Below are 144,179 nucleotides of genomic sequence, written 5' to 3'. Positions count from 1 at the left end.
CTTGAAATTTCCGCTAGATGGCGTACTACTTCTTCCATCGACATGACTCAGGAGAGGATGACAGCCGAGCAAGAGAGCGTGAGTGAGAGAGAGAGTGGATGCCTGTCTGTAAACACAAAGAAACAAGAAAAAAATTCAGCGATATTTCTCCTTACTGGTAAGTGCTGTTTTCTGAATTTTTTCCCTCTGTAATTGCCCGCATTCTCCACCAGTTATAGCGAGGCAGAGGGAAAACACCGACACAGTTTACTGATAAGTTTACAGACAAGTCCCCGGAGGGTGCTTTATTTACAAAGTGAAGGGGTGTGCAAACGGTGCTCTTCTTCGAGGTGAGGTGCTCCGGGAAGTAGGTGATTTATATGCCTCTCCGCTTGATGACGTCCAGCTGTGAGCGATCCTGTGCTGATGATGGTCCAGCTGGGATGGATTAGCGACCAGGGCGACGTGTGTGCTCGTTACAGTATAAACTGCTTAATTTGTGTGTGTAAACACCTAAGATGCAAAAAGCTTATTTAGACCAGAATAGGCCTACTAAATGCAATGGTCAATGTATGTAAACTTATGACCTAAAATGTCTTAAATGACTAAATTAAAGTCTTTTTAAGTTTTTAAATAATTTAAGTTTAACATAAATGATTTAAACTTTAAACTTCAAATTAAATTGAGTATGGCAAATAAATTGTTTATTAAATGGAGGTCAGGTGTCTATCTTAATTATAATTATTAAATATTATGACACTATAATTCAGTGGTGTATTGGAGAGTACGCACCTTTTAATTAATTTATTTTAAATAAGTGGTTTATCCTAAATAAAATGCAATTGGATCGGTGTGCAATGAATAGTTTGAAAACCCCTGGTTCAGACTAGACAAGCTAGCTGTCTGTGCGCTGCGCTAATAACTTGGCATTTGCTCTTTTCGGTGCTGCCAGATGCATTTATAGTGCATAAAAAATAAAAAAGGTAATTCGGTAAAGCGCGCGATGCTCGCAGAAATAAGCGCACTATGCATATGTCGAATTAAGTTCTCTTTTTCTTTAATCAAGACTTTTCCATTCGAGGAATTACAGTTATTAATAGCTTAGTCCTTATAAACGATCAGTTTATAAAATACACAATTTACGGATCAAGCCTAATGAAGAATAAGAAGAATATGCAACGCATTATGATCCTTGAATGATCAGAGCGCATTTATATAAACTATATATTTTATATAATCCATAAATATTAAAAAACATTATACATTTAAAGTAATGGAACATTATATGTTATAAAATCTAAACTATTATTTAGACTACAGGCTAAATAAAGGCGCCTTTTCGGGGCTGTTCAGCGCGTGCGTCAAAGAAAAGACATAGCACAATCTCTATAAAAACTTGTTGTTTATTTACAATATCTAAAGGGATATAAAACATCTAACATGCATCTCCATTCTCAACGAGTTTCTGTGTTCTGCATCCTTCACAGACCGAGGTCTCATTCCGAGGTAATCTGTAAATATTCTCATTTGGTTCTGGCACATTCTTGATTAAAGGTGAAACTGACCGGCGCAACGGATGATTTGTCATATAGGGTGACTACAGTTATAATACAGGTTATGGAACTATTTCACTTTAATTTCATATTATTATTTTATTAAACAAACAAACCAGTTTTTGTTTTGGCTCTGCATGCAGCGTATTGGATCTTTGAAGCATTGCACTTCAAATGTTATTCCTTTTTTTTTTTTATTGTATTTTTAATATTTTTAATTATACAACACAAAATTGGTTCTAAACAGATACATTTTCCTATAGGCTATGATGAAGTGTATTTTTTTGTTCACACAGGTCCTATACAAAACTGTGTGGATGGATGATTTGTTTCTCCGTGAAAATCACTCATTTAATAAGCAAAACAGGCCAAAATGTTGTTTAGCTTGCGTCAAACTGGATGGACAATTTACAAACATATTGAATACAAAAGCTGGTTATTTTATGCAATGAGGGACAATAGGCCTATTACAAATTAAAGAAAATTATTTGCATATTAAAACGAAAATATATAATACAACAACAGATCCTACCTCGTAAGAAATGACTTTAGATAATGTAAATAAGCATCAAGTTTTTTTTTGAGATTGTCTGTCTAATTCAGTAGTGTAGTGCGTTCGCGTGGGTTTCCTCCAGGTGCTCCGGTTTTCCCCACAGTCCAAAGACATGCGGTACAGGTGAATTGGGTAGGCTAAATTGTCCGTTCTGTATAAGTGTGTGTGTATGTGTGGATGTTTCCCAGAGATGGGTTGTGGCTGGAAGGGCATCCGCTGCGTAAAAACTTGCTAAATAAGTTGGCGGTTCATTCCGCTGTGGCGACCCCAGATTAATAAAGGGACTAAGCCGACAAGAAAATGAATAAATAATGTGCAATACTAATTTAAAATACGTATCACTAACCTTATATGTGAAATAGCAGGGCCCGCTGTAGCACTTTCTCAAGAAGAGCAAATGTCAAATTATTAGCGCAACGCACATGTAGCGAGCTCATCTGTTTGTTGGAACTACTAGACACAACTTTTTTATCAACTATAATGTGTTTAATTAGTTCATTTGAAATTTATTTCATTATTCCAGCACTAATTGTTGAGTGAAAGAATGCGCTAGAAAAATGCATTGCGGCTCCCTTTATTGTACAGGCTTATTGCACTTAAACTTTTTTAGGTTCGGCTCTCGAATTAGTAAGGTTATGAGTAAATGTTATTTAAAATATTTAAAGCCTGCCATCTAGCCTACAATAACAGCAAATTTAATATTAAAAAAATAATAAGACAGGCCTACTTTGGCGTTGCAATAAAATAGTATTAATTATCAAATAAATAATTACAATATATAATTAAAATAGGAAGAAATAAATGAAAACAAATGGTACCCTTTGTTTTTATAGCAGGGCCCAAAGTGTTCTTATTCTGGTTCTGCTAACAACTATTAAAAAGAAAAAAAAAACACACCAAACTATAAAAACACTAGTAACTGATAATAATAGTAATAATAATTATTATTATTATTATTGTTATTATTATAAAGCCCTTGCTCTGAAACAATCATGCAAACCAGGTGCTCCTCAGAAATGGCTATCTTTGCTCTGCATCAGGTGCACAGCAGCAACAAGCTTGGCAGTGAACTATGACCTTATTTTAATGACAAATGTCTAAGAATACTGCTTTACGTTTTTATTTAATTTATACATACGCAATGAATGTAAGCCTGCTAACTGTGTGTGGTTCAAATGATAGAATATGTAAACTTAGTTAATATATAATTAAATAATAATAATTAAAAGCCTGCGTGTAAGGCTTTTATTTTGAGGGTGATGTCACAAGCGCAGATTTGGTTGACCAATTAGAGGAAAGTGGGCGTTTCAGCACCGCCTACATATGTAAAATGAATTTTAAAGTCGTTTATCCGTTTTCCTACCCTAAACCAAAAAACGAAAATCCAGCCAAAATCTCGTTTTTTCGTTTTCTCGTGAGCAAAAGAAAAACGGAAAAACGGCCGTTTTCTCCCTTTCCTTTATTCCGTTTGAAAATGGAAAACAAATGAACAAAACGTACACGGACCATACACGGACGGTCCGTGTATCATCCGTTCATTTGATTATTCCTTTTATTACGGAAAACGAAACATCAGAAAAACGATGAATATTTCGTTTTTCTGTTTATTCTGTTGGCAGAAAAAACGGAAACTCATCTGTTATTCTGCTTATTAACTTAAAACGAAATATTAAAACAAACACAAAACCAAAACGAAATAATGAGTCAAAAAATGGTCCGTGTACGGTCCGTGTAGGTCCGTGTATCATCCGTTCATTTGATTATTCCTTTTATTACGGAAAACGAAACATCAGAAAAACGATGAATATTTCGTTTTTCTGTTTATTCTGTTGGCAGAAAAAACGGAAACTCATCTGTTATTCTGCTTATTAACTTAAAACGAAATATTAAAACAAACACAAAACCAAAACGAAATAATGAGTCAAAAAATGGTCTGTGTACGGTCCGTGTACATTTTGTTCATTTGTTTTCCATTTTCAAACAGAATAAAGGAAATGGAGAAAACGCCCGTTTTTCCGTTTTTCTTTTGCTCACGAGAAAACGAAAAAACGAGATTTTGGCTGGATTTTCGTTTTTTGGTTTAGGGTAGGAAAACGGATAAACGACTTTAAAATTCATTTTACACATGTAGGCGGTGCTGAAACGCCCACTTTCCTCTAATTGGTCAACCAAATCTGCGCTCGTGACGTCACCCTCAAAATAAAAGCCTTACACGCAGGCTTTTAATTAATATTATTTAATTATATATATAAACAAAGTTTACATATTCTATCATTTGAACCACACACAGTTAGCAGGCTTACATTCATTGCGTAAGTATAAATTAAATAAAAACGTAAATCAGCAGTATTCTTAGACATTTGTCATTAAAATAAGGTCATAGTTCACTGCCAAGCTTCTTGCTGCTGTGCACCTGATGCAGAGCAAAGATACCCATTTCCGAGGAGCACCTGGTTTGCATGATTGTTTCAGAGCAAGGGCTTTATAATAATAATAATAATAATAATAATAATAATAATAATTATTATTATTATTATTATTATTATTATTATTATTATCAGTTACTAGTGTTTTTATTGTTTGGTGTGTTTTTTTTTTTCTTTTTAATAGTTGTTACCAGAATAAGAACACTTTGGGCCCTGCTATAAAAACAAAGGGTACCATTTGTTTTCATTTATTTCTTCCTATTTTAATTATATATTGTAATTATTTATTTGATAATTAATACTATTTTATTGCAACGCCAAAGTAGGCCTGTCTTATTATTATTTTTTTATTATTAAATTTGCTGTTATTGTAGGCTAGATGGCAGGCTTTAAATATTTTAAATAACACTTACTCATAACCTTACTAATTCGAGAGCCGAACCTAAAAAAGTTTAAGTGCAATAAGCCTGTACAATAAAGGGAGCCGCAATGCATATTTCTAGCGCATTCTTTCACTCAACAAGTATTGCTGGAATAATGAAATAAATTTCAAATTAACTAATTAAACACATTATAGTTGATAAAAAAATTGTGTCTAGTAGTTCCGACAAACAGATGAGCTCGCTACATGTGCGTTGCGCTAATAATTTGACATTTGCTCTTCTTGAGAAAGTGCTACAGCGGCCCTGCTATTTCACATATAAGGTTAGTGATACGTATTTTAAATTAGTATTGCACATTATTCATTCATTTTCTTGTCGGCTTAGTCCCTTTATTAATCTGGGGTCGCCACAGCGGAATGAACCGCCAACTTATTTAGCAAGTTTTTATGCAGCGGATGCCCTTCCAGCCACAACCTATCTCTGGGAAACATCCACACATACACACACACTTATACAGTACGGACAATTTAGCCTACCCAATTCACCTGTACCGCATGTCTTTTTACTGTGGGGAAAACCGGAGCACCCGGAGAAAACCCACGCGAACGCACTACACTACTGAATTAGACACACAATCTCAAAAAAAAAAAACTTGATGCTTATTTACATTATCTAAAGTCATTTCTTATGAGGTAGGATCTGTTGTTGTATTATATATTTTCGTTTTAATATGCAAATAATTTTCTTTAATTTGTAATAGGCCTATTGTCCCTCATTGCATAAAATAACCAGCCTTTGTATTCAATATGTTTGTAAATTGTCCATCCAGTTTGACGCAAGCTAAACAACATTTTGGCCTGTTTTGCTTATTAAATGAGTGATTTTCACGGAGAAACAAATCATCCATCCACACAGTTTTGTATAGGACCTGTGTGAACAAAAATATACACTTCATCATATAGGAAAATGTATCTGTTTAGAACCAATTTTGTGTTGTATAATTAAAAATATTAAAAATACAACAAAAAAAAAAGGAATAACATTTGAAGTGCAATGCTTCAAAGATCCAATACGCTGCATGCAGAGCCAAAACAAAAACTGGTTTGTTTGTTTAATAAAATAATAATATGAAATTAAAGTGAAATAGTTCCATAACCTGTATTATAACTGTAGTCACTCTAGATGACTAATCATCCGTTGCACCGGTCAGTTTCACTTTTAATCAAGAATGTGCCAGAACCAAATGAGAATATTTACAGATTACCTCGGAATGAGACCTCGGTCTGTGAAGGATGCAGAACACAGAAACTCGTTGAGAATGGAGATGCATGTTAGATGTTTTATATCCCTTTAGATATTGTAAATAAACAACAAGTTTTTATAGAGATTGTGTCATGTCTTTTCTTTGACGCACGCGCTGAACAGCCTGTACTGTAGCCTAAATAATAGTTTAGATTTTATAACATATAATGTTCCATTACTTTAAATGTATAATGTTTTTTAATATTTATGGATTATATAAAATATATAGTTTATATAAATGCGCTCTGATCATTCAAGAATCATAATGCGTTGCATATTCTTCTTATTCTTCATTAGGCTTGATCCGTAAATTGTGTATTTTATAAACTGATCGTTTATAAGGACTAAGCTATTAATAACTGTAATTCCTCGAATGGAAAAGTCTTGATTAAAGAAAAAGAGAACTTAATTCGACATATGCATATAGTGCGCTTATTTCTGCGCGCATCGCGCGCTTTACCGAATTACCTTTTTTATTTTTTATGCACTATAAATGCATCTGGCAGCACCGAAAAGAGCAAATGCCAAGTTATTAGCGCAGCGCACAGACAGCTAGCTCGTCTAGTCTGAACCAGGGGTTTTCAAACTATTCATTGCACACCGATCCCATTGCATTTTATTTAGTATAAACCACTTATTTAAAATTAATTAATTAAAAGGTGCGTACTCTCCAATACACCACTGTAGTTTCATAATATTTAATAATTATAATTAAGATAGACACCTGACCTCCATTTAATAAACAATTTATTTGCCATACTCTGTTAATTTGAAGTTTAAAGTTTAAATGTTAAACTTAAATTATTTAAAAACTTAAAAAGACTTCAATTTAGTCATTTAAGACATTTTAGGTCATAAGTTTACATACATTGACCGTTGCATTTAGTAGGCCTATTCTGGTCTAAATAAGCTTTTTGCATCTTAGGTGTTTACACACACACAAATTAAGCAGTTTATACGTACATTTAATGTTACTTTGAAATTACTTTTGATGCAATAAATAATCCTAAATAGTTGAAAGTGTTAACATATTCTTGAAATGTAGTTATTTTATAACTATGAAATTTATTACTAAACAAAGTGAATCATTATGAATTTGCCAAGAAATAATCCACTTTACCACCGTAAAGCAATGCCCCACACTCACTAGAACGGTAGAACCTGGACTGTATGATATGTTCTGTATGTAAAATAGAGAAAATAAGCAAGATGCGCAGTCTCATGCAGCCTTAGTGAAATATAGCGCGTCACAGCAATGAACTAAAAATAAAACCACCCTTGAAATGCTGGCGATCTTAATTTTTTTCAGCCTACACTGACTGAGAATAATGTTGCACTATTTTATTAACAAATAATTAGAATGTTTTTTTTTCCTTCAACACATTCATCATTACTTTTGCCTGTGCAAGTTTTTTTTGCGCCCGCTTGAGCGCGAAGGCATCTATTTTCAGGTGCAAGATGCCACTTTGGGTGGCACCAGCACACTCTGCCACACCTGTGGCTATGTCCCTGCTACAATAATAATAACAACAACAACGACAAAATAATAACAAAAAATAATAATAATAATAAGACAGGCCTACTTTGACCTTGCAATAAAAAAGTAATAATTATCAAATAAATATTTACAATAGGCTAAAGGCATATTAAATTAAAATAGGAGAAAATCCAATAGAAACAAATGGTACCATTTATTATCGCCCCATGCAGGGTCCAATGTGTTCTTACAACCATTGAATAACTAAGTAAATAATAATAATAACAATACTAATAATAATAGGCCTAATAATAATAATAATAATAATAATAATAAATTATTATTTTATACAGAGTAGGCTATTATTTAGGCCTACAATAGCTCTGAAACAATCATGTAAACCAGGTGCTCCTCGGAAATGGCTATCTTTGCTCTGCATCAGGTGCACAGCAGCAAGAAGCTTGGCAGTGAACTATGACCTTATTTTAATGACAAATGTCTAAGAATACTGCTGATTTACGTTTTTATTTAATTTATACTTACGCAATGAATGTAAGCCTGCTAACTGTGTGTGGTTCAAATGATAGAATATGTAAACTTTGTTTATATATATAATTAAATAATATTAATTAAAAGCCTGCGTGTAAGGCTTTTATTTTGAGGGTGACGTCACGAGCGCAGATTTGGTTGACCAATTAGAGGAAAGTGGGCGTTTCAGCACCGCCTACATGTGTAAAATGAATTTTAAAGTCGTTTATCCGTTTTCCTACCCTAAACCAAAAAACGAAAATCCAGCCAAAATCTCGTTTTTTCGTTTTCTCGTGAGCAAAAGAAAAACGGAAAAACGGGCGTTTTCTCCATTTCCTTTATTCTGTTTGAAAATGGAAAACAAATGAACAAAATGTACACGGACCGTACACAGACCATTTTTTGACTCATTATTTCGTTTTGGTTTTGTGTTTGTTTTAATATTTCGTTTTAAGTTAATAAGCAGAATAACAGATGAGTTTCCGTTTTTTCTGCCAACAGAATAAACAGAAAAACGAAATATTCATCGTTTTTCTGATGTTTCGTTTTCCGTAATAAAAGGAATAATCAAATGAACGGATGATACACGGACCCGTGTACGTTTTGTTCATTTGTTTTCCATTTTCAAACGGAATAAAGGAAATGGAGAAAACGGCCGTTTTTCCGGGTTTTTTTTTTGCTCACGAGAAAACGAAAAAACGAGATTTTGGCTGGATTTTCATTTTTTGGTTTAGGGTAGGAAAACGGATAAACGACTTTAAAATTAATTTTACACATGTAGGCGGTGCTGAAACGCCCACTTTCCTCTAATTGGTTAACCAAATCTGCGCTCGTGACGTCACCCTCAAAATAAAAGCCTTACACGCAGGCTTTTAATTATTATTATTTAATTATATATATAAACAAAGTTTACATATTCTATCATTTGAACCACACACAGTTAGCAGGCTTACATTCATTGCGTATGTATAAATTAAATAAAAACGTAAATCAGCAGTATTCTTAGACATTTGTCATTAAAATAAGGTCATAGTTCACTGCCAAGCTTCTTGCTGCTGTGCACCTGATGCTGAGCAAAGAAAGCCATTTCCGAGCAGCACCTGGTTTACATGATTGTTTCAGAGCTATTGTAGGCCTAAATAATAGCCTACTCTATATAAAATAATAATTTATTATTATTATTATTATTATTATTAGGCCTATTATTATTAGTATTGTTATTAGTATTATTTACTTAGTTATTCAATGGTTGTAAGAACACATTGGACCCTGCATGGGGCTATAATAAATGGTACCATTTGTTTCTATTGGATTTTCTCCTATTTTAATTGAATATATGCCTTTAGCCTATTGTAAATATTTATTTGATAATTAATACTTTTTTATTGCAACGTCAAAGTAGGCCTGTCTTATTATTATTATTTTTTGTTATTATTTTGTCGTTGTTGTTGTTATTATTATTGTAGCAGGGACATAGCCACAGGTGTGGCAGAGTGTGCTGGTGCCACCCAAAGTGGCATCTTGCACCTGAAAATAGATGCCTTCGCGCTCAAGCGCGCGCAAAAAACTTGCACAGGCAAAAGTAATGATGAATGTGTTGAAGGAAAAAAAAAACATTCTAATTATTTGTTAATAAAATAGTGCAACATTATTCTCAGTCAGTGTAGGCTGAAAAAATTAAGATCGCCAGCATTTCAAGGGTGGTTTTATTTTTAGTTCATTGCTGTGACGCGCTATATTTCACTAGCTGCATGAGAGTGCGCATCTTGCTTATTTTCTCTATTTTACATACAGAACATATCATACAGTCCGCAGGTTCTACCGTTCTAGTGAGTGTGGGGCATTGCTTCACAGTGGTAAAGTGGATTATTTCTTGGCAAATTCATAATGATTCACTTTGTTTAGTAATAAATTTCATAGTTATAAAATAACTACATTTCAAGAATATGTTAACACTTTCAACTATTTAGGATTATTTATTGCATCAAAAGTAATTTCAATGTAACATTAAATGTACGTATAAACTGCTTAATTTGTGTGTGTAAACACCTAAGATGCAAAAAGCTTATTTAGACCAGAATAGGCCTACTAAATGCAACGGTCAATGTATGTAAACTTATGACCTAAAATGTCTTAAATGACTAAATTTAAGTCTTTTTAAGTTTTTAAATAATTTAAGTTTAACGTAAATGATTTAAACTTTAAACTTCAAATTAACAGAGTATGGCAAATAAATTGTTTATTAAATGGAGGTCAGGAGTCTATCTTAATTATAATTATTAAATATTTTGACACTATAATTCAGTGGTGTATTGGAGAGGACGCACCCTTTAAATAAGTGGTTTATCCTAAATAAAATGCAATGGGATCGGTGTGCAATGAATAGTTTGAAAACCCCTGGTTCAGACTAGATGAGCAAGCTGTCCGTGCGCTGCGCTAATAACTTGGCATTTGCTCTTTTCGGTGCTGCCAGATGCATTTATAGTGCATAAAAAATAAAAAAGGTAATTCGGTAAAGCGCGCGATGCGCGCAGAAATAAGTGCACTATATGCATATGTCGAATTAAGTTCTCTTTTTCTTTAATCAAGACTTTTCCATTCGAGGAATTACAGTTATTAATAGCTTAGTCCTTATAAACGATCAGTTTATAAAATACACAATTTACGGATCAAGCCTAATTCAATTCAATTCAGCTTTATTTGTATAGCGCTTTTACAATGTAGATTGTGTCAAAGCAGCTTCACATAAATGGTCATAGTAACTGGAACAGTGTGGTTCAGTAACTGGAACAGTGTGGTTCAGGTTTTAGTGTTTAAGTTCAGTTCAGTTCAGTTTAGCTCAGTTCAGTGTGATTTAATCATTACTGAGAGTTCAAACACTGAAGAGCAAATTCATCGATGCGTAGCTCTACCAATCCTGAACCATGCGAGGCAGTGGCGACAGCGGAGAGGGAAAAAAACTTCACCTGATGGGAGTGAAGAAAAAAAACCTTGAGAGAACCAGACTCAGTTGGGCACGACCATTTTAATTTCTCCGCTGGCCAAAAGTCTTGTGCAGAACTTCATTCGCCGTGGTTTATGCTGGAAGATGGCCTCAGCGATGACTCGTCTGTCCCTGGAGCGTCGCTGGAATCAGAAACATGTTCTCCACTCCCCATGACCATCAGCGCAGCAGCAGCTCAGGATATGGCCTGGTCCCGGATATGGAATCCTTGGGATCATCACGTCGCTGGTCTTGGATCCAATCAGTGACTCCGCCTAGTCTGAGGACCTCGGGATGAGTATGCCCAGGTGAAAATAGAGAATAAAGAGAACAATTAGCGTAGATGCTGTTCATAGTGTATATAGGCAAGATGCAGAAGCCAGTGTGGAACCCACTAGGTGATGCATTGAGTGTATGCATTACTAAACAGATAGGTCTTTAATCTAGTTTTGAACTGGGAGAGTGTGTCTGAGCCTCGGACATTACCAGGAAGGCTATTCCAGAGTGTAGGAGCCATGAAAGAGAAGGCTCGACCTCCTTTACTTGATTTTGCTATTCTAGGTACTACCAGAAGCCCTGAATTTTGAGATCTTAAGGAGCGAGTTGGTTCGTAGCGAGACAGAAGGTTGGTTAGATAAACAGGAGCTAGATTATTTAGAGCTTTATAGGTGAGAAGTAATATTTTAAATTCAAATAGAGCATTACAGTAATCCAGTCTCGAAGTCATAAAAGCATGGACTAGCTTTTCTGCATCTGAGATGGATAGCATATTTCGTAATTTAGCGATATTTCTCAGATGAAAGAAAGGCAGTTTTTGTGACATGGGATATATGGTTTTTAAAAGTTAGATTGCTGTCTAATATGACACCCAAATCTTTTATAGTAGAGCTAAACGCTAACTTTGTATCCCTCTAATTGTAAATTGAGTTGCGAGATCTGCTGTGTGCAAGATTTAGGCCCAATGAGTAATAATTCTGTTTTGTCTGAGTTTAAGAGAAGAAAATTGTTGGTCATCCAGTCTTTGATGTCTTTGATACACTCAGTTAGTTTAGAAAGTTCAGACGTCTCGTCAGGTTTAGTGGAAATATATAATTGAGTATCATCTGCATAGCAGTGAAAGCTGATCCCATGTCTTCTAATAATGTCTCCCAGAGGTAGCATGTAAATTGTAAACAGTAAAGGGCCTAAAACTGATCCTTGAGGCACCCCATACTTTACTGGGCAGATTTGTAATGAAGAATAAGAAGAATATGCAACGCATTATGATCCTTGAATGATCAGAGCGCATTTATATAAACTATATATTTTATATAATCCATAAATATTAAAAAACATTATACATTTAAAGTAATGGAACGTTATAAAATCTAAACTATTATTTAGGCTACAGGCTAAATAAAGGCGCCTTTTCGGGGCTGTTCATCGCGTGCGTCAAAGAAAAGACATGACACAATCTCTAAAAAAACTTGTTGTTTATTTACAATATCTAAAGGGATATAAAACATCTAACATGCATCTCCATTCTCAACGAGTTTCTGTGTTCTGCATCCTTCACAGACCGAGGTAATCTGTAAATATTCTCATTTGGTTCTGGCACATTCTTGATTAAAGGTTAAACTGACCGGCGCAACGGATGATTTGTCATATAGGGTGACTACAGTTATAATACAGGTTATGGAACTATTTCACTTTGATTTCATATTATTATTTTATTAAACAAACAAACCAGTTTTTGTTTTGGCTCTGCATGCAGCGTATTGGATCTTTGAAGCATTGCACTTCAAATGTTATTCCTTTTTTTATTATTGTATTTTTAATATTTTTAATTATACAACACAAAATTGGTTCTAAACAGATACATTTTCCTATAGGCTATGATGAAGTGTATATTTTTGTTCACACAGGTCCTATACAAAACTGTGTGGATGGATGATTTGTTTCTCCGTGAAAATCACTCATTTAATAAGCAAAACAGACTAAAATGTTGTTTAGCTTGCGTCAAACTGGATGGACAATTTACAAACATATTGAATACAAAGGCTGGTTATTTTATGCAATGAGGGACAATAGGCCTATTACAAATTAAAGAAATTTATTTGCATATTAAAACGAAAATATATAATACAACAACAGATCCTACCTCGTAAGAAATGACTTTAGTGATTCAAAAAATTCAAAGATTGGCATAAAGAAGAGAATCTCAGCTTTCCAGTGCTGTATCACATAACATTCGCGGACTTTCAGAGGCTCCGGAATCAGTGCGGTTACGTCATCAAAATTTGACAACACTGATTTGACAAAGAAACGCTCGTCACTGTGTCTCCGGACAAACCAGACATGATACATTGATGCATTGTCCCTCCTCCATGCCCAGATTGGTTCAAACTCGCTATATCACAACCAATAAGCATAGGTTTCGCTTTTGTATGTGGACCAACAATGAGCTTTTTGAACAACACGGAATGAGAGATAGGCATACATTTATGCGCGGCTAAATAAAACGCAAAAAAAAAAAAGTTTTGCATGAAATAATTCTCATACTAAGTACTTTTGCATGCACAGCAGCACAGAAACATGACAAAACAGTGACACAGCAAAGACGAACTGCTGCTCTTGCTGTTTTCAAAAGACGCAAATGAAGGTGCAGCTGTTTGTCTGCATTGCAGACAACCATATCCAAATCCATATCCACAGACAACCATATCCATGCTGGCACATAAAACCTAAGGATGTTCCATATTGAATCTAGTTTCGTTATGTAACTATTTATAGTATAGTAAATATTTATATCTATTTTTTTACTGAGGATTTGCACCATGTTTATTTGTACTTTGACACATTATTTATTATTTTCTTATTTTTTTATTTGTTCATTGTACAAGTGGACACATTCTCTCACCTCAGCGGTCAAGATTAAGTCCTGAAAATCTCAACATGCTTACATTTCTTCACCACAACCTAGACTGAAAAAAACAACGCTTTAAATACATGTTTACAGCCATAAACTTGGTTTTGCACTTTTGGTCTCCCAATTATCCTGCTTATAAGGAAGGACAGTTTAAGTTTATATTTGTCTAATCTTAAAAGACCCTGCTTGTTTATTACTTCTAATTTAATTTATTAAAATGGGAAATTTTTCAGTTTATTTTTATAAAAGACTTCTATAGTTCTATTAAAATGGTTCTTTGAAAAGTTTGTTGAAATAAAACCTTTGTTCAGTCAGAAAACGTGTTATTCTTTTTAGGGTCTTTGCTATGAGAATTACTATTTAATACCGTATACCACGAAACCGTCAAACCGTGGTATTGTTTTAGACGATTATCATACCGTAAAAAAATCATACCGTTACAACCCTAGGTGAATCAACTATAATGTGTTTAATTAGTTAATTTGAAATTTATTTCATTATTCCAGCAATAATTGTTGAGTGAAAGAATGCGCTAGAAATATGCATTGCGGCTCCCTTATTGTACAGGCTTATTGCACTTAAACTTTTTTAGATTCGGCTCTCGAATTAGTAAGGTTATGAGTAAATGTTATTTAAAATATTTAAAGCCTGCCATCTAGCCTACAATACAGCAAATTTAATAATAATAAAAAATAATAAGACAGGCCTACTTTGGCGTTACAATAAAATAGTATTAATTATCAAATAAATAATTACAATATATAGGCTAATTAAAATAGGAAGAAATAAATGAAAACAAATGGTACCCTTTGTTTTTATAGCAGGGCCCAAAGTGTTCTTATTCTGGTTCTGCTAACAACTATTAAAAAGAAAAACGAACACACCAAACAATAAAAACACTAGTAACTGATAATAATAATAATAATAATAATAATAATAATTATTATTATTATTATTATTATTATTATTATTATTATTATTATTATTATAAAGCCCTTGCTCTGAAACAATTATGCAAACCAGGTGCTCCTCGGAAATGGCTATCTTTGCTCTGCATCAGGTGCACAGCAGCAAGAAGCTTGGCAGTGAACTATGACCTTATTTTAATGACAAATGTCTAAGAATACTGCTTTACGTTTTTATTTAATTTATACATACGCAATGAATGTAAGCCTGCTAACTGTGTGTGGTTCAAATGATAGAATATGTAAACTTAGTTAATATATAATTAAATAATAATAATTAAAAGCCTGCGTGTAAGGCTTTTATTTTGAGGGTGACGTCACGAGCGCAGATTTGGTTAACCAATTAGAGGAAAGTGGGCGTTTCAGCACCGCCTACATGTGTAAAATGAATTTTAAAGTCGTTTATCCGTTTTCCTACCCTAAACCAAAAAACGAAAATCCAGCCAAAATCTCGTTTTTTCGTTTTCTCGTGAGCAAAAGAAAAACGGAAAAACGGCCGTTTTCTCCATTTCCTTTATTCCGTTTGTAAAATGGAAAACAAATGAACAAAACGTACACGGACCGTACACGGACCATTTTTTGACTCATTATTTCATTTTGGTTTTGTGTTTGTTTTAATATTTCGTTTTAAGTTAATAAGCAGAATAACAGATGAGTTTCCGTTTTTTCTGCCTACAGAATAAACAGAAAAACGAAATATTTATCGTTTTTCTGATGTTTCGTTTTCCGTAATAAAAGGAATAATCAAATGAACGGATGATACACGGTCCGTGTACGTTTTGTTCATTTGTTTTCCATTTTCAAACGGAATAAAGGAAACGGAGAAAACGACCGTTTTTCCGTTTTTCTTTTGCTCACGAGAAAACGAAAAAACGAGATTTTGGCTGGATTTTCGTTTTTTGGTTTAGGGTAGGAAAACGGATAAACGACTTTAAAATTCATTTTACACATGTAGGCGGTGCTGAAACGCCCACTTTCCTCTAATTGGTCAACCAAATCTGCGCTCGTGACGTCACCCTCAAAATAAAAGCCTTACACGCAGGCTTTTAATTATTATTATTTAATTATATATTAACTAAGTTTACATATTCTATCATTTGAACCACACACAGTTAGCAGGCTTACATTCATTGCGTATGTATGAATTAAATAAAAACGTAAAGCAGTATTCTTAGACATTTGTCATTAAAATAAGGTCATAGTTCACTGCCAAGCTTCTTGCTGCTGTGCACCTGATGCAGAGCAAAGATAGCCATTTCCGAGGAGCACCTGGTTTGCATGATTGTTTCAGAGCAAGGGCTTTATAATAATAATAATAATAATAATAATAATAATAATAATAATTATTATTATTATTATTATTATTATTATTATTATTATTATTATTATCAGTTACTAGTGTTTTTATTGTTTGGTGTGTTTTTTTTCTTTTTAATAGTTGTTGGCAGAACCAGAATAAGAACACTTTGGGCCCTGCTATAAAAACAAAGGGTACCATTTGTTTTAATTTATTTCTTCCTATTTTAATTATATATTGTAATTATTTATTTGATATTTAATACTATTTTATTGCAACGCCAAAGTAGGCATGTCTTATTATTTTTTATTATTATTTTTTATAATTATTATTTTTTATTATTAAATTTGTTGTTATTGTAGGCTAGATGGCAGGCTTTAAATATTTTAAATAACATTTACTCATAACCTTACTAATTCGAGAGCCGAACCTAAAAAAGTTTAAGTGCAATAAGCCTGTACAATAAAGGGAGCCTTAATGCATATTTCTAGCGCATTCTTTCACTCAACAATTATTGCTGGAATAATGAAATAAATTTCAAATTAACTAATTAAACACATTATAGTTGATAAAAAAATTGTGTCTAGTAGTTCCGACAAACAGATGAGCTCGCTACATGTGCGTTGCGCTAATAATTTGACATTTGCTCTTCTTGAGAAAATGCTACAGCGGGCCCTGCTATTTCACATATAAGGTTAGTGATACGTATTTTAAATTAGTATTGCACATTATTCATTCATTTTCTTGTCGGCTTAGTCCCTTTATTAATCTGGGGTCGCCACAGCGGAATGAACCGCCAACTTATTTAGCAAGTTTTTATGCAGCGGATGCCCTTCCAGCCACAACCCATCTCTGGGAAACATCCACACATACACACACACTTATACAGTACGGACAATTTAGCCTACCCAGTTCACCTGTACCGCATGTCTTTGGACTGTGGGGAAAACCGGAGCACGCGGAGGAAACCCACGCGAACGCACTACACTACTGAATTAGACACACAATCTCAAAAAAAAACTTGATGCTTATTTACATTATCTAAAGTCATTTCTTACGAGGTAGGATCTGTTGTTGTATTATATATTTTCGTTTTAATATGCAAATAATTTTCTTTAATTTGTAATAGGCCTATTGTCCCTCATTGCATAAAATAACCAGCCTTTGTATTCAATATGTTTGTAAATTGTCCATCCAGTTTGACGCAAGCTAAACAACATTTTGGCCTGGTTTGCTTATTAAATGAGTGATTTTCACGGAGAAACAAATCATACATCCACACAGTTTTGTATAGGACCTGTGTGAACAAAAAAATACACTTCATCATAACCTATAGGAAAATGTATCTGTTTAGAACTAATTTTGTGTTGTATAATTAAAAATATTAAAAATACAATAAAAAAAAAAAAGGAATAACATTTGAAGTGTAATGCTTCAAAGATTCAATACGCTGCATGCAGAGCCAAAACAAAAACTGGTTTGTTTGTTTAATAAAATAATAATATGAAATTAAAGTGAAATAGTTCCATAACCTGTATTATAACTGTAGTCACTCTAGATGACAAATCATCCGTTGCGCCGGTCAGTTTCACCTTTAATCAAGAATGTGCCAGAACCAAATGAGAATATTTACAGATTACCTCGGAATGAGACCTCGGTCTGTGAAGGATGCAGAACACAGAAACTCGTTGAGAATGGAGATGCATGTTAGATGTTTTATATCTCTTTAGATATTGTAAATAAACAACAAGTTTTTATAGAGATTGTGTTATGTCTTTTCTTTGACGCACGCGATGAACAGCCCCGAAAAGGCGCCTTTATTTAGCCTGTAGCCTAAATAATAGTTTAGATTTTATAACATATAATGTTCCATTACTTTAAATGTATAATGTTTTTTAATATTTATGGATTATATAAAATATATAGTTTAAGTAAATGCGCTCTGATCATTCAAGGATCATAATGCGTTGCATATTCTTCTTATTCTTCATTAGGCTTGATCCGTAAATTGTGTATTTTATAAACTGATCGTTTATTAGGACTAAGCTATTAATAACTGTAATTCCTCGAATGGAAAAGTCTTGATTAAAGAAAAAGAGAACTTAATTCGACATATGCATATAGTGCGCTTATTTCTGCGCGCATCACGCGCTTTACCGAATTACCTTTTTTATTTTTTATGGACTATAAATGCATCTGGCAGCACCGAAAAGAGCAAATGCCAAGTTATTAGCGCAGCGCACAGACAGCTAGCTCGTCTAGTCTGAACCAGGGGTTTTCAAACTATTCATTGCACACCGATCCCATTGCATTTTATTTAGGATAAACCACTTATTTAAAATTAATTAATTAAAAGGTGCGTACTCTCCAATACACCACTGAATTATAGTGTCATAATATTTAATAATTATAATTAAGATAGACACCTGACCTCCATTTAATAAACAATTTATTTGCCATACTCTGTTAATTTGAAGTTTAAAGTTTAAATCATTTATGTTAAACTTAAATTATTTAAAAACTTAAAAAGACTTAAATTTAGTCATTTAAGACATTTTAGGTCATAAGTTTACATACATTGACCGTTGCATTTAGTAGGCCTATTCTGGTCTAAATAAGCTTTTTGCATCTTAGGTGTTTACACACACAATTAAGCAGTTATACGTACATTTAATGTTACTTTGAAATTACTTTTGATGTAATAAATAATCCTAAATAGTTGGAAGTGTTAACATATTCTTGAAATGTAGTTATTTTATAACTATGAAATTTATTACTAAACAAAGTGAATCATTATGAATTTGCCAAGAAATAATCCACTTTACCACTGTAAAGCAATGTCCCGCACTCACTAGAACGGTAGAACCTGGACTGTATGATATGTTCTGTATGTAAAATAGAGAAAATAAGCAAGATGCGCTTTCAGTCTCATGCAGCCTTAGTGAAATATAGCGCGTCACAGCAATGAACTAAAAATAAAACCACCCTTGAAATGCTGGCGATCTTAATTTTTTCAGCCTACACTGACTGAGAATAATGTTGCACTATTGTATTAACAAATAATTAGAATGTTTTTTTTTCCTTCAACACATTCATCATTACTTTTGCCTGTGCAAGTTTTTTTGCGCGCGCTTGAGCGCGAAGGCATCTATTTTCAGGTGCAAGATTCCACTTTGGGTGGCACCAGCACACTCTGCCACACCTGTGGCTATGTCCCTGCTACAATAATATTAACAACAATAATGACAAAATAATAATAACAAATAATAATAATAAGACAGGCCTACTTTGACGTTGCAATAAAAAAGTATTAATTATCAAATAAATATTTACAATAGGCTAAAGGCATATATTAAATTAAAATAGGAGAAAATCCAATAGAAACAAATGGTACCATTTATTATAGCCCCATGCAGGGTCCAATGTGTTCTTACAACCATTGAATAACTAAGTAAATAATAATAATAACAATACTAATAATAATAGGCCTAATAATAATAATAATAATAATAATAATAATAATAATAATAATAATAATAATAAATTATTATTTTATACAGAGTAGGCTATTATTTAGGCCTACAATAGCTCTGAAACAATCATGTAAACCAGGTGCTGCTCGGAAATGTCTTTCTTTGCTCTGCATCAGGTGCACAGCAGCAAGAAGCTTGGCAGTGAACTATGACCTTATTTTAATGACAAATGTCTAAGAATACTGCTGATTTACGTTTTTATTTAATTTATACATACGCAATGAATGTAAGCCTGCTAACTGTGTGTGGTTCAAATGATAGAACATGTAAACTTAGTTAATATATAATTAAATAATAATAATTAAAAGCCTGCGTGTAAGGCTTTTATTTTGAGGGTGACGTCACGAGCGCAGATTTGGTTGACCAATTAGAGGAAAGTGGGCGTTTCAGCACCGCCTACATGTGTAAAATGAATTTTAAAGTTGTTTATCCGTTTTCCTACCCTAAACCAAAAAACGAAAATCCAGCCAAAATCTCGTTTTTTCGTTTTCTCGTAAGCAAAAGAAAAACGGAAAAACGGCCGTTTTCTCCATTTCCTTTATTCCGTTTGAAAATGGAAAACAAATGAACAAAACGTACACGGACCATACACGGACCACGGACCATTTTTTTGACTCATTATTTCGTTTTGGTTTTGTGTTTGTTTTAATATTTCGTTTTAAGTTAATAAGCAGAATAATAGATGACTTTCCGGTCCGTGTATCATCCGTTCATTTGATTATTCCTTTTATTACGGAAAACGAAACATCAGAAAAACGATGAATATTTTGTTTTTCTGTTTATTCTGTAGGCAGAAAAAACGGAAACTCATCTGTTATTCAGCTTATTAACTTAAAACGAAATATTAAAACAAACACAAAACCAAAACGAAATAATGAGTCAAAAAATGGTCAGTGTACGGTCCGTGTAGGTCCGTGTACGTTGCGTTCATTAGATTTTTGATCTTAAACGAAATTTAAAAAACGAAGAAACGGCCGTTTTTCGTTTTTTTATTTGGCTACAAAAAAATTAAATAACTGATTTTGGCTCGATTTTCTTTTTTTGGTTTAGAGTAGGAAAACGGATAAATGACTTTAAAATTCATTATCCACATATAGGCGGTTCTGAAACGCCCATTTCCTCTGATTGGTCAATCATATCTGGGCTCCTGACGTTGCCTTCAAAATAACAGTCCTGTCTTCGTCCTCTGCGGATCAGCCCACAGGCATTTAATAAATTATATTTAATATATAATATATTAGCAGTATTATTAGACATTTATTATTACAATTTATCATTACTGTTATAGTTCGCCGCCAAATTTGCTGCAGCACTTGGTTTGCACGATTGTTTCCAAGCTAGGCCTATATAATAGTAATAATAATAATAATAATAATTATTATTATTATTATATAGTTTTTATTGTTTAGTTTTTATTTTTATAGTTGTTAGCAGGGCCAGAATAAGAGTTCATTGGAACACACACACATTTTCTCTCACGCAGCAAGCCAATTCCTTTCGAGACTTTTGCTGGATTAATGTCGAGTACATATCTGTAAATTAACAGTTTTCAGTATTTTGATTTTTTTTTATTTATTATTATTTATGTTTTAATTTATATTGTCTGGGCTGGTGTTGTATATTATGCTACAAAAACTTTGTAATAAACTGTCAGTGCATTTTCTGTTATTTTATCAATTTATCTTTAGCCTATAAGCTGGACATCTTACTACAGATATGAGGGAGGCGCAGCTAGGCGCCGCGTTTCACTTTGGCAGCAGCTGCAGGTGATGAGAATGATGCAAGTGTAGAATCCAACTGTCAAAGAGAACGATGATCTTAATTTTTTTTTTGTTTAAAATAACTGTTTAACATAATACACTAAATTTACATATCATTTGAACCACATACTAGAACATAGGCCTATGCCTGATTCATCCATTGCTTATGCATAAATTATATAAAAACATATAATTATAATTATTAATTTTTTATTTACCAAATCTGAGCTCCTGACCTCGCCCTCAAAATAATAGTCTTGTAGTCCTCTGTGGATCAGTACCCAGGCATTTAATTATTATTATTTGATATATATTATTTGACATTTATCATTACAATTTATCATTAAAAAAAGTTATAGTTTGCAGCCATTTTTGCTGCTATGCACCTGATGCTGAGCAAGATTTCCGAGCACGACAGTTTTACGATTGTGATCTGCACCGAGGAAAAGGCAGATGACATAATTCGTAAAATAATAACTTTAAAATGTAAATGTTTGTAATACAGAAATTACAGTGAGCATAGGCCTATAATTAAATCCTTATTAGCAAAACAATTCATCCACAGCACTGTATAGCAGACCGGCCCTAACAAAAAAATACACTTCATATAGGCTTTTTTTGTTGGAAAGATGAGCTTTTTGGAACGAATTTTGTTTGGTATAATTTGTATAAGTAAGATATCTTAATTTTAATGTATTTTTTGTTGGCCAGTTAACTACAAACAACAATATTTGTGGTCCCCTATATAGGCCGGCTTCAGTGCCAAAACACAATTTTTTTTGTTAAATAAAATAATAATATAAATAAAATTAAAGTGAAATATTCACAGTTTCAGAGTAGCCTAAATTAAACTGTATTGGCTATTAATATCAAAATCATCCATTGCTGCTGTCAGTTTCGATTTAATTCCGTGATTTGAATGAGCCAGGACAGCCTTACAAACTCTTTGCAGCAATGAAGGTATTCCCCGGTTAACTCAGTTTGAAAAAATATACAGAATTTGTATTGAAGCCTGTATGAATGCACTGATTACTGTACGGTTCTATACCACCTTAAAGGATATATTGATGTCCAAAGAATAGAAGAAGAGTAAAGAGGTCAGACACAAGTTATTATGTTTAAACAATGTATTAATTTCTTTATGATTAATGTGTAAACATAATCATCACAATACAAATCAAACAAAATAGCATAGGCCCAGGGGCGCAACTGCACATTTACTGATGGGTATGCGGCTTCAACTTTTGCGCGCCCCCTTCAATCCAACTAAATTTTATAACAGGCAAGTGATAAAATGTGGAAAATATTTCCATCAATAAATTAAAGATATTTTTTCATAAAGATATCAATATGCTTCAAAAAATACAGTTTCGCAGTTCTGAACACAACTGAAATAGTATGAAGTAGTAAAAGGTATAATTACATTAAGCATGTTAAGTCGCAAAGAAATGCATCTCATACCACCCCAAATTTCTTCTCAATTTAATTTTCCCTCACTAAATGATTATATCACCTTGACTAGCCTTGCTTTTGGACTTTTTGTACTACATTTGTCAAAACAAAATGATAGACATGGGAGTCCTAAAGGGTAAAAGAACATTGCAATTACTTCTCACATACATACTGTGAGAAGTGTAAGGTCTGTCTTTGCAAGAACAATTGACTGAAACTGCTAAAAGCATAATAAAAAAGACTGTCAAATGTTTAGTGTAAAAAAAAAACAGAAACAAGCAAAAGTTTTATTTAATTGAAATGTTATAACTTTGTTTGTAGCTAAAATTAAAATAGTTTTGAGCTAAGAAATTACCAAAAGGCCTGATGAATCAATATGATACATAATAAATTCATAAAAACATGTATATGGTATGAAAAATGGGGGTGGGGGGTGGGGGGTGAAATTATTTTTTAATTTAATAAAATACAATATTATACGCATATAAAATGCTAAATAAACATTTTTAACATATATATATATATATATATATATATATATATATATATATATATATATATATATATATATATATATGCACATATATATGCACATATATATATGCACATTATATATATATATATATATATATATATATATATATATATATATATATATATATATATATATATATATATATATATATATATATATATATATTATTTGAAACTTTTAATATGGATAATTTCAAAAATAGTTTTGGCACAATGGCGCCCCCCATGTGTGGCGCCCCTATGCGCCGCATATACTGCATACCCCCTTTTTGCGCCACTGCGTAGGCCCACGTAAATGGTAAACAATTATCATATAAGAATGACAATAATTTTAATACTGAGAAGTTGTAATATAGTAATGAAACAAGTCCCATAGTTTCAGAGAATAAGTCCACCTTATAAACAGGAGGTCCAGCGATCACTTCAGCAGACGATCCGTGGAAGTGATGCCATTATGCAACATTTGCCGGGATGGTATTTTCATATGCCATGAATGTATAATGTAAAATGAGGAGTTATTGTGTTAAAACAAGTTATCAGGTGAAGTTAAATGTTGCTGTAATTTTTTATGCAGTTGCAGGTGATTGTGTATGTGTGTGGTTATAAAGTTATGTCAAACTCCGAAGCAAATCACACCACATCTTCCTCTCATACTGCTGTTTTTATATAATTTATGCATACGCAATGAATGTATCAGGCATAGGCCTATGTTCTAGTATGTGGTTCAAATGATACGTAAATTTGGTGTATGTATATTAAACAGTTATTTTAAATGAAAAAAAAATAAAGATCATAGTTCTCTTTGGCTGTTGGATCCGACTTTGCATCGTTCATTTATGGTACCTATTATCTGCTCTGTGGACTTTTGAAGTAATATAATGTTTAAGAAATAATATAGGCTATAGATAAATTAATGTAAACACAGTTTATTACAAAGTTTTTGTAGCATAATATACAACACCAGCCCAGACAATGTAAATAAATACATAAATAATAAATAATAAAAAAGTAAAAATCACAAAATACTGAAAACTGTTAAAACAGATATTTTGTACTCGACATTAATCCAGCGAAAGTCTCGAAAGGAAGGCTTATTATTATTATTAATATTATTATTATTATTATTATTATTATTATTATTATTATTACTATTATATAGGCCTAGCTTGGAAACAATCGTGCAAACCAAGTGCTGCTCGCAAGTCTTTTGCTCAGTATCAGGTGCATAGCAGCAAATTTGGCGGCGAACTATAACAGTAATGATAAATTATAATGATAAATGTCTAATAATACTGCTAATATATTATATATTAAATATAATATATTAAATGCCTGGGTGCTGATCCGCAGAGGACGAAGACTACAGGACTGTTATTTTGAAGGCGACGTCAGGAGCCCAGATTTGATTGACCAATCAGAGGAAATGGTGGTTTCAGAACCGCCTACGTGTGGATAATGAATTTTAAAGTCATTTATCCGTTTTCCTACCCTAAACCAAAAAAAGAAAATCGAGCCAAAATCAGTTATTTAATTTTTTTGTAGCCAAATAAAAAAACGAAAAACGGCCGTTTCCTCGTTTTTTAAATTTTGTTTAAGATCAAAAATCGAATGAACGCAACGTACACGGACCCGTGTACGTTTTGTTCATTTGTTTTCCATTTTCAAACGGAATAAAGGAAATGGAGAAAACGGCCGTTTTTCCGTTTTACTTTTGCTCACGGAAAAACGAGATTTTGGCTGGATTTTCGTTTTTTGGTTTAGGGTAGGAAAACGGAAAAACGACTTTAAAATTCATTTTACACATGTAGGCGGTGCTGAAACTCCCACTTTCCTCTAATTGGTCAACCAAATCTGCGCTCGTGACGTCACCCTCAAAATAAAAGCCTTACACGCAGGCTTTTAATTATTATTATTTAATTATATATTAACTAAGTTTACATATTCTATCATTTGAACCACACACAGTTAGCAGGCTTACATTCATTCCGTATGTATAAATAAATAAAAACGTAAATCAGCAGTATTCTTAGACATTTGTCGTTAAAATAAGGTCATAGTTCACTGCCAAGCTTCTTGCTGCTGTGCACCTGATGCAGAGCAAAGAAAGCCATTTCCGAGCAGCACCTGGTTTACATGATTGTTTCAGAGCTATTGTAGGCCTAAATAATAGCCTACTCTGTATAAAATAATAATTTATTATTATTATTATTATTATTATTATTATTATTATTATTATTATTATTAGGCCTATTATTATTAGTATTGTTATTATTATTATTTACTTAGTTATTCAATGGTTGTAAGAACACATTGGACCCTGCATGGGGCTATAATAAATGGTACCATTTGTTTCTATTGGATTTTCTCCTATTTTAATTTAATATATGCCTTTAGCCTATTGTAAATATTTATTTGATAATTAATACTTTTTTATTGCAACGTCAATGTAGGCCTGTCTTATTATTATTTGTTATTATTATTTTGTCATTATTGTTGTTATTATTATTGTAGCAGGGACATAGCCACAGGTGTGGCAGAGTGTGCTGGTGCCACCCAAAGTGGCATCTTGCACCTGAAAATAGATGCCTTCGCGCTCAAGCGCGTGCAAAAAACCTGCACAGGCAAAAGTAATGATGAATGTGTTGAAGGAAAAAAAAAAACATTCTAATTATTTGTTAATAAAATAGTGCAACATTATTCTCAGTCAGTGTAGGCTGAAAAAATTAAGATCGCCAGCATTTCAAGGGTGGTTTTATTTTTAGTTCATTGCTGTGACGCGCTATATTTCACTAAGGCTGCATGAGACTGAAAGCGCATCTTGCTTATTTTCTCTATTTTACATACAGAACATATCATACAGTCCAGGTTCTACCGTTCTAGTGAGTGCGGGGCATTGCTTTACAGTGGTAAAGTGGATTATTTCTTGGCAAATTCATAATGATTCACTTTGTTTAGTAATAAATTTCATAGTTATAAAATAACTACATTTCAAGAATATGTTAACACTTCCAACTATTTAGGATTATTTATTACATCAAAAGTAATTTCAAAGTAACATTAAATGTACGTATAACTGCTTAATTGTGTGTGTAAACACCTAAGATGCAAAAAGCTTATTTAGACCAGAATAGGCCTACTAAATGCAACGGTCAATGTATGCAAACTTATGACCTAAAATGTCTTAAATGACTCAATTTAAGTCTTTTTAAGTTTTTAAATAATTTAAGTTTAACATAAATGATTTAAACTTTAAACTTCAAATTAACAGAGTATGGCAAATAAATTGTTTATTAAATGGAGGTCAGGTGTCTATCTTAATTATAATTATTAAATATTATGACACTATAATTCAGTGGTGTATTGGAGAGTACACACCTTTTAATTAATTAATTTTAAATAAGTGGTTTATCCTAAATGAAATGCAATGGGATCGGTGTGCAATGAATAGTTTGAAAACCCCTGGTTCAGACTAGACGAGCTAGCTGTCTGTGCGCTGCGCTAATAACTTGGCATTTGCTCTTTTCGGTGCTGCCAGATGTATTTACTATTGCATAAAATAATAAAAAAGGTAATTCAGTAAAGCGCGTGATGCGCGCAGAAATAAGCGCACTATATGCATATGTCGAATTAAGTTCTCTTTTTCTTTAATCAAGACTTTTCCATTCGAGGAATTACAGTTAATAATAGTTTAGTCCTTATAAACGATCAGTTTATAAAATACACAATTTACGGATCAAGCCTAATGAAGAATAAGAAGAATATGCAACGCATTATGATCCTTGAATGATCAAAGCGCATTTATATAAACTATATATTTTATATAATCCATAAATATTAAAAAACATTATACATTTAAAGTAATGGAACATTATATGTTATAAAATCTAAACTATTATTTAGGCTACAGGCTAAATAAAGGCGCCTTTTCGGGGCTGTTCATCGCGTGCGTCAAAGAAAAGACATGACACAATCTCTATAAAAACTTGTTGTTTATTTACAATATCTAAAGGGATATAAGACATCTAACATGCATCTCCATTCTCAACGAGTTTCTGTGTTCTGCATCCTTCACAGACCGAGGTCTCATTCCGAGGTAATCTGTAAATATTCTCATTTGGTTCTGGCACATTCTTGATTAAAGGTGAAACTGACCGGCGCAACGGATGATGTGTCATCTAGAGTGACTACAGTTATAATACAGGTTATGGAACTATTTCACTTTAATTTCATATTATTATTTTATTAAACAAACAAACCAGTTTTTGTTTTGGCTCTGCATGCAGCGTATTGGATATTTGAAGCATTACACTTCAAATGTTATTCCTTTTTTTTTTTATTGTATTTTTAATATTTTTGATTATACAACACAAAATTAGTTCTAAACAGATACATTTTCCTATAGGCTATGATGAAGTGTATATTTTTGTTTACACAGGTCCTATACAAAACTGTGTGGATGGATGATTTGTTTCTCCGTGAAAATCACTCATTTAATAAGCAAACCAGGCCAAAATGTTGTTTAGCTTGCGTCAAACTGGATGGACAATTTACAAACATATTGAATACAAAGGCTGGTTATTTTATGCAATGAGGGACAATAGGCCTATTACAAATTAAAGAAAATTATTTGCATATTAAAACGAAAATATATAATACAACAACAGATCCTACCTCGTAAGAAATGACTTTAGATAATGTAAATAAGCATCAAGTTTTTTTTTTGAGATTGTGTGTCTAATTCAGTAGTGTAGTGCGTTCGCGTGGGTTTCCTCCGCGTGCTCCGGTTTTCCCCACAGTCCAAAGACATGCGGTACAGGTGAATTGGGTAGGCTAAATTGTCCGTTCTGTATAAGTGTGTGTGTATGTGTGGATGTTTCCCAGAGATGGGTTGTGGCTGGAAGGGCATCCGCTGCATAAAAACTTGCTAAATAAGTTGGCGGTTCATTCCGCTGTGGCGACCCCAGATTAATAAAGGGACTAAGCCGACAAGAAAATGAATGAATAATGTGCAATACTAATTTAAAATACGTATCACTAACCTTATATGTGAAATAGCAGGGCCCGCTGTAGCACTTTCTCAAGAAGAGCAAATGTCAAATTATTAGCGCAACGCACATGTAGCGAGCTCATCTGTTTGTCGGAACTACTAGACACAATTTTTTTTTATCAACTATAATGTGTTTAATTAGTTAATTTGAAATTTATTTCATTATTCCAGCAATAATTGTTGAGTGAAAGAATGCGCTAGAAATATGCATTGCGGCTCCCTTTATTGTACAGGCTTATTGCACTTAAACTTTTTTAGGTTCGGCTCTCGAATTAGTAAGGTTATGAGTAAATGTTATTTAAAATATTTAAAGCCTGCCATCTAGCCTACAATACAGCAAATTTAATAATAAAAAATAATAATTATAAAAAATAATAATAAAAAATAATAAGACATGCCTACTTTGGCGTTGCAATAAAATAGTATTAATTATCAAATAAATAATTACAATATATAATTAAAATAGGAAGAAATAAATGAAAACAAATGGTACCCTTTGTTTTTATAGCAGGGCCCAAAGTGTTCTTATTCTGGTTCTGCTAACAACTATTAAAAAGAAAAAAAAACACACCAAACAATAAAAACACTAGTAACTGATAATAATAATAATAATAATAATAATTATTATTATTATTATTATTATTATTATAAAGCCCTTGCTCTGAAACAATCATGCAAACCAGGTGCTCCTCGGAAATGACTATCTTTGCTCTGCATCAGGTGCACAGCAGCAAGAAGCTTGGCAGTGAACTATGACCTTATTTTAATGACAAATGTCTAAGAATACTGCTTTACGTTTTTATTTAATTCATACATACGCAATGAATGTAAGCCTGCTAACTGTGTGTGGTTCAAATGATAGAATATGTAAACTTAGTTAATATATAATTAAATAATAATAATTAAAAGCCTGCGTGTAAGGCTTTTATTTTGAGGGTGACGTCACGAGCGCAGATTTGGTTGACCAATTAGAGGAAAGTGGGCGTTTCAGCACCGCCTACATGTGTAAAATGAATTTTAAAGTCGTTTATCCGTTTTCCTACCCTAAACCAAAAAACGAAAATCCAGCCAAAATCTCGTTTTTTCGTTTTCTCGTGAGCAAAAGAAAAACGGAAAAACGGCCGTTTTCTTCATTTCCTTTATTCCGTTTGAAAATGGAAAACAAATGAACAAAACGTACACGGTCCGTGTATCATCCGTTCATTTGATTATTCCTTTTATTACGGAAAACGAAACATCAGAAAAACGATGAATATTTCGTTTTTCTGTTTATTCTGTAGGCAGAAAAAACGGAAACTCATCTGTTATTCTGCTTATTAACTTAAAACGAAATATTAAAACAAACACAAAACCAAAACGAAATAATGAGTCAAAATATGGTCCGTGTGTACGTTTTGTTCATTTGTTTCCCATTTTCAAACGGAATAAAGGAAATGGAGAAAACGGCCGTTTTTCCGTTTTTCTTTTGCTCACGAGAAAACGAAAAAACGAGATTTTGGCTGGATTTTCGTTTTTTGGTTTAGGGTAGGAAAACGGATAAACGACTTTAAAATTCATTTTACACATGTAGGCGGTGCTGAAACGCCCACTTTCCTCTAATTGGTTAACCAAATCTGCGCTCGTGACGTCACCCTCAAAATAAAAGCCTTACACGCAGGCTTTTAATTATTATTATTTAATTATATATATAAACAAAGTTTACATATTCTATCATTTGAACCACACACAGTTAGCAGGCTTACATTCATTACGTATGTATAAATTAAATAAAAACGTAAATCAGCAGTATTCTTAGACATTTGTCATTAAAATAAGGTCATAGTTCACTGCCAAACTTCTTGCTGCTGTGCACCTGATGCTGAGCAAAGAAAGCCATTTCCGAGCAGCACCTGGTTTACATGATTGTTTCAGAGCTATTGTAGGCCTAAATAATAGCCTACTCTGTATAAAATAATAATTTATTATTATTATTATTATTATTATTATTATTAGGCCTATTATTATTAGTATTGTTATTATTATTATTTACTTAGTTATTTAATGGTTGTAAGAACACAATGGACCCTGCATGGGGCTATAATAAATGGTACCATTTGTTTCTATTGGATTTTCTCCTATTTTAATTTAATATATGCCTTTAGCCTATTGTAAATATTTATTTGATAATTAATACTTTTTTATTGCAACGTCAAAGTAGGCCTGTCTTATTATTATTATTTTTTGTTATTATTTTGTCGTTGTTGTTGTTATTATTATTGTAGCAGGAACATAGCCACAGGTGTGGCAGAGTGTGCTGGTGCCACCCAAAGTGGCATCTTGCACCTGAAAATAGATGCCTTCGCGCTCAAGCGCGCGCAAAAAAACTTGCACAGGCAAAAGTAATGATGAATGTGTTGAAGGGAAAAAAAACATTCTAATTATTTGTTAATAAAATAGTGCAACATTATTCTCAGTCAGTGTAGGCTGAAAAAATTAAGATCGCCAGCATTTCAAGGGTGGTTTTATTTTTAGTTCATTGCTGTGACGCGCTATATTTCACTAAGGCTGCATGAGACTGCGCATCTTGCTTATTTTCTCTATTTTACATACAGAACATATCATACAGTCCAGGTTCTACCGTTCTAGTGAGTGTGGGGCATGGCTGTACGGTGGTAAAGTGGATTATTTCTTGGCAAATTCATAATGATTCACTTTGTTTAGTAATAAATTTCATAGTTATAAAATAACTACATTTCAAGAATATGTTAACACTTTCAACTATTTAGGATTATTTATTGCATCAAAAGTAATTCAAAGTAACATTAAATGTACGTATAAACTGCTTAATTTGTGTGTGTAAACACCAAAGATGCAAAAAGCTTATTTAGACCAGAATAGGCCTACTAAATGCAACAGTCAATGTATGTAAACTTATGACCTAAAATGTCTTAAATGACTAAATTTAAGTCTTTTTAAGTTTTTAAATAATTTAAGTTTAACATAAATGATTTAAACTTTAAACTTCAAATTAACAGAGGATGGCAAATAAATTGTTTATTAAATGGAGGTCAGGTGTCTATCTTAATAATAATTATTAAATATTATGACACTACAGTGGTGTATTGGAGAGTACGCACCTTTTAATTAATTAATTTTAAATAAGTGGTTTATCCTAAATAAAATGCAATGGGTGTGCAATGAATAGTTTGAAAACCCCTGGTTCAGACTAGACGAGCTAGCTGTCTGTGCGCTGCGCTAATAACTTGGCATTTAAAAAATTTGACCTTAAATTCACAGTAAATTACTGGCTAATAATTGCATTACTTTCACAGTAAATTACTGTATGTAAATTCACAGTAAATTATTGTGAGGTAGTTCACAGTAATTTACTGTGGTTTCGTCACATTAAATTATTGTGAAATTACAACCATATATTGTAACTTTACAGTAGATAATAAAGTCCGTTACTGTGATTTCACAGTAATATCTTGTAGAATTAACTATATTTTACTGTGAATTTGCAAAACGATTACTGTGATTTAGCAGTAGGTTGCAGTTTAAATACCTGATTTAACTGTAAAGTTACAGTTATATCCCGGATTACAGTTTGGTGCTGTAAAATTTCAAAGCAATTTTAGGTCACACAAAAATGAAAATTCTATCTTGATTTACTCACCCTCAGGTTGTTCCAGCTCTGTTAAAAATGATTTTTTTTTTTTTGTTAAACACAGGAATAAAAATATCAAATATTCCCCTTTGTGTCCAAACAACCTGAGGATGCGTAAATGACGACAGAATCTTCATTTTTGGGTGATCTGAGAAGACTCTAAAATCAAAATAAAAACAAACACACATACATTTTACAGATTTATTTAACAGCTTAATGACATCTGTGTAAACATTTCAGAAAACTTTCAAAAGGTGAAGGTGAAGCCTCAAAAATACTATAAGAACATATTAATAAAAAAATCTGACATCATATGTAGCATACATATAAAAAGCAGTGCTTCAGAGTGTGCTCTCTCTCTCTCTCTCTCATTATATAAATATATACATGAGAGAGAGAGAGAGAGACAAAACTTCTTGCTAAATTAGGCAGTCGTCTATTCAAGGTCAATCATTTTCCTGATAATTTTACACACTTGCTGGTTGATGTGTCTTCTCTGCTTCTTTGACTTCGTCTGTCTTCCATCTCCAAACTGGTTCCCAAAAAGCACCTATAAGCAAAAGGGCAGACAAACAGTTAGCTTCATACAACAGTACTGGGACACTACTGCTGCACTACAGAGCAAAATTACTGTTAGCTCTGTTTGAACATGCTGACAAACCTGTAGCTCAGTCAAACTGCAATCATTTAAACAAAAACATCTGAAAAACATTTCCATCACAAACACACAATCAAGAACAGTCCAACAACAAATAGTGGTTTTAATGACCTCGGCAGAGCATTTTAAAACAGTTGATTTGATTTACACCTTCTGTTTATAGACTATAATCTAATGCTGGGTTCACACTTATTGCAAAGTTAACACATGCATCACAGTACTTGCTCTTGAATACTAGCAGGATGTTTCTTGCATCAAGCTAATTTTTCATGATTTAAATATTAGGAAAATTTTGCAAAAAAAACTTGATTGAAGTGATACAGCATTTGTGTTGTATTCATTTCAATCAAGTTTTTTGCAAATATTCCAAATATTTTTCAACGTTTTTTGAGTTTCACTTAATTTGTGCTGCCCAGTAAAAATTTCCCACTATTTATGCATTTGCAATGACTTGCATGTAATCCACTCACCTGAATAGGTAACTTCACATATGGTATAAGAGCCCCATCCTTTTAAAGACAGCTTCCCCTCTGGTCTCCAGCACAGACAAACAAATTGTGTCTGCAACACGGCCCTTTATTACAAGGGGACAAGGGGAGTCATGACTTGTGCTCCTATACATTCCTTGTTTAACCCCCCAAAACAAGCCCTCAGTTACAATATTTATTGTAGACATTACCTTACATTCCAGAGTGCAAAAGGCATCTTCAGCATACTTCAGTTTCAGACCAGATCCAAAGTCAGTTGTGAAATCCGGGTGAGGTCCCATGACCACTCGACCCTCCAAGGAATAAGACTAAAAGGGGGAAAGAAGGACTAAATTAGAGGTGTTTGTGAATAATTAAATTTGTTTGTAGAAACAAAGTTGACATTCCATGCTCTGCTTATTAAAAACCAAGCAAACAAACACACATGCCCAGTAAAATTGCTAATAAAAATAAAAACTATAGTTTAAAAAATCTTTGTCTAATATTTACTAGGACTGGAGGTACTGGTGGAACTTCTGGAAGAAGAAAAAGAGTTTGTACAAGAAACTGCTCACAACAAATCTGTGAAAAACCTGACATTTAAAAATCTAATAAAAATGACGAAGGCATCAACTTTACCTTTAATAATCAAGCCATGGTTGATTGGTAGCATCAGTGTTTCAACATCAATGGCTGTGGCTGCAAAAAAATATGAATATAATAAGAGTAGAATAAGACTCAACCTAACACACACACACACACACACACATATATATATATATATATATAATGAATTTAGGTTATATTTGTGTGCTCAGAATTTACTCACCTCACACTTCAGCTATTATCAGGTAACTGTTACACCTGAACACCAAAAAATTAAATCTACAGTTAGTGAAAATATACAATTAGTTCTCATTAGTAAATGTTAGCACTGCATTAACACCAGTGAGAAATATACAATATGTACTGTGTTAGTTTAAAATAATACAACTCATTTAATAAAACAGTTAAGACTTGTTTCATAATGAGTTTAGTTTATTTAACTAACTTAACGTTAACGTTACAGTGAACAAAATTAAAGTACATGATGGTGACTAACCGTAACGTTAACTTAAGTGAAGGCCAGAGCTTACCTTAACTTTAGTCATTTCACCTTTACTTCAGTCTTGTACTGAAACAGAAAATGCAGTTAACAAGAAGTTAATTAAAGAAAATTCCCTTTCTTTTTTCAGGAACTAACGTTAACGTTATGCTAATACCTCAGAAAACACTACAATCACCATCTGGCGTTGTTTTAAAAAAAGGCGCGCTTAAACCCTGTACGTGCGAGTACAACTAAACTAACGTTACTCGGTAAATTCCTGTTAAATGACATGCACTATACAGAAATACACATACAACAATTATTTAAAGGACAAAAGTCATATTTTAACACTTACCGAGGATGAATCCGTTGGGTGAAGAGACAACGCCTGCGTCGTCTCTGGTGATTGCGCTTGTTTGCGTTCGAGTCGAGTCAGTTCTGTTCAATGAATCGGCTCCTTTAAGTGAACAGTAAAGAGTCGAATTCGGCTCCTTTAAGTGAACAGTAAAGAGTCGAATTCGCCTGAAAACGATTCCGTTTTGTATAATATTGTAAGACGCAAACATATAATTCATTAATATTTCATCATATTGCTTGGTTCGTGTACTGCTTGTACACGAATTGCTTGTTGATGACGATGAGCTCATGAACACGTCTGATAAAATATCTGAATCTGATTCAATGTCACACGAGTCCTGAACCGAAGCAGTGCAAAAGTAATATATTGATTGAAATATAAAGTTAATTATTTTCTTCGCCATTCAAAATATGACATATCTCTGACTTCAACAATAAGAATAAAGTTCGTTTGGAGTGTATTGAGAATTATTATTTTTTCCTCCCAGGATTCATTTTGCACCAAGCTGCATCAAGCTGTAATGGTGGATGAGAAGGCACATAATATTATAAATATTGCTTGTATGTAATGAAATAAAGTTTTAACACTTTTTCATGCGAGAATGTAGTTCTTCAAAACTCAAATCTGTGGATTGTTAGTAAAGATTGTGTGTAATTTTAAGTGTGTTTTGCCGGTAGCGGAGATCTATGACCTCCAGGCGGTAACGGCGCTCATTACTCATGTATCCGCCGAGAGGCGCCTGTCTTCAGGCTAGACATTGGGACAATTGCCCCGTCTTCGATGGCTCTATATGCGTCCGAAAATGAAGTTTTAACTGTTTTTCATGCTAGAATGTAGTTGTTTAAAACTCTAATCTGTGGTTTATTTATATAGATAAAAATAATAATAATTTATATGTATATATAATTCTGAGATTAGTGACCTCCAGGCGATGACAGGTGCCCAATACTCATGGAACCGTCTAAAGCAGACATTTACCCTGACATTGAAATAATTGTTGGCTGTTTAACAGTGTTTGGTTTCATTAGTTAATTACTTTTTATTCCAGTTTATTATGTTTTGGCTAAGCACACAGTTGTTCATTAAATATTATTTCCTATTCTATTTTAACTGTATAAAATTAAATAAAGGTGCAGTACAACAAAAAAGATGTTGGTAACCAAATCGTTTTGGGGGCTATAACATTCTGTTATTATCTGTTAAAAGTTCATTTGTATTAATTTCTACGTTGAGTTAAAAAAGGGTTTGAATTTCTATAACTAACGTGCAAAAGATATAGCCCTTTTCACAGTAATTTGCTGTAATCATGCTACCTGCCGTAATTTCACAATAAAATTATGAATACAACATATTACTGTGAATTTTTCAGTTAAATACTGTGAAGGGATACTAATGTAATTTACTGTGAAAAATTACAGTAACTTGTTGTGAAAACCTGGAAATTTTTTACAGTGCTCTTTTCGGTGCTGCCAGATGCATTTATAATGCATAAAAAATAAAAAAGGTAATTCGGTAAAGCGCGCGATGCGCACAGAAATAAGCGCACTATATGCATATGTCGAATTAAGTTCTCTTTTTCTTTAATCAAGACTTTTCCATTCGAGGAATTACAGTTATTAATAGCTTAGTCCTTATAAACGATCAGTTTATAAAATACACAATTTACGGATCAAGCCTAATGAAGAATAAGAAGAATATGCAACGCATTATGATCCTTGAATGATCAGAGCGCATTTATATAAACTATATATTTTATATAATCCATAAATATTAAAAAACATTATACATTTAAAGTAATGGAACATTATATGTTATAAAATCTAAACTATTATTTAGGCTACAGGCTGTTCACCGCGTGCGTCAAAGAAAAGACATGACACAATCTCTATAAAAACTAGTTGTTTATTTACAATATCTAAAGGGATATAAAACATCTAACATGCATCTCCATTCTCAGCGAGTTTCTGTGTTCTGCATCCTTCACAGACCGAGGTCTCATTCCGAGGTAATCTGTAAATATTCTCATTTGGTTCTGGCACATTCTATGACTACAGTTATAATACAGGTTATGGAACTATTTCACTTTAATTTCATATTATTATTTTATTAAACAAACAAACCAGTTTTCGTTTTGGCTCTGCATGCAGCGTATTGGATCTTTGAAGCATTGCACTTTAAATGTTATTCCTTCTTTTTATTTTTATTGTATTTTTAATATTTTTAATTATACAACACAAAATTGGTTCTAAACAGATACATTTTCCTATAGGCTATGATGAAGTGTACATTTTTGTTCACACAGGTCCTATACAAAACTGTGTGGATGGATGATTTGTTTCTCCGTGAAAATCACTCATTTAATAAGCAAAACAGGCCAAAATGTTGTTTAGCTTGCGTCAAACTGGATGGACAATTTACAAACATATTGAATACAAAGGCTGGTTATTTTATGCAATGAGGGACCTATTACAAATTAAAGAAAATTATTTGCATATTAAAACGAAAATATATAATACAACAACAGATCCTACCTCAGAAATGACTTTAGATAATGTAAATAAGCATCAAGTTTTTTTTTTGAGATTGTGTGTCTAATTCAGTAGTGTAGTGCGTTCGCGTGGGTTTCCTCCGGGTGCTCCGGTTTTCCCCACAGTAAAAAGACATGCGGTACAAGTGAATTGGGTAGGCTAAATTGTCCATACTGTATAAGTGTGTGTGTATGTGTGGATGTTTCCCAGAGATGGGTTGTGGCTGGAAGGGCATCCGCTGCATAAAAACTTGCTAAATAAGTTGGCGGTTCATTCCGCTGTGGCGACCCCAGATTAATAAAGGGACCAAGCCGACAAGAAAATGAATGAATAATGTGCAATACTAATTTAAAATACATATCACTAAGCTTATATGTGAAATAGCAGGGCCCGCTGTAGCACTTTCTCAAGAAGAGCAAATGTCAAATTAGTAGCGCAACGCACATGCAGCGAGCTCATCTGTTTGTCGGAACTACTAGACACAATTTTTTTATCACCTAAAATGTGTTTAATTGGTTAATTTGAAATTTATTTCATTAATTCAGCAATAATTGTTGAGTGAAAGAATGCGCTAGAAATATGCATTGCGGCTCCCTTTATTGTACAGGCTTATTGCACTTAAACTTTTTTTAGGTTCGGCTCTCGAATTAGTAAGGTTATGAGTAAATGTTATTTAAAATATTTAAAGCCTGCCATCTAGCCTACAATAACAGCAAATTTAATAAAAAAAAAATAATAAGACAGGCCTACTTTGGCGTTGCAATAAAATAGTATTAATTATCAAATAAATAATTACAATATATAATTAAAATAGGAAGAAATAAATGAAAACAAATGGTACCCTTTGTTTTTATAGCAGGGCCCAAAGTGTTCTTATTCTGGTTCTGGTAACAACTATTAAAAAGAAGAAAAAAAAACACACCAAACAATAAAAACACTAGTAACTGATAATAATAATAATAATAATAATAATAATAATAATTATTATAATTATCATTATTATTATTATTATTATTATTATTATTATTATTATTATAAAGCCCTTGCTCTGAAACAGTCATGCAAACCAGGTGCTGCTCGGAAATGGCTTTCTTTGCTCAGCATCAGGTGCACAGCAGCAAGAAGTTTGGCAGTGAACTATGACCTTATTTTAATGACAAATGTCTAAAAATACTGCTGATTTACGTTTTTATTTAGTTTATACATACGCAATGAATGTAAGCCTGCTAACTGTGTGTGGTTCAAATGATAGAATATGTAAACTTTGTTTATATATATAATTAAATAATAATAATTAAAAGCCTGCGTGTAAGGCTTTTATTTTGAGGGTGACGTCACGAGCGCAGATTTGGTTAACCAATTAGAGGAAAGTGGGCGTTTCAGCACCGCCTACATGTGTAAAATGAATTTTAAAGTCGTTTATCCGTTTTCCTACCCTAAACCAAAAAACGAAAATCCAGCCAAAATCTCGTTTTTTCGTTTTCTCGTGAGCAAAAGAAAAACGGAAAAACGGCCGTTTTCTCCATTTCCTTTATTCCGTTTGAAAATGGGAAACAAATGAACAAAACGTACACACGGACCATATTTTGACTCATTATTTCGTTTTGGTTTTGTGTTTGTTTTAATATTTCGTTTTAAGTTAATAAGCAGAATAACAGATGAGTTTCCGTTTTTTCTGCCTACAGAATAAACAGAAAAACGAAATATTCATCGTTTTTCTGATGTTTCGTTTTCCGTAATAAAAGGAATAATCAAATGAACGGATGATACACGGACCGTACACGGACCGTACACGGACCATTTTTTGACTCATTATTTCGTTTTGGTTTTGTGTTTGTTTTAATATTTCGTTTTAAGTTAATAAGCTGAATAACAGATGAGTTTCCGTTTTTTCTGCCTACAGAATAAACAGAAAAACGAAATATTCATCGTTTTTCTGATGTTTCGTTTTCCGTAATAAAAGGAATAATCAAATGAACGGATGATACACGGACCCTTTCCGTTTTTTCTGCCTACAGAATAAACAAAAACAAAATATTCATCGTTTTTCTGATGTTTCGTTTTCCGTAATAAAAGGAATAATCAAATGAACGGATGATACACGGTCCGTGTACGTTTTGTTCATTTGTTTTCCATTTTCAAACCGAATAAAGGAAATGGAGAAAACGGCCGTTTTTCCGTTTTTCTTTTGCTCACGAGAAAACGAAAAAACGAGATTTTGGCTGGATTTTCGTTTTTTGGTTTAGGGTAGGAAAACGGATAAACGACTTTAAAATTCATTTTACACATGTAGGCGGTGCTGAAACGCCCACTTTCCTCTAATTGGTCAACCAAATCTGCGTTCGTGACGTCGTGCTAAAAATAAAAGTCTTACACGCAGGCTTTTAATTATTATTATTTAATTTTATATTAACTAAGTTTACATATTCTATCATTTGAACCACACACAGTTAGCAGGCTTACATTCATTGCGTATGTATAAATTAAATAAAAACGTAAATCAGCAGTATTCTTAGACATTTGTCATTAAAATAAGGTCATAGTTCACTGCCAAGCTTCTTGCTGCTGTGCACCTGATGCTGAGCAAAGAAAGCCATTTCCGAGCAGCACCTGGTTTACATGATTGTTTCAGAGCTATTGTAGGCCTAAATAATAGCCTACTCTGTATAAAATAATAATTTATTATTATTATTATTATGCCTATTATTATTAGTATTGTTAATTTTATTATTTACTTAGTTATTCAATGGTTGTAAGAACACATTGGACCCTGCATGGGGCTATAATAAATGGTACCATTTGTTTCTATTGGATTTTCTCCTATTTTAATTTAATATATGCCTTTAGCCTATTGTAAATATTTATTTGATAATTAATACTTTTTTATTGCAACGTCAAAGTAGGCCTGTCTTATTATAAATTTTTTTTTGTTATTATTTTGTCGTTGTTGTTGTTATTATTATTGTAGCAGGGACATAGCCACAGGTGTGGCAGAGTGTGCTGGTGCCACCCAAAGTGGCATCTTGCACCTGAAAATAGATGCCTTCGCGCTCAAGCGCGCAAAAAACTTGCACAGGCAAAAGTAATGATGAATGTGTTGAAAGAAAAAAAAAACATTCTAATTATTTGTTAATAAAATAGTGCAACATTATTCTCAGTCAGTGTAGGCTGAAAAAAATTAAGATCGCCAGCATTTCAAGGGTGGTTTTATTTTTAGTTCATTGCTGTGACGCGCTATATTTCACTAAGGCTGCATGAGACTGCGCATCTTGCTTATTTTCTCTATTTTACATACAGAACATATCATACAGTCCGCAGGTTCTACCGTTCTAGTGAGTGTGGGGCATTGCTTTACAGTGGTAAAGTGGATTATTTCTTGGCAAATTCATAATGATTCACTTTGTTTAGTAATAAATTTCATAGTTATAAAATAACTACATTTCAAGAATATGTTAACACTTTCAACTATTTAGGATTATTTATTGCATCAAAAGTAATTTCAATGTAACATTAAATGTACGTAAATGCAACGGTCAATGTATGTAAACTTATGACCTAAAATGTCTTAAATGACTAAATTTAAGTCTTTTTAAGTTTTTAAATAATTTAAGTTTAACATAAATGATTTAAACTTTAAACTTCAAATTAACAGAGTATGGCAAATAAATTGTTTATTAAATGGAGGTCAGGTGTCTATCTTAATTATAATTATTAAATATTATGACACTATAATTCAGTGGTGTATTGGAGAGGACGCACCCTTTAAATAAGTGGTTTATCCTAAATAAAATGCAATGGGATCGGTGTGCAATAAATAGTTTGAAAACCCCTGGTTCAGACTAGACGAGCTAGCCGTCTGTGCGCTGCGCTAATAACTTGGCATTTGCTCTTTTCGGTGCTGCCAGATGCATTTATAGTGCATAAAAAAATAAAAAAGGTAATTCAGTAAAGCGCGCGATGCGCGCAGAAATAAGTGCACTATATGCATATGTCGAATTAAGTTCTCTTTTTCTTTAATCAAGACTTTTCCATTCGAGGAATTACAGTTATGAATAGCTTAGTCCTTATAAACGATCAGTTTATAAAATACACAATTTACGGATCAAGCCTAATGAAGAATAAGAAGAATATGCAACGCATTATGATCCTTGAATGATCAGAGCGCATTTATATAAACTATATATTTTATATAATCCATAAATATTAAAAAACATTATACATTTAAAGTAATGGAACATTATATGTTATAAAATCTAAACTATTATTTAGGCTACAGGCTAAATAAAGGCGCCTTTTCGGGGCTGTTCAGCGCGTGCGTCAAAGAAAAGACATGACACAATCTCTATAAAAACTTGTTGTTTATTTACAATATCTAAAGGGATATAAAACATCTAACATGCATCTCCATTCTCAACGAGTTTCTGTGTTCTGCATCCTTCACAGACCGAGGTAATCTGTAAATATTCTCATTTGGTTCTGGCACATTCTTGATTAAAGGTGAAACTGACCGGCGCAATGGATGATGTGTCATCTAGAGTGACTACAGTTATAATACAGGTTATGGAACTATTTCACTTTAATTTCATATTATTATTTTATTAAACAAACAAACCAGTTTTTGTTTTGGCTCTGCATGCAGCGTATTGGATCTTTGAAGCATTGCACTTCAAATGTTATTCCTTTTTTTTTTTATTGTATTTTTAATTATACAACACAAAATTGGTTCTAAACAGATACATTTTCCTATAGGCTATGATGAAGTGTATATTTTTGTTCACACAGGTCCTATACAAAACTGTGTGGATGGATGATTTGTTTCTCTGTGAAAATCACTCATTTAATAAGCAAAACAGGCCAAAATGTTGTTTAGCTTGCGTCAAACTGGATGGACAATTTACAAACATATTGAATACAAAGGCTGGTTATTTTATGCAATGAGGGACAATAGGCCTATTACAAATTAAAGAAAATTATTTGCATATTAAAACGAAAATATATAATACAACAGATCCTACCTCGTAAGAAATGACTTTAGATAATGTAAATAGGCATCAAGTTTTTTTTGAGATTGTGTGTCTAAATCAGTAGTGTAGTGCGTTCGCGTGGGTTTCCTCCGGGTGCTCCGGTTTTCCCCACAGTCCAAAGACATGCGGTACAGGTGAATTGGGTAGGCTAAATTGTCCGTACTGTATAAGTGTGTGTGGATGTGTCCCAGAGATGGTTTGTGGCTGGAAGGGCATCCGCTGCGTAAAAACTTGCTAAATAAGTTGACGGTTCATTCCGCTGTGGCGACCCCAGATTAATAAAGGGACTAAGCCGACAAGAAAATGAATGAATAATGTGCAATACTAATTTAAAATACGTATCACTAACCTTATATGTGAAATAGCAGGGCCCGCTGTAGCACTTTCTCAAGAAGAGCAAATGTCAAATTATTAGCGCAACGCACATGTAGCGAGCTCATCTGTTTGTTGGAACTACTAGACACAATTTTTTTATCAACTATAATGTGTTTAATTAGTTAATTTGAAATTTATTTCATTATTCCAGCAAGAATGCGCTAGAAGCATTGCGGCTCCCTTATTGTACAGGCTTATTGCACTTAAACTTTTTTAGGTTCGGCTCTCGAATTAGTAAGGTTATGAGTAAATGTTATTTAAAATATTTAAAGCCTGCCATCTAGCCTACAATAACAGCAAATTTAATAATAAAAAATAATAATAAGACAGGCCTACTTTGGCGTTGCAATAAAATAGTTTAATTATCAAATAAATAATTACAATATATAATTAAAATAGGAAGAAATAAATGAAAACAAATGGTACCCTTTGTTTTTATAGCAGGGCCCAAAGTGTTCTTATTCTGGTTCTGCTAACAACTATTAAAAAGAAAAAAAACACACCAAACAATAAAAACACTAGTAACTGATAATAATAATAATAATAATAATAATAATAATAATTATTATTATTATTATTATTATTATTATTATTATTATTAGTATTATTATTATAAAGCCCTTGCTCTGAAACAATCATGTAAACCAGGTGCTGCTCGGAAATGGCTATCTTTGCTCTGCATCAGGTGCACAGCAGCAAGAAGCTTGGCAGTGAACTATGACCTTATTTTAATGACAAATGTCTAAGAATACTGTTTTACGTTTTTATTTAATTTATACATACGCAATGAATGTAAGCCTGCTAACTGTGTGTGGTTCAAATGATAGAATATGTAAACTTAGTTAATATATAATTAAATAATAATAATTAAAAGCCTGCGTGTAAGGCTTTTATTTTGAGGGTGACGTCACGAGCGCAGATTTGGTTGACCAATTAGAGGAAAGTGGGCGTTTCAGCACCGCCTACATTTTAAAGTCGTTTATCCGTTTTCCTACCCTAAACCAAAAAACGAAAATCCAACCAAAATCTCGTTTTTTCGTTTTCTCGTGAGCAAAAGAAAAACGGAAAAACGGCCGTTTTCTCCATTTCCTTTATTCCGTTTGAAAATGGAAAACAAATGAACAAAACGTACACGGATCATACACGGACCGAAAATCTCATAGGGATTTTCCAGAGATATACACATTAGATGTCGCCTGGCCTATTGTTGTCTATTGGACGGAATGCGTGAATAGCGCCGCCATCTTGCTACAGTGTAGCGCTCTTTTGAAATGAATGCGGGACCAAGTACAGTGGAGGACTGTGGCCATGCAAAGCCAGAGATATACACATAAACACATATATATATATATATATATATGATCGGGAGTTTTCCTGGATGTTAGTATGTATTTTTTTTCTAATTACGAAAATTATAATTTTACATCACTTTTCTACATTGATGAATCAGCACACGGGCATTCCTGACAAAAAGCTTGTGTTGTGTGTACAGAAATGTACTATTCACCCTCCCTGTTAAATTTAATCAAATCTGTGTCCTGAAACACACCTCCTCTGCTTTCACTTCTCATACTGACGGAGAGAGCGATTCGTTTGTGAATGAATCCCCCGATCTCTTTCACTTACGTTAGGCGACAATAATACAAGTTTCTGGCTGCGCAGCATCTCGTTGTCATATTTCTTTTGCATTGTTTGCTGATGTTATTCAACAAAACTAGCATAAGCCGAGTGTTTAGTGCGAGTTGGAGCTGCTTTGCCGTATGGTGATTTCAGTAAGTGATTGTTATCATCAATAATGTTACCCGATTAGCACAAAAGTTCAGAACATATAAAAACAGAAAAAAACACAATATTACATATGAAATGTTCTGCCTTTATGCTTTTTTTTCTTTGTTTGCTCGTTACTACAACCGTAGACAGCGCTAAAGTCCCGCATCTTCACGTAATAACACTGTCTTGACTAGTGCGGTTGAATGACATTTGTCCTGGGAGCACTGTACCAATGTGGCGGCGCTATTGACGCATGCTCAGGGTCCCTATGCGATATCTAGTGTATATATCTATGGGGATTTTGACGAGGGAACCATAGTTCCTCCACTCTATTTAGTCACCAGGTCTAGCGCCATCATATGGGGTTAAAATGCCATTATTTAGATTATTCAGAGAAAAAAAAATACAAATCGAATGCATCCAGAAAAACAAAATGTTAAATGTTAAAATAAACATTAAAATATTTCATAAATAATAAAAAAGTTATTTAGGAATATCCATTCATTATTTTATATTACGTCACAACATAAAACAATTTTACACGAATGGAACAAATTATATATATAGTCTATATCTATATCTATCTATCTATATATATATATATCTATATATATATATATATATATATATATATATATATATATATATTGCACCTTTAGATGAAAGTTCGTCTATCTTCAAGTACAGTATTTTTTTTAGCTTCTTCTATACTTAACATTTTGCAGACAAACAGTTTTATTGTTTGGTGGGATTCTGACAACAGAAAACTGTATTTTTCCCCCCGAAATTTGGTGCGTGACTCTTTACGACGCCAACCAATTATTGGTTGAAATGACGGCACCTCTGATTCTTTGCCATGCTATTGGTCGAGTGGAACTATGGGGGGTATGTCGCCATGCGGATGGTGTAGCCGGACGGACGCTGCGGCTGTTTGTTATTGAATTAAAATCTTTATGTCGAAATATTTTTAATTAGCACTCGAAACAAAAGGTGTATTTGTTTGTGTTATTTATTAAATTATAATAATACTCTGTATTACCATGTAATTACGCTGATTTCGCGTGTTTTAATGTTAAGGAGCTAGATAAAAGTCTCAGTTAGAGTCCTAGGCCCCGAGTAGGCGTCGGTAGTCGATTTTAACAATAGCCGAGGAAGATTCACGTAAGAAGCGGCTACACTTCTTATATGAGACCTGCCTGCAGAAAGTAATCTACATTACAAGACATTTAAACAAAAGGAAGACGAACCATATGAACCCAGTCCGGATGGTGCCTGGCGTTTGAGACGTTTGCAGATTGCATATGGACAGTTTCTGATCGTTTTTCTGGCCACACACAATAGAAAATGTCTAACGGTGCTGCGGGGAGCGGGGGCTTAACATGGGTGGTAAGTCACATATAATTATTAACATTGTAATTAATGTGCTATAAGTACGGACATTTGAGCGTATTGAATACCTTAGTCCCCGTTCGTCCGCTGTATTACACATGTTTTAGCAGCAATATTCTTCTAGTTTAGCGTACAATCTTACCGGTTTTCCGTATTCTATTTCTTACGCAGTTCACACTTTACGTGAACGTTTTTAGACCTTATTTTTAATCATTGTTTGTACAAGGGGATGCAGATTCATGATGCCCTTCATGGTGATGTGAAAGAAAGTTCTTTTGTGTTGATTTTCTTAAGTTGAGAAATGACTCTTGTCATTTCTGCTTCATTGTTACAGTCGCCTTAAGGTAACGTGAAACGCGCAGATGTAATTTATACACACACAGGCTTTTACTTTAGTTTAACGTTAACCAAAAGCCCTAGACTGCATACTGAGCTCAAAGTAGGTAATATAAAGTAGGTATATAAAAAGACCAAAACCCACAACAAAGAGCAACCCATAGTGAGGTATAGCCAACACCAGTACTAATAAACTAGAGTAGCTACTACAACATACTATGGCAAGCTATTTTAACATATAAAACATGCTTTTATATATTCAGACGCTTCTGGTGCTTGTTTTTAGATACTAACGTTAATAGGTTTACCCATAAATTCCTGTACTTAGTTATTTATTAATACTTGCGCATTAAAATTCTTTAGGTAATGTTACTAGTATGTTTTTGATAGATGATAGATAGTTTTCATTCATTGAATATGAGCATTTATTACTCTTAAAAACTGTTACTGGTGCCAAAATAGTGCCAGAACCGATAGTAAAAAAAAAATCCACAAACTTTTTTATGCTAACGTTAAGTATTCTTTTCATTAATAATGATGGTAATAAAAATAACAACAACAAAAATAGCAACATCTCTAAATGAAATAGTTTTTAAAATAATTAAATAAACTCCCCTAATCTAAGGTTTAATAAAGCATTTAAGGTTTATTTAAAATATGGATTCTTGTTTTTTTAACACACTGAAGAAATGAAGTGGATTGTTGTTAAGTGTAGATTATGTGTAAATAAAACTCTTGACAACTGCAAGAACCACTAGTCACAACATCGAAAAAAAAAACATAAACAAAACTGTATGTGAAGCATTAAACTGCACCCCACCTCCAGCTAAATGACAAATAACTGACAACAGTTCACAGTCTTCAGGTAAATAATCAATTTGACTAATCTGAAAAAATGGTTATTGCTTTTATTGAAGAAAAAATGCAGTCTTTGTCAAACGCTTATGTAGATGTGACTACGTTTTGTCATATAGTAAGATTTTTTCTCTTTTGGGAAATGGTTTACACATTTGTTAAGGCCACGTGAATAAATTTATTCAAGGTATAAAGCTTTATTTTGATTTAAGGGATGTTTTTTATCTTCTTACTTTTCATTTTGTTATTAAACATTTAGAAGGTTTAAAATCTGTTTTTGCCTTAATAAATTATTTCTTGTTAGTACTCTTTATTGCAGTCTATCTCAATGGACAGTGAATTTATTTAACTAATTACAGTAACACAAAACATTCAAAATTAGCAAACACATTACATGCTGTCATGAATCTGTACAACATTTGAGCTCTGGGTTCAGAAAGTTCTCAAAATATAGTTTTATAGCAAAGGAAAATGAAGCCAGGGCTATTCAATTAGTTTGTCATGGGTGCCGGTTCATGAAAAGGATCCCAAACGAAGGGCCGGAGAGGTATGACTTGCTATATGAGTGATGACACAACTGCATATAAGAACCCAAATGCTGTATTTTTGCTCCTTAAGACACCCACGTTGGCTTCTTCTACATTAAAATGTTAATATATTGTATTTTGAAACTACATAAAAATCACTGCATTGTACAATAGACTTTTTTTTTTTTACAAACATTCAAATGTTGTATTTCAGAGCACAACGAAAACAGTGCATTGCTGAAGTAGGCTTCTTCTACATTCATATGTTATGTTTTGAACTGTATAACAATTATGGATGCAACAATGATAGATTTTAGTTGTATGATTATAGAGTCTGAAGAATAATCATGATTTCACAGTTATCACGTCTAATGTAAATTCAAGCTTTATATTAGGTAAGTTATTTAGAAAAACTCTTGTTGCCATCTGCATTCATATATAAAACACAAATTAATTTTACTAATAATTCGTCTAACATATCTTTTGTTTACATTGCACTGAAAGGTACACACAACTCTCACCGTAAGATGTTTTCTACTGCGTGTGCCCGTAAAGCCTTAATCGCGATGCTCCGCTTGTGCGCGCATATTGTAATATATTCTGACATTAGAAATAACAAACTTGCAAGCGGAAAAGACGTGATATGGGAACGGCCGCTGCTGTAGTTAATCCGTGTGCGTGCATAATTAGCCTCAGTGTACTTGGTGAACTTTAAAGTAGCTCACAGTTGGCAACTTGGCATAACTTTGTTAAACTGCAGCAGTTTCGTTTCGTTCCGTGCAGCTTTAAGAAGCCTTTACAACTAATTAACTGTGACGTATTAAAGCACAGATAATAGTGAAATAGGCTAATTGTTGCATCCCTATTAACGATATCAGTGCACTGTACAAAAGTCCCTTTCTATAAACATCCAAATATGGTGACTCACGCTCTGTGCAGCCCTTAACTGCAGCTTGTGCTGTATTGAACAGACGCACTTCACTTCATAACTATAGCGGCACACGGTTTGGATTTACGGGCAATTTATATATTATAGTAATATATAATATAATAATATATTATAGGTGGGCATAGATACATTTTTTTTCATCTAGATTGATCTCACTGTAATCTTGAAATTAATCAAAATTAAAATGGCTTATTTGAATTTTGCCGAAGGCATTCAGAATATGCGTGCTACCAAAATAATGACTAAATATAAGTCTCTGAGAACGGGTTTCTTGTAGGGTTGTGACGGTGAGGAAATTTCCCCACCGGTTAATCGACATGTGACAACACCGGTTATACCGGTATCACAGTGGGAGTGGCCGTTTCTTCATGTCCTCTTTTTTTCTGCTTTTAAATAGCTTATAAATGCGTGCGTATAATACTTTCACTTTCAGTTTTGCGGGAATTGCCAATTCGGCGTCAATTGTTTGAATGGACGAAAAGGAAACTACAAAAAAAAATCCCTGTTATTAAACAAAACATAACTTTTATTAACATAACAAATAAAACACAACAATGCTACAGGCTGAAAAAACTGTGGAAGTTGGAACCATACAAATAACCATAAACGCCTATATTGTATATTAACAGCTTAGTCCTTATGAACAAGCCGTTTATAAAATACATTATTAACGAATCTATAGGCTATTGAAGAATAAACCGAATATGAATTATGATCCTTGCATAATGATCACAACTAAACAAGCTAGCACTCATTTTATATATAAACTATATAAAAAAATGTTAAGAATTGGAACATTATGTAAAAAATCTAAAGACTACAGGCTAAATAAAAGCGCCTCGTCAGAGCTAAACATCACCGCACACGTGTTAGTTTACAGCTTCTGTAAAGATCAGACAACCTATACAGATCACACAATCTCAATAAACAACATGTAAATGTATAAATATTTCGATAAGTATTGTTATGGAATATTTATAACTATATGATCTTGCTTTTTGGTTATATCAATACCAGCTATGATCTCTCTTAAAAGCGGCAGTTACAGGCGCTGCATAAGGGTGTCTTACTGTCAGTGGCGGAATACACACAGCACTGGCAAGATGTTTTATTTTTAGTTTTATTTGTTGCAGATTTGCGCGTTGTTCCTTTTAAAAAATACCTTTTATTTTTTAAATCTCTCAAGTTAATGTTGTCTATCGAGTAACATAATCTCCCTCGGATTAGAGTTCAGTGCGCAGTAAGACTATAGACCAACCGCCCTGTAAGTTTAAACACTACAGGTCCACAGCTCTGGTGTGGTATGAATTACATGCTTTAAATGACAGCGGGACATGCTACGTTTAATTTTTATTGTAAAATATACATTATAACCTAGTACACAGTAAAATAATATGTTTTGAATGGCTTGTCAATTGACGGCGTATATAGCCGTTAATTAAATAGGCTGAGCATATTTTCTTTAATATTAAAACGCATTAATTTGCCACCCTTTTATTTTTTTCGTTTACGTATATTTTTATCAAACGAAAAATGCAATGAATTGTTAATTTTGGTTTTCATTTTATTAGAATTAATAGGCCTATAATTTATAGGCTACACAACTCATATTTTTGGCTCCAATTGCGTTTTTAGCGATATCCTACCAATAGACATTTATGCCTGTTAATTTCAGTGGTGTATTTTGACAGATTTCGCAAAGGCTTCAGCTATTCTACCTGTCAGCTGCACCTGCCTAAGTTTTGCAACTTGACTTGTGTTGCGGCTCGATGTCTGAATGAGAGAGAGAGAGAGAGAGAGAGAGAGAGAGAGAGAGATAGATCAGTCCTCAGATTCGATGTGTGGCCGCACGTTTCAGTTACTTTATTGCAATTTTAATATTGGCTCATCTAAATAAACTTTTCGTTTATTAAAAGCTGAAATAATGCCAGACAGAATAGCAACTTTCGGTTTTTGAAGAGAGCGTCCTCAGTTATAAAAGATTTGCCTACACACAGGATGCGCTCTTGTCGGCCTATTCATTATCGATTTTTTTAACATTAAACACATAATCAAGTGGAAAAAAGAACAGCTGAACTTTGGAAAAAGTGCTCACGTTGCCATGATGTTGTTTCTCTGCAGTTGGATTGTCAATGGCCCGGCATTGCTAATTCACTTGTTTTAATAAAAAAATAAGATATATTTATTATTAAACATTGTGAGATGATGGTCGCGTGATTTTTTTAAAATGAGAGTATGCGTTGCGTATTTATGGCCATTGATCTATCCATGACCCACCCATAGTTAAACATAAAGTTGCGTTTATAAATCAGTTATGTTTCCAGATACTGCCACCTTTGTCAGGCAAAGATTGCAGATTGCCTCATTAACGTCTTCAGGTTCTCTTTTGTGTTTGGTTTGAACCCAAAATATTGAAAAACAGGCGCTTTTGCATTGCATTTTGACAATAAATCGTCCGCCATCCTCTTTCTGTAAAATCGACTCCTCTTTTCTCCTCACGTGGTAAATGAAATATGACGCACTGTAGCTATGTTTAGATTTTAACTATAGAGCATGCTCTCGTTTTAAGTCAATTATTTATAATTATATTTTCCATTTATTTCAGATAAATGTTTAATAAAAAATAAATAAATACTAAAAAAAAAAAAATGTGGGGACGGTGTCACGGTGGAAAAGTGATGTCACCGGTGTTGCGTCTTAACACCGGTATCACCGTCAGCACCATCTATCGTGGCAAGCCTAGTTTCTTTAGCCAGGTGCCGCATCAGACCAGGGGCTCATCTCCGGTTTCCAAAATGCATCACTAACTGCTTGAGAAACTGTTTTACTATGATAATTGGTGATAAAAATAAATTATGTTCAAGAAGATGTACTTGTGTTTACTAACTGTTTATTCAGTTAAACAGGTATTTTGAAGTGTAGGCCTACATAAACTCGAAACCGTGAATTTTGATTACCTTTATCCGTTTAAAGTCATAACTGAACTAAATAGAAATTGAATTAAGATGTGGAGTATGCATATATTAGTGGCAGTATTGAAGTAAACCCCACTATTATATCAAACTATTATTGCCATGTAATACTTTTCATCATGTTTTTCGACAAGATCCACACATGCTGCTGTCAGTAAAGGACCGCACACACACACACACTATGCGAAATGCAGAAGTTTTTTTCTTTCCATTTGGCGTGCGTTATTAAATTCCATAACACTCTCACCAGTCCTTAGTCCTTATTTGCGTCCAATACCCCAGTTTGGCACAGGGGCATGAATGAAATGTTCATGAATTAAAGTGAAACTGCCGAACTGCTGTTAAAGTTGCCCAAAATTACAGGAAACTCTTACATGAAAGCACTTCACATAAACACCTTAATTATATTATTGTCTATTATAGCAAATAACTAGACTACAGATGTCCATGTGAATGTAGTCAGTAGTGTTTTCGAAGTAAGTAAAAGATCCAGAAGGGCATCCTGCTGATTTGATTCAGAAGAGCACTTTTTTCTCAGACGGCTCATTGGCCAGATATACATCCGTGCTAAAATATCAAGGTTAAAGTCATCATAGATTGCGTAGAATAGACCCCAACCCAACTTTAATATTAGAGTTACGCCAATATATGTTTTTAATCACGTAATAAGAGCCTCGCAGCACGTTAATACTGATAACGGCCTACCACCTTTCCCAGTGCTCGCATTGGCTTCCTCCGGGTGCTCCGGTTTCCCCCTTAAGTCTAAAGACTTGTGGTATAAGTGAATTGGGTAAGCTAAATTGTCCATAGTGTATGTGTGTGAATGAGTGTTTATGGATTTTTTCCAGTTATGGGTTGCGGCTGGAAGGTCATTCGCTGTGTAAAACATATGCTGGATAAGTTGGTGGTTTATTCTGTTGTGGTGACCCCTGATTAATAATGGGACTAAAAAGAAAAAAGAAAATGAAAGTAAATATATATATATATATATATATATATATATATATATATATATATATATATATATATATATATATATATATATATATATATGGCAAAAAAAAGTTGATTTTTTTGTAAAGTTTGACCAAATCACGATTTCGATTTTTTTTTTTTTATTGTGTAACTAGTCAAAGTACACTACTTGTGTCATTCAAAAACATTACAACAACATGACTGAAGTAACATTCTCTTTATAAGTAACTTTAAAAACTATCTGGTTAAGTACCATTGTATTTCTAATGGCCATGCCATACATAAATTGGTCACCAATGTGTAAATAAATGTAAAACAAATTCACGAGTTAAATATCGTTGCAGAACATTTGAATAAAATACCAAAGTAAACATTAAATATTTCTGTTCTGAATATATAGTAAGAATACAACCGTTTTAACCAATGTAAACATTACATCAGTCAACTCTAAAAGTGAAGCAAATTACAACAGTAAAAAAACAAACAAAAAAAAACACTTTGTAGACCATCTTGCAAACATAAAGCAAATTAAAGCTGCAAGCAGCGATGATAGGGACCTCGCACCCGGGCTCACCGCCGCCCGGTAGCGTCATGATGACAGAGAACAGGGAACAATAATATTTTAAGCCGATATATATAAAGAACCAGAGAAAATCACAGATTTATGCCAAACTTCTTCCTGTCAGCAGGTGGCGCTATGACTGTGACTCAAGATTGGCATGTAGATGTCTTCAGGAGAGGCATCTCATCTAACCTGTGAAATTTCAAGTTGATCGGACATTGTTAGGCTGTTATAAGCGAAACCACCTTCTGTCAGCAGGTGGCGCTATGACAGTCTCAATATTGTTATGTTGATGTGTTCAGGAAAGGACTTTTATCCAGCATGTGAAGATTCAGGCTGATCAGACATTTTGTGGTTAAGTTATAAGCCAAAATTCCTTCTGTCACTAGGTGGCGCTATGACTGTCTCAATATTGGCATGTTGATATCATCAGAAGAGGATTTTAATCAACCATGTGAAGTTTCAGGCAGATCAGATACTGTAGGGCTGAGTTATAAGCCAAAATACCTTCTGCCAGCAGGTGGCGCTATGACTGACTCAATATTGGCATGTATATGTGTTTAGGAGAGGACTTTTATCAACCATGTGAAGTTTCAGGCAGATCGGACATTGTGTGGTTGAGTTATAAGGACTTCCTGTTCCATGGCGAAGCGTTGAGGTTTGTCATACCGCCACAGACACGCCCCTCTGCAAAAACTCTAGATCTTGTGTTCAGGAGAAGAATTTAATCAACCATGTGTAGTTTCAGGCAGATCGGACATTGTGTGGTTGAGTTATAAGGACTTCCTGTTCCATGGCGAAGCGTTGAGGTTTGTCATACCGCCACAGACACGCCCCTCTGCAAAAACTCTAGATCTTCACAATATATCATCGCTAGAGCTTTCAGATAACACTACCCAATTTTGGTGCTGATACGATAAAATTTGTGGGAGGAGTTTGTTATAGTGTAAAACATGTCATTTCCTGTGCCCAGTAGGTGGCGCTATACCTGTATCTGGATATTGGCATGTAAACGTGTTCAGGTCAGGACTCTTATCAAACGTGTGAATTTTGAGGCAGATCGGATAATGCATGCCTGAGTTATAACGACTTCCTGTTTTGTGGCGAATCGTCAAAGTTTGCGAGGCCGCCACGGACACGCCCATCGACGAAAACTCAAAAGCTTCGCAATTTAACATCGCCAAGGCCTTTAGATGACAAAACCCAATTTTGGTGTCGATCGGATAAAATCCCTAGGAGGAGTTCGTTAAAATACAACGCCTGGAAATGGCAAAAACACCACTTTTTCGCCGCAGGAAGTTAAAAATATCCGACTTCCTGTTGGGTTTGAGATATGGCTCCAAGAGACTTTTTCGTATGTTTTGGCATGTTTGAGGTGTGTGCCAATTTTCATGCATGTGCGTGATTCGTGGATCGGGGGCTCGTCAGTTTAATTTTTCTAGGTGGCGCTGTCGAGTCATTTTGCCACGCCCACTTCCAAAGCCCATAATAAACGTAAATTTTCGCCACTTCTGAGGCGTGTGCAAAGTTTCGTGAGTTTTCGGGCATGTTTAGCCCCTCAAAACCGCGATTCATTCCGCGGAAGAAGAAGAAGAAGAAGAAGAAGAAGAAGAATTAAAGCTGCAAGCAGCGATGATAGGGACCTCGCACCCGGGCTCACCGCCGCCCGGTGGCCTCAGGATGACAGAGAACAGCGAACAGTAATAATTTAAGCCGATATATAAAAAAAAATCTGAGAAAATCACAGATTTATGCCAAATTTCCTCCTGTCAGCAGGTGGCGCTATAACTGTGACTCACGATTGGCATGTAGATGTCTTCAGGAGAGGAAACTTATCAACCATGTGAAGTTTCAGGCAGATCGGACATTGTTTGGCTGAGTTATAAGCCAAACTGCCTTTTGTTAGCAGGTGGCGCAATGACAGACTCAATGTTGTTATGTAGATGTGTTCAGGAGAGGACTTTAATCAAACTTGTGAAGTTTCAGCCAGATCGGACTTTGTGTGGTTGAGTTATACTGCAAACTACCATCTGTCAGCAGGTGGCGCTATAACTGTGACTTAAGATTGGCATGTAGATGTCTTCCGGAGAGGAATCTTATCAACCATGTGAAGTTTCAGGCAGATCAGAGATTGTGTGGAGATTGTTTTATAAGACAAACTACATTCTGCCAGCAGGTGGCGCTATGAAAGACTCAATATTATTATGAAGATGTGCTCAGGAGAGGACTTTCATCAACCATGTGACATTTTAGGCAGATCTGACATTGTGTGGTCGAGTTACAAGCCAAACTTCCTTCTGCCAGCAGGTGGCGCTATGACTCTGACTCAATATTATTATGTAGATGTGCTCAGGAGAGGACTTTCATCAACCATGTGAAGTTTCAGGCAGATCGGACATTGTGTGGCCGAGTTACAAGCCAAACTACCTTCTGCCAGCAGGTGGCGCTATGACTGACTCAATATTGTTATGTGGATGTGTTCAGGAGAGGACTTTTATCAATCATGTGAAGTTTCAGGCAGATCAGACATTGTGTGGTTGAGTTATGAGGACTTCCTGTTCCATGGCGAAGCGTTGAGGTTTGTCATGCCACCACAGACACACCCCTTTACAAAAACTCTAGATCTTCACAATATATCATCTGTAGAGCTTTCAGATGACACCACTCTATTTTGGTGCTGATACGGGAAAGTTTGTGGAAGGAGTTTGTTACAGTGTCAAACATGTCATTTCCTGTGGCCAGCAGGTGGCGCTATAACTGTAACTGGATATCGGCACGTAAACCTGATCAGGTCAGGACTCTTATTAAATGTGTGAATTTTGAGGCAGATTGAATATTGCATGCCTGAGTTATAATGACTTCCTGTTTTGTGGCAAATCATCAAAGTTTGCGAGGCCGCCACGGACACGCCCATCGATGAAAACTCTAAAGCTTCGCAATTTAACATCACCAAGGCCTTTAGATGACAAAACCCAATTTTGGTGTCGATCAGATAAAATCCCTAGGAGGAGTTCGTTAAAATACAATGCCTGGAAATGGCAAAAATGCCACTTTTTCGCCACAGGAAGTTAAAAATACCCGACTTCCTGTTGGGTTTGAGATATGGCTCCAAGAGACTTTTTCGTATGTTTTGTCATGTTTGAGGTTTGTGCCAATTTTCGTGCATGTGCGTGATTCGTAGATCGGGGGCTCGTCCGTTTAATTTTTCTAGGGGGCGCTGTCGAGTCATTTTGCCACGCCCACTTCAATATTGTTATGTGGATGTGTTCAAGAGATGACGTTTATCAACCATGTGAAGTTTCACGCAGATCGGATATTGTGTGGTTGAGTTATAAGGACTTCCTGTTCCATGGCGAAGCGTTGAGGTTTGTCATGCCGCCACGGACACGCCCCTCGGCAAAAACTCTAGATCTCCACAATATATTATCACTAGAGCTTTCAGATGACACCACCCAATTTTGGTGCTGATACGATAAAATTTGTGGGAGGTGTTTGTTACTCCGTAAATCATGTCATTTCCTGTGGCCAGCAGGTGGCGCTGTAACTGTATCTGGTTATTGGCATGTAAACGTGTTCAGGTCAGGACTGTTATTAAACGTGTGAATTTTGAGGCAGATCTGATAATGCATGCCTGAGTTATAACGACTTCCTGTTTTGTGGCGAATCGTCAAAGTTTGCGAGGCCGCCACGGACACGCCCATCGATGAAAACTCTAAAGCTTCGCAATTTAACATCGCCAAGGCCTTTAGATGACAAAACCCAATTTTGGTGTTGATCGGATAAAATCCCTAGGAGGAGTTCGTTAAAATACAACCTCTGGAAATGGCAAAAACGCCACTTTTTCGCCGCAGGAAGTTAAAAATATCCGACTTCCTGTTGGGTTTGAGATATGGCTGCAAGAGACTTTTTCGTATGTTTTGGCATGTTTGAGGTGTGTGCCAATTTTCGTGCATGTGCGTGATTCGTATATCGGGGGCTCGTCCGTTTAATTTTTCTAGGTGGCGCTGTCGAGTCATTTTGCCATGCCCACTTCCGAAGCCCATAACAAACGTAAATTTTCGCCACTTCTGAGGCGTGTGCAAAGTTGCGTGAGTTTTCGGGCATGTTTAGCCCCTCAAAACCGCGATTCATTCCGCGGAAGAAGAAGAAGAAGAAGAAGAAGAATAATAATAAACAGAGCAATTCCAATAGGGCCTACGCACCGTTTCGGTGCTCGGTCCCTAATAATAATAAACGGAGCAATTCCAATAGGGCCTACGCACCGTTTCGGTGCTCGGTCCCTAATAAAGCAAGCACACCCTCTCTAAAGGGGCACTGGTTGTCTAAATGTACATTAGGACAGGGATTCTCAACCGGTGGGCCTCAGCGATCTTGCAGGTATGCCGCGAGATACCGGGTGTCACGAGATCTCGCGAGATTCAATCGCGACGAGATTTCTTGTCGAGGTAAAAAGTTGTCTTGTTAGTTGAGATGGTAGCATGGTGGAGCGTGGGGGTGAAATCAGCATTGAAGACTGGAAGCAGGATTGAATTTGAACCGCAAATCAAGTGCTTTGCATACACCTGGTAAGGTTGGCCTCTGTGATGTCACTCGGTTGGGCGGGCGGGTGTGATGTAAACACTTCGTGAAATGTGCAAAAAGCGGCATTAATGAAGTGCAGTACCGTAAACGCCGCAAACAAACTATTATCATGGTGTAAGACTTCTAGCCGCATTTTGCGACAGGACAGCCCACACAGCTGTTTGAGACTATATTCTCGGCATCTACACACATCTAAGGGCGCACACACATACTACACTGCTGGAGAATCAAACACCCGCCTTTATCATTACCAAACACGTTTGTTTTTTTTCATGGTTCAAGTGACCAAATTCTACACAAGGTCTAAAAAACGATTTTATATTATCATATACCACAAGTATTTTTTGCATGTTCCCGAGAGAGAAAGAGCGCAACATCCTCCACGTAACCAATATAAAATAATACTGTTGCATGCATCACCAAACGTGCATAAATCACGCCATGGACATTACATTAGGACGACTACTGGTTTAAAAAGGCCTAGATAAAAAGAATATGGCCGAATGAGCGCGTTTGTTATAAACTATAGGAAAACCACTTGTCAAAAAGAAATTTTAAAAAAATGAAACCATGTGAACAGAATAAACACAGGAATGGAGAAAAGAGCACTCTTTTATTATCCGCTGTCAGTCAGCGCCTGCTCTTTATTTTGTCATTGCGCCTTTTGCCGTGTGCATTGTAAATGCAGATAATCGAATACGAGTCACCTTTAAAATATTATAAATGTAAGCAGGTCATCAAAATAAAAAATAAAAATTTAAACTGACCATCAAGATCTGCAATGTAAATACTCTGAAATTCTATAGGGGAAAAGCCAGTCAATAGAGTTTGTTATTTTCCATTTATATACATACTTATATAACAAATATTTTGCATTGTTTGCATGTTCATTGCATAGAATTCAATAAAAAATAGTATAAACTATTGCATACATAAAATTATAGTAATAATTATGGAAATTGTATACTTAAAAAATGGAAGTAAGTTCAATACAGGTAAAATAAAAACACTTAAATTGTTTTGTATTTTGTGATTTAAAAACATTTTTAATATAAAAATCTGTTTTCCATTCATATATTAGCAAAATATTTGAAGACTATTCCATTCATGTTTCATCATAAAGGATTTCTTTAAAATAGTGTAAAAATCTCGTCTTGTTATCGTGAACCCAATCTTGTGTCTGTTCTCGTCTCGAGAAGTAGGCGTCTCGTCACACCCCTACTTAATATTATACTACAATTTTTGGATTTCATTATATATATATAGTATTATATACAGGTATATATTTGTTAATAAATAAAGGTTTAAAGAAACATTTTATACAAACATTTTAGAGAAATGTCAGACAGGTGGGCCTTCAAAAATTGATCGGAAAAAGAAGCGGGCCCCGAAGTAGAAAAGGTTGAGAACCCTGCATTAGGAGAAATCAAATAAGCTGTCAGCTTGGCTTTGACTTCTTCTGATTGAATGACAGTTTGTAATGCTGGTGCCGTTTTCTTAAAAAGATACAGTGGAAGTAAAGAACTGAACACGGATACAGTAAAGCCTAATTTAACCCATTGCGTGAAGTTGTGGACGTATAGCAGGAGCAAATACAAGCACCAGATGTGTGTCTAATGTGTGTCCACTCTCTGGGCCCTATCATACACCCAGCGCAAGGCGCGGTGCAGTTGTTTGCTAGTTTCAGCTCGACTCAAGAGTCGTTTTGACGTTTGGCGCCACACTGTTTAAATAGCAAATGCGTTTGCGCTCATATGTGCACTCATAGGCGTTCCAGTCTTAAAAAAGGAGGCGTGTTGAGACGCATTGCTGGCGCGTTGCTATTTTGAGAAACTGTAATATTCTGTTCAACAAACCAGAACAAAGCCGGTCTAAAGTCCAGTGCAGAGCGCGTTATTTGTGCGTCTCGCTTAATACACATTGCTTAATTCAGACAGGATGTACAGCAATACACAAATATCTTTACATATGAAAAATAATTAAAATATTAAGTGTATATATATATATATATATATATATATATATATATATATATATATATATATATATATATATATATATATATATATATATACAGGGCTTGAAATTGCGACCATTTTGGTTGCATATGCGCCCGAAATTTTTATCTATGCGACCTTAAAATATATTTGGGAGCATTTCTGCGAGTGCTTAAAATTGTTATGTGCGACCGGTTTTTACTGTAAAATGTTCACCACATGCGCGGATTCGGGAGACGTTCACGCAGAATGCATCTCTGCACTTGCAACGTGAAACGCAGCGCTCAGGAATGGTTTAAAACTGTTGTCATGTCAACTTGCTGCAGTAAACAAATCCAAGTCCGTAATGCGTGCCCCGCCTTCACGCTCTTCTTATTGGCCCACTGCTCTAGCACTGAACGCGAATGATTGGTTAATATCAGCTGTCAATCACTCAGTCAGCGCTTCTGGCTTGGGATGACAGAGAGAGAGCTACTACCGTGAAAAATTGTAAAGTGCTGAAGAGGAGAATGAAGATAACACTGACAGATTTTGTTTTAGAAACCATGACATCTAAAGTTATAAATACTGAAACATCTTAGTAGTGATCATGTGCTAAATGTTAATCCACTATCTACACTTTTCCAAGAGTAGAAGACTTCCATTGGCTTCAAGTCCGCAATAAAAAGTCTGTGGGATGGAGTTTTCAGGTAACTGTTTGCCACATCTAGCACAAGAGCTTCTGTTTAATCCTTCTTATAATCACCAGATGCTGTCCGCCATGCAAGGGACAGCTATATGTCAAATTGAACGGGCTTGCATTGAGTAAACTAATATCGCTACTCATAAAAATAAACCGGTATTGCTATTAACATGTATGCAAAAAATAAGCTAGAATATGTGTCAAAAGCATTAGTACAATATCTGACAGCACTTGTGAGAACAGCACAGTTATACCGTTAACAGATTCATTTAAGCAGTGCGTGCAGGGCCGGTGAGCGCTCAGTGTATCTTTTGCTCACTCAGTTCTGTTATAAAAATCTATTTTCTTGTGATAACGGGATTTCGTTGAGACATATTTTCCTCACGCTTTCATTTATATATATATATATATATATATATATATATATATATATATATATATAATTTTTTTTGCTTGTTAGTTTGTTTAGTGTTGATTTCGTATACATTAAATATGTTTGTATAAAACTTGTAGTAACGGTGCTCATAATTGGTGGGTGCAACTAAATTTTGGCTGATGTGCCTAAATATAAAGGATTAAATTATTACAAAACATATTATTTTATAGCTTACATAATTATAAAAACCATACTTTTATGCCTTCTGCATCTTGGGCGGCTTTTTCAGTCCATTTATAACAATTCACTTTTGTAAAATTGTATTATTATTAGCAGTATTGTTTATTATATGCATAATTTTATTTGTTTTATTTAAAACAAGCTTAGATTTCCCCACCTGTCAGGCTTTAGACCATATAGGGCATAGCATGTGTATTAGGCTATAATCAAGTTTTTTGAACACACTTTGTTATTATTGGTTATTTATTCGTTTGCCGGAAATTAGAACTGAATTTAAAAACAGATTTGAAACAATTCTTTGCGCTTAACAAATTAAATTATGGGGAATGGTTAATAAATGCATATGAAACAGTCCCTTAAAAGTCACGTCTTGCTTTCAGTTTCGGGCTTAGGCCCGTTTCCACTCTCACAAGCGTAAAAAGCCCAAAGTAAACCAAGCCAAGTGAACCTCTTCCACCCGGGCTAGGGCCGGCCAAGTAAACCGTGCCTGAGCCCAATTCAGTGCACTCACACTTCCTAGATCCGGTTTGAGGTGGTTTAGAATATTAATATATTCATCTTTAGTTTTATTTGACTTCCATCATAAAACATTAAGAAGATTATATCAATAAATAATTTAGAATAATGTCACATTCACATTCGTTCATTCGGGTGCTCATGTTGCTCAGAGAAATCACCCCGGCCGAAGGCGTCCCTCACGATCACACTCTCGTCAGTCTTGAATATTAAACAGAGGTAATTGACTAATACTTTTAGATGACCGCTACTAGCGTGCTCGTTTTAAAGTATTTTTAGTTAGTCCCGCTTAGATGTACACCCTTGAGTAAAGACAATATCATTTCCAATTAGAGGTTAGGGCATTATTATAAATGTAACCGACTACTGTACTCTATAATAACATTGGTTTTCACCAAGCCCATGGTTTCCCATATGAACTTAATTTAGAATAATATTACTTTCAAACAAAGGTCGGGTACCCAATCTAGGTTAGCCATACAACTCCTTGTTGTCCTAGACGGAAATTAACGCCCTTTCCACCTAATTACACTTGAATCAATATCAAGAGTCAGTCAAAAATAGAATTAGTGAACCCAATGCTCCATCTCAACTGGCTCATCTACTGACCTGACGCAAGAAGTGTGGAAACAAGAATACAGCATAATCTACTAGAACTAATAATTACAGAGTGAGCAAAATATGTTCAAACATAACAGTTTATTAGTCAGGTAAATGTGTATTATGCCAATTCATTCAGTCAATTCATAAACGATCAAATTCTCAAAGATAAATCCATGATTAAAAGATGCGTACCTGACTTCAAAATATACATAACATGTAAGCGTAAGCTGATCTGAGTAAGCAGAATCGCGCCAAACATTTTTCAAACCTTCCCTTAAGTAATTCAAGAATCCCCTCAAGGAAAGGGGTGTGTGAATAACAAAAGGCATTTGCATTTAGTGCTGCCTGTAGGAAAGGCACACCCTTCACAGCGGTTCAAAAGATGCCTGAAGTTATATATTTATTGTTTTGATTATGTCTATTTCTGAGGGAATGAGACCATTGTACCAGTCGCACTGAGACATTTTAAATGATATCAAACATGATAGATAAAGGCCGTACTCACACTAGGTACAGTTGCCTCGAACCGGGCCAAAGCACACTTGTCCCCCCTCCCGTCTCCCCCGACGGCCTGCGCTCACACCATATCGGGCCTCGGCAAGCTTACGTCATCGCTGCTGCGCTGTTTAGAAGCGCTCTCTATGGCAAGCCTTTTTAGCATTTAAATCTTTGTTCTGACTCCATAAATATATTTAGAGATATCTCTAATTATATTTTGACTAGTCAGAATAACAATTAGAGATATCTGCAATTGCAATTGTACTAGTACGAAATCAGATATTTTACTTTTATTTTGCGTTGGATTCAGCAATCGCAGAATCCCTAAAAACTAGAGGGTCTGGTTTATAATTGCCATTACTGATTATCAAAAAGACTATAAAAATACTATAAAAATAAATAGAGTGAGTGCATTATATTAAGGTTTTATTTTATAATTAAACCAAGCCAGGGTGATGTGAATGACATTATAAAAGTACACTACCATTACATTTGAATACTTACTTGTTGCGTACTCACATCTCTGGAATTTGTTTTCTCTAAAAACTTGCGGAAAAACACTGTGCACTGTAAAAAACAACTTATAGAATCAACCCAATAAAATCAAGGTAACAATTTGCATTAGAGTAGATTCTATCACAAATATTTGAGTAAAAATAGTACCTCAATTTAAGTTACAACATACCAATAGAAATTATGTAAGATATAACTAATATTTATTATTAGTAACTACTTTTAAAAGTGAGTAACATTTACTCACTTTAAGCAGCAGCAGTTCTTCTACTACATTCATATTAATAATAATTAGCCAATAAAAAATTACATATTATGTGTAAGGTTAACTTTTCAACCTAGGTAAAAGCCCCTTTCACACAGTGATACCGGTAAATATCTGGAAAATTTCTGGAACGACTTTACCGGTATATTCAAAAAAGTGCTGTTCACACAGGCGAGGACGTTACGGAATTTTTCCGGAAAAGACCGTTCACACATCCATTCCAAAATACCGGTAAATTCTCACATCATTCACCACAAATGAGCCTTAGACGACTGCGCTTGTATTTGTAAACATTTGACTACATTACAAACTATGTGGATGATCAGTACTGTGAACAACTTCGATGAAAACATATGGAGGATCACTTTCGCATGTCGAGATGTTCATGATATGTGTGTGTGTGCTGGCGCTCACAGGCTGTTTCACAGGCACACGCAAAGCTTGAAGGTAAACAAACAGCGGCTTATCATAAGCATCTTATCGATTATTATTTACACAGTTGGCATTAAGAAGAACATAAACGTTATCTGACTAACTTCTAGCAGCTAAATGCGTCTGGGAAAATGTTCAAAGGCTTTTATTCTCATAAACTTAGCGGACGTAAACGCATCTGACTGTTCTGATTGGCTAAAGCAGACGTATCACGTCAGCACGTTCTAGACGTGCACGCGCTCTTTCAGGCAATCTTCCTTCTGCATTCACACAGCGCAGCATTCCGGCAAATTACCGGTAATGTTACAACTTCTCTTTCCGGAAAATAGCCAGAACGAATTTACCGGTATTTTCAAAAAGGACCTGTTCACACATACAGACCTTTCCGGAAAACTACTGGCAATTTTCCGGAAAGGTCTGTATGGTTGAAAGGGGCTAAAGTTTAGTAAAACATTGCCAAGGCAGGAAATTACCAGATTGAATCATAACGTATTTGAATTAGGCTTGCCACGATAGACGGTGTTAACGGTGATACCGGTTTTAAGACGCAACACCAGTGACAAATCACTTTTTCACCGTGACACCGTCCCCACATTTGTTTTTTTTTTTAAGTATTCGTTTTTTTTTTTTTTAATTAAAATATTTATTTGAATTAAATGGGAAACATAATTCTAAATAATTTACTTAAGATGAGAGCATGCACTATAATTATCATCTGAACATAGCTACAATGCGTCATATTTCATTTATCACATCAGGAGAATGAGAGGAGTCGAATTTACAGAAAGAGAATGGCGGATGGATAAGTGTCAAAACGCAATGCAAAATGTGCCTGTTCGGCTATATTTTGCAAAAAGAGAACCTGAAGACGTTAATGAGGCAATCTGCAAACTTTGCCTGACAAAGGTGGCAGCAGTTGGAGGAAACACAACTAATTTATACACTCATTTTCAACACTATGTTCAATTATGTGTGGGTCGCGGGTAGATAAGATCAATAGCCATAAATATGCAACGCATACTCTGATTTTTAAAATCACGCGACCATCATCTAACAGTTTATTAATAAATTATCTTTTTTTATTTATTAAAACAAGAGTGATTTAGCAACGCCGCGCCATTAATAAGCCAACTGCAGAGAAACAAAGCAACAGTCGTGAGCACTTTTTCCGAAGTTCAGCTGTTCTTTTTTTGCAATTGATTATTATGCGTTTAATGTTAAAAAAATCAATAAAGAATAGGCCGACAAGAGTGTGGGCTAACCAGTGTGTGTGCGCGTCTTTTATCACTGAGGACGCTCTCTTCAAAAACCGAAAGTTGCTTCGTCTGTCTGGCAATATTTCGGCTTTTAATAAATGAAAAGTTAATTTAGATGAGTCAATATTAAAAATTGCAATAAAGTAACTGAGATGTGCGGCCACACATCAAATCTGAGGTCTGATCTCATCTCTCTCTCTCTCTGTCATCCAGACACAGACGCCTAACTAGTCAAGTCGCAAAACTGAGGCTGGTACCAGCTGACAGGTAGAATAGCTGAAGCCTTTGCGAAATCTGTCAGAATACAGCAATGAAATAAACATGCATAAATGTCTTTGAGCCAGAAAGTCTATCTAGGATATCTCAAAACGCAATTGGAGCCGTGGAGGAGTTGTGTAGTCTTGAAATTATATTATTTCTAAAAAAATGAAAACCAAAATAAACTATTCATTGCATTTTTCGTTTGATAAAAATATACATAAACGAAAAAAAATCAAAGGGTAGCTAGTTTGTTGTAATGTGTTTTAATATTAATAAAAATATGCTGCCTTAAGTTTAACGGTTATACGCCCTCAATAAAAAACATTATTTTACTGTGTACTGGGTTATAATCTATATTTTACAATAAAACTAAACGTAGCATGTCTCGCTGTCATTTAAAACATGTAATTCATAAAACGCCAGAGCTGTGGACCTACAGTATGCAGTGTGTTAACACTGGTGTTGGTCCATTTTACTGCGCACCGAACTCCAATCCGAGGGAGTTTATGTTACTCGATAGACAACATTAACTTGAGAGATTTTAAAAATAAAAGGTATTTTTTAAAAAGAAACAAAGAGCAAATCTGCAACAAATAAAACTAAAAATAAAACCTCCTGCCAGTGCTGTGTGTATTCCGCCACTGACAGTGTAATACACGCTTATGCAGCGCCTGTAACTGCCGCTTTTAAGAGAGATCAAAGCTGGTATCATAACCAAAAAGCAAGATCATATAGTTATAAATATTCCATAACAATACCTTCGAAATGTTTATACATTTACATGTTGTTTATTGAGATTGTGTGATCTGTATATGATGTCTGAACTTTACAGAAGCTGTAAACTGACACGTGTGCGGTGATGTTTAGCTCTGACAAGGCGCTTTTATTCAGCCTGTAGTCTTAACATTTTTTAAAATAATGTTACATTTCTTAACATTTTCATCATTATTTTTTATTTATAGTTTATATATAAAATGAGTGCCAACTTGTTTAGTTGTGATCATTATGCAAGGATCATATTTCACATTCGGTTTTTTCTTTAATAGCCTAGATTCGTTAATGATGTAGCCTATTTTATAAACGGATTGTTCATATCATAAGGACTAAGCTGTTAATATATAATATAGGCGTTTATGGTTGTTATTTGTATGGTTCCAACTTCCACAGTTTTTTCAGCCTGTAGCATTGTTGTGTTTTATTCGTTATGTTAATAAAAGTTATGTGTTGTTTAATAACAGTGATTTTTATTTATTTTTTTTGTAGTTTCCTTTTTGTTCATTCAAACAATTGACGCCGAATTGGCAATTCCCGCAAAACTGAAAGTTCAAGTATTATTCGCAAGCATTTATAAGCTATTTAAAAGCAGAAAAAAGAGGAAAAGAAGAAACGCCCACTCCCACGGTGATACCGGTATAACCGGTGTTGTCACATGTCGATTAACCGGTGGGGAAATTTCGTCACCGTCACAACCCTAATTTGTATTGATTTTCAACTGGCTCACGGTGAATCATTACACCCCTACTTACTCTCCTTCACCTAACTCCCTAATTAAACAGGGTTCACCACAGAGGAATGAACCACCAATTACTCTGGCATATGTTTTATGCAGTGGATGCCCTTCCAGCCACAACTCAGCACTGAGCAACACTTATACACTTTATCATTCACACACATTCATATACCTCTGCTAATTTAGTCTACCCAGTTCATCTATATCGCATGTTTTTAGACTATGGGGGAAACTGAAGCACCCAGTGCAACATGAGGCATGAACATGCAAACTCCACATAGAAATACTTCCTGGCTTAGCCGGGACTCGGAACTAGTGACCTTTTTTGGCAAACCATGAAACTTAAATACAATTTAAAAAGTAAAATTAATATATTATTAAATTGAATAAACATTGATGTCTATTAATCATCATTGTCATATTGGTTGATTTTACAGATGAATTACGGAAGCCCAATTTATATTTATTGTTGTTTTCTGTGGTGTTAAATTGAAAGTTATTATTTTTTAAATTAAAAAGTTTAAAGTTATTGATCTGCCCCGCTTTATATTTGATTTGATAGTCATTAGCAAGTTTAACAAAATTGCATGGATGTATCTAACAACAGACCCTCTTTGACAAGAACAATGGTGCGAAGAAAGAGGAAATGAATGGCCGGGGAGATGCAGGAAAAAGTGAGGTGGTGAAGAAGGAGAGTTCTAAGAAGATGTCAGTGGAGAGGATCTACCAGAAGAAGACCCAACTAGAACACATCCTTCTCCGCCCAGATACATATATTGGCTCTGTGGAACCTGTCACTCAGGTGAGAGAAAATTTATTAGGATGATGATTAAAGATCAGGGGTCCATTCTTCATACATGGATTGCTCAATTAGCTGGATTTGGTTATTGATCATTTGACTCATAGTTTCGTTCTTCAAAATTCATTCAAGAGCAACTGGTCTGGAAGCTCTAACCTGCTCAAGAGCAGGCTTATTTCATATAAACAGGATTAGATTGTGTCATTTCAAGTAAAGGTGATACTAAAAGTATGTAGCTACCTACTGCTGATATTTTCTTACAATAATAACCTATAGGATATATAACTTTAACGTTGGGAAAATAACAAAACTTTCAAAAAAGAATTACAGATATCTTTCCAATATCAAAACGTTTTTTTTTTAATTAATTAAGCAGCAATTATGACACCACAAGGTTAAAAAACTTGAATACGATCCTAAAGAAAATCCACTCTAAAAGTAAAAATAATAAATAAATAAATTGCTAAATACTCTTGACACATAAAAGTGTAAAGCTTGCAGCCTACAACAAATGTAGAAAGTCATTGTGTATTATATTTACCAAACCTTTTACTATGAATTGTATGTAATTTTGATCACATAGATGATTGAATATTAATCAGATGATCAGGTCAATCATGTCATTCTGATCATGAATTTGAGGATAGGTAGGTCTGTCCTTCACAAGCAGGAGCACAAACAGCGATTTTAGATCATTTAATAAGTTTTTTAAAATCTGATTTAGAAAATTGCAAACTTGAAAACATGCAAAGACAAATATTAGTTTAACAGGTTTTGCTTTTTAAGCAGAATAGCTAAGGTATATAAATAATAGAATAAAATAAAAGGTGCTGTATGTAAGTTTTGGACTTTTCTAAAGCATAAAAAGACAAAAAAAAAAAATTTTTGCAGATATTGAAGAAAAATGTCAAGTGAACATTCTTGTTTATCCAAAAAACATTGCTGAAGTCAGATATTCTGTGAAAACGTGTTTTCCATGCTGGAACGCTGTTTTGTTTATGTTTTTTTTTTTATCTGCCCAATGCCAGGGGTCCATTCTTTTTACCTCGCTTAAATGATCTAAGATGATTTTGCCGATCCTGGATCTTTTAATCTTGATAACTGATCTCTGGCTAATTTGGTTCTTCAAACAAGTTTGCGAATCAGATTAGATTGTCTGGATGAACTGATGTGAGATCGCTGCGTGTGTTGTGAAGGACAGATCTATCGATCCTCGAAATCATGATCAGCAATGCAACGATTGGCTGACGGCACAGCAGCGTAATGACATCATCTGATTAATATTCAATTATCCATGTGAGCAAAATTACATAAAATTAGCAGTAAACGGTTTGTTAAATATGACACGCAATAACTTTCCACATATGTTGTGAACTGCAGGCTTTTTTACACTTTCATGTGTCAAGAGTATTTATCATGTATTTCAGTGCATATCAATGTATTTAGTTCTACATTTAGAAAATATTTTCTTTATTACAGTAGCCGTTTTTTTAATCGCTGTATGGAATAACTGGATGTTTACAAAAGCATTTTGATATTGTTAAAGGTGTCTGCAACTTTTGTGAAGCATAATCACTGGCATATTAACTGTCAAAACATGTTCATGACTGCATTATGGATTATTTCTTTTTTTAAAAAAGTCACATATTCTGCATTTCTATTATCATACACAAATTGTACTGAAGCGATCTAAAAAGTTTATATCAATAAACCTTCTCTTTGTACTTTCATTTCGAGGGTGCAGATTGCATAAGTTTTGTTAATATAACTTTATTTATTTTATTAATAACTATAACTTTATATATAAAGTAAAAAATTTTTTTTACTATTTTCCCAAGTGTATATAACTACTACTGTAAGAAAATATCATAATTCGGTACTTTCTTTATTATCTTTGCTTGAACTTACCCGATCTAATCCTGTTTCTATGAATTGAACCTGCTTCAGATCAGGTTTGAGCTAGCAGAATTGTTGCTATGACAACAACTCTCAGATCAGCTTTGAAGAACGAACCGATCCTGGATCGTGTCAAATCGTCAATATCCAAATCCAGCTAACTGAGTAATCCACGTACGAAGAACGGACCCCAGCTCACCCAATTATAATTCAGCATTCAATGTTTTGATCCAAGAATGCAATACCTAGTTTAACCACTGGGTGCCAAACTTACTGCATCTTTAAACTGAATCCAGACCCATTCTAAGCATGATTGTGTCATTTCCCTCAAATGCATTACATTTATTTATATATTACTCAAATAATTGTGTGTTTTACAGCAAATGTGGGTTTTTGATGAAGAAATTGGAATGAACTTGAGAGAGATTTCGTTCGTCCCTGGATTATATAAAATCTTTGATGAGATCCTTGGTAAGATTACTGCATTTTATATTTGTTGAGATCCTTGGTAAGATTACTGTATTTTATATATATATATATATATATATATATATATATATATATATATATATATATATATATATATATATATATATATATATATATGTGTGTGTGTGTGTGTGTGTGTGTGTGTGTGTGTGGATGCTTTACCTGGCAGCTCTGCTTTACCTCTTTAGCTTTTGAAATCATTTATTTTACTTCCCTGTCCAGCATAGTCTTCAACATTGGTGGAAACAGGTCATACATTGTCAAGTGCAAACAAGTCTTAAGTTCAAGTTTAGACAAATCAAGTCAATTCAAGTCAAGGGTTTATATATTATGGCTGTCAAAATTAATTAATCATGAGTTTATCACGTGTTAATGCAAAGTAGTTTTAACTGCATTAATATTATTCACAACCTGTCTTGTTCTGGAGTAGCTGGTCTGTGTATTCTGTGTGGAACATATTTCTTTACCACTTTTGGTCACAGTTTGAGTTTGTCATTAGAACCATTAAAGGTGTTTATTCAAATTAAAATTCACCTAAGTCTGTTGTACTAATCATTTCAGTTACAGGCTAGTCAAACATTTGTTACCAAAATATAGAACTATTGTTTTATTGAACTATATTGTTAATGCGCTCCTTATTTCCTGAAAGTCAGTTATTAAATCAGTCCAATGTTATTCCTTCTAGTCTGTTTTCATTCTACATGTATGATACAAATTCACTTTTATGCTTTTAGGTCCCTTAAAAGGTATTAAAAGTCTTTAATTGCTATTTTTTTGCGACGTATTAAAGTTCAAATTTGAATTTAATTTTTAATTAAATAAATTTTTTTACTATTAAGATGCTGTGTAGTTTGTGAAATCAATAAAATCCTGCTTGATTTGACATTAGATTTGACATTTGTTTTGTGCAGTAAACAGGGAAATACTGTTATTTCTTCTATTGTAGACACCAACTGCTGGATTAGCATTTTATTCAGCATATGAGTAATGTTTTAGTTTAAGAGTAGTTTCTTACAATCAGTATTTAGTAAATAAACTATAAGTTAAGATGTGTTAATGTTTAAAACCCAAAGGGGCAATGAGGTCTTAAAATATATGAAAAGAGGCTTAAAGGTACTGGATTTCAATCTCTGATTTCTGTGTATACCCTGTATCATTGCTGGTTTAATTTCTGACAGTTACTGTTTTTTTTTTATACTAACTACTTCTGGCCCAATTGAAAAATCAGTTCCAGTTTTTTTTATATGGCTTCCAATATATATATTTTTTTGATGAATGAACTAGACTGTTACTTTTACAATCTCTACAATCACAACTAAAATGGACAAAGGTCTGCTTTTGCATTTTCTTTGTTATTAGTTATTGGTTGGAGCATATATATTCTTTAACAGTTTTTACAATCTCTAGAGAAAATAACTACATTTTAACATCTAAAATGTAATGCTCAGAAGGCTATGTTACTGTTGTGAAGTTGAGAGGTCTATTAGCAGTCTTTATTAGACAGTTACAAAAAAGCACAGCATCAGTATCAAAGGGCAATTAAAAAATCAAAAACAACAGGCAAAGGTCAGGGCAGGCAGCAAAAAAAAGTAGAGAAACAATGCAAGGGTCAAAAATAAAGGCAATGCAGCAAAAATAAAAATGTTCAGAAATGACAGCAATGCAAATCAAAACTTTGCAGAAAAATTAAGGAAATGTAGGGTTATAAATACATCTGTAAAAGATGCATGAGGGATTATTGGCGATTAAGTCTAAAATGATGGCTCCCTCTGGTGGTGCAAGGATTAAAGATCAGGGCTTTCATTTACAACAGAATTCTATTCCCTGCGAGAGGCTCCTGAAGCAAAAAATGAAATTGGCGTCAATGTCTACTGCGTAGTCAGGGGGTCAGTCTTTCCAGACGTGTGTTGGAAATTCTCAGTAAACTGGGAAATCTAGAATATATTTAGCATTAACCCAAGACCGTTCCTCTGTTTCATAACACTCCCAGTCCATCAGATACTGGAAAGTGCCACCCTGACGCCTGGAATCCACAATCTCTTAAGAGATTAGCTTCGACATAGATAGGCGGGGGGTCCACTCTTCGGTTCCCTCCACTGTATACACATCAGATGGAACTTGCATTTTTTTGCCTTGATGAAGAACGTGTCCTCCATTGAATTGGAGTATATAAGGATGTCGTCAATGAAAATAATGAACATGATAATGATCCAGCACATTGTGGAAGATGTTATTTATGAATGATTGCAACTCAAAAAGACTTTTGGCAAGTCTTAATGGCATTTATTCATTCATGTTCTCTTTGGCTTGGTCCCCCTATCAATCCGGGGTCGCCACAGAGGAACAAACCACCAACTCATCCAGCACGTTTCAATGCAGCGGATGCCCTTCCAGCCGCAATCCATCTTGGGAAACATCCACACACACACTCATTCACACACAGTCATAAGCTGCGGCCCAAATGACACACTATGCACTCATGCACTATGTATGTACTTATGCACTTACACATTCAACAATATAGTATGTGTATGTAGTGTCTTCCCAAATGGCACAAAAATGTTTTTTTTACTAAACGGAAATTCAAACCGTTTCCTTGATGACGTTTGACGGTTGCCAAATCAGTGAAATAAACAACCGAATTATCAAATAATACCTGCCATGAGTATAACCGCATTTACCATCGGAAGGTGCTATAATCACTCTCATAGGAGAATTTTGATTTCACCTTCCAAAACAAATAAAGATATCCAACATGTGCGCCCGATAGCTCCACCGCTTCCGCTACGTGAGTCGTTGAGTGCTTGAAGTGTCCATCATTACACACTTCATTTTACCGGCTGAATGAGTGCATCATCCGGGTAATTAAAGTGCACTTATTATTTTTAGACTTTTCAGTGTGAACACACTACTTACACTATTTATACTACAAAATGGCGTAGAATAGTGCATAAGTATGCAATTTTGGCACGCAGCTATACAGTCAGGACAATTTAGCCTTCCCGATTCACATAAACCGAATGTCTTTGGATGTTTTTAGTCTTTGGACCCTTGTGTGGTGCTGCATCAGGAACTAAATCAATGGCACAATCACTTGAACAGTGTGGTGGTAACTGAGTGGCTTTCTGTTTGTTAAAGGTTTGGCTTAGATCTGAATAGACAAGGGCAATCTGATTCTTAGTAGATAAAGATGATTTAACAGTTGATGATATGTTTCTAAAGAGGCTGTAGACCAGGGGTCACCAATCCTGGTCCTGGAGGGCCGGTGTCCCTGCAGGGTTTAGTTCCAACTTGCCTTAACGCGCCTGCCTGGATGTTTTAAGTATACCAAGTAAGAGCTTGATTAGCTGGTTCAGGTGTGTTTGATTAGTGTTGGAGGTAAAATCTGCAGGACACCGGCCCTCCAGGAACAAGTTTGGTGACCACTGCTGTAGACGTTGATTATGACAGGATACTCTCCAAAATATTTTCTGATCACTCTGCCAGGACATGTGAGGGTCATAATGGCGTAACCAAGGAAGTCCTAAGACTGCAGGGTAAGATTAAATTACATAAAAATTAATGCTTTCGTGATGTAATGCTCCAACTTGCAACTGAACTTTCGTGATGCTGTAACAAATCCTGTCTTCACCCATGGGGCGACCATCTAGTGCTTGCACTGCTAGGGGAACATTGGGACAAGAGTGGGACATGGAACAAGAGTCAGATGGGAGTGAGTAATGAGTCAAGTATGGTAAAAGTTATGTTTTTATGAGCTATTGTGATGGGTATTCACCCACTGGAATTACTAGAGAAAGGAGGAAAAGTGGTCACAGTATCTTGATGGCTTGATGGCTAGCATCTTGATGCTGCATTTCAAAACATTTCCATTGTTTTTACCTGCCTGAGTCTTGCATTGTTTATAGTTTTTGGGTTCTTACTGCCTGTTCTGGCCATTTGCCTGCTACACAGATTACACTTGAGCTCCGTATGCTGGTTTTTGATCCCTGCCTGTCTGACTATTCTCTTAATAAATACTGCGTTCAGATCCAGCCTGTCTTCATGTCCCCCCTCCGCAGCACATATCATGACATTAGGATACGTATCATATCATGATGTTTTTGGTGATACATAGACCTCAGTCTGATCCAACCTTGTCTTATGATTTGCAGGACAGTGTTAAGGGGTGGAGAAAAAAAAACAATTTATTGATTCTTTCTCTATCGATTCTGAATTGATTCTTAAAAGTTTGATTTTGTATTACAATTCAAAGATCTATTTGCATAGAAGAAGGAAATAGGAATAACCTAGGAAAAGAACTCATTCACAATTGGATAAGAATGTGAAGTCCTTTAAGATACCCACCCTTAGTTAAGACCCCTAGTTAAAAGGTTTTGATAGCTTGACTCTTGAAATTTCAGCAGCAAATGTCGCAGTAGCATTAAGTTCCATTAGTCTCTAATTTACTTGAATTGACTTAGTACTGATTCTTATAATTTGTAGAAGCATTGTTTAATATAAAAATAAGGTGCTTAGTGTAAAAGCGTTGTAAATCTGACTTAAGTAAAAATATTCGGTTTTATCATTCATTTAACAAAATGCTGTCATTTAAAAACATTAGGATGTTATGCAGTTAATGCAAGACCTTCGATTGCAAGGTCTCCTTGATCTGGAAATACCTGTGATATTTCATGCTCTAACATGATTTTCTTACCCATCAGTCAATGCAGCTGATAACAAACAGAGAGACAAGAACATGACAACCATCAAAATCACTATTGACCCGTAAGTGCTGTTTTAATATTCACATTTGCTCTGTTTAAAGACTGTTTATGGGTGTTAGAAATAAACTTCACATTTCACTGTTCATGTGCTTTACAATTTTTATGGATGGATATTTGGGTTTGAAAATGCCAAACGGTACTGGGTAGGTTAATCGAAGACAGAAAGAAATACTACAGTCCATGTTTTGATATAACACTTAAAATAGAAGTAAATGTAGGAAAACTGGGACTCAGCACATCTATCTTTTGGTGTCTCTTCTGTCTCTTTGTGTTGTAATGGCCTAACCTACCCTTCTGGTTCTAATAGAGAGTCCAACACTATCTCTGTGTGGAATAATGGAAAAGGAATTCCCGTGGTTGAACACAAAGATGAGAAGATGTATGTTCCTGCACTGATCTTTGGACACCTGCTCACCTCGAGCAACTACGATGATAATGAGAAAAAAGTCACAGGTAAATCTTTAGTTCTACAGTTTGTTTTTGATTGTAGTATTCAGCTTATTGTCTGCAACATATTAACATTGTTATTTTAATGTGGTTATTATTTACACTCAAAATATATGAACGCAACACTTTTGAATTTGCTTTCATTTTTCATAAGTTGAACTTCAGTAACTCAGTAAATTCAGTATTCTCTCAGATGCTGTTCACAGATTTGTCTTAATCTGTGTTAGTAAGCACTTTTTCTTTACTGTGTAATTTATCCACTTTAATGGATCACCATTTGTCTCATGCAATGCAACACATCTCCTTCACTAAGAGTCAATTAGCCTGTTGATTGTGGCCTGTAAAATGTTGGTTTATTCTTCTTAAATAGCTGTGTGAAGTTTCTGGATAGTGGCAGGAACCTTGCATTATCATGCGGGACCTTAAAAGTCGTACATTTTACGTGATAGTGTGATATTTACTGGATTAAAAATAGTTACGACTTGCATTAATCTGTCTGTGCATTTTCTTGTTCAAATGACAGTTTAGAACATGCGTTAGACTCATACTGGTCAACCCTCCCCTTTTTCCTGGGATTCTCCCATATTTTACAGTTCTGTCCCGCTATGATCCTGTAAAGGTATTTTCCCTTATTTCTCACGTATACAAGTCTTTCTCTGCAGCCAAGCCTCCCTTTACGCAACCCATACCGCTGAACCACAAGTGGCCGCCCCTTGCTCTTAAATGCTAGTCTGTTCTGTGCTCTCCCTTTGTTAGGCACGAAAACACTTTAAAATAAACATAAAAACTGCGCGATTTTATTCCTTTTCATTACAGGTGCCGTCGCCCCTTCATATGCAATCCTCAAAACCGCTGAAAACAAGTCCTCAAAATCCTCAAAACAAGTCATACCGCTGCATGACTGTTAGCTGAAGCGCTCCAAAGTGATAAATAAACGCTGTTTCCCAAACGGATTCTGTACTCGTGATTTGAAGCAGAGCAAAAGTCTGGGTTTTGGTTGCATGTTTAAACAGATATACACATAATTAATAATAATAATAATATTTAAAGATGTTGATCTTGGTGTTTTTTTTTTTTTTCAAACAAAAGTAATTTCGTCCTAGATGAGCATAAAAAGTTAGGAAAGCAGTCGAATGCTTTCATTATAATGTTAGATGTATGCATTTTTAGAGTGACCTGTTATTTAATGTAATCAAACAAAAAAAAAATCTAAATAAATCATTCATTCATTGCTCTTTAATCAGAATGTATACGTTATACAGTGATGAAATGGCTTATGAGATTTGATTGTATTTCATTAAAATAGCTATTAATTTTAATAAGCTGAACTGTTTGCTAATTAATTTGCTGCTAATGTATACTATTTATTTTTTCTTTTGTAAATAATATTAAAACATTTTACTGACTATTTAAATGTTTATTTACAATGAAAAAGCTCCAAATGAACATATTTTGTAATTTGGGGATTTTTTAAAGGGGGCTGGGGAAATCCCTTATTATGGAGGGCATAACCCTTATTTTCACATCCCAATGTTGACAGGTATGGTTAGACTGAGTGTATGTATGTGTACATAGGTACATATGTGTAAGGGGTGTAACGATATTAAAACCGAACCGAAATATCGCGATACACTAACCACGATACGCATCGCGAAACTCTCATGGCGTACCACGGTACTTTCACGCCCCCTGCTGCCCATTGTTGAGGTTGACGTCACTTGTCTCTAACTAACTAAACCAATTTAAACATCTTTATTTTATCAAATTTGATTAAATTGTTTTAGTAATGATGAGGTTTTGTTCTAAATATACTCTAAAGTTAGTATTTTCCAAGTGCATGTCATGTCATGTGACTTGAGTGAGCATCACACTCGTTACTACTGTACGCAGGATGGCTGCTTCACATAGTACTGAGATTGCAGATCCCCCAGACATATTTAAGTCATCTGTGTGGGAACATTTTGGTTTTCCAGTGGAGTACAGGAATGGAATTCATGTTGTAGACAAAGCGCACGCCTATCTGTTTTATACTCATAAGGAAAAACATTTAAAAAGTGTAGTAATTTCACAACGTGAGGGTGTAAGCAAAAGACTGACAACAAAAGTGATTTAATGTACAAAAGTAAACCAGAATAATTCATTTATTTACTTGTTGGCTTAGTCCCTTTATTAACCCAGGGTCGCCACAGCGGAATGAACCGCCAACTTATCCAGCAAGTTTTTACGCAGCGGATGCCCTTCCAGCCCACCTCTAGGAAACATCCACACACACATACACACACACATACACTCATACACTGCGGACAATTTAGCCTACCCAATTCACCAGAACCGCATGTCTTTGGACTGTGGGGGAAATCGGAGCACCCGGAGGAAACCCACGCGAAGGCAGGGAGAACATGCAAACTCCGCACAGAAACGCCAACTAAGCCAAGGTTCGAACCAGCGACCCAGCAACCTTCTTGCTGTGAGGCGACAGCACTACCTACTGCACCACTGCCTCGCCACCAGAATATTGCCCAAATATATACAAAAAAGATAAATATTTACACTAATAAAAATAAAATAATAAAGTTACAAATTCAAATAAAGTATAAAACAAAAATGAGTTAAACTCGAGCAAGGGGATGCAAGTGAAGCGAAACAAAAGAAAGAAATATAACAAAACAATTCAAACTCATGAATAACCCCTTACCCCCTAAAAACTAATGAAAAGAAAAAAAGGTCTTCAGCGCCATATTCTTCCCTATACTTAACTGTAGAATAAAATAAATACAAAGATGACCTTTACCTCTTATCTGATGTCTTTAACAGTACATTTTCTACGTGTTTGCAAAATGGAAATCGTATGACATCTTCCCTATCCACCTTACTCTGAGAAAAGAGTGAACTTGAGGAGATACAGCTTAATATTGTCGGGAAGGAGCGGAGCCAAAAAATAACATACAAATAAATTTAAATAAAAATGTACAAACCTCACAAAATTTCTTAAAGTGGGCAAAAGTAATGCAAAATAATTTTGCCCAAACGAAAGTTAAACAAAAACAACGAAAATCATAATCATGTCAGAAAAATACACGAAAAACGAGATCAAAGGAAAAAGCGCTCTCTCCCGCTCTTCCTGACATGCTTTTTATATTCCCGCACTACGTTGCCAAATTATGTTCCTGCGCTACGTCGCCAAATGATGGTAGATCGGTCACCTGACCAATCAGCTGTCATGAAGGCGGACCTACAGAAATGACAGGCATCAGCTGTCATGAAGGCAGACCTACATAAATGGCCGGCATGGAAGGAGCGGGAGATAGAGAGAGATCGGGAGGCAAAAATACCGCTGGCTACAACCCTAACATTAGTTTCAGACACAACTGCGATGTATTTTACTGGTGAATATGTAGTGTAAAAACACTTTACAAACACATTATATGTATATTTGTCATTAATTTAAACGGAATCTTATCTATCTAAATGAAACCTTAGATAATCAAAAATGAGCATCATGTCTGTGTCTGCACAGAGATCAATCCTCTCACCTGAGAATGTGAATATAATGGTGTTTTTGAAGAAGATCTTTCACTGGTCTACGCTGCAGTTATTTATTTAATTTTAGTTTACTTAGTTAAGATGGCTGCAATAAAGAGAATAGTATTTTCTGACTAGTCTATATTGGAGGTATTTATTTAATTTTAGTTGTTTACTCAGGTATCCTGACTGTACTAAAATGTGATGACAAAGTTAATAAAGAAAAAGTTAAGATGTTCTTGCTATTAAGGGAATCTGTTCCTTAGCATTGCTGTCAACATGACATCAACCCTAATCCCACCGCAAACAGAAACCGAACCGTACCAAACCGAACTGCTAAAAAAAAACGGCTCCAAAACCGTGAACTGAACCGAACTGAACCGTGCCTTTGGTGTATCGTTACTCCCCTAATATGTGTATAGGTTTATAGGTACATCTTACTAGTAACAGGTTAAACCCCTTTTTTGTGACATAAATTCAACAAGGTACTGGAAATATTCCTAGAGAGATATAGAGATTTTGAGAGATTATGTAGAGATTTTGGTCTATATTGACCTGAAAGCATCAAGCAGTTGCTGCAGATTTGTCGACTGCACATCCATGATGCGAATCTCCCATTCAACCACATCCTAAAGGTGCTCTACTGAATTGAGATCTGGTGACTGTGGAGGCCATTTGAGTACAGTGAACTCATAGTCATGTTAATGAAACCAGTATGAGATGATTCGTACTTTATGACATGGTGCATTATGTCCTGCTGGAAATAGCCATCAAAAGATGGGCACACATAAAGGGATGGACATGGTCAGCAACAATACAATTGGTACCAATAGGCCCAAAGTGCACCAATAAAAAATCCCCCACACCATAACGCCACCACGACCAGCCAGAACCATTGATACAAGGCAGAATGGATCCTTGCTTTCATGTTGCTGATGCTAAATGCTGATTCAAATGTCACAGCAGAAATCGACACTCATCAGTCTACAGAACAAACCATCGTTATACAATAACTTGCCTAATTACCCTAACCTGCCTATGTTAACCGAATTAACCTAGTTAAGCCTTTAAATGTCACTTTAAGCTGTATAGAAGTGTCTTGAAAAATATCTAGTAAAATATTATTTACTGTGATCATGACAAAGGTAAAATAAATTAGTTATTAGAATTTAGTTATTAAAACTATTATGTTTAGAAATGTGTTATGTTCAGAAAAAATATTTCTGTTAAACAGAACATAAACAGGGGGGCTAATATTTCAAAGGGCTAATAAATCTGACTTCAACTGTATATATTTAACAGTTTTACAGATTTTACAGCAACATTAACATGCTATTCTGAGAATTCTCCTGTCGAAACTAAATATAAATAAAATATCTCATCAAAGCAGGAAATGATCAAACTCTTAACTTACAGAGAAAATAACTTGCACTGTACCATCAAGGTTTTTAGCAGAATCTTCATACAATCATTGTACGCAACCTGCAGCTTATGGATGGCCTAATTTTAAATCATACCACAAAGGGACTTTATATAAAGAATTGCATTATGGTATAAACAGGTTTACATGCTTCAAACACACCTAAAACATTTTCACCAGCATATAACTTTAGACGTTTTTTGTTCATATCATTATCATCAATCATATCATCAGTAATGATATGTCTAAAATATTAAACAATTTTAGTAATGTTTAAAATGTGCACTGGAAGCTGGAAAAACAATATTTCTATGTTCTTTGGTTCTAAATAACATGACAACACTCTTTTCAGTATAATATTGCACATTGACATAACTCTTGCCATAATCTGCATTAATATTATGCTTGGCGTTGGTTAACTTTCAGGTCAAAAAGCAGCCCTTGTCCAGGCCTAACAGCTATAATATGCCATTATTATTATCCTTAGCTTTTTTATTCCGAGGCCATACTTTTGCAACAAGGCTTACTATATGCTTTCTTGTTAAAGCAAGTAATATAAGATCTACTAGCCTTATGCAATGATCCTACAATATCTTCATATATTTCACAAAAGTCACCTTACACAGGATTGTTTTTAAATAAAAGTAGTAAGATTGTAAAAAAAGCAACAATTGCATATTTAATATAATTTTTAATGACTATATGTCATGCTAACTGGAGATCCAACCCTCATAAATCACTAGAGAACATTTACTTTTTCTCGGACTACAATTCTGACAATATATGAACTACTACAACTCCTTTCAGGCACCACACACACCCGTGTCCCGGTTCTCCATTGATTACTCACACACAACTGGGAGCTACTCAAGACTGATTACATGGACCATATGAACCGCACACACATTCACTGCTGAGTCTTGTTAGTACATACCATGTAACATTACAAAGTGCATTCCGTGTTTAGTCTCTCCGTGTTTTGACCCTTGACTTTTTCGGTTTATCCTGCTTGTCGCCTGTATCAACCATTTGCCTGTAATCTGACTACGCTTCTGGATTTCCCTATATGCTACCGTTTTCTCCTGATTGTGACCATTGCCTGCCTGATCATTCTCAGTGTAATAAAGTACTACACGTGGAATCTCAACTCCGTTGTCCAGCATCCTCAAGTTACAGAAGACAAAACATGGATCCAGCAGAAATACAGATTATGCTTCTTTGCCAAGGGGAGTGATCTATTGAAGAGTATGGAGGACTTCATCATATTTAACATCAATAAGTGATTTGTGCGTCATGATATTTTCTCGTGGAAGACTTTCTGAATCACACTATTCATGTATGCCATTACATATTCCCACTATACAATGGATCAATACATTAAACTGGTACTACAGCTGAGTGGGTCCCCTTTTACTGTTGGTTAGGTGGTGGAGGAAACCATTAAATATTTTTGTGGGGCAAAAGATTTATTCATTTTTTACTGCAAAAACCAAAAGCCTGTGTGCATCAAAGCAGCTGAAGTATGATGAACAGTACATAAAATATGGATATGGAAATATGGATGCATCATGATTAACAACAAAGCACGTGTATTCTGAGGTCCTTGCAAATGACATTTTAAAACCTGTGAAACTGGTGCGTAACTTACAAAAGAAACATCCAATGTTTAAAGATAAACCAGCTGACTTTTTTCGATGTAAAGAATCAGCATTAAGAGGTCAAAAACAAATAATGACAATTCAAACCACTCTGCCAGTAAAAGCCCACTCTGCTTCATATGAGGTTGCATATTTAGTTGCCAAGGCCATAAAGCCTCATACAATTGTAGAGAGCCTCATTTATCCCACTGCAAAGGTAATCTGTACAACTATGTTTGGAGATAAGTATGCAGACAACCATAAGCCGACGTATTAATGAAATAACATGCGACAACAAATGTCAGCTAATTAAAATAATAAGGAAAGGGATTTTTTTCCCATAACAATTAGATGAGTCGACAGACATCTTAAACTAATCTCTACTTCTTGTATTTGTCCACTACCGTCATGAGAGAAAATTGCTTGAGAGTCTGCTATTTTGCTCATCAATGAAAAAGATTTTTTTTTTAAATTCAGCGGTCAACTGAATGTACTTGGTCTTTGTCGGCAACAACTGTGTCGGTGTGTTCACTGATGGAGCGGAGTTCATGTTAGGGAAAAATAAAGGAATTGCTGCCTTGGTTTGTGAAGTAGCTCTGCATGTTTGTTTCACCCACTGTATGATTCACAAAAAGGTTCTTGCAACAAAAACACACCCTGCAGAGTTGAACGGAGTGCTTCTAACAGCAACACAGATTGTAATTTTCATAAAGACTCATCCCACAAGTTCAATGCTGTTTGCTTTGTTATGTAAAAAACTGGGGTCAGAATATGAATCGTTGCTTTTTCACACTGAGGTTAGGTGGAGTGTCCTTAAAATTAAAAACCCCTGGCCTAGATCCCAACCAATTCACAACATGGTAGTTCCGCTGCCAGTTCAGCTAAGCACAAGATGGATGCCACCAGCTCTCAAGTCCACAAAATGGCTGCCTTCACTCTCCCAGCTCACAAATTAGATTCATCCAGTCCTCCATGTTACAAGATGGTAAGCGCCAATCTGCCGTTTGCTCAGAAGATGATGTCCTGTCCAAAGTCTAGTCCTGTCATAAGGGGTGTAAGTTTTTCAAAGTGATGACATGCCAACTGAATGATGTCTCGCTGAGTCTAATGTACAGATAAAATTATTAAACAGCATGGTCGTCACTTTACCACCTCTATATTTCTATTTAACCCCCTAAAAGTTTTGTGATTAGCTCTTGACCTCTGCACTACTAATATATCATCTCAGTCCCCTTTAAATGTGATATGAAAATGGCAGCAGACTTGCGCTTTTCCTTTTTCAACTAGTTTTTCATTTAATCAGCAAACCACAGCTGTGCAGAGCGTTAGTACAAGGTGTGTTTATCGATAAATTACAGAAACACATGTATCACTCGTACCCCAACATCATAGAGGAGCAATTGGGTTTCCCCACACTGTTTCCTCTGCATTTCGTTCATTATCACAGCTGTTTTCTCCAGTGACAATTTAACCCTTAACGAACATTTTGATATGTGTATTTCAAAACTAACTATAAATATAAAGCATACTACAGTGCATGTAGCATTAACTATATCTATATATTTATTTAACATGTGGAGTTAATTAGGCCTGGGTGTGGATAGAGATTGCTAAACACCTTTTAACAAGGCTATGTAGTTTTGTTTTTGTTTTAGGAATTGCATATTTCATCTATGTGTTATTTTTGACTAATATTTAAATTTGTTGACCTGAAACTACAAAAGAGGCAAACACCTTGGTATATAGACTTGACAATAACTTTTTTGATCACCAGCCACTGTGGCTAGTAGTTTTTCAAAATTACTTCCCACTCGCCCTTTTTCTAGCCACTAGTCAAAATTTTCAATGGCCCATCAAAAAAAAAAAAAAAAGACAAGTTAAAAGGTATTTTTTATCCACACATTTTAAATAATGTATCAAAACTCTGTCTGTGAATCTAGAATTTCAATATTTCATTTATCTATTTTCTTTTTGGCTTAGTCCCTTTATTAATCTGGGGTCACCACAGAGGAATGAACCGCTAACTTATCCAGCAAATGTTTTACGCAGTGAATGCCCTTCCAGCTGCAACCCATCATACAATACGGATAATTTAACTTACCCAATTCATCTGTACCACATGTCTTTGGACTTGTAGGGTAGACCGGAGCTCCCGGAGGAAACCCACGCCAACACGGATTTTAATATTTTAAAAATGTATAAATGTATAATGAGCAAAATTCAGTGTTATGCAAACAAAAAGAGCAGTATGAAAAATGTGGATGTATTTTATTGCAGTTCGAAATTATTTAACAAAAGGTGGTTGACTGGCAAATTGTGCAAAAAAAATCATAATAATCCCTATAAATATTTTTTTTCATTGTGTTCTTATGTAAATGTCTGCTTTCAATGCAGGTTAGGCTACTGTATCAATAATCAGAAAAGTGACAGGAGCAAACACAGCACATGGTTGAATATACTGCAGCATTAATGTAAAAATGAACTTTAACCCCTAATTTCCCAAAGCATCTCTCAGTGATCGCATCATGTTCAATACCATCATCCCCCGCACACCACTAAGGTTTGAAAGGAAAAGGCACGCTCATGTTTTACGGCATCTGGCACTTTATATTTTGCAATGTCTCGTATCGATACAAGCAGGCAAAATATTTAAACACATGGCAAATCATTTATTAGACTCTGAGTTGAATCTTTCCTTTTAGAATCAATAGTTTTAGACATGGTGCACTTTCAGATTTAAACCTCAGCTGGATGTTTTCTTAAAGCTGTTACACACTGCATGGAAGGTAATTTTCAAAAACCCACAATAGGGCTTTTTTAATTGTCAATGCAGCCTCCTTTTTGGTTTTCTGTGAAAAAAACTGTGAAAGAGTCATTGTTAAAATTAAAACATTTGTTTAGTTAACTAATGGCTCATAAAGAATTCTCTGATTTTTTAGTTGGTTGTAGCTTGTTTAGTTATTGTTGTTTGTATGTGTGTGTTCAACAGAAAACAGAAGCTTAAAAAACAAATAGCTTGTAAATGATTTTGTACATTTTCATTTTTTGGGTTAGCTTCTCTTTAAACTCATCAAGTTTGTGTTTTTTAGGTGGCAGAAATGGATATGGCGCTAAACTATGTAATATATTTAGCCTAAAATTTACAGTGGAGACAGCCTGCAAGGAGTACAAACGCAGTTTCAAACAGGTACAGTCATCTTGCTGATTTGCAATACAGGAAATATTTTGTGGTTGTGATTAAAGTTCAAGCCGTCTTGATGTCTTGAACATCTACTTAAAGCTTTCCCTTTTAAATTTCTTCCAAAGACATGGACAGAAAACATGGGGAAGTCAAATGAGGCGAAGATTAAGTACTTTGATGGGGAAGACTTCACATGTGTCACTTTCCAGCCTGATCTGGCTAAATTCAACATGGAGAAACTAGACAAGGACATTGTGGCTCTTCTTACACGCAGGGCATATGATGTGGCTGGCTCTTGTAGGGGTGTTAAAGTCATTCTCAATGGAAAGAAGCTACCCGTAAGTCATCTTTTTGTAGTAAAGAGCTTTCTTGACAACAGAATATTCTTTTATTCTAAAAAACATTCCTATACAGTTGTCTTTTTAATGACAAGACCATGTCTGTTTTTGTTTTGTGCTACAGGTGAATAGTTTCCGCAGTTATGTGGATTTCTACGTAAAGGACAAACTGGATGAGACAGGTGTTGCTCTGAAGGTGGTAAATGAGACTGTTAATGAACGCTGGGAAGTGTGTCTCACCATGAGTGAAAAGGGCTTCCAGCAAATCAGCTTTGTCAACAGCATTGCCACCACTAAGGTCTCTGAAGCACACAATTACTTATTCTGGAAACTAGAAATGGTTAAAATCATTGATTTACTGAAAAATGACTGCTTAAATGTCTCTGTGACTGGTCTGTCTTAAGCCTTCTTGTGTCTGCTATACTGGGGCCTCATTTATAAAATTTTGCATAAAATATTTTTACTCAAATAATGTTTTTTTTTCCCCTTATGATTATAGTATCTTTACATTTGTAGCCACAGCTGTGACATAAAAAAGAAAGAAAAAGAAAATTCATGCTGCAGCACTGAGTGACATTATAAAGAATTAGTCCAGTATCAAGATAGGGGCAAAAAAGATTGTTTATCTGCAACTATATTTATTCGTATCCTAGGCTTGATTTATTAGAAAATTGTTGAACGTTGTTTGTCTTGTTTACTTCTTGACAATTATTTTTTTATTACATTTTTTCAATAATTTCACCTTTTTATTTTACTATTTTACTTCACCATTTCTGCCATGCTGTTACATAGCTATTAAGTAGCAATATTTAAGTTAAATATGTTTAATATCCATTATCTGCAGTCAGCTGTCTCTAAAATATGTACGCATATGTCAGAGTTTGAATCCCAAATTTCATCACCCATCTTTTGCACAGGATGTGGCATACACATATTTTAGAGCCTGTTTTGTTTGTATGCAACAGTTATAAAAGAAGATGATTATGCTTATGATTATTACTTATGCTGATTCTAAAATAAAACACATTCCTAATGCTAGAGAACAGCAATGCAATATTTTGCAACTGGGTTTAAAGAGGGTGATTTTAAAGATTTATCTTTTAAAGTGTGTTTAATTTTGCTCCTGGAAGGCCAACATACTGCATATTTTAGCTCCAACCAGCTTCTAAACATTTGAAACCAATTTTGCAATTGTACAAACACTGGAATTAGCTAGTTAAAGTCTCTAAGGTTTGTGTAATTGTAGTAAACTCAAGATTGTGTCCCTCCAGGAGCAGATTTGGACACTCCTGTACTAAACTGACAGCAAAAACACATCATTATCTGCAATACTCATTATGCTCAGTACTTATAAAGGTGTTTTTGGTCATGTCTCTCCAGCTTTTTTAAATGATGTGGTACTCATGAGCTTTGTGATATTTTAGGGAGGAAGACATATCGATTATATAGTGGACCAAATAGTGGGGAAATTGATTGAAGTTGTGAAGAAGAAGAACAAAGCCGGAGTATCTGTAAAACCATTCCAGGTAAATTTTTGCTACTCATTACCCCCTTATAATAATACTATCATATTCAGTATTACACATATATTCAGGGTCTTTGGTTTTTCATTCTCTGAAATTTTGGTGGCTCTGAGATGTTTAATTACTATGTTTTAATTATTTGTTTTGTTTATTTCAGGTTAAAAACCATCTATGGGTATTTGTAAATGCCCTTATCGAGAACCCAACCTTTGATTCTCAGACCAAGGAGAACATGACTCTACAGACCAAAAGCTTCGGTTCCAAATGTGCTCTCTCGGAGAAATTCATCAGAGCTGTGCGTGATAATCTCTTAACTTGATTCTCATGTTGTGATTAATCTTTTATTATACATAAGAGGTTGCATTTTCTGTGCACTTTACATTGCACTACAGCATTTAGATTTTTTAATGTGTTATTACAACTGAATGATTTCCCTTCACAGGCCACAAACTGTGGTATCGTGGAAAGCATTCTTAACTGGGTGAAGTTTAAAGCTCAGACACAGCTGAACAAGAAATGCTCCTCTGTCAAACACAGTAAAATTAAAGGTATTCCCAAACTAGATGACGCCAATGATGCAGGTGAGCTTATAGCAGATAAACTTATAGCTATATCTGTCAATTAGATTTGCACAACATGGGTCAAAACATATATTTCTGTTTTTTTGTTTTTTTCATAAAGCAAACTGAATAGATGATTAGGGCTTGCAAGGCTCTTTGTTTTATGGCCAATCACTATTCAATCTTTGAAGACATGATGGCTGGATTAGTAGCTGCAAACAAAGTTTATTCATTTAATTCATATAATTTATTTTGTACTGCAGTTTGAAACTTAATGTGAAAATGATAATATATAATATAATATGTACTCTGATTTTTTATATATCATGGTCATAGCTGTTCTGCAATTTTTTGTCATTTGATAAATTTATCTAAAAATTATGAAAATGAGAGAATTGGTGCTAAAATGTGTTTTTAACTTTTTGAAGTTTTGTAAAACTGCTATTTTAAATGTTCAGTTAATCTGTGAGTAACTGTTTCTCTGCCATATAGGGGGCAAACACTCTTCAGAGTGCACACTGATCCTTACAGAGGGAGATTCAGCCAAGTCCCTGGCTGTATCTGGTTTAGGTGTAATTGGTCGGGACCGATATGGAGTGTTTCCCCTTAGGGGAAAAATCCTCAACGTGAGGGAGGCCACACATAAACAGGTAAACCTATCGAAATCTTAGCATAGGTCCGATTCCGATTCTGAGGTCACGATTAGATTCCAAATTTATTCTTAATTTAAACTTTTCCTATTTCTTTTTCTGTACATTTACATTGGTTTTAAAATATATTTTTTTGCATAATAATTGCTTAATAATTGGAATCTCTATATTTATGACAGTATGTCATCTTAAAAAGAATTTGTTTGATTAAATAATTATTCCGAAAAACAAGCTCCAAATGCAAAAAAAAAGAAGCCAATTACAAAGAGCAATTATAAAAAACAAACATATTCCACGAAAAATTATATTTATTTTCCCCACAAAACCATCCATCACAATTTGTTATGTGTTTATAACATTAAGAAAATGTAGAGTTGAAGTCAAATATATTAGCTCTCTTGTGAAATCATAATTCTTATATATTTCCTCACAAACTATTTAACAGAGAAGATTTTTCTTAACACATTTTAAACATAAAAGAGTTAATCACTAATTTATTCAAACTAAATTTTTTTGTCTTTGCCATGATGACAGTAATAAATTTTTTACTAGGTATTTTTTCAAGATACTATCATTCAGCTTAAAGGGCCGTGCTAAAAACTTAATGATGACACTTTGTACTGGCTGGTAAAAACAGCAAATCTCTATGCTGAAAGTTTCACAATGATCTCATCGCCGTGACTTTGCTTCAAAATTTCTTTTTAACTGGAAAAGCTAATTTGATTTAAACAATGCAAAAACAACCAATTTTCCTTTTTAGTGAAATATATTGGTCCTAATAGGGTTTTTTTTTAGCAATCTGTTAACATCTTAAAAATGCGGTTTGGTGTTTTGTCACTCTTCAAAGCATTAAGCAAGTGCGGTAGGCCTAGATCACATTCATTCACAACACATATTTGCTGAACACAAGCCGCGAACAGTGATTCTGTAGCATGCATATGTATGCCAATCAGCACTTTTTTCTGTTTAAAGGTTGTGTCGCAATCTAATTTGAATACAGAATAAATTCTGAACTTTTGAGAATCAATACAGATTTTCTGTTAGAGAATAAATGAATTGTTAGAGAAGTAATTTTTTCTCACACCCCTGAATTGCATGGGATTATTAAACACTAAGTATCATTGGTTTTGAGTTTTTTGTCTTAAAGTTGATCTCTTTTTTGGTTGTAGATCATGGAGAATGCGGAAATCAACAACATCATCAAAATTTTGGGTCTTCAGTACAAGAAGAGCTATGATGATCCAGAGTCCCTGAAGAGCTTACGCTATGGAAGGATTATGATCATGACAGATCAGGTGTGAATCTTTAATTGTTCTTCATATCACTATTTTTTAAAGGGGGTACATTTTTGCATTCAGAGCAATTTACATTGTTATACAGAGAATGTTGTATTCTCATGCAAATCATAGACCAAGTGCTTAAAAAATATTTGCTCTAAGAGTATTTCTTTGGCATAAATCATACTTCCAGTTTGTAACAAATTTTGGAAAGTTTTTTAAAATTACCTTATATGGCTTTTCGTAGTAGGTGTGCACACACACATGAACAACAGCAAGAGCATTCCCATCATCTAGCTACACTAAGATAAGGAAGAAGATAAAGATGCCTTTAAATACATGCTTTTGGTTGTAAAGGAAAGTTGACAATGTTTAGTCACAGTTACTTTGAAGAGCTCGTATTTTACAAGATGTAAAATAAGTCTTTTGCGTTTCCAGAATGTGTCATTCAGGTCAAAATTCTGATCAGATCACTTACCCTTTTTTGCACCTGTGTTTTTAGTCAATGCAAGGCAAATTCATTTATATAGCACATTTCATAGTAGCTGAAGGTGGATTAATTTTTCTTTGACTGACCTTTTAGAATTTCTAATTTACGTAATCCTAATGATCTGAGTAATCTGTTAGGTTTGTATTTAGTGAGCATTTGGGGATTTTTTACTTATTTCACTCAATGCTTCATATTTCTTTAAAAGTTGCACTTAAGTCTGAGCTGTATTTGAGTAGAAGATGCTAATGCAGCAGTGTATGATTCTTGTAATCTGACCCTCAAGTACCTTTTGGTCTTACACCTTGTTTATGCCATCGGTTATTATGCTCTTTTTTAACAGTTTTAAATAAAAAAGCGCTGGTTCTTCCTGACCACTCTTAGTACTTTTCCCTTTAGAAAAAGATAAACCGGGGTCAGATGTCAGCATAAAAACAGCAAAAAGTAAACAGCTACTCAGACACAATGAAACAGAGACCCACCGTCTCAAATAATATAGTAAAATATGAGCCACACATAAAAGCTGTTATAATGTTCACTGTGCACACACACAAACACATGCACACACTTAACAGATGCTGTTTTGCTCATCTACTCATGCCAAATGTGACAGAATTCCCATCAAATGAGTACATTTGTTGCTGTATAGAGATCCTTTAAAGATTATTGTTAAAAATAAACCTGATTTCACATCCACACTATGCAACTGTGGTGATTTCAGTAGTAATTACGTAGCTCAGAAAGTGTAGTTTAAAATGCTATAAAAATTAATTAACTTAATTTGCAAATCCTGCCTTGTGGACAAGATATAGGCTATGCAGTAATACTGAGACATGCTAAATATGTGATTGTCAATCAACAAGTGGGTGGGGATAACTGCACTGGGATTCAAAACTGCTGAAATTTCACAAAAGTAAAAAAGAGAGCTGCTATGTTTATATCACTCCAATATGACACACTATACCTACCCCATTTCAGTCCAAACATCTTCCAAAGGTAAGGGGGGTTGGGTCTTCTTCAGGACCTTTTGTCTTTCTGTGGGATCTTGAGCAATCTAAAGAGACAGGACACTTCTGTAGAATGTCCAAGTCTTATGCATAGATCAGGGTAGGGAGCACAACTTCTTGGTACACTTTCAGCTGGGTGGTCCCTGGGCCCCTGTGTTTCCAAACATTGCCTTGCAATCTTCCAAATGCTCTACTGGCCTTAATGATGCAGCAGGTGACTTCATCATCTATGAATTCATTCCTGGACAGAGGGGTGCCAAGATAGCTGAAATTGTCTACAGCTTTCAGAGTCTGACCCTTCATTGTAATACATGGTCTCTGACAGAGTTTTTTCAGGGGGTGGCTGGTGCATGATTTGTCTTTGTGATTTTGATGGTGAGTCCGAAGTTATCACAAGCTTTGGATAATCTACAGCATGGCTGTAAACATCAGACTAAATAATGTTGTTACCAGCCCTGTTTTACTCCATTAGTTACAGGAAAGGCATAACAGAACTGGCCATCATCCTGTACCTGAGCCATCATCGTATCATGGAACTGATAAGTAATGGTGATAAATTTCTTTGGGCAAGAAAATATGCTCATAAGCAAATTTGCTCTGGCAGCAAAGATAATGTCAGCTATTTCGCATCCACCACAGAAGCCACACTGATTTTCAGGTAGGGCTGCACAATTTGGAGAAAAAAATCAAATCTCTATTTAAAATTGTGATTGTGATTTGAGATTGAATATAGTTTCATAAAACAGCGACAGGTTTGATGTGGTGGTTTTAACAGCACCAAAGAAAGACCAAGCATAATCACAAAAAACACTACACAATGCTACTGTTTATTTAAAGCTATCTTTTTAATCCAATTTAATAAATTATATCTAAAATCTTATGTAAAGATTCATGAAACCTTTAAAACCTTTACATTTAGATTGGGTTACATTTTTCATATTGATTTCATGGAATTCTCAGTGCATTGACAATACTTTACATACACAATTCTAGATTTTACTTCAAAGCACAAGAATTCTTGTGTTAAAATGTATCATTTATAAATATATCTATATATTATTTGGAATACATTTTTTTCCTTTAATACAAGGAGTCAGATAAATGAACTGTACCTTTAATTTTACCTGCTCAAAGAAAACACTCTTTTTGAATGTTTCAAACAAGTACATGCACAGAACAACATAAGCATTTATAGCAAATAAACTAAGGTAAATATTATCCTGCTTGCTTTTTGAGTATTGTCGTGCGAGATCTTAAACGCCAATGATTGTTCATTTTGTTCCTGCACTTAACAAAAAGGGCTGCGATTGGCTCTTTCAGTAAGCGTGGCTCTGGCGTTATTCACAGATGAGTGACGCGGATACAGATAAACGGCCGCGGATAGAGTCTATAATGTGCGGTTATCACAGCTAAACCATTATAGACGCTGTGGAGAAAACTCGTGCTGCAGAGTAACACGCTTGTGTGTGTGGGTCCACAAGAGTCACTGTAACAGCCGAGAGAGAAGAGAAAAAGTTATCTCACGCAAGCAGGTGAAAGGTCTACACACTCAGAGAGAGAGAGAGAAGCAGAGCAGAGAGAGTTCACAGCTTTCATTTTCTTCATTGCAGTGAAATAGGGGCTCGTCGGTTCTTCTGTAACAGTTGTCTGCTTTTTAAGTAACGTTAGTTGGATTGTTTTAATTTCTCGCACTCGCCTCCCTCACCATAGTGATAATCAAAATAATTTAAAAAATCGCACCTTTTCAAATTGCAATTTCAGTTTAAAATCGATTCATCGTTCAGGCCTACTTTCAGGCAGCAAACCCTGTTCTAGATGGTTGATCAGATGATTAAGCAAAATCCTGCTTATGATCTTACCGGCCACTGACAGGAGTAAGATTTCTTATCACAAAAAGGCCTATTACCTTTTTACTTATATAAGTAGTCAATTGAGGCATCCTTAAACTCCTGCAGAATAGTCCTATGATTGAAAGTGGAGGGTAGTGCCTTCTGCTTTATACAGCTCTGCAGGAATGTCATCTGGGCCAGGAGCTTTGTCATTTATGGATGATGGTCAGTTCAGTACTGCATTGAAGTGCTGTGCCCATCTTTCCAGAGTCTGGCCTTGGTCCGTGATGAGTGTAGTCCCATTCATGCTGAGCAGCGGAGATGACCCACAAGGCTGAGGACCATAGATAGCTGTCAGGGACTCAAATAAATTCTTTGAGCTGTGTGTGCCAGCATATCTCTATCTCATCTGCCTTCTATCTGAGCCATGAGTCTTGGATATTCTGTAGCTTGGATTCGACCTCCCTACAGATGTTGAGAAAATCTGCTGAGGGTAGATCATTTTGGTGGCATCTATGAAGTTGATGTTTCTTGGTTATGGATTTATATTTGTTAAAACACTTTGAAGACCAATCAAATTAATCTTTATTTCTATAGAGCTTTTTGTACTATAAAAAATAAAGTGTAGATTGTGTCAAAGCAGCTTAACATAGTTGAAGAAAAAAAAATCCATAACTATATTTTAACTATATTTGTGGAACATTCCATCAAATTTGGCAGACAAGAAATTAGTTTTAGAATGCTGGTGTAGTTAAAGTTAAAGCTGATTCAGTTCAGATTAGTAAAGAATTTACTGTTAAAATGTAATTATAAATAAAACTTAAATTATACAAAAACAACATTAAAGGAAAGTGCGCTTCCTTCTGCTCTTTCTGGCATCCTTTTATTGTGGCCGTGCCAAGTCACCCAATCATGACGGACCGGTCTCCTGACGAATCAGCTGTCTGTGTTGGAGGACCCAACAATTTGACAGGCACGGAGAGGGAGAGAAAGAGCAAGAAAGAGAGAAAGCAAGAACGGGAGGAAAATACTACCAATACACTACTACGGACAGAACACTCTGTATATGCACCACACACTTTACCTAAACTCCATCTTACAAGGACTCAAATAAAGAAACATGTTTAACTGTGAATGTACCACAAATCATGTTGCACTATTATTGGTGTTCAGTGTTTGGAATTTCAGCAGTTAAAAATAAACCACAATGAAATGAACTAAAGGTGACGCGGTGGCGCAGTAGGTAGTGCTGTCACCACACAGCAAAATGGTCACTGGTTCGAGCCTCGGCTGGGTCAGGTGGCGGTTCTGTGTGGAGTTTGCATGTTCTCCCCACGTTCTCCCCAGTAGTAACCAATGGAATGCTGTTACTGCCAAATTTCTATATGCTTCCTCAGCTGGAAGTGAATGAATTTGCATTTTTAATCTGCACAGAGATGAATAATTGAATCTGCATTATTGTTCTAGGTTTGTGCCAGTATGTTTTATGTAGCATAATTTCTCATAGTCTGGTTATGTTTTTTTTTTCACTTCATATTTAGGATTTATACAATTTATTATACAACTATAATAGATTGTATACAATTATACAACTACCCAACATGTTATATGTTGTTGGTTTGTGTGAATCATGATTAAATCATGCAGTTGTTCACCGTGCAGTATTAAAGCACATAACCACTTTTTATGGTTTCTAGTAAAAACCATGAAAAATCTGAAATTATCTAATTCAACCGGCTAGTTTGCAAGTGGGGTGGAGGGAGGTGGTTCTTGAAGAGGTTCGCTGGCATGTGAAGCAGGCCTGGCAGAACCTGTATCTGTTGGACCATATTGGTAACCCTAAGGTGTCCTGAGATGGGATGGGATTGGGCCAGATCCAGTACCGCCTCTGTCTTCAAGCGAGGTAAAACCAGCAGTGGTTTTTCCTCCTCAGCTTTGCTATCCAGTAAAGCAGGCCATTCTGCTAGGTTGAGGTTAAGATAACTGGCAGATCTCACACCACTCCCACCTCGACTGGCCAGGCATTGGGGCCAGCTGAAATGGTTACATGGCAGGCAGGGACCTGACGGGTGTCCATGTAGACAGGAAGGTCTTTGACCCAGCCTGGGGGCCAAGATTACTGCCTGTACGAGACTAAACACACTTAATCAAATAGGGCCTGGAACAGTTTTTTGTTGATCTTGACTTCTGCTTCTGGGGCTCCTTCTAGAGTGGATCTTGGTGTATGATGCAGCCTGACAGAGAGGTGGGGGTGTTGGAACTTTTGTTGGCATGAACTCATCAGGTGGAGAGGGAGCCATCAGCCTGCTCACGGGTCGTTGAGGGCCCTCCAGCTCACCCTGGTCATTTCACTCCTTCCTGATGTAGAGTCACATCTGCCAGTTCAAATATCTCAGCGAGCTCCAGGGGGATTAAGGGGTTTCTCATCCTGACTTTTCGGCAATTGGATCGGAGAAGCGCCTGGAGCAATTTGTCAAGGACCACCCGTTCTGCTACCTGACTAGGCATTGGGTCTTTCTCCAACAGCCAATGTCTCATATGCCATGTGAGATCCACCGCTTGGGTGTGGGCTGGTAGATGGGGCTTATACATCCACTCAAAGAACTGTTGGGCCGCACATGTGGATGGCAGTCCCATATGGGTTAGTATTTCACATTTCAGGGTCAGAAAGATGGTAGCTGCACCAGCGGAGAGTGAAAAGTAGGTGCTCTGAGCCTCATCAGTTAGCAGGGGGGCCAGTCATCGACATTCCACCTTTCATGTGTAGTTGTGGTTTCAAACATTTGGAAGTAGGATTTAGTGTTATCATAAGGGGTTAGCTTTGGCCCAAGGGTCTGGTAGCAGAACATGTTGCGCGTCTGGTCCTGACGAACAGCCAGATGCTCGGCCACTTGCTGCTGGTGAATGCTGACCACAGTGAGTAGCTGGAGAAGTTCATCTATTCAGTAGGGGGAGGGAGTGCTTGCCTTTTTTTTATTCAATATTGAGTAGGGGTCTAAGTGTCAGTGATTCTTCACGCTTTTGCCCACATACTCCACTAGTGTATAGGGGTGAAGAATCACACGATAAGAAAACCAAGTTTAGACCTCAGAGGATGTGCTTATTTACATCAAGGGTGAATGAGTGCAAGATCCCAAGGGGTGCTCCAGTGGGTGGTGTGCTCCTGTTCGTGGGGTGCTCAGTGCCTATGAGGAGTGTCTGGGAAGCCAATCAGTCACCAATTGCTGTTTGGAGAAAAGAAAGAGAAAATAAGCGTTATTGCTTTTTTTATCCTAATGCATCTCCACTTCTGGTTTTCTCTGTGTGGCTTATGTAGCCAGTCTTAAATGATTTGTAGCTGGTGCTGATTAGTTGTGAATAGGAGGGCCCAGGTGTTCCTTGTTGCTCTCCAGGACGATACTTATATCTCCTTGGGACACTCGTCACAATAGGTGCGTCCCAAATTACATACTTATGGACTATTCTACTCCATTTTGTTGTATAAAGTGTAAGTAGTGCATTTACACTGAAAATTCAAAAAAGCACTCATTCGACCGGTAAAATTAAGTGTGTAATGTTGGACACTACACATACTCAACGACTGCAATTTTGCTCACGTAGCAGAAGTGGCGGAGTTATCGAGTGCACATGTTGGATAACAATATTTATTTTGGATTGTGAAAGCAAATTCTCCTATCAGAGTGATTATAGCGCCTCCGAATGGAGAATGTGGCAACACTCATGGTAGGTATTATTTAGTACTTTGTTCATTTATTTCACAAATTTGGCAACCGTCAAACGTCATCTAGGAAATGGGTTTAATTTCCGCTTAGTAAAAAAACATTAGTGTTGCATTTGGGATGACACTACATACATATACTATGCTGTTGAGTGTGTAAGTGCAAAAGTACATACATAGTCTGTGAGTGCATAGTGTATAGTGTGCCATTTGGGACGCAGCAAATATATGTGTTATAATATATCAGTTGTGAGTAACACACAACATTAGACAATGTTGAAATGATTATTATTGTCATTTTCCATAGACATCAGTATGTATTTTACAAACCCCACATTTTATTTTACTAGTAAATATGTGTACTCAATTCAAACCTCAAATAGTACCTTACTTAAAACACTGATCATTTTTGACCTTTGGCAAGCAATTTTTGCGATCTTGTCTTTCTCTGAAGCTCTGTTAAGCTTGCATGCTGATGACTCAGTACTCAGATCTCATCTCAAAAGAGAGACATCAAACAAGATGATCAAAATATAAGGGAAAAAGTTGGTTAATGAAAATAAAGTAATTCATTGACTGTTGTCACAGAGCTCATTAACTAATGTTAACAAGGACAACTTTGATTTTTAATAATGCATTAGTAAACACTGAACTATGATTAATGAATGCTGTATGAGTATTGAAGGCTAGTATATCAACTAATAACTAATAGAACCTCAAATTATCAAAGATCATATGTGAAAATTTTATTTTGTAAATATATCACAGAATGAAAGTTGTTCTTACAAAAAAATATACATGTTCTGCAGCAAGTCCTGTTGACTCAGTATTCAGATCTGCCTGCATTTAAAAAATAGCTAATTTTAAAGCTGTTTCTTCCTCTTAGAGTATTAAAAACTAAAACATTTCAGGGATACTATGGATGCTGAACTACCTTATAGGTACTCAAGATTAACATGATATTGGGCAAAATGAGCTTGATACCTCACCTTTTAAGTAAATGTGTCTGTACAGCAAGCATGCACGACCTATTCCTCTTTTATTTCTAAACAGGATCAAGATGGTTCTCACATAAAGGGTCTTCTGATTAACTTCTTCCATCATAACTGGCCATCCCTGCTGAAGCATACCTTTCTGGAGGAGTTCATCACACCTATTGTGAAGGTATAATGATTGTGCAATGAAAATGTTTAGTTTATCAGTGCAGGTTTTTATACTTGTTTCTAAAACTCTTTCCTCAGGCCAGTAAGAATAAACAGGAAGTATCATTCTACAGCATACCAGAGTTTGAAGAATGGAAGAAGCATACAGAAAGTTATAAAACTTGGCACATAAAGTACTACAAAGGTTGGTTTTCTGTTTCTATTAGTCTGCATTTATAAACAAGTGGCAGTTTTTGGCTAAATGTTTTTTACATATTTGTCAGGTTTGGGTACCAGCACAAGCAAAGAAGCGAAGGAATATTTTTCAGACATGGAAAGACATCGCATTATGTTCAAGTACAATGGTACTGAAGATGATGCGGCCATTACACTGGTTAGTTTATTCACTAATTATGTTGATGAAGTATTGCATTTGTTCAATAATTAACTGCATATTACTTGAACATAATGTCTGTAGGCTTTCAGCAAGAAGAAAACGGATGACAGGAAAGAGTGGCTGACTAATTTCATGGAGGACAGACGACAAAGGAGGATGCATGGACTTCCTGAGGTAATGCATTCATTATACACTCCATGTCAAATGAAAAGTATTTCCAGTTGTTCAAGCAAACGCAGCGTATTAAGTATTATGCTTATGGGTATTTACAGAAATATTGTTTAGTCATTATCACTGAGATGTGCATGGTACTAACACATGCACAGGTAGCTAGTCATTTGTTTGCAACACTGGAGTTAGCTTTAATTAGACCTTTAAGTATTTAAGTATTAATTTACTTAAAATCTGATTAAAATGTAAGTATTAATCATTATTTGTTTTTGAACAAATCAAGCAACATGTATTAATTATAGTAATGAGCACATTTTTCCGTTCCCACTAGCGCTGCACAGTTATATATATATATAACATCATATACCGTTGAAGTCAGAATTACTAGCCCCCCTGTTTATTTTGCCCCCCATTTTTAATTTTAACTTAAAGATTATTTTAACACATTTCTAAACAAAATAGTTTTAATAACTCATTTCTAATAACCGATTTATTTTATCTTTGCCCTGATAAAAGTACATATTTTACTAGATATTTCTCAAGACACTTTTATATAGCTTAAAGTGACATTAAAGGCTTAACTAGGTTAATTAGGTTAACTAGGCAGGTTAGTGTAATTAGGCAAGTTATTGTATAACGATAGTTTAACCAGGGGTTTTCAAACATTTAGAACGTTTAACTAGAATGCATTAACTCTACATGTGCCTGAAAGTTAGCTGTGGAGCTAACGTTTATCATATTCACTCTAGTGAATGCATAAAAATTGTCATCATAATTTACTCGAGTGCACGACTTAATAGGTGCTGGCACCCTGCCCCACAGTTTGAAAAACCCTGTTGTAGACTATTGAAAAAATATATAGCTTAATAGTGCTAATAATTTTGACCTTAGAATGTTCATTAAAAAGATTAAAAACTTTTATTCTAGCCCAAATAAAACAAAGACTTTCTCCAGAAGACTCCAGGGACTAATAATTCTCACTTTAACGGCATATATTGATATATACAACCTTTAAAACGCTTACATTTAGATTGTGTTACATTTTCCACATTAAATTTTATGACATTCCCAGTGCATTGACAATACTTAAAACAATTTTAGGTTTTTCTTCACATAACTCTTGTATTACAATGTATCATTTATAATTTTTTTTTATTTATGTATTATTTATATAAATAATACAAGCAGTCAGATATATGAACTGTACTTTTATTTTGACCTGCTAAAAGAAAACATTTATAGCAAATAAACAAATATAAATATTATGTCGCTTGCTTTTTGAGCATTGTTGAGCGGGTTCTTAAGCCCCTGAGATTAATAATTGTGTTCCCATGCTCAACAGAAAGGCCTGAAAATGGCTCGAACAATTAGTGCGGCTCTGGCATTATTCACCCATAAGTGACGTGGATACAGATAAATGGCAGAGGTTTCAGTCTACAAACTAAAATGGCAAGAATGTACGACAATTTAAGCTTAGAAAGCATGTAAAATATATTATAACAGAACATAAAAAAAGCTAGGGAATTTTTCCAAAAAAGTGAATTATTTTATGAACTGATACACTTTCTTATTTTCTCATTACAGCAATACTTGTATGGCACATCAACACGACACCTGTCCTACAATGACTTCATCAATAAAGAACTCATCCTCTTCTCCAATTCTGACAATGAGCGTTCAATTCCATCACTTGTTGATGGTATGTATTTTCAATTATGTATTTTTTTATCAATTAAACTTAAAGATTGTGTGTTTCTAATGTGTGTTTTTTTTATTAGCTGAGCAAATTTATATCTTTTGGAATAACTGTGTCCTGGGTTTAACTGGGTTTCTAAACTTCATGTTTATGTCATCTGCTGTATGCAGGTCTAAAGCCAGGCCAGAGGAAGGTGTTGTTTACCTGTGTAAAAAGGAACGATAAAAGAGAAGTCAAAGTGGCCCAGCTGGCCGGATCTGTGGCTGAGATGTCTGCATATCATCATGGCGAGGTTTGTAGCAAAAAATTCTTGACCATTGTACCTTTTATCATTCTACCATTTTTTTACCATGGTCATCACTAGGGTAAATAATTGCAATTTTTTGTTTGTTTTTGTGAAGTGCCGATTAAAGGTTGATTTATTTGCTTGGTTCTTGAAAAACACATTTTACACAACTGTAAGATATCATGGCAACTGTGAGAATTTGGGGTGATGGTATGCCGTGAGAATTCCTGGAAGCAAGAAATTTTATTTTTATTTAAGTTAAAAAATAAGCAAAGTAAGAAGCATGACCTATTTTGCTCAGGAATCAAGCACAAGATTATAAAGGGAGCAAATCATGAGGTGATAGAGAATGGGCAGGGCAAGTAGACAACTAATAATAGGAAAAAATGAATGGTGTGGCTAAACCAGGGGTCAAGTCACCCCTGGACTAGACAGTAGTCAAAAGAGCACATGGCAAAAAAAAACAGCACCATGTGCTTATAGAACAAGAACATAGGCATAAACTACATGTAAACATGAGCCACGTTCTACACAAATGAAACCTCAAGATACAAAACAGCATGCGAGACTAGAGCACATGGTGAGAGCCATGCTCTCACAAATGTGCCAATGATGTTCTGGTGCAAACTGAAACCGAACATGACTGAAATTGCGAGACATCAAACAAGATCAAAATACAAGGACAAATGTTGGTTAATGAAAGTCATTAATTGTTTGTCATTGTTAACTCACAGAGCTCATTAACTAATGTAAACAAAAATAACGTTTGTTTTTAATAATGCAATACTGAACTATGAGTAATAAATGCTGTATAAGTATTGAAGGTAAATATATTAATTAATCATAACTAATAGAACCACAAATGATAAAGGATCATATGTAATAATTGAGTTTGGAAATAGATCACATTGAACAGAATGAAAGATGTTCTTACAAGAAAATATATCTGTTCTGCAGCAAGCCCTGATGATGACTATCGTGAATTTGGCCCAGAACTTTGTCGGCAGCAACAATGTCAACATCCTTCAGCCTCTCGGACAGTTCGGTACCCGTATTAATGGGGGTAAAGATGCTGCCAGTCCTCGTTACATCTTTACTATGCTTAGGTAAGATATTATTCGTTTTGATAATGAATTGCAAAGTGAGGGGCCAGCCTCCCCCTCACTTTATCCACCTATATATATATTATACATATTTTAATACATGTTTTAATGCCCATTCTTATAAAGTAATTAGAAATAATTATGTCAATTTATCAGTACATTCATAAGCACAAATGAGTTATGTTCATTATCAATTGTTATCAATTTTGTTTATATAGGTACATTTAGGTAGGTATAGGCATCAAGTAGCTCTAGTGCTTTTATTGACAGTTTAATAAATACCTTAAAGGGTTAGTTGACCCAAAAGGGAAAAAGTACTCACCCTCAAGAGGTTTTAAACCTTTATGAGCTTTATGAGAAGTTAAACACAAAAGAAGTTAATCCAAAGAAAGCTGAAAACCTCTAAGAAACGTATTTCAAACAATTAAAGGGTTTATCCATTTGACACCTGCTTTCATTTGATTTGTTCATTCAGTATCACATAGTTATAAACATTAATGTTAATAACTATAATATTGAATTTATAACCCTATATGGCACACACGCACTCACCAAAATTGTTAAAAAGAAAACATTTTTTTCTTTTATCACTTAGTCCATTGGCCAAACTGCTGTTTCCTGCTGTGGACTCCAGTCTGCTAAAGTTTCTATATGATGACAACCAGAAGGTGGAGCCAGAATGGTACATACCCATAATTCCCATGGTACTGGTAAATGGAGCTGAGGGTATTGGGACTGGGTGGGCATGCAAGATTCCCAATTATGACCCACGAGAGATTGTCAACAACATCAACCGTATGCTCAACCATCAGGATCCTCTACCCATGGTAACACATTTTAATTTAAACTTTAAATTTTGAGTGTGAATCCAAATCCAGACCTTTATGAGTTAATAAATTTAATTTCCATTGATAATTTTTGTGTGACTTTGTTGTCAGCACATTCAGCTATGTAAAGAAGAAAGTATTTAATAAGAATATTTCATTCATTCAGATCTAGGATGTGTAATTTTAGTGTTTCCTTTATTTTTTGAGCAGTGTACATGTAGATCATTTAATTTCATCATTAATATTGGAATGTGAAGAGACTTTCAACCAGTGCGACATAACATTTTTCTGAGGACAAACACCTATTGCAATTTAAGTGTCAGTAGCACAGAGGACCTGGTTGGAATCCATGCCTTAATTGAAAGCTGTGCAAAGTGAAAGCATGGTGACCAGCAGTGCACCTGATGTGGTGTCTCTGCAGCCACGTGTTGATAAGAAAGGAGGAAAAGCCACAATATGAACAATTGCTGCCCAAATAGTGTTCCTGTGTTTAATCTCTGTTTTATTCTGCACTGAAATATGAAGCATTGGAGTGCACAAATACTTGCCACATGCTTAGAGAATGCAGAAACAAACATGTTATTCAGATACAGAAATAGCATAAGCTAAGATTAAAAATTATGTCTGATAGCTTCTGTTAGCTGCATGAAAAAAAGACTAGGCTGAAGACAGGGAATATATATTGTAATATCTGCTCGCTTTTTCATACTTTTCAAGTCATACTGTTTTGTTTGTATTGTGTGTGCGTCTATATACATAAAAACAACACATTAACAAGTTTCAAATAATGACTCTGACCCAAATAACAGTATTTTCTTTTTGTTTTTCAAATATCTTTTCATCTTATATTTTAGTTTGCTGATGGGCGACGCAGTGGCGCAGTAGGTAGTGCTGTCGCCTCACAGCAAGAAGGTTGCTGGTTTGAGCCTTGGCTGGGTCAGTTGGCGTTTCTGTGTGGAGTTTGCATGTTCTCCCTGCGTTCGCGTGGGTTTCCTCCGGGTGCTCCGATTTTCCCCCACAGAACAAAGACATGCAGTATAGGTGAATTGGGTAGGCTAAATTGTCCGTTGTGCATGGGTGTTTCCCAGAGATGGGTTGCAACTGGAAGGGCATCCGCTGCATAAAACACATATGCTGGATAAGTTGGCGGTTCATTCCGCTGTGACAACCCCAGATTAATGAAGTGACTAAGCCGAAAAGAAGATGAATGAGTGAATGGTTTGCTGATTTTGGTTTGCAGATAGACTTTGCCCCAATGTGCTAACAATTCTTATAATATACCAAACACAAAATTTAAAAATACTTTTAAAACAAGATTTGAATCTTATTTAATAAGAATACTATTTTTCCACTGGTGTAGGCTTTAGTTAAACTGTGTCATTCAAATAGATGTTATAAAAAAGTAGAGAAAAACATTTGCATCTTTAGGCAAAACAATAACACTGTTGTATTTTACGATATGGCCCTTCAACTATTTTCATTTCAGACAGCTCAAACATGTGGTTAGGTTCAGGGCTAGCTTTATCTCTAAAACCAGAGGAGTATGTAATAATATAAATAGGCCACTCAATCAAGAGTAAAAACAACTACAATCCAAGTATACTTAAAATATACTACTAAGTATTTGTCACTGAACAAGTATTTAAAATATACTAAACTTTTCTGTCAGTACAAGTCAAGTATATTTAAGTTCAATGTTTCTGAGAAATACCCAAAGTACATTTCAAAGAAGTTTATAAAAAGCAAACTGAAAGTATACTTTATTTTTTGTTTCTTTAAAATAAGTATTCTAATAATACTCTTAAACTTCTAAACATTAATCTTCTTTTTTTTAAGAAAATACATTTAAAGAAGTACATAAAAGGTAGACTGCTTTTTTATTTATTTTATATATTTACTTTTTTTAAAAGAAGTATACTAATATTTCTTCCTTATTATAAGGGGTATTATTGTCTTTAAATACAATTGTTTTGTATCAGTTTGAAGGTGTGCATTTTTCTGTAAAAATGTATTGATCATCAAGCTCAAGTTTGGTTTAAACTTGAAATGCTCATTCTATTTATTTCACGTTTTGTTAGCTTCCCAGCTACAAGAACTTTAAAGGTACCATTCATGAACTGGGACAAAACCAGTATTTGGTCAGTGGAGAAGTGTCCGTGCTAGACAAAAATACCATCGAGATTAGTGAACTTCCTGTTCGTACATGGACTCAGGTAAGGTCACTTGTCTTGTTTTAATGAAATATGTATTAATTAGAATCATGCTGTACTGAAGAGTCCAGGAATTATCTTATATAATCTATTTTCTTTTCTTTTTTAGGCTTACAAAGAGTCAGTTCTGGAGCCCATGCTCCAAGGAACAGATAAAACCCCTCCTCTGATCAGCGACTATAAGGAATACCACACTGACACTACTGTGAAGTTTGTGGTGCGCATGACAGAGGAGAAACTGGCACAGGCAGAGGCAGCCGGTCTTCACAAGGTCTTCAAATTACAGTCATCACTCACCTGTAACTCCATGGTACGTCCCTTCTAATGCTTCTGATTCAAGCGAACAAAATTTCACACTCTATTCAGGGTTATTTAGCATTAAGAGCACTGTCATTAAATGGATGTTTATGAAAATTTAAGTTTTAAATGTCATTAACATCATACAATTTAATTCCTCTTGGCACTAATGTTTTGATTTGGTATAAATCATGTTTTTGCAATTGTTTTCCTCAGCACACAAGTAAAAAACATGATTTTTTAAACAGAGTTTTTGAAAATATACTGTTCATGTGCACACACATGTATTTCTCTATTTTTTTTTTATCTCATGGCATTCTGTGGGGGCTGTCTGATCCCTGTATGAACAGAGCAGTGTGTGGATCTCATTGCTGGCAATAAGTCTTGTTCTTGGTGCATGTTGGACACCAGCAGGGCTGCCCTTTGTGACCAGTTTGTTTCTCATTTTTGTGGAAAGAATTTCTTGGTAGAGCCTAGGGTTAGGGGGTCTTGTTTGGGGACCACGGGATGACATCTCTGCTATTTGCTAATTATGGTCTTCGGTTGGCTTCATCACTTTTTTTCAACTTTTCACCTTTATTTGTATAGTGCTTTTACAATGTAGATTATTTTAAAGCAGCTTCACATAAAAGATCATAAATTGAAACGGTGTCGTTAATTTTTCAAAGTTTAAGTTCAGTTCAGCTCAGTTCAATGTTGTTTAATAATCACTACTGAGAGTCCAAAAACTAAAGAGCAACCCATCGCTGCATAGTTCTACAGATTCCAAACCATGCAAGCTAGTGGCGACAGATATGGACCTTCAGCATGCACTGGAATGGTATGCTTCCAAGTGTGCTTCTAGCTCTTATGGGGGATCATGAGGCCTTCCCCAAAGAAAAATAAATTATGCATGTAAAATATTTCAATACTTTTAAATAGTTTTAACTGTGGACAATAACTATGCAAATGTGACCACCTCACAGTCATCCAATCACAATGCTGGATTTGAAAGGTGCCATCTTTTCAATCCCATCTTCCAGGGAAAGATAAAACATTCCCTCAAGAAGGTTGTGGTAGTTGGTATTTTCATCCTGGCCACATCACTCTTGGCAGCATACCAACCTAGTGCATGTTGAAGATCCATGTCCAATGAAGCCAACAGAATCATTATTATTGTTGGCAATGCGAACCAAACCTCAGTACTGTTTACACACACACCTTTTAGTGCTTAAATTCAATATTCACCTTAATTCACTTCCAAAAAATTCAGTTCAGTTAAAAAATACAACGTATAATGTTCAACAACAATTTTAAACTAGTAAATATTCAAAGAAATGGCACTAAAAGTAGCATTTAATTTTAATATTCTATTTTTTTTTAACACAGCATATTTTTTAGCTCTCATTTTTCATGGACAGCTTCTTTCATCTCGCTATGTATGTTTTTAAAATATTTTTTTTTTAATTTTGTCTTGAATATACATAGTACGAAAAAAATCATTTGAGCAATTTATTTAATGCCAAGCCATGTTCATTTTAAAGAGCATATTGTAGGTTAAAAAACTGTTTCAAAAAAAGGTAAAATCGTTTGTGAAAGTACTCTATAATACCATAAAATACCATAATAAAATGTTGGTCACACTTTACAATAAGGTTCATTAGTTAATGTTAATTAATGCATTTACTAACATGAACAAACCATGAACAATACATTTAGTACTGTATTTGTTCATGTTAGTTAACGTTAGTTAATGAAAATACAGTTGTTCATTGTTAGTTCATGTTAACTCATGGTGCATTAACTAATGTTAACAAGCATGGACTTGGATGTTAATAATGCATTAGTAAATGTTTAATTATGATTAATAAATGCTGTACATGTGTTGTTCATGATTAGTTCATGTTAGTAAATGCATTAACTAATGAACCTTATTGTAAAGTGTTACCAAAATGTTTTATGAAGTGCAAAGGCACAAATATAAAGAAAATTTGTCTGTTTTCCACTTCGGCTTATTTTTCTAACCACCCCGGTGACGTCAAAAGCGGGACTTATCTGACAGACGTGCGCTGCATACAGTGGGGCAGAGGAGCTTATAGCAGAAATGGTTGTTAGTTTTGGCGTAATTTATCATCATCATGCTATATTATTGTGTTTATGGGAACTGCACAAACTCCAGCCTGTCAACAGATCAAGTCCACAAGTTTCCTGTCGCTATTTTGGTTCATGAAATGGGATGAATTTGATAAGACGCGAATGGCGAAAAACACTCCTGGATCAGTCGAAGATGCAGCTCGATGAAAATGAGAGCTGTACACGGTACAGTCTACTGTATAAGTTTTGTAAGATGGTTTGCAGTTCACTATCCAGGGGTCTGCAAATGTGGCTGGGTTTTCTGTATTATGTTATATTATAAAACATACGGTGAATTTTAAAATCTATAACTGAGGACGCGGGTGGTGAGTGAGGTGTCGCGGACGCCAGCCTCTCTATTCTGCTGCCCTATGCACGGATATAACTGAGGACGCGGGTGGTGAAGAAGGTGTCGCGGACGCCGCCCTATGCGCGGATATAACTGAGGAGGTGTCGCGGACATAACTGAGGACGCGGGTGGTGAGGGTAGTGTCGCGGATGCCAGCCTCTCTATTCTGCTGCCCTATGCGCGGACATAACTGAGGACGCGGGTGGTGAGGGTAGTGTCGCGGACGCCGCCATGGACGCGCCGGCCCTGGAGGTCTTCACAGGCTCGACGAGAATGCAGAACTTTGCATTACATTTGCTCTCCTTTCTAGATCCTTCCAGCGGGTTTACAAGGATGAGGCTGTCGGCATCTTTTTACACAGCATTCACAATCTCGTACACATTAAAGACATGATAGTGCGGTACCCACATAAATGTTGGGCAACTTACTGAAAAAATATTTTAGGTTTACTTTTAAATGGGCCAGATAATATATTTTTCTTTCAGTATACACACACTCACACAGATACCTATACATATATAAAGAGTAAAAATGCTGGTATTAACACTGCTTATGATTTTGTGCTATATAAATAAAACTTGAACTTGAGTTGAATTAGAATCTGAACTTGAAGTTTATTTAACCATAAATGCAGATCAGATCTGTTAATCAAATCTTTGTAAATATTTTATACTGTAACAACTATACTTGTCTTTTTATGGATTGTTGCCTAAATGGGATCTGATACAGATAATCTTATACCCAATGAAAAAAATGACAAAAAGACACATATTTAAAAACTTATTTTAATTGTTTTAATATTTGATGTTGTTTTTATTATAATACAAAAGCTCCGAAATCCTTTTGTATAATAAAAAGATTTTCCAGTACCTTGTTTACATGTTTCTGCATTATTCCAGATGTTCTGTGTTATTTGTGTTTTGTGTTCACTTATCTACTATTAAAAAATATGGTCAATGTGGCATAACTTAAATGCTCATTAGTTTTTGTTACTGGTAAGTATTAATATTTATAGATGATTAATTCTAGCTTTGCTATTGCCAGAAAAGATTTTGTGCATATCTCTCTGTAAGCCAACACTAGTCTCACTATAAACCTGCTCGGTTCTTCTCACAATAGAGTTAAATTACACTTCTCTGACTGCTGTTCTGTCTGCTGGTCTGTCCACAGGCTTATAATTGTATGGCTGTGGTCTGTTGTTTGTGTGAGTCTCTCAGAATATCTTATCTCGGCATCTAAACGCGCACCGCGATCCGTTGTCTTCATAGTGTTATTTGCGCGAACTCCCTTATCCAACGTCACTTCCGGTCTGGCGATTTTTCAGATGCGGAAGCAAATTTCCGTGACTAAAAACGACTCCAAATGGCTTAATAATAAACTTTAATGTATATTTTAAAGAAAATCTAGTTCCTACTTTACTCTTACACACATTGTCTCACTGGGGTGTCTAACCTACAGTATGCTCTTTAATTTGCCTCAGGAATTAAAAGACGATAATTCGAAAACAGTAGATTTAAACTTTGTCTGAATTTCTCTACCCCATCCTACAATTCATACACATTAACATCATAAATACCAAAGCAAAGCAAACACTGCATTACAATACAGTTGCACTGCAGCACTACTATATTATGCAAGAGAGAAACTTGTAATGTTTTGCACTTGACAGTGTTTACTGTCATTTTGTTTTGTTTTTTCAAACCATGGTATTTTGAGGGACTTAATAATTAACAATGTTTTACAATTAAAATGTGAAACTATATTACTAATAGTCTGAGTTTTAAACAATTATTTTAGCTCTACAGTACATTATTTTTCTCATACTTCTGTCTTTGATAGGTGCTGTTTGATCACATGGGCTGTATGAAGCGATACGAGTCTGTACAGGAGATCTTGAAAGAGTTTTTTGAGTTGCGCCTACATTATTATAAATTGAGGAAAGACTGGCTGGTGGGTAGTTTGGGTGCTGAATCTGCCAAACTGTCAAACCAGGCACGATTTGTTCTAGAGAAGATTGAAGGAAAACTATCGATTGGTAAGATTTTTATTCATACATCAACTTTTTGTTTATCCTGTCCATGTGTGTGTGTGTGTGTTTGTGTATGAGCAATGATGTATATGCAGACAGACTTAAAATTTTTTAGCCAGCCAGCCCGACGGCTTCCAGTGAACTGTCTTTCCATTACAAAATTGCCACGTTTAGATTAGATATTTGATATAAAGTGGGATCTCATACCGGACACGAAGCACTGCATTAAATTCCATTTTTCCTTGCCATCTCTTTAAAATATGAACATTTATTTTACCTCAGTATTTTAAATGGAGTTTCTGTGCTGGCCTGCTGGGACTGACGGCGCTAGCAGTTACTCGGTCTGTCATCTCATTTTATGCTAGAACGACAAAATGAATGCTTACATTTATTTAAATGATTGTATTTTAATAACATAATGAGGTCGATGCTGTGAAATAACCTTATAACCTTTCACCAGTAGTTTGTCATTGGCTGAAAAACACAAGTTATGCATATACTTCAAATGAGTAGCATTGTGTCATGACTGTAGATTAGCATTGCAGCAATATCGCAGTGTCATGAACGTGAAATTAAATTTAAACAACAATTCAATGACACAAGCGTGTAAAGAAATATAGAAATAACGGAAAACCCTACTGTGTATGTAACTACTTTCACATCTTAAGTTGATCACAGCCGGACAAAAGCTGTTACTAATAAAAAAGTAGTGTTTAAGTATTCTAATGTCTTGATGATATTGCTCAAAGATTAGGAAAAAATACATAAAACCTGCACTTAACACCCAAAGTCTGCAGTGTGTTTAACAACTATACAGAAATCCAAGTGCAGAATAACTGTCCACTAGAAGGGTGTCCTTGGCAGGAACGTAAGCAATTAATGACGCATCAAAACACATTTTCAAATAGGCCCTGGTCTTATGAATAAATCACATATTCAAAAACTAATCAACTAAATTCTTTGTTAAAAAAAGTCACAAAATACATTATTTGTTCCAACAGCTGCTGTATTTGGTAAACTATACTAAGTTGCTCTATAACAGGAGTGCCCAAACTCAGTCCCGGTAGGCCGGTGCTCTGCAGAATTTAGTTCCAACCCCCATTAAACCCACCTGAACCAGCTAATCAAGCTCTTTCTAAATATTCTAGAAAGTTCCAGGCAGGTGTTGAAGGAAGTTGGTGCTAAACTATGCAGGACACTGATCTTCTAGGACCGAGTTTGGGCACCTCTGCTCTTTACACTTAGTTCTAGACTAAGGGCCCCCAGTGGTCTGCAAACAGAAGGCACTTCTGAGATACTGCTCATTGGCCCATACTTGCCTGCATTGTCAGCCCTCACTAGGCCCACACTAACTCTAATACTGCGAAAGGAATTACAAATTGTTTATAAAAATAAAACAAAATCAACTTTTAAAATAAAAAATAATTACAGTGGAAAATATGTTTTTGTGCTAAAATACTCATTGTCTGTCTTGCTGTCATTCCCTATCTGCTATATATTGTATATCTCTTTGTATGAAAAAAAGATAATTATTAAAAAATATTCATTGGCAAAACTCATTCTTCCTGTGTAATCTGTCAATAAATGGATGGCAGTGATTATTTCTCCGAATGTAAAACAGGGAATGGGAAACGAAAGTGGACTCCCTACACGAAAAAAAACCTGTATGGGCCCTAAAAAAGAGCCACTCTGGGCTAAAAAGAGCTGGTCTTGTATGCAAGTGTGGGGTGCTCACAAAGAGCATGCAGTGAACCAATAACTGGAATCTCCCCACACAGAATTCTGCAGATTTTCTGCAAATTTCCACTGATTTTTAGCCCATAATTTATTCTGTTTATTTACTTTAGTAAATGTGTGTAAATCTGTATTTATTCTTTTTTTATTATTAATTAAAGTAATATTATTGACTAATGTAAAAATGTTCATGAGATTTATGTACAATGCAGTTTGTACAGTAATATTTTCTGTCTTTTAGTAGAGATATTATATGAGAGACTTGCTTTGTTTACCAAATAAAGTGAATCTAATTGGATTTGCATTTTAAACATTAAATAAAAGTTAAAAAGGTATTTTGGTTTATTTCATATATTTAGGTTTTAGCTATGATACTCCCAAAATCATTCCGCAGAAATCCACAGATTTTTTACCAAAATTCACAGCAGAAATAGCAAAAAACGTCAGCAGATTCCGTCTAGCCTTGGCCATACCTCACTGGGCCTGTTTAGGTTTGGTGTGGGATAGCTGTAGCCCACTGTGCCTGCGTAAACCCAGAACATGTTTGCAGGTAATGTCAATGGTAACAATTAAGTAAATTGTTAGTAGAAACTTTGCGTCAGTACTATTTTACTAAAGAGGACAAATGATAGATGTGCCATTTAAAGTCTAGAATAAATCTTACAAATCCCTGTGTTCTCTTTGTGCTTTAATTGTTTGTTATTTTGCCAGAGAACAAATCAAAAAGAGATTTGATCCGCATGCTGGTGCAAAGAGGATATGAGTCTGACCCAGTTGCAGCCTGGAACAAAGCTCAAGAGAAGGTATGTTAGCATGTATAGATGTTAGATATTGCTTTTGTATGAGATGAGTTCATACATTTAAGAGGCAGTCACACAACTAAACACATAGTGTATTCATCCACCCTAGCACCTCAGTTAACGGCACACATGTCCAGGGGCGCCGCTGGGGGGCAGATAGGGCAATTCTAAAGGGGGGAAGAATCCAACCCCCCCAAAACAGCCCCCCCAAACCTCCAAACAGTAAGTCCAAAGGCCAGGGTCTGTCATGGTATGGGGTTGTGTCAGTTCTCTTGATAAAGGTAAATTGATGATGGAACCATTAATGCTGAAAAATACATAGAGATTTTGGAACACATTCACACACAAAAACACATTCTGCACACATTACAAAGTCTTTGCTGTGGAGGATATAGGTACTTGGCTGGTCTGCCTGCAGTCCTGACCTGTCCCAATATAGAATGTGTGACACATTTTGAATTGCAAAATGCGACAACGAAGACACCATACTGTTGCTCACTTGTTGGGTAAAAGAAGTGGACAAAATTACACCTGAAACACTTAGGGCGTACTCACACTATGTACAGTTGCCTTGACCCGGGCCAAAGCACACTTGTCCACCCTCCCGTTTCCCCCCATGGCCCGCACTCACATTACATTCGGACCGAGGCATGCTTGCGTCATCAATGATGCGCTGGTCAGAAGCGCTCTCGCTCAGCACAGTCAAGATTTCTCTAGTTATATTGTTTAAGTCGTTTGATATGCAGTGACACACAGTCAAATATTTTGCCGAACAGATCAGCCACCTTTAACACTCATAAACAATCATAAAGTCCTCGTACTTCAGGAATTAGGAGGTTTGCTGAAGGTGCGCAGGTCGTGCAGTGAGGGGTTTGCATCTTTAATAAACTAAGACATTTTGCGTTCATTAAACAGTAAGAATGATTAATAAATATATGAAACAGTCCCTTAAAAGTCACGTCTCGCTTTCAGTTTCGGGCCCAAGTGAACCGCGCTCAGGCATACCTCTTCCAACCAGGCCAGTGCCGGCCAAGTGAACCGTGCCTGAGGCCGATTCAAAGCACTCACACTTCTCATACAATTCGGGAAACGGGCCTGGGCATGGTTCGGATAGCATAGTGTGAGTGGGCCCTTAACCACTTGGTGTCTTCAGACCCTAAACATCTTTTAAGTGTTGTGAAAAGGAATCACAACCTTACAAAGTGGTACATGCTTTACTGTCCCAACTTTTTTTTTTTATGTGTTGCCAGAACCAACATTAGAATACAAGTTTATTTAAAAAATTTATAAAAATCATGAGGAATACATTAAAAAATGTTTGTTGTGTTGTCTCCAATGAAATACAAGTCAGAGTAAATGTAGAAAATTACTAATTTCTTTTTTATTTGCGTTTTCAATACTTTCATTTTACTGGCCTTTTTCTGATTTAGGGTTGTAATTTGAATAGTTGTCATTGTGGCTAAACTGTTTTACAATAATATATATGAAAAAAAAAACTAAAATGTTTGGCTCAGGGCATAGCATTGTCCCTTTCAATCATGAAGGTGGCTAGTTTAAGTCCCGGCTATAATAGGAGGTCTTTCTGTGTACAGTTTGCATGTTCTCCCCATGTTTGTGTGGGTCTCTGGGTGCTCCTGTTTCCCTCACAGTCCAAATGACAACCGCTATAGGTAATTTGGACCAACTAAATTGACTGTTGTGTATGAGTGTGTGAAGGAGAGAATTTATGGGTGTTTCCCAGCACTGGGGTTTTATGAATTAGTGCACTCTCAGTGCTGGGTTGTGGTCGGAAGGGCATCTGCTGCATAGAACATGTGTATAATAATTTTTAATGTTAGTGTAATTTCACTGTGACGACCTCTGAAAAAGCAGGGAACAAGACTAAATAAAGTGAGTTTTGAGTGTATTGATAATGGTATGGTCAGTTGTGCTTTCAATTTAACTTGTTATGTTTAGCTCAATATCTAAATACTTTTTTTTGCATGATATGACATTGCTAGTCTTTGGAGGAAGAGGATGGTGGTGGTAATGACAGTGACAGCTCAGTGGACTCTGGCTCTTTCTCTGGACCAAATTTTAACTACATTCTCAACATGCCTCTGTGGTGTCTGACAAAGGAGAAGGTTGAGGAACTTCTCAAGCAGAGAGACCTTAAGGTATGAGTTATCTCAAAACTATCATCGGTGTGTCAATTGAAGTATACTATGAGCTTTAAATGGTTTACCGTAAATGTAACATTATGTATGAGTTATTGTGAGACTTTCCAAATCTGTTGTACTGTATGTACTGTGGAAGCATAGGCATAAACAGTGCTACTTCCCAGGTTAGGGGTGGATGATAGGTGGATGATATGTCCAAAACCGATCGAAAACGATAAAAGTGTTATTGTTATTTCACAATACTGATTGAAAAACTAGTATAGCATAAAAGATTTGAATAATAATAGAAGCAGTTTGGTGTCTCCAGTTTTTACTGTAAGTATGTGCTTTTTTATACAGAAAGCAGAGCTGAATGAACTCCAGAGCAAGACTTCAGAAAATCTGTGGAGGGAAGATCTGGCCGTTTTTATCGAGGAACTGGATGTGAGTATGTTAGCTTTAGGATTGGGTTGAATCATCATGCGTGATGATTAGTGTTTGAGAGCTTTCTGTCTGTCTTTCTTCCAGCGTGTAGAGGAGCAGGAAAAAGAGAGTGTGAACTTGGGCAAGGCTGTAAAACTGGTTAAAGGTAAAGTGGGCAAACCTAAAGTGAAGAAGATGCAGTTGGAGGAAACTCTGCCCTCTCCATTTGGCCGAAGGGTTGAGCCACAGATTACACTGGCTATGAAAGCAGATGCCTCCAAGAAACTCACCAAAAAGAAGAAGGTAAGAGTAGGCGCTACTGTCATTATTTTAATATCAGTTAAATGTATTAAAAGCATAAGTGGAGTAAAACAATATAATAAAAAGTGACCTTTATGGTGTATTTTTTTTTCTTTCAGAAATTAGACGTATTTACTGTAATAGTGAGACGTTTTACCTGTGGTTAGAGATTAAATCGAGCCCAAAAAATTTAACCCAACCTTTCCCGAGCCTGTGCACCTTGTGTCTGAGTTCGAACTGGTCTGACACATTAACTGTAATTATGAGCCTGAGCCAAATTAAACCAAACTCTTTTTTAATACGAGAGCCGTTATAACATACATCTCAACTACAATTCTGAGTTGCCTGGGCTACAAAAATTAGATTAGATTTATCTTAATGAATATTGCAACAAAGATGAAGCATGTAAACTGCATTGTTTGTTTATTCAGAATGGATTGTAACAAAAGAGTACATTGATGGCTGACTATCATCCTTTTATGCCATGGCAAGCCTGCTTTATGTGTCAGTTCATTGTGGATGTCCCCGTTTTGTTGCTATCACCTCTTTCAGGTTGTATGCATAAGCTAAACGTAAGCAGCACATGTTTTTACGGTGTTCATGTTAACAGATTAGAGCTTCCAGAGCTTCGCAAAAGCAGCGTGTCAGTGCGGAGCGTGAGCAGAGCTGAAGCAGTAGTGACACAATCATTTCGGCGATGGATCTACACTGAATTAAAGTGACAGTGCAGTGATAATGACCAAAAAACTTATTGAATGATAGCAAAAAGTAGCAATTTTACCCAATAAATGCATCGATGAGATCCACTGATTTTTATGCACTGTTTCTGCTCTACATACACGCTGCTTTTCTTCTGCTTGAGCAAACGGTGTGAATGTGTTTCAATGAAAGAGATGTTGTTGCAGAAGGTAGAGTGTTGCTCTGCATGCAACTTTGTAGACCCACATGTTGCCTAGGCTGACTTTTTTTGTATAATAATTCCAATTATGGCATTGCTTTCCACTCATTTGGGCTAATCAAGTAATGACTAAAAAAAACACAAATGCTTGTCATGGCCTGACCTGAAGATAGTGGCAGGAAATAAGCAGTCAAAAGCTGCAGTCTATTTTCTGTAGAACGGTCAGAAGGTTTTCTTTACACTTATAGAGTTCAAATTTGTTGTATAATTCCTTTTAAATAGATTTATTATTATTATTATTATTACTAACTGCATTATTATTAGTAAGTGCACTTTCTCTTCTTGAAATATTTGATTGTTGTTAATTAACATATTAATCATAACTAAATAGACTGAATTACAACTAATAAATGTCATGTCTGATAGTCAGTATGTGTTTCTGTGCATGTCTAATAATATATTTGTTTATGTTAGGGTGAGATAGATGCGGCTGTGAAGCTGGAGATTGATGATGACAGTGCTCTAGGTTCCAATGGAGGAGAGAATTCCCTAATTTCTCCATCTGGCCTTCCCAACCCAGGAGCCAAACCCAAAGCTCCAAGGGTCAAGAGAGAGAAAAAAGAACCCGGTAACAATAACGTTTTGCCACTGCATTTAACTTAATTAACTTTCAAATGTGGTTCTTTTTTGATTCATGTTTTGCCATAAAATTTTAGGTACACCAAGACAAAGAAAACCAGCTGGTGCTAAAGGTCCAGCTAAGAAAGTGAAGAAAAGAAATCCATGGTCCGATGATGATGAAGGTGGTGATGATGATCGATCTGATATTGAGCTAGATGAATGTGAACCTGTTATTCCTAGAGACAGTACATCCAGGAGAGCTTCAGGTTTGTGTGTCTGTTCAAAAAAAATCTTTTTTTCTTTTTTCTTCTTCTTTTTTTTTTATTGTTCAAATTGTAAGTAGTTACTTATGTCCAGCCTGGTGACATAAAGGTAAAATAACTCATTTATCCCTCAGGGGTCTGAGGTGATTTTGGGGCCCCTAAGATGTTTTGACATGCATGACATTTATTGCATAGGTCTATTTTACCTTCTATAGTAAAAACACCATTGAGCCTCGCTAGATCCTCCTGTATATGTGCACGTCCGTTGTAAAACACTCACAGGACATTAATTTGGACAACTATACGGATACATTAAATAGTTCAAACAAAGAGAAACTTTCTCTTCGTGCATAGTTTGTAAATGAACAGACTTGCGTGTACTAGTTGCAGAAGCGATCATGAGGCTGTTTTTGCACAGTTTAAAGTGATCAATCAGAAAACAGGAGAAAGTGCATTACTTCCATCATTTGTAATATAGCATATTGTAATGCAATCCAAAAATTATAGTATAATATTCATGTTCTTTTTGGCTTAGGCCCTTTAATAATCCGGGGTCGCCACCGAGGAATGAACCACCAACTTATCCAGCAGTTTTAGGAAACGGATGCCCTTCCAGCCACAACTCAGCTCTGGGAAATATAGTGTAATATTGAGAGTTAATTTTAAGCTTATTCTCTTGCGGCCCACCTGTAGGATTGCTAAGGCCCACCAGGCATTATGTCATGAACATTTAACTGAAACCTTTGGAAAAGTCTTGGAAACGTCCTGGAATTTTAGTAATAAAAATGTGTATGAACCCTGTATGCTGTTGCCAAGTCCAATTTACTAACCATTAGCTTTGTGCAATGTGCATGTAAAAGTTAGGGTGAACTTCTAACAAAAGTAATCCATACGGTAACTTTTCCCATATTGAAACACTTTCCCATGGTGGAAACAACTTTTCTGTTGTGTTGTTGTTTCACAGCTGTAAAAGCCAAGTACACATTTGACTTCTCTGAGGAGGAAGAGGAAGAGGAGGATGGTGATGAAGAACAGGAGAACGATGCTTCAGCATCACCAGTACACTCCTTCAAAAACACAGAGCAACATGATGATGAAGTTGATGATGATGACGATATTTTTCCTCCAAAAACAACATTTACTTTGTACGTTCTGTTTAAATATTTACATATGGGTGAATCTAACCTAGCTTTTCACAAGCATTTTTACTTTATATTTCAAGGATTATATTTATTCCATAAATCTTGGGCATTGTATTATTATTTTATGGCAATGAAACTCTAATTGTTTATAATTATAACTCTTTATCTGGTTGTTGCAGTAAAAAAAAACAATAGTACTAAAAATTTTTACAATTTAAAAAATGTTACGATTTAAATTTGTACTGTTACTAATTAAATGATAAACAATTTATGATGCATTAAGAGCAATTTCTTTTTAGTTAAATTTAATGTACTTTTTTCAGGAAACATGCACATATCTTTGGTTATTTTTAAAGGACAGTAGTAAAATTTGTATTAAATTATTATTTTCTAAACTGTATTTTGAACAAAATTGGGCATCATCATTAGAAGTTTTAACCTCCCAGCTCTCAATGCATCGTGTTATCTTTTGGAACATCAGTGAGCCAAACTGAAATTAAAATGTCACAACAAAAGTAATGATTTCAGTTAAATACAAGCAGTTATACAAAATGTTAATTTGATAATTTCTAATAACACTAAACAAAATGTTCTTTTTTATATTTGGTTGAGAATTCTTTGCAAGATATGGCTGTGGATTTTCACAGGTCAAAACAAACATCAGTGTAGTAGATTTTTTTATATATATGGGGAACAAAACATTTCACAATAATGATAACCTAACAAAAATATGAAAATAGTAATGACAATTTATTTTTATTTTTTCCTTATCAGTTTTGTTGTGGTCCAACAATTTAGTATTTAATTCTAAATATTAACTGTATTTCCCAAAGTGACATGCAAGTTTTAATGTCTTATTTTCAGGCCCACTTCAACAGCAAAAAAAAAGAATCCAGAGCCTGTTTTGCCATCTAAAACCACCTATGATGACAAGATCAGTGATGATGGTATGTGTGTCTTAAGTGATGACTCTTCTTGGCTAATAATGTACAATGTTTTAATAATATGTATTTATTCCTAAGATATGAAGTCAGACAGTGACGGTGACAGAGGTCCAGTGTTCTCATCGTACTCTAGCAGTTCTGCTTTTGAGAAACCTGCTAAAAAAACAGGTAATGTACCTGTAATTTGAATTCTTGTTTAAAAGTGAAAAGTCCCTTTTTGTGAGTATTTTCCTTTTGTTGTGAATGAAAACTTTTTGTACAAATATTGTGTTAACTATGATAACTTAATGCCTAAATTGCATGTGGCTGTTTATAAAGTTAGTATCAGATCCACATGGTCCTGTCCTACATTTTTTGCATTTACCATCTTGTTTTACTTTTCACATGAACAAAACACTAATAATGAATTGGACAAGACAGCATGTTTACAGTGACCATATAGCTTACCAGTTTAGGCCAAAATTGATCTTAATTCATGTTTATGGTTAAATTTTTTATTGCTCCAGCTAAGAAACCTGTAGATACACCACCTAAGCCGAAGAAAGCTCCGGTTAAAGCCAAGAAACCTGATACATCCGTCTGGGACTCAGACTCAGATACAGGCACTAAGAAACCACCAGCATCAAAAGGGAGTGGGAAAGGCAGAAGCAAGAAGCGAAAGCAGTCAAGCTTAGAAGAGGATGAGTATAGCCCTATGAAGAAGCATGGAAAGTCTGCCACAAGCAGAGTAAGTGATATATACTTTATAACTGCATGTACATGGACTCTTTTTTTTTCATTCATTCTAATATTGGCCGGATCAACTAAATTTTGCTTGCAAACATTCAGCCCCAATGGATGTACATTGTTAATCTGCTTTATGGATTCACAGTAATTTCTTGAAAGTAGTCCGCAGCTGCATTCCTGGAGCCCCTCAACACTGCATTTTTTGCATGTCTCCTTAGAGCCTAAAATAGGTGTGTGAAACAGAGACATGCATAGGTAAATATCCAGATAATCACAAAATTTATGTAGATTAAACAAACTAGAGATTAACAGAACTAGAAGTATGTAACTTTCTAAAGAAAGTCAGCGATTGCCTATCCTGAACTCATCATCACAATTCAAAATATCTTGGTAACAAGTGGTTGACAGCTTAACCTAAGATCAGTGTAGTCTCAGCCTCAGACGCCACGCCAAGCACTGCCATTGTTGATACTTACAAATACACCAAACCTTGCTTTTAAAGACCAAAAAATGCTTTCACTCTGTCTTCTCAGCCTGAGTAATCTTTATGTAGAAATGTATCATTAAAATAATGAATGAATCTCAGATATACTATACTATAATATTACTATTATTAATAATTATAAAATTAGATTAATTTCTGAAGGATTATGTGACCGAAGACTTGAGTACTGAAGCTGAAAATTCATCTTTAAAATCTCTGGAATATATTATTAAATTGAATTATAAACTGCTTCTGAACAGTTATTTTTCAGTTCAATCAATTTTCACAATTCTACAATGTGAACTGTATTTTTGATTAAATAAATGGATCCATGGTGAGCAGGATAGTACGATTTTTAATTGTTTGAAAATAAGCTTGACTCCAAACTTTTGACCGTTATCGTATATTGCCCACCCCTACATCATATCTTAAATCCTAATTCTGAACAACTCTGACTTAACAACCTCTGCTGTCAGTAAAGCTTGTAAACATATAATAGTGTCATTAACTTAAATTATACATCAATACAAAATACAGTTAATGTCAGAATTATTAGCCCTCCTGAATTATTAACAATTTTTTTTTTCACAATTTCTGTTTAGCGTAAAGAAGATTTTAAATTTAAAGGCTTAAGTAGTTTACTTAGGCATGTTAGGGTAATCAGGCAAATCATTGTTTAACTAAGGTTTGTTCTGTAGCAAAAAAAATATTAAATCAATGCCAATAAAACGAAAAAGATTTCCATGTTGAATTCTAAGTGAACTACAAAAAAGAAATCCAAAACACAGGCATTGCAAATATGGAAATTGGAAAACTATAATAATAAAGTATTGAATGCAAACAATTTTACTCATTGTAAAGTTGTATTGCGAGTTTAGAACATTAATTATAAAGTAGAAACAATTTTGCTTAGTCCTCGTTAACATTTATTTGCTAAGACAGTCCAGTCTTTTGACATTATCAGGGGATAATGTTGCCCTTTTCTTTTGAATGATATGACCTGAGAGTGAGAACAGTATCTCACAAAATAACTGAACCAAAATCACTTTCTCTCGAAATCCCTGAACCAGCATATGAATTTCAGTCCTTACTTTTGGTGCCACTGGTTTTGTGACTAGAATGCAAGAAGCACCAAGGGGTACGTCAAAGGCACTTACCAAAGATAAAGACTTCTTACAGGGACTTTGGTCACACCATCTCTAAACATTTAATTCTAAACAGCTTTGAGGGATGTGTTAGGCATTTACTCTTGTTGCTAAGAAAACATACAAATGCACACATACACACACACTCACACACACAGACAATGCGCGCAATACAGCGTACTCGGTGAGCAACTCCCTTCAGATTCATCAACACGAACAATCACGTTCATCAAATTTGCTTAAACTAAGCATTCTAAAGTGTGCCTATATTTTACAAGCAAGGATTCTTTCACAGCAACGTAAAGCAGACGCTTTACAAAAGTTGCATGTAAGGAGAGAAACACATCAAACTTAATGAAACATTTGAGGGCTCATGAAATCAGAAAAGGCAGAGGAATGGGCTGTCTTTGACAGCTTGCGACATCATCTTGCATTTTCACTGAGTACATTTACATGGACACCAATACTCAGCACTGCTACTAGTGTGATATTGCGTTTATACAACAGTTCAAAGGCTTTTACGCATTTTTTCCAAGTGCTGTAGACTACGTACATGCCAGTCAATGACAATGAATAGGCAAAAGGAAAAAAAAAGACACTCAAACATTTGTCGCAAGCAAACAGCAGTACAGCGGTGGAGTGACCATCACACACTTCTCAGAGCTCACCAGAACTGAACTGAGCTGCCATGCATGCATGCTTACATATCAAAGGTAAAACAACCACAGAAAAAGTCCTCTTAAAGGGGACATGCCATTTATATAAAATGCATGTCCAACATTAAGCGACCGTTACAACATCACAATAATTAACCCCGAAAGCAGCGCAAAAACTACCAGATTGCTGTTGTGTTTGTGAGAAGGGAAAATGCTAAACAGATGCCAACACAACACACATTCCTGATGTGTGAGTCTCATATCTCACACTCAATGCATTACAATTACTATGGTAATGTTATAAAGATAGCACTACAACATACAAAAGAGAGAGATCGACTTGGAATGTCACTTACCAGTTTAATAATGATTTGATCTGCTGTTTTAATCTTCTAAGGTCTTTATTATGCGGTCCCGTTGCCATCTTGTGGAATAAAAATGTCAACTGCCTTTGTTCTACTCAGTATGGTGGACTGAAGGCTGCCGACGAGCTGTCTCTCAGAAATTGTACATATTTTAAATTAGGCACTATACGTATAAACAAACTGCACAGTTGCGATCTAAACAACTACATTCTAAACAACTACATTTTCAACAATGTATCGGTGGCAGATTCGGTTGTTTCGGTAGTTTCGGGTGTTTGTACTCTCGAGGCGTGTCCAGCTGAATCCAATTAGCTAGTGCTCTGGGTGTCCAGCTGAACTCAATCAGCTACGTTAGTGCTCTAGGGTGTATATAAGCTGTTAATCTCAGCGCGGCAGCGGTCGCAGCAGCCTCGGGTGAAGACCGACGAGTGTAAAGACCATCGACTCTACCTGCGCATCTCCACAGAGCAAAGACACCGACAAAGCACTTGAGTACTGTACTTTTTTTCTTTTTTTCTTTATCCTTGCACTAATTATTGTTTGTATTGCACTTTCATCATGTGTTTACTAATTCCTGTTGTTACTAACACTCGCAAAACACGTGAGGTACGCTCTATGCGTAATCTTCACAACCTTCGTTCAATACAAGTATCTGCTATTTCACAATTCTCTCTCTCCGTGGGCCTCTGGAATTGTCAATCTGCTGTGAACAAGGCAGATCTTATTACCTCCATAGCTACACATTCTAACTATAATCTCATAGCTCTAACTGAGACCTGGTTGAGACCGGAGGACACTGCTACACATGCAGCTCTCTCTGCTAATTTCTCTTTTTCCCACACTCCTCGTCAGACAGGGAGAGGGGGTGGGACGGGACTACTGATTTCCAGAGCATGGAAATTTACTCAGAGACCGTCCCTGACAAAGATCAGCTCCTTTGAATTCCACGCAGTCACCATTATCCACCCCTTCTACATAAATGTGGCTGTCATCTACTGCCCACCTGGTACATTAGGTCACTTCTTAGATGAACTGGATGTTCTTCTCTCATCTTTTTCTGATTATAACACTCCCTTGTTGGTGCTAGGTGACTTCAACATCCACATTGAAAGACCACAAGCTAATGACTTCCTGACTCTGCTTGCCTCTTTTGACCTCAAAAGAGCACCTACTTCTGCTACTCACAAATCAGGTAATCAGCTGGACCTTATTTACACTCGACATTGCTTCGATGACCAAACACTAGTAATTCCACTACACAAATTGGATCATTTCCTTCTGTCCTTCCTTCTGTTCTGTCCTTTCCTTCTGTATACCCAGCTATACCTCTCTGTTCACCCTGATGATCCCTCGGTTCCGGCTCGCATCTCAGCCTGCCTGTCAGACATTTCACACTGGATGAAAGATCATCATCTTCAGCTTAATCTCACGAAAACAGAAATGCTAGAAGTTTCTGCCAACCCAACTCCACATCACAACTTTTTAATCCAGATAGGCGGGGCAACCATTACTGCATCCAAAATGGTAAAAAGCCTTGGAGTAACGATTGATGATCAACTAAACTTCTCTGACCACATCTCTAGAACTGCTCGATCGTGCAGATTCGCACTCTACAACATCAGAAAGATCCGACCCTTCCTATCTGAACATGCAGCTCAACTCCTTGTTCAAGCTCTTGTTCTTTCCAGACTAGACCATTGCAACTCTCTACTAGCCGGGCTTCCAGCTAACTCTATCAAACCTCTTCAGATGGTTCAGAATGCAGCAGCACGAGTGGTCTTTAATGAACCTAAAAGAGCACATGTCACTTCGCTACTCATTCGTTTGCACTGGCTACCAGTTGCTGCTCGCATCAAATTCAAAGCAATGATGTTTGCTTACAAAGCAATTTCTGGCTGCGCCCCTTCTTATCTGCTCTCACTTTTGGCTTTATAGGCTCTTCAGAAACTTGCGTTCTGTGAGTGAACGTTGCCTCGTGGTTCCATCCCAAAGAAGGAAGAAAACGCTTTCCCGAACGCTCGCGCTCAATCTGCCCAGTTGGTGGAATGAACTCCCTAACTGCATCAGAACAGCAGAGTCACTGACTAACCTCAACTAACTACAAAAAATGAAAAAACAATAAAAAAAAACATTACTAATGCTTTCCTTCTTTGACTTTACACACCTGAAACTTGCCTACAGCACTTCTTCATTGTTGCTCTTATAGTTGTGTAAGTTGCTTCCTTGTCCTCATTTGTAAGTCGCTTTGGATAAAAGCGTTTGCTAAATGACTAAATGTAAATGTAAATGTCAACAAAAAAAGCCTCAAAAGTACTAGATCGGCCTCTGCTTGTTGCTGATTGTATGTGGGCAGAGTAATACAAAAAGGTGTAGGGTGAAGATTTGTTTGTCTACTGTTACTGTCAAAATATTGCACAGCTTTCAGCCAATCAGATTCAAGAACTAGACCAAACTGTTATATATATTTATATATATATATATATATATATATATATATTTACATATATACATATATATATATATGTAGCGCCACCTAGGTGTATTAAGTTTAAGATAGCGCTCCAGGTTCAATACACTAAACGCCTACAGATATGTTGAAGTAGGCCCCTCTGATATATTTCAATGACGTAATGTAAATAAGGCAGATGAGAATATAAATATTTGCTGTGTTAGAATAAATTGCCAGAAATAAACTCTGTGAATAATAAAACTCTTAGATAAATCAGCAAATATAAATAATTTAATTAGAATAGAAATGTAAATATTGGGAAAAACCCCAGATGTAAAACAAAATATAAAATATAGAATTTATGCACAGCTAAAAGACAGTAAAATGACCCAAAGTCAAACCCAGCAATTTACAGTACAATGAAGAATATTAATTAAACCAATATAGAAAAATACCACCTTTCTACACTCTAACAATTAAACTTATAAATCAACAAGTGACTAAGAGTGACTGAATATGTTTCTCTTTGAATGTGGCTACAATTGTGTCACTAAATTACACACTGAATTACACCTATATAAACTATTAGTATAAATCTATACTTTAAAACATGCAGCAGTATTTTATGCTCACTGCATCTCCATAAACAACTCAAAACTCTGTGGGCCCACACACTCACACATTCATACACCCCCCGTTGCAGGCCTGTATCGCTGCTAGTGTACGTTGTGGCCGGGAAAATGAAAATGGCCTCTTTACTCTCCTGAGCACAAATAAAATTAAACAAGATACTTCAGATGAAGATTACCTTGATCCAGATGACAGCAAACCAGATGCCAGTGATCCAGATGACAGCGATCCAGATGCCAGCGATCCAGATGACAGCGATCCAGTTGACAGCGATCCAGATGACAGCGATCCAGATGACAGCGATCCAGTTGACAGCGATCCAGATGACAGCGATACAGATGACAGCGATCCAGTTGACAGCGATCCAGATGACAGCGATCCAGATGACAGCAATATATGACAGTTCTCCAAACTGACAACACTTGTGAACAACGGGCCAACAAGCTGCGATCGATCGGCGAACTTCTGCCGCGGGTCTTTCAAATCCTCACTTTCACTTTTTCTCCCCAGCTGATGAGAGGCAAATCTCACGTAGTATTCAGGCTATTTGTGGTGCTATTTGCTCCTCTTTGACTCTTTCAGCGTTGTTTCATACTAATCTAACAGTCTCTCTTTTTTCTCCTCCTTATTTTCGGTTTAACCGTCTCTCTCTCAGTTCAGCTTTAGTCCTCCATAACTGTCAGTTGACAATCTAGGCATTTAAAAAATGCTCACTCACTCTGAACTGACTAATAACTGACACTGGAAACTTATATGATGAAAACACACCGCAAACTCAAACAAACACAAAACAAACTCAAAGTAATCAAAAACGTGTTGTTCACACGCAATATATATTACTATCTCTTGTTTTTATACTCTGTGAATGTTACGCAATCATAATAGCTGCGACGCGAGTCTCCTCCTCTCTCCGCTCTCTCTTCCCAACAGCCAATCACATTTCACACTCCACACCAGAGGGCGGGACTAAACGCATATAAACCAATAGTGTAGGAACACCTACCAAACTTGTTAACCCCATGTATTTCAGTGAAGGTTGATCAAACTTGCTATCTTATCATATTCTCATAGATAGACGCTTATATCATTACACATCAACATTAGGATGTATATATTCACAAATGAATGCAAAACACATTTTAGATTTAATTCTGTTCTAGAACCAATATGAATAAATAAATAAATAGATAGACAATAAATAAATAAATAAATAACCTTAAGATTACTTTAAAACTTAAAAACTTGTAGAACTTCATTCTACTGGGTTACATATATATACTTCTATTCAGTTTAAAGTGGTATTTAAAGGCTTTACTAGGTTAAATAGGTTTACTTGGCAGGTTAGGGTAATTAGACAAGTTATTGTATTACAGGGCTCGATATTGCAGCCATTTAGGTCGCATATGCGCCCGAAAATTAATCTATGCGACCTCATAATATATTAGGGAGCATTTGTGTGACTACATAAAATGGGTTTAGTGCGACCTGTTTTGATTTTTTTTCTAAAAACTTGCTGAATCACTCTTCCCTGGCGTTATATTGGTTCATATTAGCTGTCAATCACTCAAGGTATTCCGCTGTTAGATGACAGAGAGGGAGCTTTAATAACTGCAGGAAATGCAAACGGCTGAAGAGTGAAAAGCACAGGTTTGCAAACCCCACCTAAAGTTGAAGTGCAGATGAGACTGATCATGGCATGTGGTGAATGTTGATCTGCCAGCCGAGATTAATCGAGTGTTTTCGGAGAAGGTGCCTGAATCTCGATTTGTTGCATTCACTGCGTGTTCAGCGCAAATATCCGCAAAATGTAAAATCTAATACTTTACACATCATGGCCAAAGAAGCTCGCCTTTACTAAGGTTACACTGAAACTGCGGCTTATAACAAAGAGCGGTAATGCGCTTGTAGTCATCGCGAGAATCCTGCTCTGCCTGCTCATATATTGGATCGGCTGACTCGCCTGCTTTTCCAACTAACACAGAAAAATTAAGATCAGCTCATAACGAGACTGAGCATTTAAAATGACACAAACTGAAACTAAAACTTTTTAATAGGGATGGACGATATATCTGCGGCCATATCGTTATCGGCCGATAAATGTTATTTTTAAGATTATCGTTATCGATCCGATGTCTAAATTAGGCCGATATCTTTAAGCCGATAAATTATGTGATTGTACAGAACGTTGTGGGCGGAACATGTTCAGACTTGCCCAGTGCACTATTATGGAGCTCTCCCCACATTGTTCATTCCTTCAAAGTCCGTCCTTTCTTCACATGGTATTGCTGTGCGTTAATAACTCAGTAAGTAACCATGTTCCTTATCATTGTAGATATGTTTGATTGAGTGTCATTGTGTATTTTGCTTCGAATCGCCTTAGGAAAAATATTAAATGTTTCCTGCTCTGTCTTTTTGTTGTGTTAGAGATAGCAGGGGAGATTCACTTATTTCTCCAGGGCCGAATAATATTAGTTTCTTGGTGAACCTTCTAAAATTTGTTTCTTCCCTTCTCTTTGAATGAACGAGGACACATGTAACTTGGTCCAGTCATCACTGAAAACAGTCTCATTGTGAAAAAAACACTCCTCTAATCTGTGTCTCCCTCTCCGCATCACACACACACACACCTAACCCCTGCACACATGCTAAACAACAACTCATTGGGCTGTTTGTAGTCTAATATGATTATTTGTTATTATCAACACGTTGCTTGCCGTGTGTTGTTGATGTATGATTGTATTCAGTTGATTGTAGTATTCATATTGATTATAACGAGCGCACGTGAGAGCTGTCACCGCGCACACAAACACACACACAACCACGCACACACACACACAGATCTGACAACCTTCAATACAGCAGCACGGGGGAGAGCCTAGGTGCACCAACATTGAATCCAGCATAAACTCGCCGCACATTCTGTCTTTATATTATGCTCTGCGTTTGTCATAAAGTCATCTGTGCTCAATGATCAGGTGCTGAACCAAAATCTGACTCCGAGGGCATCTGTTGCCACGGTTGAGTGAAACTCACAGCGGTTTTTAAGAAACATTTCATCAATAATTTTCCCCGCAATTGACAGCAAGAACGAAGACAGAAGCGTTGGCTGATTGACAAGCACTGCAGCACCTGTTCAAAAGAATCTAAAACGCCAAATAGGATGAATCTATGTATCTAGCTTTTCGCTTGTACGGTGGCTTAGAACTGTCAAAACACCTCTAAAAATGGCCTTTTCGGACATGACATATTTGTACACATGTACATCACTGTAACACGTTTTATTCAAAAACATTTGAGCTGGTTTCAGTCCTTAGCTCTATCATTTTCATCTATTTAAAATATATTTAACTTGCTTGTTAATTAAATTCCATTTTGTTATTTAACCTATTATTTTTATGCAACAGTCAAGTTGCATGTTAATTTGCTATGAAGAAAATGAAATGTATTTTTATTTGTTTGAAATCGTGAATATAGGTCTTTTTTGCTCTGAGTATAGACTATTCAGTCCATAAGAGCAGTTCAATCTTTTATGAAGTTTGCTGTATAAAAATATAACATTTTTAAGTATTTATAATTATCGGCCTATATATATATATATATTTATATATATATATATATATATATATATATATATATATATATATATATATATATATATATATATATATATATATATATATATATATATCGGCTATCGGACTCCAAGTCTGAAGAATTATCGGTTATCGGTATCGGCCAAAAAATCCATATCGGTGCATCCCTACATTTAAAGATTGATAGAAGTGAGACTTTTCTTACTTTCTTTTGTCCATTCTTTCTTGAGATGTATATGTTTTGCTATTTAGTTACTGGTGACTGCTTTGCAGCTTTCAGCATTGAATTGAATGATTTATAATAATCTTTTATTTGTTTTGTAGCAGAAATATTATTTATTAAATTGACATGCATATAAAAACAATAGTGCAAAATAATTATTTCTTACTGCAATGCTTCATTTTTGTTTGATGCAAAACATAAATTTGTTTTTCATAAAGTAACAGACTTTTACAGCAGATAACTTACATGACAGCTTGCAACACATGGTACGTTTACCACATTATTCCAGCAGCAGCACGACTATCAAGGCAGGGCATTTCCGCAGGCACCACAGAAACATACTGTGAAACCGACAAGTGTAACGCAAACTACTCTCCCGCCTTCATTTGGAATAAAACTTTCAAGTAACTCAACACATGCAAAGGCAATTACAAGCGCAGTAGGAGTATTTATAGCCGCGGACATGCGACCATACTCAGGGGTAGAAAACTCAGGTTTCAGGCATTTAATTAGAGTGCTAGAACCGCGTTATGAAATCCCAAGTAAAACGCATCTCACAGCTACGGTGAGACCCTCCATGTACAGTAATGTGAATGAGAAAGTTATTAAAGGCCTTAGCAGTGCATATTTAGTAGCCTTGACTACAGATTGCTGGACCTACAGAGCAACACAATATTGTTATATTGCATAAAATTCTTAAAATGGCAAATCGTGCTTTCAATTTTTATTTCTTTTTTTTTTAAATTGAGAATCAAATTGAACCATCACTTTACAATCGAAAATTTAATTGAATCAAGGATTTGCAGGATCGTGACACCCTTACTGTTAAACATCATTTGGGATTCTAAATAAGTATCTAAATATCACTGTTTGGCCATTGTGGCAGCACGGTGGCGCAGTAGGTAGCCCAATCACCTCGCAGCAAGAAAGTCGCTGCTTCAAGCTCTAACTGGGTCAGTTGGCGTTCCTGTGTGGAGTTTGCATGTTCTCCCCGTGTTTGTGTTGATTTCCTCTAGGTGCTCCCCCACTAGACCAAAGACATGTATAGGCGAATTTGGTAGGCTAAATTGTTCATAGCGTATGGGCCCTATCATACACCCGGCGCAATGTGGCGCAAGGCCTGAAGCAATTGTTATTTGCTACTTTCAGCTCGGCGCAAGGGTCATTTTGAGGTGTTGCGCCACGCTGTTTAAATAGCAAATGCATTTACACTCATATGTGCGCCCATAGGCGTTCCGGTCTAAAAAAGCAGGCGTGTTGCTATTTTGAGAAACTGTAATAGTCTGTTCTTTAGACCAGAACAAACCCGGTCTAAAGTCTGGCGCAGAGCGCGTTAGCTTACACACTGCTTACACACAAGATGTAGAGCAATACGCAAATATCTTTACATATGAAAAAGAATTAAAATATTAAGGATATATATGTATATATATATATATATATATATATATATATATATATATATATATGTGTGTGTGTGTGTGTGTGTGTGTGTGTGTGTGTGTGTGTGTGTGTGTTTGTGTGTGTGTGTGATATAATAAGGATATATATAGGATATAAATATAAATAATTAAAATATTACAAAACATATTTTCTAGCCTACATGAATTTAAAAACCACTGCCTTGAATCCTTCATCTCGGGAGGCTTTTTCAGCTCATTCAATTTGCTTTTGTCTAATATTATTATTATTATTATTGTTGTTATTATTATTAGCAGTATTATTTATTATATCCATATTTATATTTGTTTTATTAAAAACAAGCTTAGATTTGTCCACCTGTCAGGTTTTAGACCATATGGGGCATTGCAGGTGTAATAACTGAGTATTTTGAACACACTTCGTTGTTATTGTTCATTTATTAGTTTGCTGGAAATTAGAACTGAATTTAGAAATAGTTTTGAAACAAATCTTTGCCCTTAACTAACGAAATTAATTATTTATTGGCTAATTGATGTCTGTGCAAAAAAGTTTCCCTATCTACGAGAGCAAAAGTGAAAGTGAACTTACTTTACGTCATGTGCACTTATGACGTGCAAATGCACTTATGGCGCGATGCAGCTGGCTCTTAAAGGGAATGGGAGATGAGACTCTGATTGGTTTATTCTCAAAACACACCTATAACTTATTAAGAAAATAAACTCAACCCTTTTAGACCATGCGCCATGGCGCAAAGCGGATTTTCCCGTCCTCATATTAGCACATAAGGATTCTGACACGCCCTGATTGCATTTGCGCCCTGCGCTTTCTGTTTTGCAAATGGACCGTCAAAATAGAGCCCTATGTGTGTGAATGAGAGGATATGAATGTTTCCCAGTGATGGGTGGCAGCTGAAAGGGTATCCACTGCATAAAACATATGCCAGATAAGTTGGCAGTTCATTACACTGTGGTGATCCCAGATTAATAAAGGGGCTAAGCTGAAAAGAAAATGAATGAATGGATATTTGGCCATTGTGCTTAGACACTCTGCAAACATGCCTTTTACTGGCTTAAATAATGTCATTGTTCTTTTCAATTCTAAAACAATAATGATGACATTTGTATAAGCATTAACATACATATGGTATTATCACATCCATTTGATATAAAGGGGAAAAAACGTTGTATGTCAGTCTGCATTGTATGTATCCTACAGTGTTTCAAGAAAGAGAGAAGGTAAAAAAGCAATATGTCTTTACACACTATGCATTTTAGTCAAGTCAGAATTTTGATAGAATCTTGTTTTGTCCTGAAGAGATCCTGCAGATGTTTTTGCAACAGCACAAAATTAAAATAATTCAAAAAGGTGAAATCCTTCAAATAATGGTGGTCCTACAATATTTTCAAAAAATTAGGTTCATGATGCACTTTGGTCTGCACTGGAAATGTTGCACATTGTACTAACTGAACTTAAAAGGTGTTGAAATTGATACATATTTTGTCATGTGCGGGAGCTATCCATTGCTTATATTGTTTGTGTGTGCTTGCATGTAGAAACCAAAGAAGGCAGCATCTGATGATGAAGACGATGATGATGATGATGAAACGGGCTTTAACAGCTTTAGCCACCTGGACTCAGGAAGAGATCGTTCTGGTCGAGCCAAGAAAGAAGTAAAATACTTTGCAGAATCTGATAATGATGATGACGATGACATGTTTGACTAAAACACAAACCCACATATACACACTCTTGGTCCAGAAAACTGATTGGTTCAGAACAAGTTTCTCTGCCAGCAGAACTTTGTACATTTACCCATTTTACCATTTTGTTTTTTCTTCAATTGTGATGTTGAATTCTTTCTACAGTGTAGCTGTTTTACTCTTTTTATTATTGTTATTGCTATATTATTATTATTGGTATTATACATTGACAATGTTTTTTAATCATTGAATTGTATTTGTCTTGAGCTTTTAGAAATTTAGACTGCTGTGCTTTAGCACCTTTTAATGGTTGAAAGTTAGAGATGAATTATCTTTTTGAGACGACTTGGAAATAAACATGAAATGTCAATTATTTTTTGGTCACTGAAACATTTTTTTCACAATTTAGTAGTACTGCTGCATACAGAAACAGGATGATAAATGGGACAGTACAGCTTCTGCTCATTTAGACAGCAATTTTTTCTTTTTTTTTCAGAATTGATGTCAAAGAACTAACTTAACAATGCCAATGAAACTGACATCAAAATGTTGACAGTGATTGTGTTGCTACCATAACTTTCAGTGTGGGATACACTTTCTTTTTTTATCCAGTTACCACTGACACTGTTGTCCGAAATAAATTTCAAATTATGTTACAGCTTTGTGATAGAACAGTGGAGATATGACAGGAAATATGTGGTAGAAACAGGAATAGGATCAGTGAAAGACCACATGGATCATGGATGGTTGCAGCTGCATTATGTGTCAACACACTTAACCATGAGGCTGTCCAGTTTGACTTGTCTCTTTGTTTTAAACTAATTGCATAATAAAAGAATTAGTCTCTGACATTTTCAATAATGTTTTGTGAATTTGAAATACTTATTTAAACATGTAAATATTTTGGGAATCACAAATTTCTTTGGAAAGTTAGTTTAAGTATTATTTTAGGCTAATTTATACTTTATCAACTTTATTAAAAAATACTCGGAATTATAGGTAGAATTTGTGATATGAAAATGCGGTGTCTTGTGTTTATTGTGCCTGCTTTTGGTGGACGTTGTAACTCATGTGTTTAATTTATATTAAGCCTTTATATTCTGCAGTATCAAGGCCGTGGCCAGTTGAATGAGAGGTATCTGTAGCTTGCATGTAGCATGTAGCTGTCCTTAGCGAATTCCAGGCACTGAACTTGCCACATACAGGTGCATTTTAATAAATTATCATTTATTTTAAAAAAGAGAAACACTTATATAGATTCATGACACACAGACTAATAACATATGCTGTTTATTTGGATGATTATCCCTTAATGAAAACCCAAAATCCAGTATCTTTGAAAAGTAGAGTATTTTTGAAGAACAGGATTTTTAACAGAAATTTCGGACTACTGACAACTATGAACATTTTAAGCACTCAATTCTTGATCAGGGATATTTCTTGCACAGATTACTCCAGCAAGCATGAGATGATCAATCTGTGTTATGAAGGCCAGATTACTCTGATTGATAGCAGCCTTCAACTCTTCTGTTGTGTTGGACCTCCTGTTTCTCATCTTCCACTTCACAATACCCTACAGATTATCTATTACTTTAGTTTTAGGTGAGATGAGTTTGAGTTAGCAAACTGCTGCTAATAATAAGTCACTGATGCTATATAATAATACATAATAATAATTTATATTTAATAAATAACCAGGGCGCCATGGTGGCGCAGTGGGTAGCGCAATCGTCTCACAACAAGAAGGTCTCTGGTTCTAGCCTAGGCTGGGCCAGTTGGCACTTCTGTGTGGACTTTACATGTTCTTCCTGTGTGTTTCCTCCGGGTGCTCCGGTTTACCCATAAGCCAAAAGACATGCGCTATAGTTGAATTGGGTGGGCTAAATTGTACGTAGTGTATGTGTGTGTATGAGTGTTTCCCAGTGATGGTTTGCAGCTGGAAGGGCATCCGCTGGGTAAAAACATATGCTGGATGGAAGTTGGGGGTTCATACCGCTGTGGCAACCCCAGATTAAAAAAAGGACTAAGCTGAAAAGAAAATTAATGAATGAATTTAATAACCAGTGGTTGGACTAGGCATTGCAGGAGGGTTTAAAAAAGACATTCGAAGTCAGTCACTTGCCGAATCTCGCTGTTTTGCCACCTGCAAACATCACCAATGGCCGAGATCCCGTTTGTGTTTTTTATCTCCAGCCAAACTAAAATAAATGACACTTTCTCTAGAATAAAAACTATTATAGGAAATACTGTAAAAATGTCCTTAGTCTGTAAAGCATACCTTTTGACTTCACATACATATGTGTTTTGTTTACTGCATTTCTGCCTGACCCCCTTTCTCTTCTTAGATGAAATCACACAAAGATGAATCATAATGTCAAAACAGTCTGATTATTGTATGTATCTGTGTTTGTATATTTTATTAAATTGACTTTCATAGAATAACATTGCATGAAAATTAGTCTACAAAATTCACACAAACATCCAAAAACTGAAAAGGACAACAAACAGACTTTACAAACTTTTAATTAAGTAATTAATAAAATACAATACATGCACAGCCTAATCATTTATTTGTAATTTAAAACATTTAGTTATATTATTCATTCATTCATTCATTTTCTTGTCGGCTTAGTCCCTTTATTTATCCGTTTGCGATCATCACTCGTTTGCGGTGTGGAAATATAAATTTATATCATCTAATTTCAAATTAACAATAATCTACGTATAACTAAAAAGTTATATTCTCTGGTTTTTAATTATATTATTTCATTGACATGCCAGCTTGGAGGGTTATTTAACCTTTGCCTTGCTGACTACAGGCTAAGCCAAAGTGATGCAATTATCAGTTTCACAGCATGGGGTGTCTATTGTTTTCTCTTTTCAATCAAATGGTCAGGCGGTTTCTGTCTCCAGAACATGATGAGATTAGACCAGAAAAAGCAGTTTACGCTGCTGACTCCAACTCTTAATTTGCATGCTTTGTTTAGCCATGTCCCCTCCTCCTAACAGGACAATATAGACAGGACATCTTTGTCTTAATCAGACTATTTGCAGACTTGTGTGAGACTTGTGAAAGAACTTGCAGACTGCGGACCTCTAGTAGGCTCTTGCAGACACATGGACATCTTAAAGACGCTGTATGACTGCAGATTAACCAACACGTCTCAATAAAGGAATCCTGCTTGTTTCGAGTCTCCTGGACTGGGTTCTCTCTTCTTTTTCGCTCATTTATTTTTTTTTTTCAACAACTTGGTGCCGTGACCCGGATAGAGACTGAAATCATTAAATTCTCAACAATTTGCCACAAAAGACTGAAATCTACCTGAAATTCTACTTGAACCATCAAGATCAAGGAAACTTCTTCAGACGGAATCTTCAGCTCAACGGCAATTTGAAGTCACTCAGCGGACGTCACAAATTCTCAACTATTTGCTGACTGCAACCCTGATGAACATTGAAGCTACTTGAATACAAAGATCAGATCAATCCAGACTGAATCTTTTCAGCTCAACCTCGATTTGGTGAGTTTCATTCTATCAAAAGAACCATACAGACCAGTCTATACACATGGTTATTCTCTGCTCCATCAGAGAAAAGTTAACAAACAGCTGCAGGGTTTGTTTAACAAAAAGCTATCCTCTATTTCAATAGAGAAGTAACAGTTTATCCTCTGTTCAGACAGAGAAGTAAAGCCTTACGTGCTATTTTCTTTTAAAAAGTTATCCTCTTTTCAGAGAAGTTAAGCCTTATGCGCTATTTTCTTTTCTTTTATTTTGTTTTCCCTCTGTTCAACCAGAGAAGTTTACGTTTAGCTTTACAAGCTAATTGATGTTATCTCTTGTTCAGGCAGGAAGTTTTAGCAACATGTGCTAATATTGTTACCCTCTGTTTCGCCAGAGAAGAAATTACTACACTTTTATCTGAAAAGTTTTAGTATTTTTACTTTGTGATAATAAGCTCACAAAATGTTCAGACAGAATACAAGACTGATCACTACAACTGAAAAAGGTAGTTTAACAACTCCTTTATTGTCAGATCAGGATTTCAAATCGCTGCTAAGACAGCACATGGACTCAATAACAGAGTCAGTCAGGCTAAATTTGACAAAGAAATTTAGCATTGACCCAGATAATGTTTGGACATTAGATGAATGCAAGAAAGTGCTTGATGCATGCATTCGCAAAAACAATGTAAAAGGCATTATCTGCTGCTACAGAGAATTCAGTTTATCTCGAGCTAAACAACAAGCTCAAGCTAAATCAGAATTAGAGAAACAGATCCAAGAACTTCATGCTAAGATAACCTCATTAACAAAACAACTGAACCTCAAGAAATCAAAAACTGACATTGAGGAGGTTAGTCAGCCTGATAATAAGCATCCTGACTTACAAATTGTCTCTGAAACAGACATTTCCATCCAGTCAGATAGCGATTTACCTATAGGCTCAGTAGAGGTTTGTGGTGCCAGAAGATCTAAGAGAACTGAGAGTTCACACAACAACACTTCTGTTGTTCAAATTCAATCAGTTTCCAGAACACTAGGACCTAGAGAAATAGATAGACTGTCTCAAAGCTTACCATCAGCACGCACAAATTTTTCAGAGTTTAGCAGAGCACTAATCAGCAAAATGCGTCTTTATGACATGACATTAACAGAAGTCACCCAGCTAATGTCTCAAATTCTCACTGAATCTGAATCCAACAGTTTTGAGCATACTGTGACCTCTAAATTACAACATGCCAGTAAGGATGATTTGAGAGAGGGTGTTTTGAAAGCTCTAAAGAACATTGTTGGCCCAAAGATCGACTGGTCAAAAGTGACTTGTTGTGTGCAAAGGAAAGATGAATCTGTGAATGAATTCACTGAGAGATTTTGTCAATCAGCCATAACTTACAGTGGATTAGCTGATAATTCGGACAGTGTGCTAAATGATAAGGGACCCCTAGTCCGCATCTGGTCAGATGGCCTCGCAACTGAATACAGACAAGCTTTGCCATTTCTTAATATCACCTGGTCTTCCACCACTCTCAGAAATAATATGAACAGTTTAGCTTTGTGGGAAAGAGACTCTTACATCAAAGACAGAGTCAGATTTGAAGCAGCTGCCACTAAGGTCAACACAGAAAAGACATCAAATCACAAATGTCTTAGGAAAAATATCTGTTGTCATTACTGTGGTAAAAAAGGACATTGGATGAGGGAATGTAGAAAGAATAAAAAGAACTTTAAAGAGATGAACAAAAAAGAATTATTCTATTGTCTTTTTAAAAAAGAATAATAGAAACTTCTTCCTTTGTATTAGGGAACTCTGCTTAAGTCCACTTACAGCCTTAAATGTGTTTAACACATATTTTCAATCACTACCCATTCAATGTTATGATGTCTGATAGGACTGATATTTGTTGAATGATAGTTTGTGTCTCACATTTTAAAGTTTGCCCACCACACTCAGGGACAGAACAGGACACACAAACCAGTGAGGAGCCCAGGGCAGAACTGAAAGCAACAGGCTTCAGGGGCCGCACCCTGTGGTGAAGACTCCCTTTTTCCCCATTTATCCTCACCTCACTGTTTTATAGGTGTCATAACTTTAAGATTAGGAGACAGAAAATACACAACTCTATACGATCACCAACTTAACACAACCACTATATCACCTGAATAACTAGACACATGAACTGTATGATCATACAAGTCTATGCATGAATACTGCTGGTCTGCTGTTTCCTTGTTTTCTTGTGTGCAGGTAAACACATAAACACTGCATCTTCTGAAGAAACACTCTGAACCAGAGCATCACTACGGAGATCCATGCATGACAGGAAGTCATCAGATCAACTCTGTGCTGGAGAAGAACCACAAGAAACACACCTCACAAAAGACTGAACACTATTCAGAAGCCATGGACTTTCAGAAGATCTGCAGTTTAACTACATGATTTTTGTGTCATCATGTAGGATTTATGACATTACAACTGATTGTCATAAACGTGTGAACAGTTTTGAAATCTACACTTACATCTACGTAGATATTAAAATGACACAGAATAAGTTTAAATGTGCCTGTAACTTTTTCCAAGTTACATGACTGGAAGATGGGGCTTCTGTTATCAAACAGAAGCCATTGAATGGTTTTAGGAAAGCTTACAAATTTATATTTTTTTTGTGAGAGTTTTTAAATAACTCTTAAAGGGGGAACTGTGGAAATATAAATTTATATCATCTAATTTCAAATTAACAATAATCTACGTATAACTAAAAAGTTATATTCTCTGGTTGTTAATTATATTATTTCATTGACATGCCAGCTTGGAGGGTTATTTAACCTTTGCCTTGCTGACTACAGGCTAAGCCAAAGTGATGCAATTATCAGTTTCACAGCATGGGGTGTCTATTGTTTTCTCTTTTCAATCAAATGGTCAGGCGGTTTCTGTCTCCAGAACATGATGAGATTAGACCAGAAAAAGCAGTTTACCCTGCTGACTCCAACTCTTAATTTGCATGCTTTGTTTAGCCATGTCCCCTCCTCCTAACAGGACAATATAGACAGGACATCTTTGTCTTAATCAGACTATTTGCAGACTTGTGTGAGACTTGTGAAAGAACTTGCAGACTGCGGACCTCTAGTAGGCTCTTGCAGACACATGGACATCTTAAAGACGCTGTATGACTGCAGATTAACCAACACGTCTCAATAAAGGAATCCTGCTTGTTTCGAGTCTCCTGGACTGGGTTCTCTCTTCTTTTTCGCTCATTTTTTTTTTCAACAGCGGGCATCCGGAGACTCGCGAAACTTCCCGCCCTACTCATAATTCTCTCTTCATATAGCTGTAAGCCTATTACATATCCGCTCCAGGGTTCGTTTCAATCGAGCCGAGACCACCTCATTCAAGCGATCTCGGAGCGATTACTTTGGTGCGGAACAAAGCGCGATTGCCCTTTTCACATATGCCAAACGAACCGTGCTAACTGGGCAAACGAGACACGTTCCAAAACAAAAGTGTAGGTGTGAAAGCACCCTTAATTACTCTGTTGTGGTAATACTATAGTTGCTATGGTAACACAACAAGTGTAATATAAACAAATGATCCAGTGCTGTAGTTTTTTTTTACAATATGGGGTAGATTGTACTACAATTCACCACACTTTACTGTAGTAAAACTGCACTTTATATTTAATTTTATGAGTTCACTATTCTTAATACGACAGTATGCTTAAGCATTCATTGTAAATGCTAGCCTAAAACATAGACAATGTACCTTACACTCAAAAACACTAGTATTTATTATAGAATTTATCTTAACGTGTAAGTAAATAGTGTAGCAATATATAAACCATATAAAAATTCTTGGGATAACAATTAAATAGGAGGATCTCTGGAGAGCAACAGAACGAAAGGAAGAGGAAACACAAGGCACAGATTGTGAGTCTGCATCATCTGACGGAGCGAGAGCAGGTCGTTAGCACGTGAGCAGCCCAGCCAGTGTTGAGTTAAAGAGCATATTGTAGGTTAGACACCCCAGTGAGACAATGTGTGTAAGAGTAAAGTAAGAACTAGATTTTCTTTAAAATATATGTTAAAGTTTATTATTAAGCCGTTTGGAGTCGTTTTTAGTCACGGAAATTTACTTCCGCATCTGAAAAATCGCCAGACCGGAAGTGACGTCGGATAAGGGAGTTCCCGCAAATAACACTATGAAGACAATGGATCGCGGTGCGCGTTTGGATGCCGAGATAAGATATTCTGAGAGACTCACACAAACAACAGACCACAGTCAGCAGTCTGACAGCAGTCAGAGAAGTGTAATTTAACTCTATTGTGAGGGAGAACAGAGCAGGTTCATCGTGAGACCAGTGTTGGCTTACAGAGAGATATGCATGATAACGAAATCTTTTCTGGCAATAGCAAAGCTAGAATTAATCATCTATAAATATTAATACTTACCAGTAACAAAAACTAATGAGCATCTAACAGAGTGATGCCACATTGACCATATTTTTTAATAGTAGATAAGTGAACACAAAACACAAATAACACAGAACATCTGGAATAATGCAGAAACATGTAAACAAGGTACTGGAAAATCTTTTTATTATACAAAAGGTTTTCGGAGCTTTTGTATTATAATAAAAACAACATCAAATATTAAAACAATTAAAATAAGTTTTTAATTCATGTTCAAATTCTAAATGCAACTCAAGTTCAAGTTTTATTTATATAGCACAAAATCATAAGCAGTGTTAATACCAGCATTTTTACTCTTTATATATGTATACGTAATCTGTGTGAGTGTGTGTATACTGAAAGAAAAATATATCATCTGACCCATTTAAAAGTAAACCTAAAATAATGTTTCAGTAAGTTGGCCAACATTTATGTGACATATCATGTCTTTAATGTGTGTTAAATTGTGAATGCTGTGTAAAAAGATGCCGACAGCCTCATCCTTGTAAACCCGCTGGAAGGATCTAGAAAGGAGAGCAAATGAAGTGCAAAGTTCTGCATTCTTGTCGAGCCTGTGAAGACCTCCGCGACACTACCCGCACCATCCGCGTCCTCAGTTATGTCCGCGCATAGGGCGGCAGAATAGAGAGGCTGGCGTCCACGACACTACCCTCACCACCAGCCTCCTCAGTTATGTCTGCGCATAGGGCAGCAGAATAGAGAGGCTGGTGTCCGCGACACTACCCTCAACACCCGTGTCCTCAGTTATGTCCGCGACACCTTCTCAGTTATATCCGCGCATAGGGCGGCGTCCGCGACACCTTCTTCACCACCCGCATCCTCAGTTATGTCCGCGCATAGGGCGTCCGCGACACTACCCTCACCACCCGCATCCTCAGTTATGTCCGCGCATAGGGCGGCAGAATAGAGAGGCTGGCGTCCGCGACACTACCCTCATCACCCGCGTCCTCAGTTATGTCCGCGACACTTCCTCAGTTATATCCGCGCATAGGGCGGCATCCGCGACACCTCACTCACCACCTGCGTCCTCAGTTATACATTTTAAAATTCACCGTATGATTTAGAATATAACATAATACAGAAAACCCAGCCACATTTGCAGACCCCTGGATAGTGAATTGCAAACCATCTCACAAAACTTATACAGTAGACTGTACCGTGTACAGTCTCATTTTTATCGAGCTGCATCTCCGACTGATCCAGGAGTGTTTCTCGCCGTTCGCATCAGCTATAAGTCTTATCGAATTCATCCCATTTCACGGACCAAAATAGCGACAGGAAACTTGTGGACTTGATCTGTTGACAGGCTGGAGTTTGTGCTGTTACCATAAACATAATAATATAGCATGATGATGATAAATTACGGCAAAACTAACAACCATTTCTGCTATTAGCTCCTCTGCCCCACTGTATGCAGCGCGCGTCTGTCAGATAAGTCCCGCTTCTGACGTCACCGGGGTGGATAGAAAAAACAGCGGAAGTGGGAAAACAGACACATTTTCTTTAAATTTGTGCACTGGCACTTCATAAAACATTTTAATATGGTATTTTATGGTATTATAGAGTACTTTCACAAACGATTTTTCCTTTTTTTGAAACAGTTTTTTAACCTACAATATGCTCTTTAACGCGAGGAGTTTTGTCCACAGAGGAAACCGGCACGTTCACTCGCTCGTATTACATGAATGAGCTTACGACATTTGTCAGTGAAATAACGCCATATACACTTACATATACACTTGCGAATGCACTGTCTTATGCCATTTTCATCTATTTTCCGCTGCGCATACTGCAAACCGGGCTGAGCCAATAGCCCGGACCTTGAGCTCAGAAGCTGAAATCATTCCACGTTCAAAGTAAAAAGGTCCCATAGCCAGAGGGAGATTAATGACAGCATGCGCATATATTCTCTAGCCACTACCAGGAAATAGAACTGCGGTATTTTTATTTGTTAATGTCTTGCGGGCGAAAAGTGTGTTGTAACGCACGCGTTACTGAACATGTACTGAGTAAAATATTACTGAAAATGTATTAGTAATGCCTTACACTACTGCGTTACAGGAAAATGTAATACATTACTGTAATACATTACTTTTGTAACGCATTACTCCCAACACTGCTCATATACTACGGACAATTTAGCCTACCCAATTCACCTGTACCGCATGTCTTTGGACTGAGGGGGAAACCGGAGCACCCAGAGGAAACCCACGCGAAGGCAGGGAGAACATGCAAACTCCACACAGAAACGCCAACTGAGCCGAGGTTCGAACCAGCGACCCAGCAACCTTCTTGCTGTGGGGCGACAGCACTACCTACTGCGCCACTGCCTCGCATTAGTTATATTAGATGTAACATTATGTTTTTAAAAAGGTGTGAGAGAGGTTTATGGGTACTTTGTGTCAAAAATGATTGATTGATTGATTGATTGATTGATTGATTGATTACCCTCATAAACATACTCTATTAAAGGCAAGTTATTAGTGACGGTTTTTGTGTGTGTATTGGGCAGTTATGTGCTTTAAACATTTAAATGTGTACAAGTTTAGAAAGAGGGGAAAGGTTGCTTTTATTTCAAGAGAAGGTGTAAACTTTCACATGAATGCTTTTTGACAGTTTGTTTTGTTTTTCTTTTTTTAGTTTAGTTAAAAAGTGTTAAAGCGTACTATTTAAAACAAAAAACAAAACGATGTCAGATTTAAAATGTTGGTAGAGTAAATAGTAAGAGTATTTGTTAAAGAAGAAACAAAGATGTATCTTACATTTCACAGAGTGAAATCAGTGTTTAGTCTTTGTTTTACCAGAGAAAAAAACTGTGAAAGCGCTGTGAAGACTCACACATGCGCACACACATGCCCATACATACATACATACATACACACACATGCCTCTCATACACAGCCGGATTTGAGATAGAAAAAGCAAATAGGTTTTAAAAAGTTAAAAAAATAAATAAATAAAGAAAAGAAAGAAATAAACTCTTGAAAGTAATAAAAACACGTTTTAGTTTTTAAAATGAGTCGATTAGCTAAAAAAAGCTAATGACAGCCTGCAAGTAATGCAAGTAAAATGTTTTTAAAATGCAAGTATATGTTAAAGAAAAAAGATTTAGTTGATCTTATGGAATATCCGAACTTAGATCCTCACTTGTTCAGTGATTGTGAAAGAATGATAGGAAAACTGAGTCTAAGACAACGCCCATAACTCCTCTATTCCACCCTCAAAATAAGTAACTAAATACTTATCTTACGGAGAAAGCAGCAAAAATGACTGCTTTCTCCTCAAGCCAAAGACAATAAGTAAACCAAAAAAAGTGAAAAGACGTAATCGGATAAATCTTCAAATGGAAAAATGTAGTGTCAAACGTAATCCCTCCTCAAACTCTTCACCATCAGCCTTTAACCACACCTCTGACTCTTCTTTTTTTCCTAAAAAATCTTCCTATTCACCCTAGACGGACCGGCAGGCAGCACACACGCACACACTAACTCTCTATTGTCTAGTCAAACTTAAGCACATAATGTCAAAACCACAATGTTTCATATTTTTCAATGAAAACAAAAGGAGGCAGTTATGCTAATGATTAGGATTGCAAAGATTGAAGATGACGGTATAAATATGTGTACGATGCCTTAACAATTTTGGTGTCGGATATGTTTAAGCTGTTAATATCACAATCAAAAAAGGAAGTCTTATTTTATTAAGATAAATTATTTTGTAAAGATATTGAAACAACTATTGCTAAGGTGATGCGAATGATGGTACATTTTTCCAATTGAAGATTTATCCGATGTGTCATTGCGTCCTCAAGAGTTCGGTCTCTCATTCAAACTTGCTGAAACTTGAAAAACAAAAATCTGAACTTAAAAGGAAAGGATGCACCACCGGCCGGACTTACCCTACATGATATTGAGAGACCCATTCAGATAGTCCTATCGTATGTCGGCCACCACGGCTCGGATTTCAGATATCTCCGTTTTTCTTCCATTTCTTACACTTCCATTGACACAGAGCACTGGCCATTTTAAACCGAAAAAATGTCTCTTTTTTCAAAATAACGTTTTGGCATTTTCAAAATGTAAAACAATGCATTGGTAAAGAGACAAAGTTGTTTTTATTCAAGAAAAGTTGTTCATTACACATACACAGACACAGACAAAGACATTATAGTAAGCCAATGTAGCGTATTCTTTTAGTCTTGTAGTATTTTTTTTTTACATTGATTTCAGTAAATATATAAAACACAGTAATTTAATTTACACCATATAAAACATAAAACCATAAAAAACATGACATCTGTAGTCTAACTTATTAAAATTGTTTGTAAAGTAAAAGTGGACCAAGTATTTTAGGACTGTTAAACTATTTTATAAGTGATATAAAAAGAGAACTGATGTAAAACTGGTTATTTTTAAAACAGTAGGCTACAGATAAGATTTAGTGTTAAACAATTTTATAACAAAAGATATTCTAAACAGAGAAACAAGTTTATTTTTAAACAGTACAA

At 35.5% G+C, this 144,179-nt stretch overlaps 2 protein-coding genes and 1 pseudogene across 5 annotated transcripts in view; 2 read left to right on the top strand and 1 right to left on the bottom strand.

Annotated features, from left to right (window-relative positions):
* The window catches only part of LOC141379050 (uncharacterized), a 4,457-nt gene extending 4,351 nt beyond the window's left edge, over positions 1-106 (bottom strand). Inside the window, exon 1 of the mRNA XM_073931612.1 lies at positions 1-106. This exon is cut by the window's left edge and continues 1,176 nt beyond it. The gene's annotated coding sequence lies outside the window, so the exon portion shown is untranslated.
* Positions 107-45,471: 45,365 nt separating this feature from the next.
* Positions 45,472-142,614, top strand: top2b (DNA topoisomerase II beta). Of its 4 annotated transcripts, none has more exons than XM_005159507.5 (35): positions 45,472-45,979; positions 67,511-67,690; positions 69,964-70,054; positions 74,773-74,836; positions 75,143-75,288; positions 84,951-85,048; positions 85,168-85,380; positions 85,505-85,678; positions 86,805-86,906; positions 87,061-87,198; positions 87,346-87,484; positions 87,956-88,113; positions 89,283-89,408; positions 97,485-97,595; positions 97,673-97,778; positions 97,858-97,967; positions 98,052-98,144; positions 99,726-99,840; positions 100,008-100,129; positions 101,081-101,229; positions 101,822-102,053; positions 104,132-104,266; positions 104,373-104,573; positions 108,861-109,056; positions 111,496-111,587; positions 113,585-113,740; positions 114,083-114,166; positions 114,251-114,448; positions 115,818-115,971; positions 116,060-116,230; positions 117,192-117,372; positions 118,234-118,316; positions 118,392-118,481; positions 118,820-119,040; positions 131,560-132,079. In XM_005159507.5, exons 1-35 carry the CDS (start codon positions 45,938-45,940, stop codon positions 131,728-131,730), a joined length of 4,842 nt encoding a protein of 1,613 aa, XP_005159564.1. In that variant the 5' UTR covers positions 45,472-45,937; the 3' UTR covers positions 131,731-132,079. The 4 variants fall into 4 exon arrangements, 3 of the variants coding, with proteins under 3 accessions (XP_005159564.1, XP_068071274.1, NP_001038656.1); XM_068215173.2 differs by having other exon boundaries at positions 67,496-67,690; positions 69,964-70,091; NM_001045191.2 differs by having other exon boundaries at positions 45,938-45,979; positions 67,496-67,690; positions 131,560-131,730.
* On the top strand, positions 119,761-123,880 carry LOC141379049 (uncharacterized; annotated as a pseudogene).
* Positions 142,615-144,179: the final 1,565 nt, after the last annotated feature.

This window comes from Danio rerio, chromosome 19, assembly GCF_049306965.1.
Source record: "Danio rerio strain Tuebingen ecotype United States chromosome 19, GRCz12tu, whole genome shotgun sequence".
Classification (NCBI taxonomy): Eukaryota; Metazoa; Chordata; class Actinopteri; order Cypriniformes; family Danionidae; genus Danio; species Danio rerio.
The sequence above is the reverse complement of the archived record's forward strand: the minus strand, read 5'-3'. Positions and strand labels throughout refer to the sequence as shown.

Coding starts and splice junctions, on each gene's coding strand:
- top2b (NM_001045191.2), top strand. CDS start 45,938: ATGTCTAACGGTGCTGCGGGGAGCGGGGGCTTAACATGGGTG. Junction 85,381..85,504: donor TCAATGGAAAGAAGCTACCC/GTAAGTCATCTT, acceptor TTTGTGCTACAG/GTGAATAGTTTCCGCAGTTA. Junction 97,779..97,857: donor GCACATAAAGTACTACAAAG/GTTGGTTTTCTG, acceptor CATATTTGTCAG/GTTTGGGTACCAGCACAAGC.